This window comes from Chenopodium album, chromosome 16 (assembly GCF_948465745.1).
Source record: "Chenopodium album chromosome 16, dcCheAlbu1.1, whole genome shotgun sequence".
Classification (NCBI taxonomy): domain Eukaryota; kingdom Viridiplantae; phylum Streptophyta; class Magnoliopsida; order Caryophyllales; family Amaranthaceae; genus Chenopodium; species Chenopodium album.
In genome coordinates this window covers 30,487,050-30,631,228 of record NC_137849.1, presented here as the reverse complement: position 1 = coordinate 30,631,228, position 144,179 = coordinate 30,487,050, and the positions used below count along the sequence as shown (strand labels likewise).

At 36.7% G+C, this 144,179-nt stretch overlaps 5 protein-coding genes across 8 annotated transcripts in view; 2 read left to right on the top strand and 3 right to left on the bottom strand.

Moving 5' to 3' along the window:
- The window catches only part of LOC145586359 (regulator of nonsense transcripts UPF3-like), a 13,049-nt gene extending 5,153 nt beyond the window's left edge, over nt 1–7,896 (bottom strand). For 2 of the 3 annotated variants that reach the window (XM_081643170.1, XM_081643171.1), the window contains exons 1-8: nt 7,384–7,895; nt 6,733–6,839; nt 6,546–6,641; nt 6,282–6,380; nt 6,119–6,195; nt 5,490–5,567; nt 2,842–2,965; nt 2,408–2,478 (exon numbers count right to left, since the gene is read on the bottom strand). In XM_081643170.1, coding sequence (XP_081499296.1) covers nt 2,408–2,478; nt 2,842–2,965; nt 5,490–5,567; nt 6,119–6,195; nt 6,282–6,380; nt 6,546–6,641; nt 6,733–6,839; nt 7,384–7,523 — 792 coding nt within the window. In that variant the 5' untranslated portion in view covers nt 7,524–7,895. Of the gene's footprint in view, nt 1–2,407; nt 2,479–2,841; nt 2,966–5,489; nt 5,568–6,118; nt 6,196–6,281; nt 6,381–6,545; nt 6,642–6,732; nt 6,840–7,383 lie in introns of all 3 variants that reach the window. The other variant, XM_081643172.1, reaches the window with a different exon arrangement.
- Nucleotides 7,897–63,846: 55,950 nt separating this feature from the next.
- LOC145586358 (immune-associated nucleotide-binding protein 9-like) lies at nt 63,847–69,189 on the top strand. 2 transcript variants are annotated; one of them, XM_081643169.1, is made up of 6 exons: nt 63,847–63,985; nt 64,873–65,121; nt 65,571–65,848; nt 67,181–67,345; nt 67,429–67,563; nt 68,814–69,189. In XM_081643169.1, the coding sequence occupies exons 2-6, from the start codon at nt 64,890–64,892 to the stop codon at nt 69,024–69,026; spliced, it is 1,023 nt and encodes a 340-aa protein (XP_081499295.1). In that variant the 5' UTR covers nt 63,847–63,985; nt 64,873–64,889; the 3' UTR covers nt 69,027–69,189. The 2 variants fall into 2 exon arrangements, with proteins under 2 accessions (XP_081499295.1, XP_081499294.1); XM_081643168.1 differs by lacking the exon at nt 63,847–63,985 and adding an exon at nt 64,128–64,147.
- A 5,918-nt stretch (nt 69,190–75,107) lies between these two features.
- LOC145584062 (agamous-like MADS-box protein AGL11) lies at nt 75,108–82,967 on the top strand. The gene is made up of 8 exons (XM_081640999.1): nt 75,108–75,300; nt 78,956–79,031; nt 81,173–81,234; nt 81,903–82,002; nt 82,102–82,143; nt 82,247–82,288; nt 82,489–82,649; nt 82,895–82,967. Exons 1-8 carry the CDS (start codon nt 75,119–75,121, stop codon nt 82,965–82,967), a joined length of 738 nt encoding a protein of 245 aa, XP_081497125.1. The 5' UTR covers nt 75,108–75,118.
- A 365-nt stretch (nt 82,968–83,332) lies between these two features.
- Nucleotides 83,333–86,836, bottom strand: LOC145585101 (elongation factor 1-gamma 1-like). Its single transcript, XM_081641840.1, has 7 exons — nt 86,778–86,836; nt 85,634–85,783; nt 85,487–85,547; nt 85,351–85,403; nt 85,139–85,240; nt 84,547–85,042; nt 83,333–83,924 (listed from the first exon to the last, which is right to left on the bottom strand). Exons 1-7 carry the CDS (start codon nt 86,784–86,786, stop codon nt 83,545–83,547), a joined length of 1,251 nt encoding a protein of 416 aa, XP_081497966.1. The 5' UTR covers nt 86,787–86,836; the 3' UTR covers nt 83,333–83,544.
- A 7,573-nt stretch (nt 86,837–94,409) lies between these two features.
- LOC145586357 (elongation factor 1-gamma 2-like) lies at nt 94,410–97,931 on the bottom strand. The gene is made up of 8 exons (XM_081643167.1): nt 97,824–97,931; nt 97,690–97,739; nt 96,827–96,976; nt 96,680–96,740; nt 96,544–96,596; nt 96,320–96,421; nt 95,737–96,232; nt 94,410–95,163 (listed from the first exon to the last, which is right to left on the bottom strand). The coding sequence occupies exons 2-8, from the start codon at nt 97,696–97,698 to the stop codon at nt 94,784–94,786; spliced, it is 1,251 nt and encodes a 416-aa protein (XP_081499293.1). The 5' UTR covers nt 97,699–97,739; nt 97,824–97,931; the 3' UTR covers nt 94,410–94,783.
- Between the last annotated feature and the right edge of the window lie 46,248 nt (nt 97,932–144,179).

The following is a 144,179-nucleotide window of genomic DNA, read 5'->3' as shown; positions in this document are numbered from 1 at the left end:
TCCTACAATTCATGGAATAAAGAACCCATGCTTTTCAAAAACAATTTATGAACCCTATTTTCTTAACATCATACTCCATACCCCAAAAAACCTCTGATTTCCTTGCAACACATAGCTTTAGCTGAATTACTGGTAGTGGGGCTTTGTTGAGTATAGATGTATAAAAAATAAAAATGGATTGAAATGCATTGAAAAGAGAAGAAAATAATAGGAAGAAAACAGAAGGAAAAGAAAAATTATTACATTTATTGGACCCAACCAAAAGGAGATATGTGAAGTAATTTGGGACAGCTAAAAGGTAGAAATGGAAATTTTATTAAGTGGAATAAATTAAGAAAGGATCGGCAGCAGTGGGTTTTGAGGTGGATGATGAGCGGTGGTTTAAGGAAACTGGTGTATGATGGTGCTGGTGGGCAGTGGGCAGTGGGCAGTGGCAGCGTGCTGATGGTTGGTGAGGTGGGGTCAGGCAGTGGTGAGATGTGATAGGTGATCAACGTTAGTCAAATGTGGTTGGGTGTAGAGGACTTTGGGAGTAAGCATGATTTCTTAAGAGGGGTAGGATACATGGCAGAAGGAAGTGGGGGGAGACAAAGGGGTAAAGGGAATGATTAAGAGGGCTAAACAAACAAAATACAAGGGAATCAAGGAGGTTGTTTCCCTTATCCTTTCCAGAAGACCTTAAACCAAACACCCACTTAATGTTGATAAATAGATTTACAAGGGGAATGATCCACATGTTGTATGACTTCAAGCAAAGCATAAGTTTAGATTGATCAACTTGGTTCTTAATGATATTTTGTTGGAAATGCAAATCAAACAAGTGCAATAACCATCAAGCATTAAGAGAATACGCGAAAACCTTCTAATCAGGATTTACAAGAGCCATTGGAAACTATCATCCACACCAATGGCATCAAATGAAAAATTTCAGCACGATGGTGGTAGTATTGTACAGCAAAAGTGGATGCAAACACAAACTTGAAAGAAAATAAGGATAGGGAAAAAATCTCCCTAAATCATAAATGACAAAATAGAGTTAAAGTTTCAGGCCTCCAATAGTACTTGATTTAAATAAGACAGGACATCATGTAAGCAGTGAACAAGTGTCTAGATACACAAGTGAGCCCAGAAATCCACTTTGAAATAAAATGGAAGATCTGAGTCAAGAGAATAAAGGGCTACAACAATCTTTTTGAGACAATATATCAATTTGTCAACTTCATCCTTCACAGAAAAAACAATCCCCAGATGAAAGATATCACTAAATGGCATCATTTCTTCCATAGACAGGGTTAATAGAGCCAGCAGTATGCTTACTAAAGCTATCAGAACAGGTAAGATTCATAGTCAAAACATCTCTGGAATAATCAAGCTTGACACATGAATATGTTGCTGGGCAGATCACTGAAAAACAAGTTAAGCGTTATAAAAATGCAGAGCACCAGCACTACAAAATCCCAAAGATCATTTCTACTATTTTTTTTCTGGTCAACCCTCTTCAACAACCACAAACCTGCATAATCCTCCGCTAAAATCAAAAGTCAATAAAATTAACTCGTCTTCTTGAGGTGAGTCATAATCATGTTATTCCAGTTTTCTATCTTATTTTATGACTTTGTATCAGGCTTTTTCTCATAGTCCAATTATCAAGTCTTTTAATATATCTTCACACACATAACATGACATAAGATCTCCATTCAAGAAAATCACACACACACACACACACACACACACACAAACACGTTAAAAAACAACAATACAGAGAGAACTGGACGCTCTATAACAAAAACTACTTAAGAAAAACAACATGCAAATACCAAAATGCATCCATCAACAAAAAAATGAGAAATTCCCACAAAAAATATCTGCCCTGCGCTAGAAAACCAGCCTAATCTAAAAGCTAAACATAATAGTGGCCTTTCAAAATTATACTGTTCCTCTCAAGCCACAACATGAACAGCCACCAGCCAGTGTGTTTTTATTCTAAAACCTCAGTCCTTACACAACCTAGTTTGTCTTAAAAAGCATGGTGGACAAAATAAATTCAATTTAGCCCTATAAGAAACAGGAACTACTGAGCAACCAAAGATTAAAGCAATGGGTGCTTTTTATTAAAAAAAAATTTAAAAAAAAATAAAAAACTTTTCTCTGCAACCACCTGCAATTTAGATACAAAAATTCCCCTAGCACCTATGACAATAGAAGAAAGGGCAAGCACAGACAACTGAGGAGAGCCAAAAAAAATAAAACATAAAGATCCAGAAGAGAATAGAAATGAAATTCAACCCAAAAACACACAGTTAAACAGGGAAAGAGGTGAGTAGATGTCATGTTTTACACAGTGCATCAAAAGAGGAACAAATAAGTGTTAGTAAAAAAGAAAGACAAAATCAAAATGATTACTTGCCTGATGAATCTCTTGCTCTTTCCCTTTCAAAAGCAGAATCCTTTTCTTTGTAGTCTCATGAGAACCACTTCCTATCAATTTATATCAAAACTGATTAAAACCACAAAAAAAGTGTGACATGCTTGATTAATTAATATCAACACTATATATTCTTCTAACAAGCTTCATTAACGGATCATTATTTCTCATTACTGATAGGATCAATGCAACAAATCACCAACAACCTAGAGCATCTAAAATAAATTGTAAATCAACATGCAATCTAAATTAATTGTAAATCAGTATGCAATACAAGTGCATCAACTTCCACTGAATTAACTCAGCAATATTCCAAGGGACTCCATCCATAGAGTCCATATACTTTATCTTACTTCCTCTAAAATGGAGACAATTAAAGAGAAAATAGACCATATTAAAACTATAATTAAACATACCTGTTTCATTCTCTGCTACTCCTTTTTTGCTGGAAGCATCCACTTCGTTATTTCTCTGAGACACAAGAACACATGCTGATTTGTCTTTTCCGTTTGTTCTCTTCCCATTATTTTTTAGGACATACTACAATTTACAAAAATAAGATATAAAATCATTTTAGCCACCAATACTTACATTTCATAAAGTGTTAAAATTAAGACGTAGTTGATATGTAGCTTCTTTAGATCATTCTAATAGTGTCACGGTCAAGGGAAAAAAAAAAAAAAAAAGAAAAAGACAAGACAAACAACAGCAAAAATCACATAAACTGTTGCTCCAGCAAGCAATGTTTTCCCAGATCATCCAAGGAGATGAATTTTGGTATAAAATAGAATGTAGCTAGACATGCTGATGATACAGAATATAAGTAGGTTCATGAAACCATTGAGAGTATAGATGACAGCATTCTACTTTAGCAAGTGAACTAACCAAGTTTAAAATGGTTGAAACTTGGGCAATATGTTCTGCCAAGAAACAAACATTTATAAATTCATATCTCAAGATGAGTATTAGACCCAGTTATCCGGAAAAATGAGACCCCACATGGAGAACCTTTTTCTAAGTCCAAGAGGTAGGGAGAAACTGAGAAAAAATGCATCTGAGACAGATAAAAAGAATCAGCAATTAGAGTAGACTAAAAAAACCTCCCATTGCAATTTTTAGGAGCCTTTTTCCTAATGATGATTAAGGACAGATGAAATGAACGTAAAGGATGCTGTAGCAAACAATATATAACCGATGAGAATCAAATACTAAACAACTGAAGCAGGCACCAATAGGCCCTCAACACCCGAGAGCAAGGAAAGAGTAGACAATGGAATTTTCTAAGCAGAAAACAAAGAAGAGGCAGAAGATAACTTGTGAAGAAATCTGAGAATCCGCAAGACAGTTTCAGTCTTTAAAAGGTGTACCATACCTTAAGTTTGTAAATGGCACCCTCCCTTTGACATGCCTTAGATTCTATACTTCCATTATACTGAAGGAAGCTTACAATAACCCAATACAGACCTCTACCACATAAAAACTTTTCTAGAATTGGATCTAGAACATCCAATTCTATATAGGACAAGGGTGGAACATATAAAAAGAAATTTCTAGAATTATAAAACTCAAACAGCTGATTCATTCATGAAACTCATGGAGGACACAAAACATACCAAAAGAAGCTCATATTGCTAATGGGGGTGCAAGAGGATGAGCTTCCTAGATCTTCAAGTTCAAGACTTAAACCAAATTACTGCATCAAGATGCAATAACCTAGTGAATCTTCCCGACCAACCTGCTCTTGTATAGAAAATTTCCCAGTAATTTCATTGTGCAATAGGCTTTCTCAAACCATGCTCTTTACTACAGACCTAGAACCTCTATTTACAGCCTCATGCTACCTAAACCTTAATTCAACCTCAGACTTAGCCAACTGCAACCTGATACCTTTGAAAAAAGACTAGTGATTGAAATTAAATGGGGTGTCCTCTAAAGCACAAACCTTTGAGACTATGAATCACCTTAACATCTTATGTCCCTGCTTCCCTGGTTAAACAAAGCTAAGCTACCTTGCCTACCAAATTCAACTAAAAGAATGAAATACAAAAACAGAGAAAGCTAGACATGCAACAGGGTCTAAGGAAGCAATCAAGAGTTGTTAGGCAGGGATTTCATTCATTACAGTTTGCTCCCACAACTTGTTACCTTTGGCTAGAGATCAATGAAAATCTATCACAAAGTGCAGCAATGAGGGATATTCTGCACATAGTTCATAAATTAAGGGTCTCAGTTCCTAGTAATTTTACTTAACTGGTATGCTGCAAATGATTTTCTTTTTTCTCGGTAGCAACAATTGCATTGGTAGTCACAACTACAGGCAAATTTTTAAGAGTTTTGGTTTCATATGGCATTTATAGAGCATAATAAATACTCCCTCTGTTATTATTAGATGCATCACTTGGGTTTGCACATTTACCAAAACACAACTATGACCATTAATATCTTCAATTAGAAATTAGTATAAAATTAAATAAAAAAATAAGTTATAAAATGAGCTTTTGTAACTAGTCTAACAACATATTACATGATATCAATTGATTATTATCTATTAATAAATAAAAAATAAAAAAGTCAAAGGTAATATACAAATAGTGCAAAATCCCAAGTGATACATTTAAAAAAAAACGGAGTAATAAAAAACAAAGGTGGAGTGTATTCCATATATTTATGTTTACAATCAAATTTATTGGTTACTACATATTCCGAAGGAAAAAGACAATGAGGGATAGCTCAGTTAGTTAGAGCTTTCCTCCTGGTTCCACGGGATCCTGTGATCGATTCTCATCACCTGCCAAATGGCTCTCTAAACAACAACAAAAAAAATCCGAAGCAACCGGCCCACCACCAAAAAAAAGGTCACAGAAAGGTCAAAATATTTACAAATCAACATACGTAGCCAAACCCAAGTCTTGTTACAACAAACAAGCTGGCATATAAGTAGCACATGCAACGTCTGAACAGATTTAGCCACAAGTCTAAATAGTTACAAAGACCAGAGCTTCATGGAATTATGCTGCTGACAGAGCCAAAAATAAATTAAAACCAAAAAACTAAAGATGCTAACCGAGTTTTGCTTGCTGGATCGAGACTTCCCAGAAGCCAACGCAGACCGTCCACGACTCTTGCCATCTGACCCTAGACGCTGTCACCAGTAATGCCAATACATCAGATGGGAATAAGCTTAGGCAAGTAAAATTCTATCAACAAAGGAAAGACCAAGCATGGCCGAGGAGTAGCACCATCAAGACAAAATGGAAAACTAAGCTATAGTATAGAGTAAAAAACAAATTAAATGGAATGCTAGTCTTTTTTTTTCAATGCGTTTTCCTCATCACTTTTTGACATTGACACGATATGAAATTTCACATGCCACTGAAAACATAAGATCTCACACATAAATAAGACTGGAATTGTACACTACAAGTAACTCTGCATAACTTCCAGATCAGACTTCATCAAACTATTGCAACACCCAAAAACCGCACGTATAGTGGTACTAGAGTGGCGCTACCTAGGGGAGCTAAGTTTGGAAACCAGCAAACCCAGTTCAAAATGCACTAACCAGCTGTTTGAAAACAATGTTAACCAAAGAAAATAACATTCATTTGCTGACACCACAATCAAGAACTTGAGCATGTCCTTCCAAAAAAGATAGGTGAGCAAATTTGAAGTATTCTAGAAAATGGAAAGAACCTGATTGCCACTCTTCACAGCTCTCCTTTTTCGCACATATTCCATCAGCGGTGTGACGATAGGTGCTTCTTGTACACCTAAAAGAAAGTCCAACAGTCACTAATGAATACTAGGCCACACTTCCAAACTTTCACAGGAAAGCAGAGATGAAAGCAGCTTTTACCAGCTCGTTCAGCTTCTCTTCTTTCCAGCTGTATATCAGCACTAGGAAGATTCTCAACAGGTTTTGAAATCTGCTCAAGGAACTCCACATACTCTGGATCTAATTTCATCAAAAGAACATAAGAGATAGATAGATTAATTTGCTTGCTCAAGTACATAAAATGATAAAATAAAAAATTAAAGTACTTGCATTGATTGCCAAACAAAATACTTTTAGAAATGCAATAAATAATTAATCAATAGGCCATTGTCTATAGTTTTACACCTTTGTAAATTGTCCCTTCCCGGCCATCTTTCTTGGCATTAGGCTTTGCAACACGTTGAGAAGGAGCATATTCCACTATAGCTTTATATTGAGTTCCTGATTAACATAGAGCAGCGATATAGATTAACAGTCTCAACAGAGAAACAAAAAATCAGCTCGTTAAGCTTTCATAGAGGATTAAAATTACCCTTTTCATTGACAAAAACATGGCCATTAAAGAACTCAGCAAACTCACAAACATCATCATGACTGTTGAAATTCAGATACGCCCGAGCATACCTCTGATTCTTGTGACTGCAAAATTTAATTCCCATACTTTAAAGCATAACAACACATATATATTCAACCAAAATGTAAGACAGAATGTTAAAACAAAATCAAAAGAATTATACCAAACCCTGAAGTCACAAATACCCAAGAAAAACACAATGCCTCCAACAACATGATCATCGTACCGATACAGATACTAATTGACATAAACCGAGACCACAAAGTACACAACAACGAAAACCAACACCACAAAGAACACAACCAACGAAAACCGAAAACCGAAAGTAAACCCTCCCCAAACCCCAAAATCACAAAGCATACAATTAACAAAACCAAAACCACAAACTATACAATCAACGAAACCGAAACCACAAAGTATACAACCAACATGGTCATCAAACCCAGAAATGAAGCATATGAAACGCCAAATTAAACCCTCCCAACACCCAAAATTGAAAATTTTTAAACAATAATGCCCCAACAACAAAATTAGGATCCAAAAAAAATAAAAATAAAAAAACAAAATTACAGAAAAATGGAAAGTGGAGGAGAGAGAAAGAGGACGAACCTAGACTTTCCAGGGCAAAAAGAGGACCAATTGTAACGAGAAGAGAAACGGCCATCGATTTGCTCGAAAAAGGACGACTGTGAAAGAGAAGGGGGCAAGTGCCTTACCACAACTTTGGTTCGATTCAATGGCTCCTTCATCTGAATTCAAAAACCCCAATCAAATTCCTAATTTTAACAAAAAAAAAAAAACCCTATTTTTTGAATTTTTATCTATACGATCGAAGACGATTGAAATTCTGCAAGTTTCAGAGGAATGCGTCGACGATTAATTGATGGAAAAATCGATAGGTTTTTCATTCGTTGGGGTTTTTTGTGCCCTAATTTGGGGAAAATTGGGGGAGAAGTAACTGGTGTATGAACGAATAACGATCCTTTTGATTTTCTTCTCTCTCTCTTAATTTTCTGCCTGTGTTTATGTGTTAATGTCGGAAAAGGGGAAAATAGAGGAGAGAGAGACTTGCAATTTTCATCATCGTCGTCGTACAATATTGTTACGGGGGCACCACGGGTAACTTACGGATTACGAACAAGGCCAACGGATAAAGATGGTTGTGTTTTTGGTGCCGAACCTTATGTTGGGTTGGGCAAGGTCCAATCAAATATCTAAACCTAGTCACTACGTGTCGTGTGAAGTCGCGTTTGAATTTTCAACAGAATAGTGTGTTAAATGTTGTTGTTTCCGGATGTCTTGGCACAACAAGCCTCATATGAGGCAACTACACTATGCATGTGTGGCTGTGTGTCTAAAACTAATGCAAGTGGTGTGTTGTGGTGCGGGTTAATGTCATCACGTGTTATTTCTTCTATTGTAGTTGTGTTATAATGCTTGTTGCATGTATGGGGTAGGCTGACTTAAGAGTTTGTTTTGTTCACCTTATTTTTACTTATTTCAAGTGTAACAAAAATTCTAATAAGTTTAATCAAGTTGAGATAAGTTCAAATAGCTAAATAAGTTCAGTTCAGAAAAAATAAGTTTAGACAAATTCCGTTTAGGAAAAATAAGTTCTGATAATGGTTACCCAAGTTCAAATTGCAACTAAAATAAGTTTTAATAAGTTCAAATAAGTCCAACTAAATTAAGAGAAATCCAATTAATTTCAGATAAGTGAAATCAGGTGAATATAACTCACCTTAAATCAAACATCAACGATTAGGTGTTTGCACACTCGATCTCCGCTTGTCCGGTGACAAGCAACTCGAATACAATTCAATATTATGTGCCATCGTACCGTGTCATGCATCGTTGTACCATATCCATGCTTGCATGTCTGAGGTAACTTAGGGTGTGTTATTTTCACCTTTAGGGTGTGTTATTAGGGTGTGTTATTTTCAACATAATTTAGGGTGTGTTATTTTCACCTTATTTAACCTAAATTTATCTGAACTGAACTTATCTAAACTTATTGAAATTAATCTGACCTTATTAAACCTTATTGAAACTTATTAGACCTGATTGAACTTATTGGAAAGTATTAGACCTTATTAACTTTTTATAATTTATTGTAACTTATTACACCTGGTTGAAACTTACTATTAGTATTGGGAAAAATTGGTTTTATTAATCCAAACTTTGGGTCATTTACTATTAATGATCCCAACTTTCGATTATATAATCAATATATCATATAACTAATATATAAAGCTAAACTTTTAACCAGTTCACGTGACAACGACACTTGGCGTTCCAACTTTTCACCAAGTGTCGCGCCATGTTGGATATTTTTATATAAACTTCGTGGATAGAAGAGTTAGTTTAGAATTTTATTTTCAAAACAAATTTGGATAGAATTTTAGGATAAAATTGTTAGTTTAGTATTTTATTTTCATAAAATACGAATATTTCATAAATACAAATTGAATTATAATTTTATTCAAAAAAATTTTAGATAATAACTTTAAATAATTACATTTAAATTTATTTTTATATCATAATATTTTTCTGGAGCGAAGCAAGTAGTTCAAAATGTACAACATCCATTTATAATCTATTCTAAGCGATTAAATAAAATACTTCACAATCTAATATAATTTTAATATTGTATGTAGACATGTCAATCGAGTCAGGTCATGTGTCATTTTAGATAGATTCATTTTGGATAGAGTCATTTCAGGTTGCGGGTCAAGAAATGTTCAACCTTAGCCCAAGGTTGTGGGTTCGGGTCAGCCTTACAAGCTTTAAATTTTTTTTTATTTAATTTATTTATTTATTTAATTTTTTTTTTTTTTTTTTTTGCTAATTTTTAGAAATTTCTAGCATTTCATGCTTAATTACTTTGCCATTTTTAAAAATGTATTTAATTGAACATTTTAGCCAATATTTTTATTATTCATTACATGCTAACTTCATAGTTTAAATTGTCACAAAAGAACATCAATTCCTAACTGATTTTGTATTAATAATTAATGACATTTACATTAAAATTTATCTTAAAATTCAATAAACAACCCGGGCATCGCACGGGGTACAAAACTAGTATTTATTAAAAGGAAAAGTTGCCCGCAATAATCCCACCTATGGGCCGTCCCCTGAAATAATCCCACCTTTGGATTATTTTTAAATAATCCCACCTTTATACCCACTCCACTATAAATGGTCCCATTTTACTTGGAACCAGTTGAGCAGGTAATTTTTTTTTTTTAAAGTAGAATTTACACGTGTCGATCCTTGATTAGTAAAAAAAAAATAAAAATAAAAAAGTAGTAAAAAAACCACCACCACCACCACCTAAGCCACACCACAGCCACCACCATCCCCACCACCACCCTAACCCAGACCCTAGAACTACCACCCCACCCAAACTGGAAACCACCTCTCCACCCAGACCCGTATCCACCGCCGCCTAGAAACCGACTGATATCCCAACCCAACCCCAAAACCCTTTCGAAAATCGAAACCCACCACGCTGGAAACGGTGGACGGGGGAGATCGATGCGACTAGAATCTGGGGATGGGGGAGGTCGGCGCGCCGGAGCTGGGTTTAAGGGAGTTGGTGGGTTTTCGCGGACAAAGCCTGGGTTTATGGGTTGGGTTTTCGCGGACGTAGCATGGGTTTATGGGTTGGGTTTTCGCGGGGGAAGGAGTGAGGGAGAAGGTTGGTGGTTCAGGGGAGGGGAGGGTAAGCCGGAGCTGGGTTTAAGGGTTGGCTCTCCGGAGCCGCGTGAATGGGATTGGCCGGTTGGGGGTTGGCTTGGTTTCGTGAGGGTTCAAGGGTGGTTCATGTGAAGGTTTGTGAGGGAGGGAGGGGTTCGAGGGTGGTTCAGGGGAAGGGGTTCGACTGTGGTTCAGGGGAGGGGTGGCAAGGGAGGCCGGCGCACCGGGATTGGTGGCAGGGGAGGTGGTTTGGCTGGTGGGTGGTTTCTAAATTAATTAATTGTTTTTTTAATTTTTTTTTAAATTTTATTTTTTGGACTAATTAGGTGTCGACACGTGGCAAATAACTTGCTATAACAAGTTAACTAACCGATTGGGACCATTAAAGATTGGGGGGTAAAGGTGGGATTATTTAAAAATAATCCAAAGGTGGGATTATTCCGGGCAATTTTTCCTTATTAAAATCAATCAATCTATATATATATATATATATATATATATATATATATATATATATATATATATATATACATATGTATTAAAACTCAATGGCAAGGATTTTAATCTTCTCACGTGTCGCCAATCTCGCCACGTGTTGCCATGTCACCTACTATTACTAATCATACATCAATGTTTTCTTATAAAAATTTATAATTTATTTATTAGCATTAATATTTGAACCCATAACCTCATATTTATTAAAATTAAAATTTAACTAACCACCACTCCTATGGCATCTTATAATGATAAAATTGTATTAAAAAGAGTTATTCATGTTCATAAATTCTAAAATTTTAATTAAGAATTTATTTGTGTATATTTTAACAATAATATGATTGCAAAATTAATTTCATTTACTCAATTCAACTATAATTCATATATGTAGTAGGTTATAGTTAATTAAAATATATAGCGCCTAGAAATGCAAAACAATTTTAAAAGTTTATTTCTTTTTAACCATGTAGACACCTACTTTTGGCCTCCTGTCCCGACAGGAAGTGCGATGATGTTACAAAAACCCGTTCTTCATGCTAGATCAAAGGTGAAGTGTTTATGGACTATGAAATGCATTATTAAGCAAGTTAAAACCCACATTTGAGACCAAGTTACCTTAGAGCCTTATCCAATTACTAATTAGGCCTAAAACGTGCTCATACATGTTAAACTTGATTAATAACGGACCCAAATGTGTCAAATGCAATGATTAGATCCAATGGATCTTACATTGTTAAAAACCGAGCCAATCAGATAAACCAACCATCACATTTCCATACAAGGCCTAGGGGTGTCCATAATTCGGATAAAAACCGAAATCCAATCCAATCCAAACCAAATTATCAATTCGGATCGGATCCAAACTTTGAATCGGATCGGATCGGATCGAGATTTTTTGAAAATTCGGATTTTCGGATCGGATCGGATTGACCCTAATCGGATCCAATTAAAACCGAAAATCGAAATTTAGATATCAACATGTATAATATGGACTGTTATTTGGATTGTTTGTTGCTGCTGCTTTCTTCTTAGGTTGCTGCTGCATACTTTCTTTATAAGTTGATGATGCCTAACATTTTAAGTTGATGCCTCCTAGGCTCCTACTGCCTTCAGTTAGAATTAGTTGCTGAAATCTTAAACAGGAAATTGTTGCTACTTGTTTTGAACAAAAATGCTGTAATGAACTCTTAGTGTTGCCTTTTAATTGTACTACTTATTTTGAACAATTTAATTTGACTTGTTATTAAACAATTTATGTTAATCATGACTACCGTTTTATATTATCGTACTAATTTATTAGACGTTATAAATCAACTTATTTTAATTCGGATTTTCGGATCGGATCCAAAATAACCGAATTTAATACGGATTGGATCGGATTGGATTGGAAGAGTAATTCGGATCGGATCGGATTGAAAAATGAAAACCGAATTATATTTCGGATCGGATTGTATTTGGCCTAAATCCAAACCGAAAACCGAATGGACACCCCTAACAAGGCCTATACATATGGATAGCCCTTTCAAAGAGATTTCCAACGGTATAGTATAAGCCCAATTCCGAGCTAAAACGAAGAACTTATGATCAAAATACTAAACCGGGCCCAAAAACCGACACCCTTACACTCCAACGGTCATATCTTTTGATCCATAACAGATTTTAACCAAATTCTAACGCCATTGGAAATTATACATTCAGAGCTTTCCAATGATTAATCCGACTTTGCAATCAAAAGTTACGGAAGTTTTAAAAACGCGTTTCGTATAAGGTAAACCGCACCAAGCGCAACTCAGTGAGTTGCAAGCACCTGGCGCGCGCAAGTCATTGAGATACGCGCGACACCCAGCGCGACTCCTAGAGTTACGCTCGCCACCTGACACCGCAGCTCTAAAACCCTAAACCTAGATACCTACGCCTATAAATAGAGGTCTTCATTCAACCCTAAAGAGGACAAAAAAAATCAGAATTCTAAACCCTAGCATTCTTGAATCCCTAATCTCTCAATTTCTCTTACTATCATACTACTTTTCTCCTTTCTTCCTAAATAATTTCCAACCCTAATACATTCCATTGAAGTCCTTGGAGGTACGAAGAAGAAAGAAAGTCCATAAAAATATTAAATAGGAGATTTAGCACAAAAGAAGAACGGTTAGTTTCCTGAACACTTAGATAAATCACTTTTCTTTTATTGTTTAAATAACTTTAATTGAATAAATAGTGTTGTTTGATCACTTTAAACAAACTTTTAATTAATTTAATTCACATAGTGTTTAGGGTAAAAATACCCTTAATACGTGGCCCAATCAAAGAGGGACACGTGTCAAGCCTGTGCAGGTCCAACATGGGCCATTCACCAGCTGACATGTGTTAGCCTCAGATATCAGCTAGAATTGCGTCCTTCAAGGCCCAATTCCCGAGAAAGCCACAAAACGGCGTAGCCCATTAGGTCAGAATGACCTAATGAGCACGTATTCCCATGACCCTATAAATAGGGAGATTTCCCCATTTTGGGGCACGTTCATTTATTACACTACCCTACATTCTCTCTCATTAGGAAAAACTCCTGATCTCGGAATCCGAGAAGATCTCACTTTACTTTTCCGCACTCTTTACATTCTCCTACACATTCTAACTTGATCGTCGAAGGCGGAGCTCCTACCAACCGGAGTCTCCGTGTTTTCCAGGTATAGACCGTGCCGAACCAGTCTTCGAGCTGTAACTCTCCCGAGGGACAAAAACACCCAAAATAATTGGCGGCGTCTGTGGGGAAAGTACCTCAAAGATGGTTCAAGAGTCTGTACCACCGCCAGACCCTAATCGTTCTACGGTTGATGGGGAGGTCTTTACAGACCATGAAGATGACCATGATGTTGACGTCGAGACATACGTGGTCGCTGACGAGTCACTCATTTCTAAACACATCTATTCCAAGGACAAGCTGGAACAAGTTAACAATGAACCTGGTACCAGTAAGGCTGCTGGACCACCGCCTGGTAACACCAAGGCGGCCGGGGGTCAAGCTCCAGTAACCCGGGATCAACTCATGAAATTCATGACAAGTTTCAAGGGTGAAATCAAGGACCTGATCAACAAGAAGACGGCTGAATCTAACAAGGGTCGGTCGCCTAAGAAGACTCCTGAAGCTGAGAGGAGGAAGTCAGTCAGAGACAGACAACCTACTCCACATCCAAAGGAGAAGACTACGTCTGCCATTGACTAGACTAAGATCTTCTGCCCCAGACGGACAAAAGGAAGGTCATCCGAGCTGTTAAGCCAGATGGTAGCAAGAAAACCTTCTCCGATACTCGACACATCATCGAGCACAACCGGAGCCAGCAGCTGTCCGAGTCAGCCTCTACATCGAGCTTTCTAGATATCTTCAAAAATACATCCACAAGGAATTCTCAGTCCTTGCATGAGAGCCATACAGGCGGCAAGTCCGTCCATATTGGCCCTCAGATGATTGGGTCAGCCCCGTATGTGCCTCAGAGGCCATACGGGCATTATACCCCTTATTTCATGCAGCCAGCCCTCTTTGGGGGACAGGCATCATATAATGTCCAACCCTTGGACTGGCAGCTCCGTCTGCTTAAACTTAGTGAACAAACTTCTGCGTTTGCCAAGGAGATAACCGAGGCGGCACAGCCGGCAAAGGTTAAGAATGTGTTGGTTGGTGCCTATGATGGTACCACCAACCCTGAGGACCACCTCATGGCCTACACCAACCTAATGCACATACAGGGGTTGGAGGATGCCATGTGGTGTCGATGCTTCCCGGCTACATTGAAGGGCATAGCCTAACAGTGGTTTAGCAACTTGCCAGCCGGATGCATTGATAGCTTCAGGAGGCTTACCTTCCTGATTGCCTCCAACTTCTCGATGAACATCCCTGCCAAGAAAACAAGTCTCGACTGGAGCACCATGCGGCAAGGAAATAAGGAAGGACTTCGCTCCCATGTCAGACGGTTCAATCTGGTGAGAATCCAGATTCAAGGGTTGTCTAACAAGGTAGCTTGTACATACTTCTTCAAGGGTCTGAAGGATGGGTCAACCTTTAAGTTTGACCTCGTCCGAAAGAGGGTCTTCACCCTCCAAGAGGCGTTGATAGAGGCGGAGAGCTTTATCCAAGCCACCGACCTTTGCTCGTCCAGATATCAGTCAGACTCCAAGAAGTCTGACAAACAAAAAGAGAGTCGGTCTGCTAAGCCGGCTTATAAAGCTGAAGATAGCAAAAAGAGAAAAGAAGTCTGAGCGGTTGATGATCCTGATAAGCCGTCCAAAAAGAAAAAGAAAGAATTCAAACCGTACGTTCCGGGTATGCGTTTACTAAAGACTGCTACTCCATCCTCATGGAAATAAAAGATCGGTTGACCATTGAGAAGCCGAATCCGATGAAGAGTTCCATCTAGTCACGGAACAAAAATAAATACTGTCACTTCCATGAGGAAGTCGGCCATGACACCAACGACTGCTATAGTCTCAAGCGGACGTTGGACCGTCTGACTGACAAGGGGGTTCTGAAATCCTATGTCTTGAAATCCAAAGCGACTGTCAAGACGAATCCGGGACAGTCGTCCAAGACTGTCCAACCTGCTAGTAGTTCGGACACCGTCAAGGACCCGGTCTACACCATAGCAGGTGGATTCGCCAGTGGTGGCCCGACCATTCGGGGCACCAAGGATCATCTGAAGAAGATGATCCACTCTGTTGATGATGGGCAGGCATCTGCCAGTGGTACTTTCTTAGACGTCCTCATCACTAAGAAGGATAGGGGCAAAGTCCGCCGATCGCATGACAACCCGATCGTCATTGAATGTAAGTTCGTTAACCAATTGGTTGGTCGGATCCTTATTGACACTGGTAGTTCCTCTGACCTCATCAGCTACAAGTGTTTGTCCAAGCTGAACTACAAGTTGGACAATCTGCGCGATGTCTCCCATCCCCTTTTTGGCTTTGAGGGAGGGGTCGTGCACCCATTCGGAAAAATTGACTTACCCATCCGGGTGGGGCAGAAGGGAAAAAGGGCGACATATGATCGTCTGATTTTTGGTGGTTGAAGAGCTGACCCCCTATAACATTATCCTGGGCCGACCCACTCTGAACGAGTGCAAGGCCGTCATCATCCCAGTTCTCATGTTGTTGAAATATGAAAAGGATGATGGCTCTTTTGGCTCCCTAAATGGGGATCAGAAGACGACAAGGGAGTGTTACCTCTTAGACGTTAAACCAATGACTGCTACAGCTGGCCCTGTGAAGGAGCCAATAGACCTTGACGATGTTAAGGACTCTAACCCAGCCCCACCAGCAGCCGGAAAGAAAAGAAAAGCTGATCAGCTGGTGAAGGTAAAGAAAGAGAAGAAATAGCAATCACTGACCGGGGAACGGTCAGATGAACTCCAACCCCAGCCGGCTGATGATCATATTAATATTCCACTGGACGACAGCCGTCAAGAGAAAACTGTTAAGGTGGGGACAGCTGCCTTTGAAAGGTTGGGGGCAGACTTGCACCTTTTGCTGAAATAATTCAAAGACATTTTTGCCTTTGAAGTGGAAGAGATTCCAGGCATCAACCCAGATCTCGCTGTCCACAAACTCGTCGTGGATCCCAAAAAGAAGCCCATCCGGCAAAAGAAAAGAAATCATGGCGAGGAGAGAAGTCTGGTGGCAGCTGCCGAGGTTAAAAAGCTGTTAGACGCTGGGTTCATTCGGCCAAGTAACTTCCCTGATTGGGTTGCGAATGTGGTGCTTGTAAAGAAGTCAAATGGTACCTGACGCATGTGTGTAGATTACACTGACTTGAACAAGGCATGTCCAAAGGACAATTACCCGCATTCAAAGATCGACAACCTAGTCGACTCCACAGCCGGGCATGCCTTGATAAGTTTTATGGATGCCTACTCAGGTTTCCACCAGATACCCCTGTGGAAAAAAGATCAAGAGAAGACGGCCTTCGTCACTGATTAGGGTTATTCTGTTATACGGTGATGCCGTTTAGCTTGAAGAATGCGCCGGCTACTTTCCAACGGATGATTAATACTGTCTTTATTAATCAGATTGGAAGGAATGTAGAGGCATACATTGATGACATGATAGTCAAATCCAAGCTACAGACAGATCACCTTGCTGATCTCCGAGAAACCTTCACCACACTCAGGCGACATAAGATCATGTTAAATCCCAAAAAATGTGTTTTTGGAGTTGAGTCTGGGAAGTTTCTCGGATTCCTGATTGATCAAAGGGGAATAGAGGCTAACCCTGAAAAGATACAGGCGGTGATTGACATGAAGTCACCCCGCACTATCAAGGAAGTTCATAAGCTCACCGGTTGCCTGGCGGCGTTGAGGAGATTCCTCAGCCGGTCAGGTGACAAATGCCTTTACTTCTTTCAGGCAATCAGGAATAAGACTAGATTTAAATGGGGAGATGATGTTGAGGCGGCCTTTCAAAAATTAAAAGAACACTTACACTCTTTACCAAGGCTTGTTAGCCCTCTGCCCAAGGAGACGCTTTACATGTACTTAGCCGTCTCAGATCATTCCCTCAGTGCCGTTCTCCTTATTGAGAGAGACGGTATTCAGCTCCTGGTCTACTTCATTAGCCATGTGCTCAGAAATGCTGAACTACGGTACCCCATGGTTGAAAATTTTGGCCTCGCCCTTTACATGGCTGTTAAGAAGTTGAAACCTTACTTCTTAGCGCATCCGGCTGTGGTCTACACAGACCAACCTCTCAAGCGGCCAATGATAACCTTGGAGTCATCCGGTAGAATGCTCAAGTGAGCTATTGAAATGCAAAGTCTTGAAATCACTTACGTACCAAGAAAGGCAGTGAAGGGTCAGGCGTTTATCGACTTCATTGTCGAAATGACAAGGCCGGTTGCTCCGGACAATCCTAATCAGGTTTGGAAAGTGTATGTAGACGGGAGCTCTACTATGAACGGTTGTGGTGCAAGCATAATCTGTCAGTCTCTTGAAGGGGACAAATATGAGTATGCACTACATTTCAAGTTCCAAGCCTCAAACAATGAGGCAAAATATGAAGCCCTGCTAGCCGGCATCCGCATGTGCAAGGCGGTAGGGGTAACAAAAATTGACACCTGCTCTGACTCTCAGTTGGTCGTTAGCCAATACCATGGTGACTATGAAGCCACTCATCCGGCAATGATCAAATACCTTCAGGCGGTCAAAGCTGAAGCTGGGACACTTGAAGAGTTCAATCTAAGTCAAGCACCCAGATCTGGAAACAATCAGGCGGATGCACTGTCAAAATTGGCATCCTCCGCCTCCTGTGATACGCCTCGATCAGTCTTCTGGGAAGTTATGGAAAAATGAAGTATTATTGAAGAAGATCCCATTGGAGTACTTGACCGAAGCTCTACCTAGATGGATGGTATCCGGGCATATCTTCAGGACGACACGCTGCCTGACTCACCACAGGAAGCAATTGTCCTGAAAAAGTGAGCAGCAAGCTTCGAGATGAGAAACGGAGAACTCTTCAAGGCGGGTTTCCTAAAACCTCTGTTGAAGTGTGTTACCCCGGAAAAGGGGAAGGAAGTTCTCGAAGAGCTGCATGCGAGATACTGCGCCTATCACATGGGCGGCAGGTCTCTGGCTGTCAGGACCAAGCGGCAAGGTTACTTTTGGCCCACTCTTGAGTCAGACGCCATGGAGATGGTAAAAAAATGTGACAAGTTCCAAAGATTTGGCAAGCTCATCCATCAGCCGACAACTGACCTGACAGCAATCCACTTCCCAGTTCTGTTTTCTTAATGGGGCATGGACATTCCAGGACTTTACACGCTTACACCAAGCGGAAAGAGTTATATTCTAGTGGCTTTGGATTACTTCACCAAGTGGGTGGAGGCAGAGGCGGTAAAGAGCATCAAGACAAAGGATGTCATCTCTTTCATTTGGAAGAATATCATCACCCGGTTTGAGGTACCTATGTCTATGGTGTTTGATAATGGCCCTCAGTTTGAAACGCCTCAGCTCAAGACTTGGTTGGGAGATCAAGGGATCTCACATTGTTTTGCATCAGTCGGCCGACCCCAAGTAAACGACCAAGTTGAAGCCTTCAACAAACTCCTCTTAGATGGCATCAAAAAGAAAATAGAAAGAGTCGGTGGTTTGTGGGCTGAAGAATTAATTCATGTCCTATAGGCCATCCAGACAACTGAAAAATGGGCAACTAGCAAAACTCCATTTCTCATGGTTTACAGTGCTGAAGCCGTCTTGCCCATCGAACATTACGAGCCGATTCTACGAGTCATGCTATACGATGAAGAGGCAAACTAGGAGGCCATGCGGCTAGCATTGGACTCGCTCCCGGAACGCAAGGGCAATGCCGCCTTGCGTCACGAGATTTACTGTTTGAGAATGACCCGTGCCTACAGCAAACGAGTACGCAAACGGCCCTTGAAAGTTGGGGACTTTGTGTTACGGAAAATGGAGGCAACCGGTAGGGCCAATGAGCATGGAAAGCTAACTCCTAATTGGGAAGGCCCCTACCGTATCTATGAAGAAGTAAGAGACGACACTTGCCGCCTGGAAACTCCAGACGGCAAGCGGCTGCCTAGAACTTGGAATGTAGACAACTTGAAAAAGTACTATTTCTGAGACTTATAAATTTTTGTAAATGAAAAGCCTATCAATGAAAAAGTTGCTTTTTGTTTTCAATTCTGTGATTGAATTTTTATATACATACACAGTGTTTAAAGTACCGCCTGTGCAATGCACAGACGGTCGATTGTCACAATGCTAAAATTAAACTAGGTTAAAAACTTAGTGGCTAAATTAATGTTCAAAAACATGAGGCTAATGGCCGGATGATACTTATTTTATAAATTCGTCTGCTCCAACATGAGTATGGCGTCCGGTGACACCCATCCGAGTGGAATCGTCGCAGAGAGTATCTCCCATCCGGGTGACAAAGTGCTCTACCAACTCATATAGACGGCAAAGATTGAACGACCTAATTGGTCAACTCATAGCCGTCTGACCAGAATAATATAATGAACGACCAAGTCTCCCAAAACTGGATGTCTAAGGACATTAGCCGGTTACCAGCCGAAGTTTTAACTTAGATTATTTTTTGAAATTATGCGAGTCCTCCCAATGGGGCAAAAGGAAATTAAGTGTAATTGGATTGCAGATACCCCAGGCGGAGGAGAAAAAGTGTAGTACAACTACCTCACCGCCTGGGCCGACGGCTACTCGCTGAATGCTTGGAGGTTTGGGGCAATCACTACTGTGATTGATTGACTTAGGAACATCTCATACTCTTTAAAGTATCAAAAGTTCCCAAGCTAATCAATCAGCAAAGTACTGAAACCAACCACACAGCCACTTAGAGGCAAGTACAATCGGTTTGTCAAATGCCGCATGCTATTAAATAGTTAGGCAAAAATGCAAAAATTCAAGTATGAAAAAATTGAAATAAATTGAACAAAATCGACTTAGTCGGCATACTTCATTAATTCAAAACCGACCAAAAGGTCGGGTGATATTGCTAACCGGATAGGCATCCGGAGAAAAAGCAAAAAAATTGTTGAGTTACCCGACTCCTCAGTCGGTAAAATACAAACATACACGGCTCACAGGCCAGAGAAAATAAGTTTGGCATACTGCCGCAGAAAAACCCAAGGTTGGCTGAACTAAGGTTGCTAGCATTACATTTTCAAGGTGAGTAAACTCTTTACTGATTACAACTCTTTATAACTCTTGGTTGAATAATTAACCATCACATGTTTAATTATTACACTTAGCTTCAAGGTTCTAAACGCTTTAAGTAACCTTGTTGAGTATAACCAATTAAATGTGTAGAAAGTGATCTACCCCAAATTACCTACGATAACAAGTGACACTCTACTGAGGCCGACCCATCACTCATGATCTAAGGATTGTTGGGTATTCAATTGGAAAAGCAACCTCAATATTACTGGGACCTAGATTCAATTATGTTGTGATTATTTAGTGAGCTCTAACGCATCATCAATCAACATAAAATAAATCTAACATGCATAATCTACCAATGCATAAATAAAACATGACATAGTATGGCCCCTTAATCCTAAGAAAATTAATAAAGCAGAAAAATGCTCCCACTTGAATCTTCATGGATCTCATCCATCTTATTCCTTTGGGCCTCCACTCCATTGGCTTCTTGGATCAACTGCAACCTGTAATATTATTCTATTCTATCTACTACTTAAATAAAATAAAATAAAATTACAAAAAATACTTAACAGTACGCAGACCGTATTTAGATTACAAAAATACGAAACGATGCGCAGATCGTATTTAGAATCTATGGGCCATACTAGTCTATATATAGCAATAAATAATATCATATAATATAAAGTGCCACATAATAAATCACTCAGCATGCTTTCCTAAACTACAACATCGAATGATCATAATTAAGGAAACATGGCACAAAATATCTCATATTTTTAATTAATTAATTACTGCAATTAGATAATATCATATATTATTTCTAACCAATCATAAAATATCATATATTTTATTTAAGGTAAGAGATAGAATCAAATCATATTTTAATTATGGAAGATAAATCATATTTATTTTCCATGATTATCCTAACTAATTTAGGAGATTATATCCTAATTGCCTAGCCAATCACATATTTTAAATCAATTATATCCAAAAATAATTATGGGATAATCACATTATTTAAATCAATTATTATCCTTTTGGAATATGCTCAGAATATCCTAACAAATCTTATCTAAAATTAACCACTTTAATTATGGATAATTATCAAAATTAATACTTTAAATATGGATAATATCAAACTTAACAACTTTTGAAAGATTTGATTCTATCCATAATGAACAATATTTATCCAAAATAAAACTGATTTTATCCCAAAATAATTTTGTAATTATCTTGAAATATATTCAAAAACTGATTTTTTTTTTTGAAAAAAAACGTGCGCCAGCCACCGTGGTGTGGCCAGCCGAAGCCAGCCACGGTGGCCGTACACCTTGCGGTGTACGCTGCACAACAGTGACGCAGAGCAGCAGTAGTAGTGCTGCACAACTGTTGCACGGTGCTACTGTTGTTGCACCCCTGACCCGAGCTGCCGCCCTGCCCCGCCCCTCCATCCGGACCACCTGTAGCGGCAGCCGCCGTGGCTACACCACCCAGCCGCGGTTGCTGCTGCTAAAACCACCCTTTTTTATTGATATTAATTAAAACAAAACATTTTTGTTAAAATTAAATTAACTTAATATGGTCCTTTTAATTTCAAAATTAAATCATATTCAATTTCAAAATTAGGGTTCTTCATGAATTTTAATCCCCAATTCAATTTAACTCTTAAATTAAATAATTTGATTATGAAAAATTCATAATTTATCATAAAATCAAATAGATTAAAATCATTAATTACATAGTAAACGAACTAAATCAAAACCAAAACACAAAATTCATAATTTAGGGTTAGGGTTTTGAAATTTTCGAAATTAGGGTTTGGGGGGGTCGAAATTTTCGAGTAATCTAGGGCAAAATTCGGATCTCTTCATGGCTATTTTGAGCATTATTAAATCACATTTAATCAATTCCAAGAGTTAAATCACATTTAATATAATAATTGACCCATAATTAAATTATTCTCCCTCCTAATTGAATTAAAATTGCGGACTATCAAAGCATTAAAATTCAATATGCGTACATGCATAGGCTAACTGATACCACTGTAGGAGTTTATAGGTACGATTGCGGAAAACATGAATTATATTCATGAAGCACCTAATCCCAAGATCTAATGCATAACTCATAAAGAACATATAATTGTACCTTTAAAGCGTGATTCCACGAGCGATCGAGCAAGAACAATGGGAGATAAAGAACCCCAAGCGTGATTCCTCTACTTGGTCCACGGGCACAAATTAAACCTCCACTAATGCTAGTTAGTTGTGATTGAACCCTTCAATCAACCTTCAACGGAGAAGAGAGATACAAACTAACCACAAACCACCACGAACAAGCACCACACGCGCCACCAAGGTGGCCGGCCGTACAGATGTGAAGGGGGGGAGAGAGAGCCGTGTATCTGAGGAGAGAGAGATGGATTAGGGTTTGGAATACTGGTTGCCTTGTTTCACAATTGACTGACTGTTAATTGTGTCTTATGTCAACCCTAGGAATGGATCTTATTTATAGATCATATCTCTAAATAAGAGCCAATGTCAAGCCCAAACTCCTAAGCCTAGTCAAAAACCTCTATCCCAACACTCCATGTGGTATGTCATAATCTCATGAGGCCCATTAATAGGCCTCTTACTTGTTTAACCCAATACCCTTGTTGTGTGACCTTATAGGATGCATTCTATTGGGCTTTGGACTATTTGACTAGCCCAAAGATCATTGATCATAGTCTTGCAATAGATAATGATGACCCAAAAGAACGAACTTATTATATCCATAATTGTGATCCTTGATATATCTAGTAATTGCACTTATCGAAGACATAATTCTTTCAGGAAGCTACCTTCCAAAGTAACAATATCCTTAGGGGACATGTCCGTCTCTGTAAGGTTTGACATGGAAGGCCCCTTGGCCGGCTGTTGATAGTCAGCCGCAACATCTTCATGGTCAATGCTAGAAGCCTCTGATCTAGATCTTTCGGCGGCCTCTTCGCCGCCTGACTCCTCCTTTGAATCATTAACATAGGCGGATTCCTCGCCGCCTGACTCTCTTAAAATTCCATCACTGGGGGTGGATGGGGTGCCACCCGGAGAGGATCCTTCTTGCTCATCTGAACCCTCATGCTCCCCAATCGGGGTAACTTTATCGGCGGGCACTTCTAGAGTGCGCCATCTCCTTGGGTTGGTAGCCGTTTGTTTTACTTTGGCCATCGTGTCCTGCATAGACACAGAGACGGATGGATTCGGGGATGAGCAAGACAGGTCCAAATGTCCAGAAAAGGCACCCTCGGCTCTAGACTCAATCGTACCAGGAGACCGGCTGAATGACTAAGGCAGTGCCGTGTGTCTCAATGGAGAGTCCATTTTATTTGAAAACGAATGAATACAAGCAGAAAAAATAAAAAATCTAGAAGAGAGGGGAGGCAGTTACCTTTTTGTGTAACTCTAAAACTCTAAAAGCAGCCTCAGACGGTGACCGGTTGAGTGTGCTGGAAAAGCAGGCGGACACTTGAGAAATCACTACAGGCGGTATCAGAGTCTCTCTCTCTCTAGAAATGTTCTCTCTTTCTCTCTCTAGACTTGAAAAAGGGTCAAAGATGGGGAGAGAAGGGGGAAGGTAAAACCTATTTATAGAGAGGTAAAATGGGGGCATCCCCATCATACCTCAGAAGGTGAACAGTTTTTTACTGTTCACCATTCATAGGGTGACGCGTGTCACAGGCGCAACGTGGCCTGCCACGTCACCCCTGTGAGGGGCAAATGTTTAGGGTAAAAATACCCTAGATACGTGGCCCAATCAGAGAGGGGCACATGTCAAGCCTGACAGGTCTAACATGGGCCATTCACCAGCTGACATGTGTCAGCCTTAGATATCAACTAGAATTGCGGCCTTCAAGGCCCAATTCCTGAGAAAGCCGCAAAACGGTGCACCCTATTAGGTCAGAATGACCTAATGAGCACGTATTCTCATGACCCTATAAATAGGGAGATTTTCCCATTTTGGGGGCATGTTCATTTATTACACTACCCTACATTCTCTCTCATCAGGAAAAACTCCTGATCTCGAAATCCGAGAAGATCTCACTTTACTTTTCCGCACTCTTTACATTCTAACTTGATCGTCGGAGGCGGAGCTCCTACCAACTGGAGTCTCCGTGTTTTCCAGGTACAGACCGCGCCGGACCAATCTTCGAGCTGTAACTCTCCCGAGGGACAAAAACACCCAAAACACATAGCATTCTTGTGTTAATCAAGACTAGAATTTGAATAATTAATTACTAGTTTTATCACCTAAGTCAAGGCGAACATTGTTTATTTCTTATTCTTTTCATGAATTTGAATAACAAAAGAATAACGAATGTAATTCCTACGTGATTAATGCTTTTAAATAAAATCAACTAACTTAGGAATCGTTTGGCATTGCTGTGGTTTTCTATTTTTTAGTTTTTCGGTTTTCAAACTCATATGATATAAGTCATATAATTAAAAAAAAATTAGTCAATCTTATTAAAATCATGACAATTTTGAAAACCGACAACAGAAAAATGGAAACACCTTTTTCTTGTTTCCTGTTTTTGGTTTTTTGTTTTAAAAAAAAAGAAAACTGAAAACAGAAAACGATGCCAAACAAGACCTTAGTTTTTAGGAGTCGCGTTGCATATATTGTTTGGTGATGAAATTGTGAAAAAGGAAGAGCTAGTAGAGGCCGCACTAGGCCAGGGCTAGAATAGCGATTCCTCCCTAAAAGGAACGTTATTTTTAGTACCCTCACTCCCGAACTCATTTCTGATATAAGTAGACTAATTTGGGCATGAGGTAAACTTATGATTCATGCTAAATATCCCTTGAACCCTACTTGGGAGAAAGGCATGAACGAGGTTTATGAGTTGGCGACTCCTTATTCTTACAAAAAAGCATAATGATAGGATCAACTCTAATTCAAAGGTCTCCCAAACAGTCGGTAATTCAAATCCTAAAACACCCTAAAAGGTGTAAAGTCCTAGGCTTTTAAAGGGTCATGGGCATAAAAGAGAAGGATCCCCTACGACGGGCACACCCTCTTTACAAACCACAAAATATGTTTAATAGAAGGAATTTATTAGGATATCTGAATAATAAAAATATCCCTAATACAGTACAATATAACATTTAGGTTGATGCATAATAAATAATGAATTTTGATGTTCAATTATATTTAAAATATTTAATAAATGATATTATTTTTATAAAACTACCAATACGTTTCATTTTATTTTGTTATAATTTTTTATGTACAAACAATGACCCAGGGCATCGCTCGGGCCAAAAAAAACTAGTTATATTTTAATAATCTCAACTTTGGAGGGCATTTTCTTTTAATATGTCAAATGATCGATAACCTGATTAAAAGTTACTTATTTTTTATTATTTTTTTTTAAAATGACACGTGTCTTGGTTTAATAATTAGTCAAAAACATTTTTAGAAAAAAAACTAAAACCATTACTAGCCCTCCATCCTCCCCTTTCCCCCACCGATAATGTAACACCCCCAAATCTCCCTCTACGGTATTACTAGAAAAATACGTATAATTATACCGTAGAGATAGATTTAGGCGTATTACCACCGCGTGATTACGCAAGGCTACCAAACTTACTAAATAAACCATACTTTGCTGCGGAAACTTCAATACTCTTTTATTAATTAAACCATAATAATAACCATTGTCATGAGTACTCAAAATAAACCATACAGACCAGCATTCCTAATCTAGGTGAAACCATTCCCGGGACTCCACATGCTCAATCGTCGACTCCACCTGCAATTAGTCAACACTGCTTACCATTAAGGAAAATAGGGCGAACCAAAACAAATAGGAAATACGAATTAGCAAAATATGCTAAGTACGATAAGTGCAAGATAATTAAATTCAATTTATTAGCAAACATGCTTTTAAAAACAATTCCAGTAATTAACCAATAATTCCAATTTATGAGTCAAAACAAATTTCCAATATTTCAACCATTCCAATAATTCAATAATAATAAAACTAATTCCTTTAAATCCAATTTCATTAAATATCCAAATTCCTCACCCAAGTGTGCACACCCCCCAAGCTAGTTTCCTTATATTACAAGGCTATTCTTGAGGAAAGACTCGGCATACAAAGTCCAAGGCCTTATCAAACCAAATCCGCATAGTGGGATTACTAACATGCTTATAAACCTTTAATTCAATAATAATTCCTCCGTAAATAAAATAAACCTTTATAATAGGTTAAATCAAAACTCCTTTTTATCCAATTAAATCATGCTCTCAAAATCAACCTTTTAATAAATACTTGAGAATAAAATATCATATTAATAACTTTTCAAAATTAATAACACTTCCTTTGAAAACCTTTATATTTAATCCAACAAACTTTTCAAATCAATTCCTTTATTTAAACATGATAAGTAATTCAAACTATTCAAAACACGATTAAAAACTTAATCATTCAAAATACTTTTATCAAAATAAATATTAAAACCAATACCTCCAAACATAATTTATTTCATAAATTATAACTCAAATCAATTTAATTCAATCATCATAAAATCATTCAAAACATGTTATTCAAATCAATCACTTTCAAAGGTATCTAGCCACCTAAACGTATCTTGATTCTGAATATCAATCAACACTTCGCACTTTCAAAGTTTAATTACGAATACACCTTGCAAATAACATAACCATAAGGTTATCACAATATAAACTCAAATCTAATGTGCATAGACTATAAAACTCTTTTAAAATAATACTTTAATATAAAATTATAGCTTTGAAATAGGTATTTGTATTTTAGAAAACTAACCATGAAGAAGATAAAAGAATAGGATTAAAGAGAATTGAATTTTCGTTGGAAAGAATAGGCAGAACTTGTAGAGGTCATAACTCCTTCAATATAACTCCGAATAGGATTTTTCGAGAGGAACAATCTTCTGTGAAATGTCAATACCCCAAAAACTGACCAGAAGTGCCCGAAAATTGGCTTCAAAGATAAACGGGATGATTTGTGTAAAATGAGGAGAAGAAAGTATAAAAAGTTTTAGGGAAAAGAAGAAGAAGAGAGAAGAAGAGAATTGGGTTTTTGGTGTGAAGAATATGAGAGGCATGAAGGGGTATTTATATGCTCATGAATGCGGGAATTATGGTAGGAGAATGTAGGAAGAATTATGGTAAAAATAATTAAGGAATTACTTGGAGAAGTGAATAAAGAAATATGGAAACTTTTGATATTAAGGTGATTAATAATAATACAATTTAGGAAAGTGTGTTTGTCATGAAAATAATATGGAAAAAGAGATTACTTGGGGAATAATCAAAGATGAAATAAGGTAGGAAATTAACATGATCAAATCTTTATGAGATGGAAAAATAAAATTAAGGAAAATAAGAGATTTTGAGGAGATAATTGAAAATACAATTTACCTAAATAAATCACCCAAAATCCATCATGGTGGCCGGAAATTTGATCTTTCCTAAGCTCATAGTTTATTATTTAGGAAATTCGGACCTCCTAATTAAATAATTAAAATATAATTTTGATTAGTTAAAATATTCGAAATATATATAAATAATCCGGTTTTTAAAATAAAATAAATGGATAATAAATCTTATCAAAATCCAAAAATAATAATTGAGTTTTTAAAATACTTTTGGCGCCAAAAATACAAATATCATTTTGGCTCTAAAATTCAAATAGTAAAATAAATTACTAAAATACCCTTTTTAAGAGAATACTAATTAATTAAATAATTAGAAATACGTTTCAAAAATACGGGGTATTACAGATAAACACCCCTACCGACCCCTACCCCTTTCCCCCTCCGAAAAAAACCCTACCCCTTCTTGCCCTTCCCCCGCCTCAAAAAGCTTAACTAGTGGTGGTTGACGCACTAGGACGTGGACCTGATGGTAGTGGTTGGGGTTCATGGTCGTAGGTTTTTGAGGCCAGGTCATGGTAGTGTTGGTTGTGGTGTGAACACTTATAGAAAAAGAATATAGAAAACTCAAACCACCACTAGTGTTTCGGGGTCTTTTATGTCCCTCGGGAGAGTTACAGTTCTAGATTAGATTCCGCAAGGACACCTGTACCTGCAAAGCAAACGGAGCACCGAATGGTCGGTGGTCCTCCTCCAAAGATTAAGTTAGTACGGTATTCGGAGTAAAACGTGCTGAAATTAAGTTATCTGCTCGGATTCCAAGCTCAGGTGCTGTCTGTTTCTTGAAAACGACAGCTTTGTAATTAATGCCAATGTAACCTCCCGTCATAAATGAGGGAAGTGTCCCTATTTATAGGGTCGTTGGGAAGTGTGCCCTCCCTAAAATTTGATGACCTAGGGATTTGGGCACACCGTTTTGCGGCGCCTCAAAGTTTGGGCCTTGAAGGCCGTCTTTTCAGAAGGGATATCTGAGTGACACGTGTCACGCATCTGGAGAGGCCATTTGGGCGCCTCCTAGGGAGACACGTGTCGCTCTCTCATTGGTCCACTTGGATTATTAAATACCCCAAATCAGGAGCTATATCCGCCTGACACGTGTCACCATCTGGAAGGTCCAAGCTGGCGCCCCTTCCAGTGACACATGTCAGACTCTGGTTGGGCCACTTGGCAGGGTATAAAATACCCAAAACATTTTCCCCTCACAGGGGTCATGTGCTTGGCACATGACGCCTGTGACAGGTGTCAGGCTATGAATGGCCAAAAATTTACTTTTACTGTTCACTTAGTTCTAGGGTTTTACCTTGGAACATTTTACCCCCTCTATAAATAGAGGGGTTGACGTCCCTTGGATTCACATTTGCGTGAATCTTTGGGAGAATCTTTGAATTTTGACTTGCAAATACTTTTGACTTCTTCAGCATTCGACACTCGGCCAGCATAGTTCGCCTACTCAAACAGACGCCTTAGACCGACGCCTCTTGTTACCTTCTTCTAAGGTAACCGCCTGATCCTTTCTTTACTTATTTCTTTGCATTTTTTCTTTTATCAAAAATGGTTTCCCAAACGCACCCGGCACGGCCTAGATTAGCGATCAGCCGATCACCGGGGACGGCTGAATCTAGAACTAGAAGTGCCGAATGCTCGTTCGAGAACTTTCCTTTGAGTACATCTCCAAATCCGACAGTGTCTGTGCCCCTGCAGGACACGATGGCTAGAACAAAGCAGATGACGAGTAGGACGGATGGTTCTTGGTACCATTCGGAAAGTGAGACTGTTTTTTCAGACAGTTCCATTAGGGCGCCTGTCTCCGAAATTAGTAAGGAACCTCCTAGCAACGTCAGCACTCCCAGCGACTCATTTTTGGAGGAGTGTGATGAAGAATATGAGAACCCCAGGTCGAGTGGATTGGTGCCAGATGTTGAGTTCTACTGGCACCAGCCGGTAGGCCCCCATCTTTAAAGAGAACTCTGATGATGACTCTGCGTCATCATCCTCCAACTGCGTCTCCGTTGACTCGGAGGAGGCGCAGTCAAATCTTAAGTCTGCCCGGGAGTCCTTCTTCGTTGAAAAAGGAGAGGGCTGGGAGGAGCCATCTGCTTCCAGGCAGCATGAGCGTGCTCCTTATTATCTGCACGTTGCTGAAGGCATGCGGAAGATCATGAAAGATGATCTTGGAAAGTTTCTTTCTACCCATGTTATGGGACATGGGTTCATTTTGTCCGTGCCGGATGCTATAGACACGGTCACCTGGCTTGAGATGGCCTGCTATGGTGACCAGTGCTTCGGCTGCTACGAGGCGGCCATCCAGGCAGGACTACGCTTCCCTCTCCATCCGGCTGTGGAGAGGATCTTGGACGGATACCAGCTGGGTATCTGGCAACTAGCCCCTAATTCTTGGGTCAACATTTTGGGCTACGTTGCCGCCTGTGAGATGCTGGAGGTGGAGCCCAGCTTTGAGGCGTTTGCTCACATGCACTATTTAAGCAGAACTCTAAATTCAAGCGGGATAGGCTGGTTTACTCTGACCAGCCATACCCGTTATATGATGACCCTGGGGAAGGAGAACAAATGGAAGGATTGGAGAACAAAGTTTTACATAGTCTCTTCCCCAGATTTCCAAAAGAACAAGCAGTACAACCGCTGGACTTAGTATCCGCCCCTCCTGGCTGGGAAAAAAGCCGTTTCACCTGTTCCCAGGCGGGCCAATTTTGATCGGGGCCTTTTTACTGTGGCCGTCCGAATGAATAATGAGACGGGGGTCAAGGAAGTTACCTCCCAAAGTTACATTCCCCGATTCGAGTGGCTCTCGGACGAGACGTACTTGGCAGCCTGTGGCCTTAGTACAGAGAAGCCGAGAGGTAGATGGCCGCTTGAATTTATCAGCTTTGTTACTCGCATTGTTTTTTATTCATTTCATTGCTAACTCTTTTTATCGTTTGTTGCAGACATAACAATGGCCAAGCTTCCCTCTTATAAAAAGCCGGCTGCCTCTGCAGCCTACTACCGCTCGAACCTCAAACGAGCGAATGAGCAGCCGCCAAGCGGAACTCCTCAGGTAACAAGCTACTAAACCTTGAGATTTCTTTAATGTTACTTGGTGTAATTTTTCTCAGTCTCACATTAGAGTTCTTTGCAGGGTGGCTCATTAAAGCCTACCCCCTCTTCTTAGCCGGATCCCAAACTGCGCAAGCAGTCGGCTGGTGACATTTCCCAGAGTCGCAGGAAACACATTGCCTCCAAGCCAAAGAAGGGAACGGGCGCCTTCTCCCCCACTCACACTCCCACAAAGCTGGATGCTCAGCATCGAGCGTCGAAGAGTGGCAAGCAGCCACTCACCACTGCTGGCGGCACAGCAGGCGGAAGGGAAGCCGTAGGGGGAGAAGGAGGTAAGCAATCCGACCATCCGACCACACATTTCAAAAAATGCAACTGTCTTAAAAAATCTCAACTTATTATATTTGTATTGACAGATGCTCCAGTGAGGCCAACTGTTCTTCAGATGGCCAGGCGGATGCTAGGACGCTTGATCTTGAGGATAAAGCTACCGTCAAAGGAGTCGGCACCCTTGACCTTGACGCTATACTGGCGCTTCTTTGCGAGGTAAGACTTTATCTTATGACTTGGTTGATATTTTTTGCCGAATGGTTTCTGATGAATTCTCTTGCTTTGGACGACTGCAGGCTATGCTGCGAGTGAGTGGTTTTAAAGGGCCACTCAATGAAAAGACCAAGGAGGTAAAGGCAGCGACTGCTCGAGCCGCCTCTACCCTGGACAATGCTCAGTTTGAGATTGCCCAAAATGAGATTCTTACACTTGATATGTTGTATTCCCAGGCATCAGCAAATCTGCAAGTCCAGCAGAACTTAGATGCGGCTAAGCAGCGGGTGCTGGAGCTCCAAGGCAAGGTCAAGGGCCTTAAGGAGAAGCTGGAGACCCTCAAGGAGGCGGAAACCAAGGCGACTAACCTTGGGGAGACGGTCAAGAGACTCCGAGGGCGGCTGCAAAACCAGGAGAACCAACTCCGGACCAAGTATAGGTCCTTGATGGAGGAGGAAAAACAGGCCCTGGTCAAACAAATGATGGACAACAACGAGGCCATCATGCGTGCGGCCTGGGCAGCCGTGCAGCCGTCAGCCGATTATCAGACTTGGAAGGTCCAGTTTGATAAGGCAAATGACGAGTTCAATGACCGACTCCTTAGGGAAGCTCAAGAGGTGGCCGAGAAAGAGGTGTCTGCCAAGGATGCCCCCGAGGAGTCCAGCTCGTCAGGCGACTCGTCTTCTGGGGACGAGGAGGATGATCAGGAGGAGAATGAGGAGTCCAAGGAGCATGCGCCAGAGAACAGGCGGGATGTTGATGCTAAGAAGCTCCCTTGATCTTTAAGCTTTAAGTTTTCTCTTTCTGCGGCCGAATGGCCAATTATTCTGCTTTTCCGGCCTGCGTGCCAAGTAATCATGTATTTTACCGACCAAGGGGTCGGGTAATTCAACAATCTTCTGGCAATGCCGGCTAACTCTAGCAGTCGCCCGTTTTAGGCGACCGCCTTTTATTGAAGCATCCGGTTTATTTAACCGGTTTTATTCAGTTTGATGTTTATACTTGAAATTTCAAAGCTTTTAATTTTTATGCATACAATTTTGGCCAAGTATTTTAACCTGTATAATATGCGAATGCTCTTGCCCCTGGCCGGATGTCGTTTGGTTTCAGTTGCATGGATTGATTGACTTAGAAATTTTTATACTTTAAAGAGTATGAATGGTTTTGAGTCAATCAATCACTATGATGATTGCCCCAAACCAAGCGACAAACGGCCACAAAGAGCAGATAGTTTCTTAAATGCATCCGGCCAAAGGCCTCGAGTAGTATAAGAAAATTGCTAAGTCTTTTATCTTAACATATTGATTGAAAACGAATTGGTCCGGCTGCCTTGCCCCATAACAAGGACAAGCGGAAAAGTAGCCTCTAATCCTGAAACAGTAACCATCATCCGTCTATACTAGAACAGCCGGAAAAATTAGTGCTTTTTAGATTTCAAGTTAGATTAAATCAAACGATTGCGAGCGCTGCCTTAACGCAATCGGTAGGGCCGCTTGTTATATTCGTAGAGCAATGTGCCACCCAAATGGGAGATGCTTCTCCTCGACGAATTAGCCCGAATGGACGTCGCCGGTTGTCTGACTCATGTTGGAGCAGACAGTCATACTCATGTTGGAGCAGACGATAGTTTAAATAATGTTCATCCGGCCATTGGCCTCACTTAACGAATAAATAGCCACTAAGTCATTGACTTAGCTTTAAATAAAGAATAATTAGCTGCTAAGTTATTAACTTGGCTTAAGGATAGGTTTTAGGACGATTGTTTTGGTGCAGTCGGGTCCTTTCTTGGGCGTCTGCTGTTGGGGTAGACGGTCCCTAGATTATATTAAGTTTAAGAGTGTGCTTAGCTGTCTACATATTGTGCAAGCGGTAGCTCGTAAAATCTCGACGTTGGCCGTCTGCACATTGTGCAGGCGATACTCCAACGTTGTCATTAGTAAAAAATTTAGTCCGCCTGCACGTTGTACAGGCGGTACCATAGATACTCCAACGTCGTCATTAGTAGGATCTGCCAGCACATAGTGCAAGCAGCATCCTTCATTGCTATGAGCATGGTCCTTCTACACTTCGTGCAGTCGGTGCTCAAAATAAAGATAAGTAGGAAATGAAGACAAAATTTCATTAACAAGTCAAAAAACTTTACAAAATTTCAAAAGTAATACTTCTTCAGGTTATCTACATTCCAAGTTCTGGGTAGCCTCCTGTCGTCTGGTGTTTCCAGGTTGTAGGTGCCGCCTCTTACTTCTTCATAGATTCGGTAGGGGCCTTCCCAATTTGGGGTTAACTTCCCTTGCTCATTCGCCCTACCGACTGCCTCCATTTTCCGTAACACAAAGTCCCCAACTTTTAAAGGGCGCTTGTGTACTCTTTTTTTGTAAGCTCGAGTCATTCTTAGGCGGTAGATCTCATGGCGCAAGGCAGCATTGCCCCTGCGCTCTGGGAGTGAGTCCAATGCCAGGCGCATGGCCTCCTAGTTTGCATCTTCATCATATAGCATAATCCGAAGAGTCGGCTCATAGAGTTCAATGGGCAAGACAGCTTCTGCCCCATACACCATGAGGAATGGGGTTTCTCCAGTTGCCCCTTTTGCTGTTGTTCTGATGGCCCATAGGACGTGTGGTAATTCATCTGCCCATAGACCGCCAGCTCCCTCAATTTTCTTTTTTATGCCGTCTGAGATTAACTTGTTGAAGGCTTTAACTTGGTCGTTTGCTTGGGGTCGGCCGACTGATGCGAAGTAATTGGAGATCCCTTGATCTTCCAACCAAGTCTTCAGGTGAGGGGTCTAAAACCAAGGACCATTGTCAAAAACCATAGACATAGGCACCCCCAAGCGGGTGATGATATTCTTCCAGATGAAGGAGGTGACGTCCTTTGTCTTGATGTTTTTGACCGCCTCCGCCTCTACCCATTTGGTAAATTAATCCACAGCCACTAAAATGTAGCGCCTGCCGCCTGGATCAGTCGTATATGGGCCCAAAATGTCCATGCCCCATTTAGCAAATGGCATAGGACTATGGATGGCCACCAGGTCAGTGGCCGGACGATGGATTAGCTTGCCAAATTTTTGACACTTGTCACATTTTTTAACCATCTCCATAGCATCCGAGTCCAGGGTAGGCCAAAAGTAATGTCGCCTGGCCCTGACAGCTAAGGATCTGCTGCCTACATGAGAGGCACAGTATCCGGAATGCAATTCTTCAAGGATTTCTTGCCCCTTTTCTAGGGTCACACACTTCAAAAGAGGCTTCAAAAAACCTGCTTTGAAGAGCTCTCCTTGCCTTATCTCAAAGCTTGCAGCCCGTTTCTTCAGCACGGTCGCCTCTTGAGGTGAATCTGGGAGGATGCCGTCTATTAGGTATGCCCGGATGCCGTCCATCCAGGTAGAGCTTCGATCAAGTATTCCAATGGGGTCTTCTTCAGATATACTTCTTTTTTCCATGACTTCCCAGAAGATTGACCGAGGCGTTTCACAAGAGGCGGATGAGGCCAGTTTGGACAGAGCATCCGCCTGATTGTTTGCTGATCTGGGCACTTAGCTTAAATTAAAGTCTTCAAGTGTCCCAGCTTCAGCTTTGACCGCCTGCAAGTATTTGATCATAACCGGATGGGTGGCTTCATAGACACCATTGTACTGGCTTACGACCAATTGTTAGTCAGAGCAGGCGTCAATTCTCGTTGCCCCTGCCGCCTTGCACATCCGGATGCCGGCTAGCAGGGCTTCATACTCGGCCTCATTGTTTGAGGACTGGAACTTGAACCATAGTGCATATTCAAATTTGTCCCCCTCAGGAGACTGACAAATTACGCTTGCACCACAGCCGTTCATCGTGGAACTTCCGTCCACATACACTTTCCAAACCTGATTGATATAGTTTGGCTCAGCCGGCCTTGTCATTTCAACAATAAAGTCAGTGAATGCTTGCCCCTTTATTGCCTTCCTCGGTTCGAAAGTGATTTCCAATCCCTACAACTCAATAGCCCATTTGAGCATTCGACCAGAAGACTCCAGGGTTGTCATTGGCCGCTTGATCGGCTGGTCAGTGTAGACCGTGACCGGATGTGCCAAGAAGTAAGGTTTCAACCTCTTGACAGCCATGTAAAGGGCGAGACCAAAATTTTCAACCATGGGGTACCAAAGCTCTGCAATTCTAAGAACGTGGCTAATGAAGTAAACCAGGAGCTGGATGTCGTCTCTTTCAGCCAATAGGACAGTACTGAGGGCATGATCTGAAACGGCGAGATACATATAGAGCACCTCTTTGGGCAAGGGACTGACCAACCTTGGCAACGAGTGCAGATGCGTTTTCAGCTTTTGGAAGGCGGCCTCAACATCATCCCCCATTCGAATCTAGTCTTCTTCCAGATCTCCTGGAAGAAGCAGAGGCACTTGTCGCCTGACCGACTGAGAAATCTTCCTAGAGCTGCCAAACAACCAGTTAATTTTTGGACTTCCTTCATAGTACGGGGCGACTGCATGTCGATTACCGCCTGTATTTTTTCAGGATTGGCCTCTATCCCCCTTTGGTCGATCAAGAATCCGAGAAACTTCCTAGACTCAACACCAAAGACACACTTTTTTGGATTAAGCATGACCTTGTGCCGCCTAAGTGTGGCGAATGTTTCTCGGAGATCAGCAAGGTGATCCGCCTGTTGTTTGGATTTGACTATCATATCGTCAATGTACGCCTCTACATTCCTCCCAATTTGATTAATGAAGATTGTATTAATCATGCGTTGGAAAGTAGCAGGCGCATTCTTCAACCAAACGGCATCACATTATAATAGAATAACCCCTGATCAGTGACGAATGTCGTCTTCTCTTGATCTTTTTTCCACAGGGGAATCTGATGAAAGCCTGAATAGGCGTCCATAAAGCTCATCAGGGCACGTCCGGCTGTTGAGTCGACCAGGCTGTCGATCTTTGGAAGTGGATAACTATCCTTCGGACATGCTCTGTTTAAGTTAATGTAATCTACACACATCCGCCAGGTACCATTCGGCTTCTTTACAAGTACAACATTTGCAACCCATTCAGGGAAGTTACATGGCCGAATGAACCCAACGTCTAACAGCTTTTTAACTTCGGCGGCTGCCGCTTGACTTCTTTCCTCGCCATGGTTTCTTTTCTTTTGCCGAATGGGCTTCTTTTTAGGATCCATGGCGAGTTTGTGGACAGCATGATCTGGGCTGATGCCTGGCATCTCTTCCACTTCAAAGGCAAAAATGTCTTTGAATTCTTTCAGTAGTTGGTGCAAGCTTGCGCCCAACTTAGCAAAAGCAGGCGTCCTCACCTTAACAGTTCGCTCTGGGCGACTATCGTCCAGAGGAATATCAATGTGCTCACCAGCCGGCTGGGGACGGAGGTCGTCTGACCGCTCTCCGGTCAGTGATTGCTATTGCTTTTCTTTTTTGACCACCACCAGCGGATTAGACTTTCTTTTCTTAACGACTGGTGGGGTCGGATGGTTATCCTTGATTTCATCAAGGTCTATTGGCTCTTTACCCTGATCGGTTGTAGCAGCATTCTCGAGCCGTCTTCTGATCCCCGTTCAGGGAGCTAACTGTTCCATCATCCTTCTCATACTTGACAAGCATAAAAGTTGGAATGATGACTGCCTTGCACTCGTTAAGAGTGGGTCGGCCAAGGATGAGATTGTAGGCGGTCAACTCCTCGACGACCAGGAATCGAATGGTCATGTGCCGACTGCTACCTTTTTCTCCCAATCGAATGGGCAAATCAATGCGTCCGACTAGATGCACAACTCCTCCCCCAAAACCCACAAGGGGGTGGGAGACATCTATCATACTATCCGGCCTGTATTTGAGGTTGGATAGACATTTGTAGCTAATGATGTCTGAGGAGCTTCCTATGTCAATTAAGATGCGACCAACCAATTGGTTGGCCACTTTGCATTCTATGACCACAGGGTCATCATGTGGCTGACGGACTTTGCCTCTGTTCTTTTCGGTGATGATGACTTCAGGGAAGGCAGATGTGCTGGCCGCCTGTCCCTCATCAACAGAATGGACCATCTTTCTCATATGATCCTTGTTGCCCCGAATGGTTGGACCACCACCGGCGAATCCGCCTGCTATCGTATAAACCGGTTCCTCATCCGTTTCAGAGCTGATAGCAGGCTGGGGAGTCTTTTTGCTTGACTTCCCAGGATTCGATTTTGAAGCCACTTTGGACTTCACATAGGATTTCGGCGCTCCTTTGTCGGCCAGACGGTCAAGCGCCCGCTTGAGGCCTAAGCAGTCGTTTGTGTCATGGCCGACATCCTCATGGTAGTGATAGTGCTTATTTTTGTTCCGATTTTCAGCGGAACCTTTCACAGGAGTCGGCTTCTCAAGAGTCAGCCGATCCTTAATCTCCATGAGGATGGAGTAGCTGTCCTTGTGAAACTCGTACCTTGGAACGTACGGCTTCCACTCTTTCTTTTTCTTCTAGGCCGGCTGATCGGAGTTATCAACCGCCTAGATCTGTTTTTTCTTTTTGCTCTCTTCTGGTTTTAGAGACGGCTGAGCAGGCCGACTCTCCTTCTGTCGATCAGACTTCTTAGAGTCCGACTGCTTATTAGAGGAGCAGAGCTCGGTCGCCTGTATATAAGCGTTCGCCTCCATTAAGGCTCCTTGGAGGGTGAAGATTTTCTTGCGGACGAGTTCAAACTTGAAAGTCGACCCGTCCTTCAGACCTTTGAAAAAGTCTGTAAAAGCCACTTCGTCAGACAGTCCTTGGATCTGGATTCTCACCAGATTGAACCGCTTGACGTATGATCGCAGCCCTTCTCTATCTCCCTGCTGCACATGGCCTAGATGAAGGCTCATTTTCTTTGCAGGGATGTTAATAGAGAAGTTAGAAGCAAACAAGAACGCAAGCGTCTTGAAGCTGTTTATGAAACTAGCCGGCAGATTGCCGAACCACTGCTGGGCTATGCTCTTTGGGGTGGCTGGGAAGCAACGACACCAGGCGGCATCATCCAACCCCTGTAAGTACATGAGGTGGGTGTATGCCAAGAGGTGGTCTTCAGGGTTGGAGGTACCATCATAAGTTCCAACCATGACATTTTTTACCTTGGCCGGCTGTTCGGCCTCGGCTATTTCCCTGGAGAAGGTAGAGGGTTGCTCCCCAAGGTTTTGTAGCCGAAGCTGCCAGTCCAAAGGCTGATAGTTATATGCCGCCTGCCCTCCGAAGAAGGCGGGCTGGATGTAAGGCAAAGCAGGCGGTCTGTATAGTGGTTGTGCCGTATACTGCGCCGAATTGATCACATGAGGCCCCGACTGTATGAGAGGGCCGCTTGCGAGAGTCCCCGGTACTGACGGAGAATTCCTCACCGAGGTATTCTGAAAGCTGTCGTGATAAGTCGACGTAGAAGCCGACTCCGACAACTGCTGATTCCTTAGCTGGTCGATGTACTGACGAGCATCAGGAACTGATTTTTTGCTACCATCCGGCTGTACATGCCGGATGGCCTTCCTTGTCACCGTTTATGGGAGACGGATTCTTGACAGATCAAACTGAGGCCGAGCCTTCTCCTATGAAGCAGGGTGAGGAGTCGGTTGTCGGTCCCGGACTGACTTCTGCTGTCCAGATTTGGCAAGCCTTGTGGCTGACTGCTCCCTTCCAGGGGCAGTCGTCCGCTTGTTGATTAGTCCCTTAATTTCACCCTTGAGGCTACTCGTGAACTTCATGAGCTCGTCACGGGTGACCGGGGCTGATCTGGCCGCCTAGGAGGCATCAGTCGACTGCCTTGTGGGCTTACTTGAGGGTCCAGGGGGCCTACTAGTACCCACCTGGTTAGCATTGCGCTCCCGCCTGTCTTTCTGACGTAGGCGCTTAGAGATGAGTGACCCGTTTGGGGCCACATAGGTTTCGACATATGAGTCGTCACTTGAGTCATGGTCCGTCTGGACCTCTATTTCTCCAGAGGTCGATTGGTCTCTGAAGGCGGCACAGGTTGTTCTTGGGAAGCCATCTTCGAGGTACTCTCCCCACAGACGGCGCCAAATGTTTCGGGGTTTTTTATGTCCCACCGGAGAGTTACAGCTCTAGACTGGATTCCGCAAGGACGCCTGTACCTGCAAAGCAAACGGAGCACCGAATGGTCGGTGGTCCACCTCCGAAGATTAAGTTAGTACGGTGTTCGGAGTAAAACGTGCGAAAATTAAGTTATCTGCTCGGATTCCAAGCTCAGGTGTTGTCTGTTTCTTAAAAACGACAGCTTTGTAATTAATGCCAATGTAACCTCCCGTCATAAATGAGGGAAGTGTCCCTATTTATTGGGTCGTTGGGAAGTGTGCCCTCCCTAGGATTTGATGACCTAGGGATTAGGGCACGCCGTTTTGCGGTGCCTCAAAGTTTGGGCCTTAAAGGCTGTCTTTTCAGAAGGGATATCTGAGTGACACGTGTCACGCATCTGGAGAGGCCATTTGGGCGCCTCCCAGGGAGACACATGTCGCTCTCTCATTGGTCCACTTGGATTATTAAATACCCCAAATCAGGAGCTATATCCGCCTGACACGTGTCACCATCTGGAAGGTCCAAGCTGGCGCCCTTTCCAGTGACACATGTTAGACTCTGGTTGGGCCACTTGGCAGGGTATAAAATACCTAAAACAACTAGCCCTCCACCCCTCCCCTTCCCCCCACCTGTAAACACCCCCACCCCCCTAAGGAAAACACCCTACGCCTTCTTGCCCTTCCCCCGCCTCAGAAGCTTAACTAGTGGTGGTTGGCGCCCTAGGACGTGGACTTGATGGCGGTGGTTGGGGTTCATGGTTGTAGGTTTTTGAGGCATGGTCATGGTGGTGATGGTTGTGGTGTGGACGCTTGTAGAAAAAGAATATAAAAAATTAAAATTTAAAAAAAAAAAAAGCTTAGGGGGGTGGGGAGTTAGGGTAGAGGACTTAGGGAGTATGTGAAAGGTAAATGGGAATGATTGAATTGTGATAATAAACAAGAATTAAAAGAACTAGCCATCTTGATTCCCTTATCCTTTTCCTAAAGACCCTAAACCAAACACCCCCTTATTATTTTAGTGGTAATTTTAATTTTGACAACCCTTTTAGAATATTTTTTTTCTTTTTTGTTTAACTTGTCAAATCAAACTTGATTGCACTTATCTAAGCTTGTTAGGCCTAAAATAAGTGAAATAAAGTGAACAAAATTAAACATGTGTTGAACAATTTTTCGGGGCATCACCCATGCCAGGCCAATGAGTTAGAATCTAATCTCCTTACTATGTATTAGATGCCTGGTATGAATGTCGCGTGTCTACCAAAAATAAACCTAACTAAAACCTCCTAAAATGTAGTAGGGTAAGCTAGGGTCGATCCCACGGTGAATTGGATTATCAAGTTATTACTTATGTAAGTTAGAAACCCCTGTTTTGATGATAAATTTAAGAGAAATATACTAGGTACTAAACAAAATAATAAATAGTAAAACTAAGAGATTAACAAATCAAATATAATGAAATAGGGATCAGAAGATATATTCAATTGGAGTATCAATTATTGCTCATCGAATTATACGAATTACATTTATATCTTAATGTTAACCAATGAACACAAACAAGCATTCGAAACTTCCCTTAATTGCAAATACACCAAACAAGCTCTCGGAATATTTTCTAACTAACAAATAATCTAGAACAAGCTCTCTAGACTCGATTAATTAGTCGCATTAATAACAAGGAAGTAGTTAACTTAAGCCACAAATCTCACAAGCTCGGACTTGTGCAACTCAAAGGGTTGATAATCTTAGGTATTACGACAAGTTTTAGTCACCAATTAAACACCTAATCACTACTAATGGTATTAACTAGGACAATTACGGATCACAAGTTAATACTCTAGCAATTAAACTAGCAAATTACACTAAAGATGGCCGGTCTAAAATATAATCCTACTAGTTCATAATAATCAAACTGATTATGAAACCAATTACGAAATAAACATAATACCCACGACTTATAACATATCTAATAATCCAATGCATCATATATCTCCCTACCCACTAATAATCTAGCCTGACATATCAAGAATGAGAATCATAACAACGACAATTATATAACTCATTTGACTAAAAAGAAAGAAAAATAAAAATTTGAGATAGAACAACTTCGTAAATCATCCAAAAATAATCAAATTGCAATTATTATAAACCGCCTAATCTAACAAAGAATTGAAACAATAAAAACAAAAGTAACTTAGCAAATTCTACTACTTTGTCAAACGAAATCATTAACTGAAGTTATACATGCAAAGCTATAAGCTACTAATTAAATTAAGAGTACCAATTTTTAGAGTTGAACTTTGGGGAATCAATTATGAACAATAAGCAGATTCATCAATTCCTTCTTCCCTCCTTCCTCTGCTAGCTTCAGTTTTCCCTCGGTACAGCTCTACCTGAATTCAGATAATCTTCTAATTTATAGTCAACCTAGCCTCAAAATCATCCCCAAATTAAACCCCCAAAAAATACAAACTGAATTCCCCAAAGAGCTCCCCTAACAGAAAGATAAGAGGCCTTTGACTCATCTTCTGCTCCGAGTATTTCGCACCAATAATTATCCGATCTCATCTTTTTTCTTCTCTTGCTTGATAATTTGGTACCCGCGAAAATCGGTGGAGGTTTTACTTTGTGGCTTCCCGCAAGAAAGAGAGATGTTCATGAGCTACCCTTCCTCTTTTGTTTTAGCTAGTAAGCAGCTGAATTACTCCAAGGCCCACTTGGCTATTTGCAATCTAACATTATTGGGTTAACACACATGTGAGTTGATCGGGCTTGTGACCTTTGCTTCGTTTAATCCGAGCAGCAATAAAATATCACTTTGATACCGTAATCTTCCTTCCTACAAACAAATAAATCAAATAGTAGTAACTCGTGTCTCGGGAAGAAAAATTGCTTAATAAACATTTAAATCATTAATAGTCAATATAAAAACAAGAGTCTAATAAATAAAATAATGTATTTTTATGACCCTATCAATGCCTTTTCATAGCTTTCCTAGAGTTTACTTTAATCTTTCTAGGTCTTAGATCCCATTATTGTGTTACTGACAAATTATGACGAAGAGAATAGAATAGCTTAGCTTCTCATTAATCGTAGCCCCAAATATATAAGCATTGCAATCTTCCTTAACCTAGATTCAAAAGATATCCTAGAATATTATGAAGTTAACTAGAATACAAAGATAATATTAGGAGATCAATATCTTTCCTAAATATATTATATGGTATCTCCCAATACCCCCCCTCAAGTTGGAGCATGCGGATCCGAAATGCCCAACTTGGAAAGAAGATGGTCAAACTGTGATTTACCGAGAGCTTTGGTAAACATATCAGCTAGTTGTTCCTTAGTTGAAACATGAGAAGGAGAAATCAAGCCATCATTAATTGCATCCCGAACGAAGTGACAATCAACCTCAATGTGCTACGTTCGTTCGTGGAAAACTGGGTTCTTTGCGATGTGTAAGGCTGAATCACTATCACAAAACAATTTGATTGCCTTTGGATGTTGAACACCCAAGCTCAATAACAAAGCCTTTAGTTGCAACACCCTAGAAATTCCTTTCCTTTAAAATACCTATTTTACCCTTTTTAAAACACGAGATAGGAAATTATAAGGCATTACCGCCACTGTGATAACGACTAAGACATTTTTATGAAAGACACACAGCGGAAGACTATTTAAAACCATTCAAAACAAGTCAACTTAAGAAGTCAACCAACCAAAGGTAAAGTCAAACCAAAGTCAAATGAAGTCAACCTACAACTTGGAACCATTGTAGGCCCTTATTAAAACCGAACATTACTTAAAAACCTTTGCGTTAGTCTCACAAGCATAATGTAATATAATAACTAAAGCAATAAACCACATCATAATCTTATGGAAACTAAGCATGATTCGTTCTTCATTCATGCCCATCATGAATATGCTTCATCACCTGAAAAGCTCCTCTCTACTTGTCCCTACTACTCGCCATTAGAAATGGGTCGTCATAGGGCCAAGATAAAGACAAGGCCAACAAAACACACAACCAGCAATGCTAATGTTGATTACATAAGCGTAAACAAAACACATTAACATGCTTTCACCCTATCATCACACAACTTACCTTGTTGCACCTGTTTACAAACATATAACATACTCAATGACCAACTAATACATAACTAATTTATTTATTTAGCTTGATTACGCATCGAACGGGTTTCCCCCTAACCTGCCCCAATAAAGGGGTACTAACACAGGAACTAACCGTGCCTGTATAAAAGAACCACTCGCAAGTGGCGGAATTCCTGCGCATAAATAAAAGGAATATATAGCGTCCTGTACTCCCAGTAGAAGTTAAGGTCAAATATAAAGTCGCATAACTCCCCCCATATGTTCATACTCAAAGTATATACGTTCCAAGAATTTCGGTGCGTAATCTCTTTCACTTTAAGTTATTCACATATTGTTAAACTTGATGATGACTCTCAAACCATAACACAATTCAGTCATCATAATTATTCGAACATTTCATCATGCCAATTTAATTCTTGAATAACTAGTGACCACATAACATTTAATGTTGAACCCTTTTTAATCTACCACGGTGTCAAAAACACCTTAAACGCATAATGCGCCAAAATTCCTATCCCTCGGTGTTAGAAACACCTTAAGTGCACTAAGGTACCAATATATAATTTATTCCTCGTGTTCATAGACACTTAAATAGCTCTTTCCTCATGCTTATAACATCAATAAAAATTATATGAATCATAATAAATTCCTTTTCAATATTCCAAACCAAATTAAACATTTAGTTTAATTAAACATGCTCACTATCATGCCAATAATAAAAGTGTGGTTCATATACAACATGTCAAATTTATTGTTTTCATTTACTAATCCATCACAAATAATCCATGCTTCATAATTCAATCACCAACATCAACCAAATAAAAAATTCCAATCAAAGTCTATCATGATACTATTTGGAATTAATTATTCAAAGCCTAGCATGTTTTTACATCATCAAATAAATACTAAGTTTGCGAACGTATCTCAAATAAGCTCTTAAAATAGCCGAGTACACTACAATAATTACCGAACCAAGTCTCCTACATAAAGGGACAATGATACTATATTAATTACCCTTGTATACACAATTTCAAGCAACTTAAACTCACTTTAAACAACTTATAATAATTTGAAAATCATAGTAAAACCCTTAATTAATCTCTCCTTTAATGGGTAATTAAACCCTTTTCATAAAACCATCAAAAGTAGTACTTTGGGCAAAATTCCAGCAATAATACTTTGTTAAAAAGTCCCTAAAAACTCATCAAAATCATATCTTTATACTTGGTTAATAATCAAAATCAACGGGTATTCAAAACCCTCAAATTAATTTATACAAGAACCTTAAAAATCACATCTTTATTAAATTGAAACCCTAACTTATAGAATTATAAAATCTGAAAATTAAATCCAAACTAAATAATATGACATTATACTTTTTAATCATTAAAACAAGATTTTGATACTAATTAATCATTTTTTCAAATAATTTAAAATCAAAACCTACAATATAATTATAACCAATCAATTAAAATAAAAGGGGAAAAGATGAGAGGACCTTCGATGGGGGCACCGATCGGAGGCTAGCGGCGGCGCCGGTGACCGGAGGTGAGCAGGTCTACGGCGGAAGGGGGATGGCTACACTTGTGTCTCACGTGGCTCCCACAAGGATGCAAATAGGAGTAGTACTCCTTACGTGAAAGCCAAAGAAAAGAAAGGAGGAAGAGAATAAGAAAAAGAAAAGAAAAAGAAAGAAAAGGAAAAATAAGAAAAAAACTAACCTCTTGACTTGTTGACTTTGTGTGGGAAATTTTTAGGGATAAATGGAGTATTTATAGTGTAGAGTAGGTTAGGATAGGTTTGGGCTTCATAAAAAATTATGGTCTTGGATGATAAATTAGTTGGCCCAAATGTAAAAATAGGATAGTTGGTTATGGGTTATATTTGGATAGAATACTTATTGACCCAAAAATTAAAACATGTTTTATTCAAAATCCAATAATTTAAAATAGGTTGAGCCAAAACATATTTTATAAATAAAAAAATAATTTATAAAATATATTAAAAATACGGGGTATTACATTAGCCACTTGAGCTCGCAAGTAACGCCCGACATGGATCTATATTCGGCCTCAGAGGAGGATAGAGAAACTCTTGGTCGTTTCTTTGTTTTCCAAGAAATTGGAGATTTTTCGAGAAACACAAGCCAACCAGATAATGAACATCGAGTGAGAGGACAAGCTGCCCAATTAGAGTCACACCATCCCTGTAGATTCAAATCACAATCAGAACTAAAGAGTATACCTTGACCCGGAGTTCCTTTTAAATATCGTACTACCCTCAAAGCAGCATCCCAATGCTCACTTCGAGGTTCCTGCATGAACTGAGGCAATATGTGAACCGAATAAGCTAAATTAGGACGAGTGACCGCAAGATAAATTAAACGCCCAACTAGCCTGCGATATGACTCAAGATTTGAAAGAAGTGTGCCATTAGCCGCACCGAGTTTGTGGTTTTGCTCCATTGGAAAACCACTAGGCTTTGCACCTAATAATCCGGCCTCAGAAATGATATCCAACGTATATTTACGTTGACATAGAAACAAGCCTGCGGAGCTACGAGCCACTTCAATGCCCAAAAAGTATTTCAAAGGACATAGGTCCTTCATCTTGAAACAATTACTGAGATAAGCTTTAAAAAAGTAAGAGCAGCGAATCATTCCCAGTAATAATGAGATCATCAAAATACACTAAGACGTTTATTTGAACTCTAGCCTTAGTATATGTAAATAATGAATAATTTGAATAAGATTATAGAAAACCATACTGTTTTAAAGCCTTTTACTAGTGGAAAAATTGCCATTAGTAGCACCCTATTAGCAACTGACGTTAAATACGTAAGTTACTAAAAGACTAATTGCAACTGGCGAAAATATAGTCAGTTACAAATACTATGTCATTAGCAACTGACATAGATATGAACGTTGCTAATTATTGGTGTGTAAAAGTTAAAATTTATATTAGCAACTGGCCTAAAAAATGTCAAAGTATTTGCAATTGACAATTAAATGAAAGCTGCTGATAATAATTAATTCAAAAATATAATATTTTTTCGCAGCTGGCTTATTAAATGCCCGCTACAAATATTAATTCAACTAAAAAATTGACTAATTTAATTGTAGCTAACGTTGGAATGCCATCTGCTAAAATAAGGTATTCCAATTCTTATAACCCGCCTTCTCTGTCAGAAAAATTTTCAATAACCCGCCTTCTCTCTCATAAAAAATTCAAAACCGCACTTCTCCATTTTCGCTGCTTCTCCATTTTCGCTAACTCTCCTCCATTGGTTCTAACGCTCTTCTAGCTCTCTCCTTCGTTGCTGCATACTCTCCTCCAACACTCTTCTCCATATGAAACCCTAATATCGTAGGATGAAACCCTAAACAAAGTCTTATTCTGAATCCTCATTAAAGTGTCTTCTACACACCATTGATGCATGCAAATGGCGTCGTCTCTTTCCCCTTTTCCCTCCATTGAAGTCTTATTCTGAATCCTCAATTGAATTAAAGTGTGTCTTGTCCTTTATGAATTCATCGAGTATCAATTTCACAATCTAGGTAAATACTTTTTTTTTAAATCATCGAGTATCAATGTGGGTTATTAATCATCGACTGTCAATTTCACAATTGTCGGGTTGAAAAACGAGTTATTGAAGCCAAAAAAAACTAGTCATTGAAGCAAAAAAAAGTCTCATTTTTGGGTTAATTTTTCGCGAATTGGTTGTTCTTGATTTTAATTTTTATCAATTTGCTGCTTCTAGGTTCGGATTTTTCGTGAATTTGCTCATTGTAGCTTGTTCTAGGTTTTAAATTTTATTAATTTACTAAAGGATACTTTGTAGAATGGCCTAAAGATTTGGTGGTCTTTGAAGATAAGGTAAAACTTCCACACCAAAAACTACTGTAAATAAAGTATCTTTTTGGTAAATATTTATAACACTTTGCTTATTATTTTGAAGGACATGTCTCCACCAAGAAAGAAGGCCAAATCCGTACCAAACCACGAGAAATCTAATAGTTGTGACCCTAAATCGAGGGAGTAAAAAACTGTAAGAAAAGGCATCGAATCAGTTCCCGAAAAGGTCATTGGTAGCCTAAGTGAACATTGTAGTCTGTTGCACTACTTCTTGAGCTCAAGTGATGAGGAGTGTGAAAGTACAACAATATAATACCCCGTATTTTTATATGAATTTTATTTTAAATAAGTATTTTGTGAGGTATTTAAATAATTTGAAATGAATTATTTATGGCATTTTAATTATTTATTTTAAATAAGTTTAGTAATATTTTATAAAAGGAAAGTTTTATTTAATTAATTATTTTATTACGTTGGGATTTATTTTAGTTTAGTTTTATTAGGAAATGGATTAGTAAAGATTAAAAAGGAAATTTTAGGTAAGAAGGGTTTCTAGAGAAAGGGGTATAAATATTCAACACTTGGGCAAATTAAACTTTGCCTAGAGTGGAGAATACCTAAGGTAAACTTTCTCTTCCTTCTCCTTTATTTCTTTTTTTTTTCTTTCTTTTCCCCTTCCCTTTGCACGTACCACCGTCGGCCACCACCACACCACCGGTGGGTCGCCGACCACCAGCAGCAGCAGCCGGTAGCAGCGGCGGCGCCACCAGCAGCACGACAGCAGTCGGCTGTGGTGCCGTGGCTGCTGTCCAGCCACCCTTTCGAAGAAAAAAATTATTCTTTTTTATTTTTCTTTTGTTTAATCCTAGATCTAATTATAAATTATGAGTTTTGTGATGGTTTTATGATGATTAATTTTAAGTATGATGCAAATTAATTTTTAGATTTTAATTTTAATTAAAAAGCCTCAAATTTGAAACCCTAGATTTGTAAATAATTGATTATTGAAGGAATATGATTTAGGGTGGTTTAAACCTTTAATTTGAGGGTTTAAAGTACAATTACAGCAAGTTTTCATGAATTAATATTGCTGGAAATTTTGTTAGTAAGCTAAAAATTAAGTTTCTTGACCCATTAGTGGATTAAATTAAGAGGTTTTAAATTAATTTTCAGCTTGTTTTAATTAAATTATGAGTGGTTTAATAAGAGTATATATTGCTGGAAATTTGTGTGGAGTAGATCTTAATGCCATATTATGATTTTGGATGTAGGAGACTTCCAAGTGAGTGATTTCTATTAGTCGTGGCGATTTTAAGATCGTATTCAAGGTACGTTCGCGTACTTGGTATTTCTTTAGTGATATAGGAACATGCTAGACTTTGAATAATTGATTCCAACTAGTATCATGATAGGATGTGATTGGAATTTATTATTTGGTTGATGTTCGTGATTGAATTATGAAACATGGAGTATTAGTGATGGATTGTTGAATGGAAAAAATTATTTTGGCATATTATGTATGAACCACACTTTTATTATTGGCATGATAGAGAGCATGTTTAATTAAACTAAATGTTTAATTTGGTTAATATTAAAGAGGAATTTTATTATGGTTCATATAATTTTTATCGATGCTATAAGCATGAGAAAAGAGCTATTTAAGTGTCTATGTACATGAGGAACAAATTATATTTTGGTGCCTTAGTGCACTTAAGGTGTTTCTAACACCAAGGGATAAGAATTGTGGCGCATTACGCGTTTAAGGTGTCTTTGACACCGAGGTAAATTTAAAAAGGGTTCAACATTAAATACTATGTGGTCACTAATTATTTAAGAATTAAATTGGAATGTTTAATTGTTTGGATAATTATAATGTTTGATTTTTTTATGGTTTGAGAGTCATCACCAAGTTTAATAATATGTAAATAACGTAAAGTGAAAGAGATTACGCACCAAAACTATTAGAACGTATATATCTTGAGTATGAACATATGGGGGGAGTTATGGGGTTTTATATTTAACCATAACTTCTACTGGGAGTACAGGACGTTGTATTTTCCTTTTATTATTATGCACAAGAATTCCACCACTTACGAGTGGTTCTTTTATACTGGCACGGTTAGCTCCCGTGTTAGTACCCCTTTATTGGGGCAGGTTAGGGGAGAAACCCGTTTGATGCGTAATCAATGCTAAATGAATCATTTAGTTACTTAATTGAGAAATCATGTTATATGTTGTGTGCTTGTAAACAGGTGCAACGAGGTAAGTTGTGTGTTGATAGGTGAAAGCATGTAGTGTGTTTAATTATGCTTATGTACTCAGCTTTGCTAATTGTGTGTTTGTGTGTTTCTTGGCCTTGTCTTTACCTTGGTCCTATGATGACCCATTTTTAATGGAGAGTAGTGGAAACAAGTAGAGAGTAGCTTTTCAGGTGATGAAGCACATTCATGATGGGCATGAGTGAAGAACGAATCATGCTAGTTTCCATAAGTTTACGATATGTTTATTGCTTTAATTATTTCATTATATTATGTTTGTGAGACTAACGCAAAGGTTTTGGATTGGTTTGGTTTTGTTAAGGGCCTACAATGGTTCCAAGTTGTAGGTTGACTTTGTTTTACTTGGTTTGACTTTACTTTCGTTGGTTGACTTTTTAAGTTGAGTCGTTTTGAATGTTTTTAAAGATAGTCTCCCGCTGTGTGTCATTGATAGTTGCCTTAGCCGTTTTCAAGGTGGCGGTAATGTCTTAGATTTTCCTATTTTGAGTTTTAAAAAGAGCAAAACAGGTATTTTAAAAGAAAGGAATTTCTAGGGTGTTACAAACAATTTCATTAAAGGCCCCATTGTTCTATGAAGACGTGGGCAAAGAAATTTGGGTAACTGTTAGTGACGTCTGTGATTTTCTGACGGGATCTTTGGCAAATGTGTCACTGCTTTAAGTCTACGTAGCGTAACCACCTATACTCATTTTACTTTACTTTTAATCAAGACTAATTTATCTTTAAAAAAATGTGCTAACTTAATTCATTACTACATTTTTTTTTATCTATTGCAACCCCTAAATCCGTTGCATTAAGCGTCAAATTCCGTTGCAATAGGCCTAATTCCACGGCTATGTACCGTGGCATCTGCTGGCGTTGCAATAGGTCTAATGCAACGACATATGAAACCTAATGCCACGACATCAATGATCCGTTGCATTAGATCAATACTTGATGCAACGACAATATTATTGCCGTGGCATTAGCTATAATACTTAATGCCACGGTTTCCTATACCTAATGCTGCGGTGCATATACCCTAATTCTAAGAATAATAATAATAATAATAATTAGGGAAATTCTCACCAGTAATCACAAACTTTTATTTTTTCTCAGTGGTAAAGTCTGAAAATTTTAATTATCAATGGTAATCACTAATTAATAAGATTAAACAAATGGTAACCTTAATGATATTAAAACATCATTTAATGTTTAACCAGAGTTAATTCTTGGTTAAGTAACAATGAATTTACATTAATACCCTTAAAATTTCTTTAAAAAAAAATCCAACCCCTCACATGCCACCAGTCAATCGCCAGCCCCCCTCCCCTACCACCAGTCTCAATCCATCCTTTCCCCCCGCCGGAGACCCCACCACCAACATCCCAATCCCAAAATAAACACCCCCCCGGTTCCCGATCCACCCTCTCTCCTTTCATCACCACTAAAACCACTTCTCGAGGATGCCGGAATCAGTCCCCAGCTTGCCCGATTCCCTCTTATCTCCTCCCCGATTCCCTCTCCTTCAATTCCCCGATTCCATCTCCTTCCTCGATTTCCTCTCCTTCCCCGATTTTTTGGTTGAAATAGGTTTTGAGGGCGAAATTATCAGTTATTTCCAATCATTATTTGCCCAATTCAGGTATTATAGGAGGTTTTGGGTCAATTTTTGCTCGAAAAATAGGGGTTTTGGTTCGAATTTGCTCGAATATGATGGGGTTTTGGCTTAGATTTGCTGGGGCTTTCGGTTGGTGGTCGAATTATGTTGATTTGGGGTCGACTTGTTCGTTTGGGTTGAATTGGTCAGGGCTTCAATGTTGAATTAGCTGGGGTACGGTTTTACTGGGTTGGTCGTCTGAAGGTGCGGGAGGCTGAACGCCGACAAGGGGAGGAGGTGGCTGGTGGTTTGGATAGGTAGGGGAGGAGGTTTGTTGGGACGGGGGATCCTGTGGCTGGTGGCTGGAAGTGCAGCGGGAAGGAGGAAAGAGAAAGGAAGAAGAAAGAATGGAGGGGAAAGAGAAAGGAAGAAGAAAGAATTGGTAGGGGGTAATTGTGTCTTTTTGCAGTTCAATAGCTAAACCATGGTTAAGGAATTAACAAATTGTTTAACTTAAGTAACTATTGGCTTAGTTATGTTAATTTGTGATTACCATTGATAATAAAAAAATTTAGACTTTACCATTGAGAAAAAATAGAAGTTTGTGATTACCAGTGAGAATTTCCCTTATTATTATTATTATTATTAATATTATTATTATTTTTTTTTGAAGAAATTATTATTATTATTATTATTATTATTATTATTATTATTATTATTATTATTATTATTATTACTACTACTACTACTACTACTACTTCTACTACTACTACTACTACTACTACTACTACACATATGAAGCTATATATATGTATCAAAATAAAGAAAATTTTCATTGAAACTTAAAAATCAAGAGTACATGTATACAATTTCGCACCTCGAAAAATTAAGTTACAAATTCAAATCTCACTTAAACTACATGTTTCTTCGTCAAAACATAATTTTGACATTGTTTACAAAAAGTAAATTACAAGTTCAAATATCTCCAACTAAGCACAAAATTCTCCAAGCTGGCTCTCCACCAATGTTTACATCAGAGAAGACTTTAGCTAGCACTTTTGCCTGCATGTCTAACAAGATCTAACAACTGGATCAGCATGAAGGTAATATTCAGGCCTACTATAGCAAATGGGTATTTGCTAATAGCCCCATCTGCTATTTAATATAAGAAGATAGTGCATGTCAGTATATCACATACCTATTTAATACAGCAAAAAGCAGATAGGGAAGTGGGTTTGAGCAGTGAGATAGATTACTAAAACAGCCTAGAAGATAAAGATGAGGTCCTAGATCCAAATAATCTTCTTGCGGTTTTTTGTGACTTAATTGAAGCTCATAACACAATAATACATATATAGCAGAAAATCAACCTTGATTTCAACCTCTATATAACAAAAATGAAAATCTTAAATATAAAAAACTCCATCCTCTTTACAAATTAATTCCAACTACAGAAAGAGAAAAAAAGGCAATAAAAGACTTACATCATAAGCCTCAGAAAGCAACTTGAATTTAGTCTCAGTTTCCTTGTGGCGTTTCTCACTCTGATTTCCTTCCTCTAAGGGAGATAATAGATGACCTTGGGCCCCGAGTGAACCCAATCTTTGACTTGTGATTTGGGGTTGTTAGCTTCCTCCTTCAAGCGTTTCATCACCCGAATAATTTTGTAGTATCCTCCAAGCTGCTAAACTGCTTCTTATTATCATATAACTATTAAGCATATCATTTTTATAAACAATCAACTCAAACATAATCTCATAAAATAATAACAATATATACACAAAGAAAGCAAGGAAAAACCCTATTCTTGATCTTCTATTGGGTTGGGTAATGCCGCTCATATATTTCAACTGTAAGAGTTCATTGACCTATATATTACCAGCAAGTTGTAGAAACAAAAACCCAAATTAATCAAATAGAATATAATTCTTTGTAGAACACAAATAGGATGAACTTCAGCAAAGAGAAGGTATATAAAGATCAATATTACACACAAAGAGATTGAAAAGACATTAAAGGCACATACACCTAATAAATTACTATAAAGAACAAGCTTTCTAGTGTACTGTTGTCATCCTTTTGGAGATGCAACATCACTTGTTTACCATTTAAATTATCTGAAATGGCTAAATATGTCTTTTTCAAAACAATTTGAACTTTGGAAAAAAGGCTTTGATAGGAACCTCTTAAAATTTAGGAAAAGTAGATAAAAAGAACCTTGCTTTGAGGATCTTTGAGGATCTTAGCATGTCAAATAAACTGATTCTCTAGTTCAATTAAAATTAGTTGGATATGTCATCACAAGCTAAAATACAAGCTGCATGCTTTCATTGGTCTTTGTCTTATTATAGATCTACACATAAAAAGGCTATTACATGACATTAGTCTTCAGCTCCTATATGACATGCTCAAAGAGAATATTTATAATTAATTTCCTAAAAGCAGGATGAGATTTTCTTAAGCATCGATCACTTAAAACATGATAATCCAAGTTTTAATTTTGATAACATCCTCAAATCCTCAAGCAATTTAATTGCATAAATTCATACCATTAGTTGATACTGTACATTGTAAATGAATGTAAAAATTTACCAAAGAAATGAAGATAAAAAAGAAGGAAAAACTAGGATTAAAAACATATAAATTTTTTGGGCTTAAATTCTGACCAAGTGACCAGGTTTCTCCAACAAATCAATGAAGTGACAAATCTAAATGATAGATTTGGGGTTCCTAAGAAACTCAATTGAATGAAATTGTTGATTGGCTTCAATACATGGCAATTTGAATTCAAACATGGTCGAAAATTTGATAACTTTACCCTAAATATCATACTTCATATTTTGTAGTCCTTACTAGAGTAACAAAATTCAAAACAAAACTACATAAAACATGAAAACAATTCACAAAATATGAAAGAAAACCGCAATAGAAGGAGAAAAGGAGACAATCTCAGCTTACCCATGAAAATCTTCACAATTTCGTTGGAGTAGGTAAAACCCCTAATTCCAATTGAAAGACGCCAATGAAACCTAAATTTGGAATCACAAAATAAGTACGGAGTACCAAAGAAAGAAGGAAGAAGGGAAATAACTCAAATAAGGTAGATAGTAAAGTATAAGTATGGAAGGGAAAAGAAATGGAGGAAGAGGAAGGATTTTGAGCAGTTAAACTAGAGAACTGAATTTTGGGGAAATAATGAAGATGATAGAGTATTAGAGTATATATCGCAAGGGAGAATGGCGGAGTATATTTTTTAATTTTGAAAATAAAAAAACAAAGAACCGTGGTATTAGCCCACTTGATGAAACGACATTTTATACCGTTGCGTTAGCCCGTTTAATTTGGCAATATAGAAAAGGTCATTGCATTAGACCCACCCTATCCCAACGAATCTTAATGTACCGTTACATTAGCCTATTTTATGCCGTTGCATTTGATAAAAAATGTAGTAGTGATTAATTTTTCTGTTTCATATGTAGGTATCTATTTGACGAGCATATCTCATTATTCCAGCTATCTAATATCACCTTTCTATGCCCTGGAAAAATTTCTGTTGCTGAAATCAAAAAGGATTTTCATGAAGTTCAAGAGTACTTGAAGAATGCTTTCATGACCGAAATGAAAAAGGCAGACAAGCAATGCAAATTTATTTTGGCCCCGTATCTTGAAGGGTACGTCCTAGCTTTGTGATTATTACCGTATTTATTAATTTCATAAAGAAATTTATGATAACAAGATTATATACTTAATTGTAGGGACCACTGGGTTCTATATGCGATTTATCTACGTATGAGACTTGTGTATGAGTTTGACCCTGCCATTCAACCAGAGAAGAAACCTCGAAATTCAGAATTGTCCAAAATAATGAGCTTGCTAGTTGGAAAATTATAGAATGATTTGTTTTAACAACATCAATTAAGTACTTTATTATTCTCATTTGGTTTTAATATTTTTTTGTAGGCCGTACAATATATATAGTTCACATCTTAAAGGCATTGCATTTAAAAAGAGTAAACCAGAATTGTTGCACTTAAGAATGGAGGTACATATGTGTTTGCCCATTTCCTAGCAATTTTTCATATAATTATTAAATATATTAATGTATATGTATCTAATGTGATATTTCCATGTATAAGTACGCACAACAACCAAGAGATACAGATTCCGGATACTATGTGATGAGATACATGTATGAAATCATTTCTACATACCGTGAATGCAAGGGAAATTTGAAAGAGGTCAGTTAATTTACCCCTTTTAATGAATATATCTTGCCGGTATGGTGCAAACAATCTCATATGTTTTTGTCTCTGTTGTGCTGTTATCTTTCTCGATTGTTACTTTCTTCACTCTGTTGATTGTCTTGCATCTTAGTGGAATATGGTTGTTGCTTGAAGTGCTTTACTTTGTTGATTGTCTTGCTTCCTCCCTTTCCCCTCAACTGTTCTATGTCTCAAAGTGAGTTTTACTAAGTGTGGTTGTCTCTCCAATTTCTCTAGCTTTCCCTCATCATTCTCGTGACTGACAACTACCCATTCGGGGGATTATGCATTGCTGTAATTGTCATAACAGACTGCTACTAGCAATCTGAACCCAAACTCGACCAAGATTAGTTATACCATTGTTAGTTAAAAGATTGATACTGTGATTATGCATTGTTGTAATTGTCACTTAATTGTTTCTGAGTGCATTAAGGACTCGTTTGATGCTCAAATAGAAGCTCTGAATGCGACTAAGCCCCTGCTTAGTTCCTAAAGTTGTGCTAGTTCTGCCCATCTTTTGTCTTCCACACTATTTGAATATGTTGTAATTTATTAAGTATTTTTGGTTGTTGTTTTAGGTATGACTGCACTAGCTAGGTAATATGTTGGCCACTACAGGTTACTTTGTTGAGCTTGCTTGCTCGGATCTAACATAATATAGTCCTTTTGATGGGTTTTTTCAAATAATAATAATAAAAAAACCTGACCATAAACTATGTGACTGAGGCATACATACATAACTTAAAATAGTTTTTCTGGTTAACATTGATTTATACAGATTAGAACTAAACTTTAAAAATAGCTTGAAAGTTTATACATAAACAACTAATACAAAGGAAGAATGATGAGCTTCATGCAACGGACGTGGTTGTTCAAATAGAAAATAATTGGTCGGAAGGTTAATTTTGATTGAAAAACATAAAGCTTGCGTACATAACAATGGCTTTAGGCCATGACTCTCCAAAGTTTCTCAATACAAATTTTAGAATGCCTCCCTCTAACTTAGGCTATACTATTTATACTACTTGATTGCTACAAGCTTTGGCCTACTACCTTGATTGTCAAGCATTTACTACTATTTGTCATCTAGCTAGATTACCACAGTAAAAAGATAAAAGCCTGCAATTTTTAGAAATCGTTGTTGCTCATGGTAGTGGGTGTGTGTTGCTTGTTGTTTCTGTCTTCTTCTTCTTCTGTTGTAGGTCATAATGTTGTTATGAACTCAGTTAATCTAAGTTGCAAAAAAGAAGAAAATAAGAATTGAAGGCAAAGTTGAATGCTTGTATTGGCTGTTAATGGCTTAAGGGGATAATAAAATAGCTTTAGGCTATCAATCTCTCTACTGACTTGAGGTCACCAATCTAACAATAATTCACTCAATTCCTGGATGCCTCCTTCTTACTACTACGTCATACTTTATACTAGAGATTGTTAATGGTCGAAGATGACCTTAAGGCTAATACATGTGACACTTAGCTAAAATAGAAAGACAATAAAAGACATAATAGAAACTTGGTTACTTTCTTTCCATCTCCTCTTCTTAATGGATTTTGTCTTCTTGCATAGTAATGCTTGTGCTTGTTGCTGCCTCTAGTTGTTGTGCTTGCTTGTTTCCCTTTTTGCGCCTGGTGTACACCACCCATGGTGGCTGACTTTGTCCTTTGACCCCATTGACTTGATCCATAACAAATGTGTGGAGGTGGTGGTGGGTGTTTGCACTTCAATTATATTTTATTTAAAATAAAAAGTATAATAAATCAAATAAATATTACTCAGTTACAATGAGCCATATTACTTTCTAACTAATCCAAAAGAAGAGAACAGGGGGTAGATCATATGACTGTTGTCCTGTTACTTGTGCTGCTCCACCACCCTTGCCCTTCAAGGCTCCCTTTGCTCGTCTGGTATATGTGATTAGCCCACGTGATGGCTGATCATTGGTTGAGCTATGTGGCTGCCCTTGCATATGATGATGCGTTGTTGTTGCGTGATCCCAATGTGTGTTACAAAGTATTAATCAAATTTAAATTTCTAAAAAGTTCATGACAATTATGTATTTTATATATTTACATTGCCTAACATTTAGCCTAATTTCTAATTTGTTTAAGGTGTATTTGGGAAGAGATGCATCATACAATGATGGTGAACTCAATGAAATTCAGGAGCAATGGTCCAGATTCTTTAGAACTAAATATTTATTGAAAGATTAATCTTAGTTTAATTTAGATTTTTTAGATGGACGGAAATGTGTACTCAACTCTTATTATTTGAGGATTTTTTTTGGGGGGATTGTGAATATATATATATATATATATATATATATATATATATATATATATATATATATATATATATATATATATTTGCAACTGGCCTAGTTTAATGCCAGCTGCAAATAAGCATTATTAGCAACGGGCTTTAAACTAGGCCAATTGCGAATAACATGTTAATAAATTAAAAAAAAAAAATTATTCGCAACTGGCTTAGTTGCCAATTGCAAATAATAATTATTCGCAATGGACAAAGAACTAGGCTAGTTGCGAATAATTTTTTTTTTACATTTAAAAAAACAGTATTCGCAATGGGCCTAGTTAAGTGCCAGTTGCAAATACTAATTATTAGCAACGGGCTTAAATACAGCCAGCTGCGAATAATTCGTTTTTACAACTAAAATAAGGAGTATTTGCAACAGGCTGTTAAATACGCCAGTTGCGAATAAGGACTATTAGCAACGAACAAGCGCCAGTTGTAAGTAATATTCTCATTAGTAGCCCTCGCGCTAGTTGCTAAAAGGCACTTTTCGCCATTTGCTAATAGCGTTTTTTCCACTAGTTTTTGTGAGCTTTGCAAACCAATATCTAGGGGCTTGTTTCAAGCCGTACAACGACTTGCGCAATCTGCAAACCAAATTAGGATCTGAACTTTCAAACCTAGGGGGGGGGGGGAGCTTCATGTAAACCTCCTCACCTAGATCACCATGTAAGAATGCGTTATGAACATCCATCTGATATAGCTCCCAATTTTTTGAAACTGCAATAGCAAGAACTGTACGAACGGTTGTCAATTTCTCCACCGGAGCAAATGTCTCATCATAGTCAATGCCTGGTTTTTTCTGGTTGCCAAACACAACTAAGTGAGATTTGAGGCGTTCCACCTCCCCATTCGACAAAAATTTGGTCTTGTAGACCCATTGACTGCCTAGAGCTCTCTTGTCGGGAGGAAGAGGCTCTAAGGTCCATGTCCCATTATCTTCTAGAGCTCGGATTTCTTCTTCCATAGACTTGCGCCACCCATCATACTTCATAGCTTCTTTGAAAGATTTAGGATCCTTGCTTTGAACCAAAACTGCAATAAATTTTTGATAATTCACAAAAAAAGTGTTACAATTTATATAATGTGCTAGGGGATACGGGGTACCTGGAGACTGATTGGAAGACCAAGATGGACTCTTAGCAACAACCGTGTGTGTAACAAAATCTCGAAGCAGAACCGAGGGGTATTTTTCTCTAAAACCTCTGCCCAAGTCACTTTGTACTTGTTGTCTCGTGGCTCTGATACCATGACAAATTATGAAGAAGAGAATAGAATAGCTTAGCTTCTCATTAATCTTAGCCCCAAATATATAAGCATTACTATCTTCCTTAACCTAGAATCAAAAGATATCCTAGATTATTAGGAAGTTAACTAGAATACAAAGATAATATTAGGAGATCAATATTTTCCTAAATATATTATATGATATCTCTCAATAGTTAGTGTCAGTGCAATGTTCAATAGGGATTCTCCTTGTAATCGAATTAAAGCTCTTTATAGGGCGAATGATTAATGAAATCAAGAAGCCTTCTACCAAGTGTTGCCTTGCTTTTATGCTTGTTTGTTGTTATACTTTTATAGATATTGTGTCTTACTTTCATAATAGCTCCCCTGCATACCAACTTGATGCACAAAGCACTCGTGGTTTGGACCTGCCTTGAAATATCGGCCGTCGTCACAAGCCCCGACCACCTGCACTCCATCGCCCAAATAGACGTGAGTGCTTTTGAGATTTAATTGCCCGGTTGTGTTGTTTTGTGCTCATAAGTCCCACTTCCATACAAGGCTAGCGTTCTTGCCGCTAAAAGGCTAGAGCGCGCCGCACGTTTTGAGACCCAAAATCTCGGACCGTGACACAATGACTATATGTTGATATGTGCTTACAATCTTCACTTTATTAGTATATTTACTTTTGTTAACATTGATCATCACATGGTACATACGTAGCTTAGCGATTACAATTCTAATAGTTAAAATGACAAATCTAAATGGATTAATTAAGGTAACCTCGAGTCACACTAATTTACAATTACAAGTTCTATCCAGCCAAATCAATATAGGTCAGTTAATAACATGTTAGAATTTGATTCAATTATTTAATAACGGGTTCGAAAGAAATTGGTTCAAGTTTTTCCATTTGATCGATCGAGTCCTAATCTTTCTCCATTAGGATATGAGATGTGGGTTCAATTTAAGTTCCTATTTAACAAGTCATGTTTAGGTTGTGTTGTGTACAATACGTGCGATTCATATGCAAAAGTTTGGAATCAAAGCTGGTGTTAGATTAACTTCTAATCATCATTTACACATGTTAATTTAGGTCAAACCATAATTAAAAAAGTCAGAATAGTTAGAGTCGATCTGTTTGGTTCACCTTATTTTTGCTTATTTATTGATTTGGTATGAACTTTTTTTTAGGAAATTATTCTATGTAACTTTGTGTTTTGTAACCCTATCTTTTACCCTACTTCCTAAGGTAGGTAACCCTAAACTTATAAAACAATTGGATGGATAAGGTAACTCCGTTAACATCTTTCATTTTTTTCTATTCAATCTCACTAGCTGAACACATTCTCTAGCTTTCTCTCCATTAAAGGAGGATCCAAGGAACATACTCATCCCTTGCCACCTCCTTCTTTTTTACACTTAAAAAACCCAACTCTAAACCTAACATTAAGTGTTTTTTCTTCTTTTGTTTTCATTTTAACCATTTTAATTTGATAATTATTCACGATGTTATCTTTTCCATCCAATTTAATGAGTTTTTGCAAGTTTAGGATTAGCTCAGGCAATAATGTAAAAGTTAGAGTTACATAAGAAAAACACGTAAAACATAAAGGTAGGTTACATGGTATTGTATCCCTTTTTTTTTTTTTTTTTTTTTTTTTTTTTTTTTTTTTACTCTGAACTTATTATTCTAATTTGAGTTGAATGTCTTATTTCACTCAACTTTGATCTTATATGTACGTAAATATGTAATGAGAAAAAAAATATATTAAGTGAGGTCTTGTTAAATTCATAATACTGTGTATTTTATTATTATGTAATTTTTATTAATTTTGTATTACCAAATTAAATAGAATAGCAACAAAAAACGTACACTAAATAATAAAGTATGTCAGAACTTTTAATTTATTTTTAATCTCTAAAATAAGTAAAAATAAGATGAACTAACATAACCTGCCTTTTTCTTTTCTTTTATTTTATTTTTTTTACACTACGGGTTAACATAACCTTACTTATTACTTCCTCCATTTTTTAATAGTTGCAAGTCTTGCAACACACACTTTTCACGCTATTTAAGAAAAGTGGGGTTCACATGATGTAATATACTTTAAAATGGGTTGAGAGGTTTTTTGGAGTATAATTTAGACCCTATTCTTTTGAGCTTCTGGGCAGAGCAGAGCCGAGCCGAGCCGAAGAGCAGAGTAGATTTCATTATTATTATTATTATTATTATTATTATCATTATTATCATTATTATTATTATTATTATTATTATTATTATTATTAAGACGACGACGACGACTACTACTACTACTATAATAATAATAATAATAATAATACTAATAATTATTATTATTATTATTAATATTATTATAATTATTATTATTAGTATTATTATAAATTATAATAATTATTATAAATTATTATTATTATTATTATTATTATTATTATTTTATTATTATTATTATTATTATTATTATTAACTGATAGAGTCATACAACCTATAAAAAGTTAATGGGTAGCTGAGAAACAATCTGGGCCCCCACTCCTTTAGCTATGGCAAAACCAATCTAACAAAGATATGCACTGCTGTATGAGCTCCAATATCCTGAGCTTGAGATTATTATTATTATTATTATTATTATTATTATTATTATTATTATTATTACTACTACTACTACTACTACTAATACTACTACTACTACTATTATTAATATTATTGTATTATTATTATAATCATTAAATATTTATTATCAAATACTAATTTTTATAATAATAATAATAATTATTATTAAATATTATATAATTATTATTTATTATTATTATTATTAAAATTAATAATTATTATTTTTATTACTATTACTAAAAATTCAAATTTAGTATTATCTTTAAATATTAGTTATTATCTTTAAATATTAATTTTTATTATAAAAATCAATTATTATTATTATCATTATTAATAATAAGTATTGTTATTACTATTATTATCATTATCAAAATAAAAATAATAGCAAAAAAAAATATTAATTATTATTATTATAATTCAATAGTAATTATTATTACTATAATTCAATATTAATTATTATTATTATAATTCAATATTAATTATTATTATTATAATTCAATATTCATTATTTTTATAATTATTCAATATTAATTATTATTATTATTTAATATTAATTTTTAATAATATTATTATTAAATATTAATTACTTATTATTATTAATATTAATTATATATTATTATTATTATTAAATATTAAATTTTAATATTATAATTATTGTTAAATATTAATTATTTATTATTATTATTAAATATTAATTATTATTATAATAATTCAATATTAATTATTATTATTATAAATATATTTATTTATTATTATTATTATTAAATATTAATTATTATTATTAAATATTAATTACTTATTATTATTATTATTAAATATTAATTATTTATTATGATTATTAAATATTAATTATTATTATAATAATTTAATATTAAGTATTATTTTTAAGCAGCGCAGAGCAGAGCAGCTCTAAAGAACGGGGCCTTAGTGGGCCATGCGATTTAAATAAGAGATACATTCAACATATATTTGTTTTTAAAATATATTTAGTTTAATATATATTGGGTAATCGACTAACCGGGTATCCAACCGGTTCCGGGTCCAAATAATTGAGAATTGGAATTAGAATTGGAACCGATTGCAACCGGTTTCTTAATTTATTACCCGGAATTGGAACCACCGGGTCCAATTTCGGTTATGACAATTATGGTTCTGAACCCGTCGGTTCCTAACCAGTTCCGGTTTCAATTTCGAGTACCTGGAATTTTTGCTCACCTCTAAGGGTGTGTTCTATTTACCTGAATTTCATTGATATGAACTTATTGGAATTTTTGCTCACCTTTAAGGGTGTGTTATATTTACCTGATTTTCACTGATATGAACTTATTTTAACTTATTAATCCTTATTAAAACTTATTTTAGGGCCTATTCTGATTTACTGAGCAAATTTGAGCTGAGCTGAACTGAACAAAACTAAACTGAATTGGTTGGGTTAAGCTAAGCTGAATATTTTATGAGAGAAGGAAATTAAAAAATGAACTGAACTGAATTGAACTGAACTACACTGAACTGAACTGAAAATAAGCTGAAGAGAACAGACCCTTAATTGTAATTTGTACTTGGATAACCCTTATCAGAACTTATTAAAACTGAACTGAACTGAACTTATTACACATGAAATAAGTGAAAATAAGTTAAACAAAACGGACCCTAAATACACCTATATTATACTCGGATATATTTAACACCTTTGCAAAAAATCTATATATATATATATATATATATATATATATATATATATATATATATATATATATATATATATATATTTTTTTTTTACAACGATTTTGGGAAAATATACGACATCATAATTCCGCAAAATTCTAAAACAATCTTAGCAGTTGCGATAAAATTTGGTGTGATAAACTTTTTACCCACTCCATGTCAAGCTAATCCTAGTAAAACAAAATTTATCCAATTCTTCTTCTTCAAATTTGATAAATATACCAAGACGCATTCATAATTGTCGTTTTACATTCCTTCACATTCAAGGGTTTTTCCTAATTCTTCTCTGGTGAGTTTTACCCTTTCTTCTTCATCAATCTTCCCCAATTCCTCTCTCTTTAATTTTCCTGATCATTCCAATCTTCTCTTATCTAAATTGCATCAAAATTGCTGTTATTTATAGGGTTTTTATTTATTTATTTTTAATTTTGCTTCTGAATTTTTTTTATGGGTATGTAATTATATTGATTAGTTTTTATATACAAATTATGTACTTTGATTGTTTTTTTTTTCTTTTTCTTTTGTGAATTTAGATGCTTCCATTGATTAGAAATCTGAGTTGAATTGGGGTTTTTGATCGTTTTGTGATCATAGTGAATTAGGGTTTTTCGTTTGATTGTGTAATTTTGTAGGTTTTGGTTGCGTTTGGTTTAGTTAATTGAATTTAATTTGTGCACAAGTATTTAGTAATTAGTGATGATCTATGAGATTTTTATTTTCTCTTTGATGTTTTCTTCCAAACCAAACACTTCCGTGTGGGAGAACTATATAGCCTTTTAGATGATGGCAATGGAATTAACTTGTTGAAAATTATGATTCAGCTTGTAATCAAGCTTAAAAATTTGATTTGTTGATTGTAAGATTTTCAATTTTTTTTTGAAGGGTTTTAACCAATGTCGGGTTTTTAATTGTTTTTTTGTTAGATTATTTTCTCTCCTTTTCCACAAAATTCTACCTACTTTGCTTATCTAGTCGTTTGATTAAGTATTTATGTTAAAGGAACGGCGGGAATTGTATAAATTCTTACTTTCGATGATAATGGATGAATAATTTACATGGGTTTAGTTATGATGAGTTTGATTGACTAATTATAGAATGTGATATGTTTTTATTTTGCATTGATTGATATTTTAAATTAGGCTCTTGTATTTAAGGTCAGATTATACCATTTTGCAGATATACCAATTGATAGAATGGGTGGAAGTTCAATTGAGGATGATTGGGACTTTCCTTCCCTATCGAATGGGGCTCGAACTATTGTTTTGGTTGGACGTACCGGTAATGGAAAGAGTGCGACTGGAAATAGCATCCTTGGAAGAAGGGCATATAAATCTAGAGCCAGCTCATCTGGTGTTACAAGCACCTCTGAACTCCAATCTACCATGCTTAAAGATGGACAAGTTATCAATGTAATTGACACACCTGGTATGTGATGTCAAATATGTGTGTTTGTGTTTTTTTTTTTAAAAAAATATATTATTTTATTGATAATTTTTACTTGTTGGTTGTCAAGAGGTTTTATATATCCAATTTTGTCAATTGAGCAGAGAATATATAAAGCTTGTGCATCTGAAATTCAAAAATACTTGTATAATTCATGCATAGGTACCAATGAGTGTCAATATATTAAATTCAAGATGCCATTTGTTTGTTTGTTTTAGCATTGATTATTTAGACTGGAACACATATTTTTTCTCTATAAAAATGCATAAGCTCCTTTCTTTTTCTTTAGTGAAGAGTGAAATATTTAGTATATTGAATCACTTATGTTCCTTGGAGCTTTTGTTGATTATATTTTATTTACTTTATACTTATATTTTAAAACAAGTTGTCTATGCACTTGTTCTAAATATGATGCTCGTATGGAACTGTAGGGCTCTTTGACTTTTCTGTTGGACCTGAATTTATCGGCAAAGAGATCGTTAAATGTATTGAGTTGGCTAAGGATGGTATACATGCTATACTTGTCGTGTTCTCTGTGAGAACACGTTTCTCTAGAGAAGAGGAAGCGGCGTTGCAAAGCTTGCAAACATTCTTTGGCCCCAAAATTACTGACTACATGATAGTAGTGTTTACGGGAGGTGATGAGCTTGAAGATGATGATGAAACTCTGGAGCAATATTTGGGTCGTGAGTGTCCAGAGCCTTTGAAGGTAATTTGGCATATGTGCTTTTGCTTGATGTAATAATTATCTTTGTCCAGTTCTTCAGACGTGTCACATTGCTAGTTCCAATTAGGGAGTATAATTACAGATGTTTACCTAAATTTATTAGATTTTATACGGAAATTATTCCTATAATTTTGTATTCGACTCATACCACTATACCAGTGAAGAAGGTGAACTTAAATAGAAGCTAGAGCCCTAGAAATAAACTTTGCACTCTTTAGAACTTGCACTGTTTTATCGGTTGATTTATTACATGTATAAAGTCTGTAAACATGCACTATTTTACTTGCTCCTTGGATGCATAAATTTTGTAAATGTGAATGTTAGATGATTGAATGTGAAATTCCTCTGCATTTTACATGATGTCATGCATGTGTAAAGTTAACGACTTCTTTAGATATTGGATTGTATGGATTTCACAAAAAAAAAAAAAAAAAAAAAAAAGCTTATCAATCAAACCTATTATTGGTCTAAGGGCATTTTTCTAAGTAATCTGATTCAAGGTTGGTATAACTTACTTTGTAGTAGCTGTCACATGCCTACATTTATAGAAGAGCTTGGGGATTATGCAGTAACTTTAATCCTTTTTTTTGTTTTTCTCTATGATAGAGGTACTGAGGTAGTCACTCGTTTAAACTCACAATTCACAACACTCCTTTTTTGTCATCTTTTTGTTCCAACTAGGAACAGGGTTAACTAGATTACTTGGTTTAGGGTTTACAGCTTGTCAGAAATGGCTTTCCTTCTAGCTAGCTGGATAGTGTATGGGACTGGTACAATAGATACTGTTTTGGAAAATCTACAAGTGTTCTTTATATTTTTGGTCACTTTGTTTTGCTTCATAATGAGCTATGTCCACATTATTAATCTTTGAATCTTCAAAGTTCCAATTGATCTTAGAATCACTGCAGTGATCAGGTCAGCTAGGTGGTTCGGGTGAGAAGGTGAATTTAGATTAGTTACCTTTATCTTGTAGTTTTTGTGTTACTGCTGTCATGATCAGGTTGGCTAGGTGGCTCTTTAGAGTCTGAATTAGATTCGCTAATTTATCTTCCAAATACTTTTTTATTAAAGAAATTAAGCTATATGTTTAATAGATCTGCACTTTTAAGTCATCCTTGAGGCAGTCTAGTATCAACAAATGTTTGTGGGTAGTATTCTGAAATTATATTTTTACCTTTTTTTTTAGCCACAAATGGCTCTTATTCTCTCAAGTGGTCATGGTGCTAGGTGAATTTTTCCTGGTGTTACATAATAAAGTCTGCTTGATTTACAGAATGTTCACGTTGATTCTAATACTTTATTTTATATTTGCAGAAAATTCTTGATGTTTCTAAGAATCGCTGTGTTCTTTTTGATAACAAAACGAAAGATATTGCGAAGAAGGAGCAACAAGTGCAGAGGCTTCTTCAACTAGTTGACAAGGTCTCAGAAGCGAATGGAGGGAGACCTTACACAGATGAGTTGTTTAAGGAACTGAAGGTGAGGATTTTTTATGCTAATTATGTTATCTCTTTTCTGTTGTAGTCATGATAGCCTTTTAACTGTTGCACCTCATTGTACAGGAAGGAGCAATGAAACTCCGTCGCCAAGAAAAAGATGTTGACTCTTTACAAGGTTATGATAAAGTAGAGATATCTGCATTGAAGGAGCAGATGCATAAAACATATGAGGAACAACTCAAGCGGATAACTGAAATGGTTTGGTCTTCTTTCCTGTTTGGCATTTGAGTTGACAATTATTTTTTGATAGTTAGTTGATGACCGAGATCAGTTGGTTTTATGGGTTGCTTATGTTTTGAATTCCAGTTTTTAGTAATATATATATATATATATATATATATATATATATATATATATATATATATATATATGTGACCAAAGTTTATTTAGTAGAAAATGTCCTATAATAGGATTAGGTATGATTTTTGAATTGGACATAATTGACTTTATCTAATACGTAGTACAATCTTGATGTAAAGATACATGAATTTTTTTTTTTCTTTAAACCTGCCACATGTCCCTTGTCACAGTTTTAAGGAATGGAATAGAGAAGGTAAACAGACAAATAACTTAAAATTACTCGATACTGATAAAAGAGAAGAATTGGATTATTAAGGTTGTTTTCAATATGTGTGCTGACTGAAGAGGGTATGTTGCAAGTCTAAAAAAAAGATCAAGAAATATGAAGTATCTAATGGTGTTGAAAACTTTCCTGCTGTCCTGTATATGCACCCTACCTCTGTAAGCTATGAGTATGTACAGACGTACAGTAAATATAGATTATCTCAGCCTTCTACGAGAATTGTTGCTCTGTGACTTTATCTGAAAGCTGTGACTACCTTGGCATCAAGTGTGCCAATTTTTAGAAAAGAGGGGGGGGGGGGGGGGGGGTGTCGAAGACGTGTTTCTAAGCTTTAATTTGACTATCTCATAGGAATATTGTTATTACCTTGATGGAAGCTTCAAGGTATTTGTGATTTCAGTATCTTATCTGCGCTTGAAGCTTCAATTATCCTAGCATCTTATCTGGGCCAGCCGATTAGATGATGAGTTTTCTGGCAGGTTGAGACTTGAGACGTAACAGTGCTGGCTGGAGTGTTTGATTATTGTGAATTTCAGTTCCATTGAGTAACATCTTTTCGTATCAAGTTTATACCTGATAAGTTTATTTATTTGGAGTTGGAGACTCACTCTTTCCTCTTTGATTATATTTATTATATGAAGTATTATTTATTTTAATTTATAAAGAAAACAGGTTGATTGGACGCATGACAGTTGTAGGCTTGTAGCAATTGATTGATGGTTGATTGAATTTAGAATAATATTAACCAGGGTCATTGATTTTGAAGATGAATCTCTTGAAGTCTCTTTTGCTCAAATTCGCACCCATATCCTTGTTTCTACACGAGATAACTATAAATTTTTTTTTTTTTTTTTTTTTTTTGTAGGTTGAAATGAAGCTGAAAGAGACTACTCAAAGACTAGAACAACAGTTGGCCCAGGAGCATGCTGCAAGGGTGCAGGCTGAAAAGTCGGCCCTTGCTGCGCAGGCAAAATCAAATGATGAGATTCGAAAGCTTCGGGAAAACTTAGAGAGGGCAAAGCAGGAAACTGAGGAGCTCAGGAAGCAGGCTGCTAGTGGCAAGTGTGCCATTCTTTGATATGGCTTCTGACCATAGTACCATACGTTATTAATCTATTTTGAGGCAGATAAAACTCCATTTTAAATATTTTATAACTATGGATTGTGGCGCATGTATATATATATTTTCTTGTCACGGTTGATGGATTAAGTATTGCAAATATTTTTTTTTCCCCCTTTAATGTGCTGTTTTATTTTCTGCACATCATCTTTTATATATTGAAGTAATGCTTTCTTACATCAAACTCTGAAGCTAATTCATATGAAGCTCTCAAAATCAACAGAACGATTTTGAGGTGACATTGGCAGAACAATAGACAGTCGTCGTCAAATTATGCATCATCGCCAACAATATGCCAAGAGTATATGCTTTTATCAACTGTTGAAATTCTACTCTTGTTTCTTCTCATCCGAGGCATGAGAAGTTTGGAGGTGGTTTCTGTTATTTATGAACTTCATACCCAAGAAGTTTTCTTTTTTTTTTTTTGGACATATGCTTAGACTAAAGTGATTAGAGGAGTCTTAGCTCTTAAGGTGAAATAAGTGAACAGATACCACATGGTATGAATGTTGCCTAAAATACAAACGACGTGCTTATGATCTGTTTAATAAGTGATGATAAATTAAGTATATTTTCAACGACATAATTAAAATGTATCTTCATATAAGTGTATTAAATTGTCTATTTGTTATCACTACTCAATGCCAGCTTTAGTTGTGGTAAAAGATGGTAATGAAAATTTATATAAAAAATAAAGTATTTAGGAATAGATTTGCAATTTTGCATCACCACTATAAGAATTTCACCGTTACTACCATTTATGGACACCTACCAAACATGCATAATATTCGAGTTTCAACATAGATGTCTATTTCTCAAGTCCTTTTTTTTTGTTTTTTGTTTTTTGTTTTTTTTTTTTTTGACATAATTTCAACATGGATGTCAATTTCTCAAGTCCCCTTCCGATACATAAACCTACACCAAATTATTTATTGAAATACTAAGGCCTTGTTTGGTTTACCTTATTTGTGCTGATCTGATCTGATCTGCTCTGGTCTGATCTGATCTGTCTGGTCTGATTTGATCTGATCTGGTGAGATCTGATCTGATCTGAATGTCAAATTTGACCAAACTTTGACCTTAAATATATGATAATCTATACGGAAAAAATATATCAAGTGAGGTTTTGTTAGATTCGTAATAATATGTATTTTATTAATACGTAATTTGCATAATTTTTTTCATCACGAAATTAAATATATTTAGCGATATAAAATTGCACATAAAACGATAATTTGATATGAACTTATTTTTTCTGATCTAATGTGAGCTTATTTTTTCTAATCTAAACTTATTTTTTCTGAAATAAGTAAAAATAATGTGAACTAAACAAGGTCTAAGGCGTGAGAAAGATAATTGACATGCCAACAGTTTTCTTTTTCTACATAAACAAATTAGCCATGGGGTCCACATGCTTTATTAATTAAGGCAATGATATTACACGAGATAGTGACGCAATATGTCTAATGATAGAAAGCATCTTCAATTACTTAAAGCTTTACATCAAAAGCAAGTTGTTTAGTAATTGCTCAAGTTTTTACAAAAGTAACTCTTCAAGGCTGTATTGATTGGGTAACAACTAACAACTCACTAACAAAGTACGGAGTAACAAGTGCTTATTTCAGCTGTGAAGGGAGTTGTTCACAACTTGTTCTAAACTAAATCAAAGTCTTGGATTCTAGACGAGAGAACACATTTGCGCTTGTTGAAAGAGCTTTTCTTCTAATTGAAGTCTTATTCGGCTAGAATTCGCACTTTAAAGTCTAGTGCCTCTAAATTATCGGGTATGCTTGAATAAAAATATGGGTGATATTACAACTTGACATGACTAAATATTGAGAAAACATCTTTTAAGTTTTAACATTGTATTGTTTGCATAAATAAAAAATAAAGTATTTATAGTTATAACCACAAACTAAAGGAAAATTACTAGGGCCATGAATGACCCTTATATAACTACAAGGTTAAATATTTAACTTAATCAACTTAAATGTAGATAAATAAAAGTTCTAAAGGTAGTAGGCTCTTTTCCTATTGGCTTTTATTGTTGATTTGACCTTCTTATCTACACAAAAAGGTGTTACCGTGACAAAAACATTATTTATTACTACCTCCCTAACATATATATTAGTTGCAACTTTATTTGGAATATTTTATATCGTCTCACAAATAATACCTCAAAGTTACAACTAATATATAACGGAGGTAGTATGACTTTTCTTTTTTTGATAAAAGATTAAGTCAAAATTGGGATGGAAAACATGAAGAGCGAGGCTCAGGTCTCCTGAAAGTCCATGAAACTTGGTAGAAGAAGAACGATCAATAGTAAAGTCACGAAGTAGGTTGTAAAGACCTTGTGATAAGTAATCACAAGTAACATGAGTCATTGAACGATAAACATACTATAAACCCTAGAAATTGAAGAGCAAACGTTCTGATAATAGAAATGAAAAGCGTTAAGACAAATATCAACACACACTAACCTAAATTGAACGATAAATATGCCATGATTGAACACCAAATCTTCTTTCCACACATTCCTCGTTACATCAACATACTACTACCTCCATAATATGAAAGGGAATACTAACATCGAAACTATAAGGCCACTTAAAAACGACACACTAGACCATACCTCCTCCAAAGTCAAGGAGAAAATAAAACCAATATGTACTTCCTTATTCAATCAACATGTAAGAGCATTTTCTTTATATATATATATATATATATATAAATTTATATATAAATTATAAATTTCTCATATTGTAATTATATTGTGTGGTGATTAAATCTACAAAAAATTGTTCTGTTTGATAAAAGATTGTTAATTTTTAATTTTTTTAAATGAGTTCCAATATTTTCGTAGAATCTTTTATATACACTCAGGGGTACATAGAGATAAGTGCACTTAAAGGGTTTTTTTGCTCATTTTTATTTTTTGAATGAGCTAAAAAATATTAAATCAGTGAAATTGCCATTGGGTGCACCTTACACACCCAGGTGTGTATAAAATTTTCAGGTATGTTGTTGTTCTTGATTTATTCGATTTTGGGACATTTCAAGGGAGTCTAACATTATAGGTATATTCATCTCATGGGTTCATATCTTTTAAGTTGTAGTATTTTTATGAAAATTTTACAGTAGCCTTTGAGAAGTGACTATCACAAGCCTTATTATGGGCGTGTTCGGCAAAATATAGTTGTGAAGATAGCTATTAGCCGTGAAGATAGCTGTTAACTGTGTAGGTAGCTTTTAGCTGTTAGGTTTGAAGACAAATAATTTAGGTATGAGTGTTCGGTAAACTAGCGATTGACTAGCTGTTACATATAAAAATCAATTTTTATTTTTAAAACTATAGATTACATTTCAACAACGACCACTAACTTCAAAAGCTAATATTTTTAACTTGTCATAAAAGCGACCTCCACCACTAAGGGCATGTTCTCTTCAGCTTATTTTCAGTTCAGTTCTTAATTTCCTTCTCTCATAAAATATTCAGTTGAGTTCAGTTCAGTTCAGTTCTTAATTTCCTTCTCTCATAAAATATTCAGTTGAGTTGAGTTCAGTTCAGTTCAGTTCATCTCCAATAAGTTCAGTTCAGTTCAGTCAATCAGAACAGGCCCTAAAAGCTACCTAACCACTACTTTGCCAAACACTCACACTTTTTGTTAAGCAAATCAAATCACTAAAAGCTACCTAAAATCTACTCAAACGCTAGCTCTGAACATGCCCTATGTGGCATGATTTGATTGGATATACTTTTCCATGTAATCTTTGACTTTTCAAAACAAATTAAATTTTAATTAAAATTCATTTTTATAATTTCTGAAATTCTTTTTTATTTTCGAAAGTTATATTTTATAATTTCTGAAATTCATTTTCTAATTTCTTAATTAATTTCAAAAAATCAAAAATTAAAAAATTAAAATCAAAAAAATTGTTTTTTTTTTTGAAAGAAAAAAAAAAATGTTTTTCATTGTTCTTCATCCAAAATAAAAACTTTTCGAAAATTTGACACTTTTATTCATCAATTTGTTCAAGGTTTTAATGTTAGGTTCGATCTATTCATGTTGTACATTTTTTTTTTTTTTTCAGTTTTTGAATTTTAGGTTTTTGTTCCTAATATAAAAAATCTCAACAACAATTGCATTTTTAAGTATTTGTTAAAGAAGAATTACTCGCAAGAGTACGTGTTTGCAAATATCGCAGTGGCCAGTAGCACAATGATTTAGGCTGAATGATTGGTGTTCTTCCGACTGTCTAATCAGAGAAGACATTAGTTAATTTTTTCTTTTCGAGTCCCAATTTGATCTGTAAACATGTAATTAGCTTTTTGCAAACTTGTTTGTGTCTTAGGTAATGGCCTAATTTAATAAGACATTTTAGGTCATTACCTTAGTCAGTTTAGGTCATTACCTTTTTTTTTTTTTTTTTTGAAACCGTTTAGGTCATTACCTTAGGCACAAACAAAGTTCGCAAAAAGTTAATTATATGTTTATAGGTCGAATTAGGATGAAAAGAAAAAAACACTAACGAACGTCTTCTTCGATTACATAGTCGGAACTCAAAAAAACACCAAACATACATAATCACTTCACCTTTCTTTTTAAAAAAATTAAAAAAAGTTTAATTTATATATACAATTTTGGTCAGCAAATGAATGAATTGTAATTATAATCAATTATTGCTCCACAATTACAATTTCTGTTTTATCTCCATATACCATTAAATTCAAAGGGTCCATGAAAAGGGTAAAATAGTAATCTCATTTAAAAAAAAAAAGCAAAAACTGCTAAAAATAGTTAGAATTCCACCTGCAAAGCACTCTACCTCCGGTCCTTAACCTGTACGCCACCTTGCATGCATTTAGGAAAAAGAATCCCATTCCCCCATCCCTATTTTCCTTCATTCAACGACGTCGTTTTCTTTTAGGGTTGAACATTTTTATACTACCTTCTCTTTCACTTCATTCATCTCCTTGAAATTTGAGCTCTTTTTTTTCTTCTAAACTCTCACTTCTTCTACAATAATCAGTCTTTTTATTTTCATTTCCCAAGGTTTGTTTTTAATTTTTAAATTTTTTTATAAAATTATTAAAATAAAAGGTGATTTTTCTAGTTTTGCAGATTTGTTTAGAAATTGTGTATGTAAATAAAATATATAAAAATATCCATTTTCTTGATAATTTCAATTTTGATTACTTCTTCTAAAAATAGTAGCTAAAATGTCTATTATTAGATCTACTCTTATTGTGTATATTTGTGTTATGTCAGTATTTTATAGTCATGTGTAAGTGTAAGTGTGTAACTACTATTAATATATGCATGATGAGATTGATCTTATTTATCAGGTTACATATATCATATATACTCATGAGCTCATTTATACACAAATTATTTATTTTAATTTTTTTGAGGGGGCTTAAATATTATCAATTATGAAATAGATCTAGTGGTTTTTAATCTAACCTGTAGAATTTGAGAAAATTCATGTTATAATTTCGTTGATTCGGATTGCTTTTGTATGAGAAAAAAAATGAGTTTGTACATTATTTTTTAATTAAATTGAGCTATTTTTATAATTAAGTAATAAGAATGCGTGTTTTTACTATTAACATATTATTTTTATTTTTTTTTGAGAAAAAAAACATATGAAGATCTAAACTGTATCTTAAGAGTTTGTTTTTAGTTTTTGTATTATAATTTTATTTTTATTTTTTTTGGAAAAAATTTAAATTTTAAAGGGTGATAAATTTTATTAACTCTAAGAAAAGAGTTTCTACTACCCTTAATTATGCTGAAAATATATTTATTTATTTATTTATTTGAAAATTTATTTATTTATTTATTTATTGAAAATATATTTATTTGAACAACTTTACTACTGTGAAGAAATTAGTATAATCATGAATTTCCGCTAAGATTTGGACTCCATCAACTCAAATTAAGATTGTTTGTTTGTGAATAATGTTACAAAATTTCTATAATTATTGAAAATACCATGTTGAATTACTACTATTTTAAGTGCAGGAGAAAGAAGAAAAATCAGAAATGGGGAGAGGGAAGATAGAGATAAAGAGGATAGAGAACACGACAAATCGACAGGTGACATTTTGCAAGAGAAGGAATGGATTGTTGAAGAAAGCTTATGAGTTATCTGTTCTCTGTGATGCTGAAATTGCCCTCATCGTCTTCTCTAGCCGCGGCCGAGTTTACGAGTTCTCTAACAACAAGTACACACATACAATCACTCATTTTCTTGCCCTTTTTACTTTGTTTTACAGCTTCTGTTTTGTTGTGTTTGAGAATTGTTACAAAAGATGGGATTATTGGGTTAATTTTAAGTCTTTGGTAATTAGGGTTTAACATGAATTTGATTATTGATAAAGTTCGTAGATATTAATAAAATTTTCTTCCTTTAAATTAGATGAATTTAATAAAGTCAAATAGTCAATATATGGTTTTAATTCTGTTTTTAGTTGGCATTTTTTTTTAATTACGAAAGTTGGTAATTTGAAATTTAAAATGGATATTTATTTATATTTATTTTTTGGGAGAGGAGACAATAATTTGCTCATATTAATCTCTGAAGCTAACAAGGATATGTCTTCATAACTAACAAACTAATTATTTCTTATATTGTCATTCATTTCAAAACTTGTTTAAGCTTTTTAATTGTACAAAAAATAATCATTGTTTTTTTTTTTTTTTTTTTGAGGGGGGAAAATTAATCATTGTTAGTGTTGGATTTGTTAGTTAACGATTAATCGATTAAGGATCTTAATACATATGAATAGCCTACAACAATGTTAAACAACTTAAAAAATACCCTTCAATTTTTTAAGTATTACAATTTGGCTTTTTTCATTATTTATATAATCACTTTACCTAGGTTTGTGTTGATATATCAATCTATTTAGTAAGCTGTTAGCTTAATTTTTTTTTTTTTCTTTTTTTGACAATAGCAATAAGTAAGCTTAAAATAAAGGTTTGATATATTTCACAAAAAAAAAAAAAAAAAAGAGGTTTGATATTCGAATCTATTTCTATCCTATGCTTTAACTCATCCACTTCGCATGGATCGATCAGTTAGTCAATTGGCTAATTAATTAATTGGTTTCTACTTTTACAAGTCATTCTATTTCATGATTTAAATGCTTTGTTTAGTGGAAAATGTTTGTAAAAGATCTAAGCTTCATAAATTAGAAGTAATGAAGAATTGTTTGTAAACATACGTGGAAATATTTAGTAAGGTTGTCCGTCCACTAATTCATAGGTCGGAATTCTAGGACCAAGCTTGACCTTTACTGAGAGTCCGAGACATTATATTTTTTTGGTGTTTAGTGACCCATAAGGGAAGATGATGAGAATCGATATCAAGATCTCATGAAATCAGAAAAGAAGCTCTAACCACTTGTGCTTTTTCTCACTCTCTAACTGGGACATTAGATATGTTTACTTAAGCTTTAGGACAATTAATTAATGATGTTCATAGCTTCAAATTTGAAATGATTTTATATTGATAAAATTGTTTATAGCCTAATCTGTTTAATAATCCGATCCATGTAAATATATCAAGAAATTTTTAGGACTTACTCTTTAGCTTGTGTATTAGAATAATCACGATAATTGTTTGGGCACATAATTTCAAAAGGCATAGGGTAATGTAAAAGTTAATATAGTATTAGATTTTATTATATACTCGTAAAGTTGATCTAATTTAGGAGGTGGGTGGGGGTTGGCATCATAGCACAAAAGATACTAATTGTTAAAGCTGTAATTTTGTTTTGACGGTTAAATTCATTAAAGTCGGCCGGACGCCAGTGTATGAGGTATAACTGCAAGTGTAATGCCAATAACTATAATCAAAAGTTAGAAAGTTTGAACAAATTCATATTGTACGTAATAAACAAAACTATAGAGCCATATAACATGACAATTCAAGTAAAAAGAAATGAACAAAAGTGACAATGCCTAAGTGAAGTGAAGTGAAGTGACAACCAAATTTCACCAAAACAGAATTAACCATATAATATATATTCTTCGTACCAAGTGTTTATTTGATGCAATGATTTTGGGTTTAATCTTTACCTTCTATTTATGTGCTAAGTAGAACTAGCTTGGCTAATTATTCTTCCTGTTCTTTGGGTTTGGTAGACATGCATGCCATATACTTTGCTTCTTTCAGTGAAGCTACAATATTTATTTATTTATTTTTTGACGAAAAAAGCTACAATATTATTACTTCTTTGTTGCTTTGTTTTAAGGTTTTTTCCTTGGATATTTTTCTTTCTTCTTTTAGCTTAACAAATCATAATAATTATTATCACTGTTGCTCCTCACTCTTTGCTTGTTCCCCCCCTCCCCCCCCCCCCCCCCCACCCCCCACTAACTACTCCTTGTCTTTATTGAGGTGATAAACAAATAAATATTACAAAATACCCTTAACCAAAATAATCTTTATTTTGAAATTAACCATTTCCTATATTCCATTTTTTTCATTAAAGATTACCTATCTACCTTATAGGGGTTATAATTTGATTAAGAACCTAATTAACTAAGGAGACACTACTTTTTCTTTAAAACATCTAGAAAAATATATCCTCCAGATTGAAATAAGTATAAAATTAAATAAAGTTGAATAGTTGTTAGTTTAGAGTTTTATCTATTTATTTATTTATTTTTACAAATGAGAAATTCCTTCTTGATTGTAAAATTTCTTTTCAAAGAGTATGGCAGAAAAGTTCCATGAAGCACTTTGTTATCCTATATTCCTAAGGAAAATTTGTCAAAAATAAGCAAACTTTTGCTCGGTCTTTCCAAAATAAGCAAACTTTTTGATTAACCCAGAGTAAGTTGGCCTTTATTGGGTATTTTCTTTAAATAAGTCAGATGACCTACAACCTACCAAATAGGTCACTTTTTTCCTAATTCTAATTAATTTTTTTTCTTATTTTATATTTTGATGATTAATTAAATTGTAATTAAAAAAAAAAAAAAAAAAAAAACCCATCACATACCAGCGCTCCACCCCCATCCCCGTCAGCCACTGCACAAACCACATCCCCCGGAGGTATATAAAAAATTAAGGTTTTTTTGTTTTTTTTTTTTAAATCTTGAAAAAGTGTTTTTTTTTAAAAAAAAAAATTTTACGAAATTTTAAAAATTAATTAAAATAATACATTTTAATTAATTTTTAAAAATTGGCCAACCACACAATGACATGTGGCATAAGCAACCCAAACAACCGGTTACACTTAAAAGAAACCGGTCGTGACTTATTTTGAGAAAATACCCCATAAAGGTCAACTTACTCTGAATTAATCAAAAGGTTTGCTTATTTTGGAAGATCGATCAAAGATTTACTTATTTTTGACAAAATTTCTATTCCTAAAAGACCTTGGGCTTATTTTTAGTTCAATTCAGCTCAACTTAGTTTATTTTTCTACTTTAATTCAGTTTAGCTCAAAAAACAAGGCCTAGTTAAGTTTTATCTGGCCTCTCTCCAATGTACAACCTAGATCTAACAAAACTCTATATCACTATCACATAATATAACTATCATAGTTTAAAGATAAAAAATTGATATTTTAAAAATACGGAGTACATATTAACCTCAATCTAACAAGACTCTACATCGCTATATACATTTGATATCTAAGCAATTAAATGTCGTCGAATTCTACCTACATTGGCTTGTTAATAGTGAGTGAGTAGAAAAATAAATGCATGAGTATGACTAACTTTGGTACATATATATAAATGTGTATGTTTTGATGGCAATTTGTGAGAAATGTAGTTGAGACTTGAGATGTATATATAAAATTTGAACCCTTCATCTAATTTCTTTCCTCTAATTGTTTCATGTCATTCTGAAATCGCGATTAGCATAAGGTCGACAATAGAGAAATACAAGAAGGCAAATTCAGATGGTACAAACACTGTTACAGAGATTAATGCTCAAGTAAGCTTAGTTACCTTAGTTTTTCAGATTTTTTTTTTTTTTTCTACCTGTTTTGAATCATATTTTAGTTTTTGTACGTTTTCGCGATACATGCTTGTTGAGTTTGGACTAATACACAAGAATGTGATAAAATTGAACAACTTTCTTAGATGTCTTGCAAAAATTTATTGTATATGCAAAATAAAAATGAACTAGGTCATGTTCTTAGAAAATAAAAATTAAAAAAAAAAAAATATTACATTTTGTTACTGAAATTGCAAATTTTATGTACTTTGTATTACTGTACAATATTATTATGATCACATAATTGGTATACTTGAGGCTGCAAGATACAATGCAAGCAAGCTAAGTAATCTAAGAAGAAAAAAGAAAAAAAAAAGTCAGGGTGCATTCCTTTTATGTATCGAACTTATTAAACCCGATTAGTCATGATTTGTTTTCACCTTATGTTTACATTTGATTGGACATGTTTAGTCCTAATTAAATTTAATTAGCCTTGAAATTTTTTTTTATAGGTGAACATAATGCACCCTTAGTGTAATCTAATACTAGCTTACGAATTCAAAAACAATTGTTTGTGATGGTTAGGATTCACCTATTAATTAAGACAATTAAAGAGGTGTAATAGGAACAATGGCTCCTCTTATATATTCTTAAACTATTTTTTTAAGGAAAATTTGAAAAATACCACCATCTAAAGTACCAATTTTTACATTACCACCTCAATTTTTTTATTTTATTTTATTTTATTTATTTATTTATTTTTTTTTTTTATATTATACCACCTAGTTTTTTCCAAAACGCTAAAAACTACCACCACGTTTCTGAGTGACGTCATCATGGATCCCACAAACGGCCTTCCTTTCATTTTCGCCCTCTCTCTTCTCTCGATTTCCCTTGTTCTTCCCTCTTTCTATCTCTTCATCTTGCAAAAGATTTCATTTATCTTTTTTTCGCAAATTAGGGTATTTAAATTATGCAATTAAACCTTCAACGAATTGAAATTTCAAAATCAAGGGGTTGAATAAGTGTAATTAGGGTTAGTGAAATCAATTTGGAGGTTTCTCAATTCGGAAAATTAGGGTTAGTGAAATCAATTTGGGGGTTTTCTCAATTCAAAGACAACAACAAATAACTCTAATTTTCCAAATTGAGAAAACCCCCAAATTGAAATCAAATTTGCAAGATTTCGCCCAATTACATGTTATAATTGTCTAGAAATTCATTCAATTAATCATTTCATAAACCCTAATTTTTTGATTTTTGCAAAACCCCCAAATTGATTGCCCAAACCATAATTACACTACTCAATTAAATTTGATGAAGGTTTAATCGTGGAAATTAATACTCTAATTTGCGAAAATGAGATAATTGAAACCAAATTTTCAAGATGAATAGGTAGAAAGAGGGGAGAAGGCAGGAAAATCGACGAGAAAGAGAGGGAAAATGAACACGTGGGCCCCATGATGACATCACCCTAAAAAGTGATAGTACTTTTTAACATTTTGGAAAAAACTAGGTGTTACGATATAATAAAAAAAAAAAAAAAAACCTTAAGGTGGTAATGTAAAAATTGGCTACTTTACATTGTGGTATTTTTCAAAATTTCCTTTTTTAATGAAGAAACAATACATAGGAAATTAGGAAAATAGCCAAGGTTTTTAAAGCTAAGGATTCCGATATTCTACGCTATCTCATAGTTTGTCTTACTTATACTACTTTGAGACACTACTCTTGCCTGATTTTGATTAGTAGTTGGATAATAATCAATTACATGTTTTTTTTGGATAGAATCTCAGTTGAGCTTGTATTTAGTTAGATTTTTTTTAGGTATGGCAAATCCACGAGTATGCATTATTTTGAAGATTTAATATATGTACCATAGATATTAAACACGTTTATAAAGAAACTTGAGATATTTATTGATTTATATAATCCCTCCGTGCCATAATACTTAATCGTTACACTCACCTTTGTACATAATTCGGGTGATAAGCGCTCATAATTAAGGGTGTATGTACTACTCAAAACAATCTATAATTTGTGCATTTAAATTTTCATGATTAATTATAGTAATTGAGAATGTTGGAAAAAACAATTCAAACTATTGAAATGTGTTAATTCTTTTTTGTTGTATGAAGTATTACCAACACGAATCCGCTAAGTTGAGGAACCAAATACAGATGATGCAAAACTCTAACAGGTAATAGGGTTTTAGTTTGTGTGTTGTATTTAGTAATATTTTAGTTTCTTTCTTTTAGGTTGTAGTTTGCTCTTTATCTATGAAATTCTCTTTGTCAAAAAAAAAAAAAAAAAAAAAAACAGATGATGCAAAACTCTAAAAGGTATGATACATCATTTTATTTGCCTATGGTTTGTTGGTATATCAGTCTTTTCTTAGGTAATTTATGTCTTAAGCTGGTGTAGCATGATCGATATGATTATAATTAGTTTACGGAATGATCAGAAACCCGTTGATGACAAACAAGAACAAAAAAATGTGTAACAAACTTTAAAGTTGGAAGAGTTTTGACATGAACAAAGAATTGAAAGAGTTTCAATGCCACAAAATCAGAGCAAATTTGTACTGAACTTTTTTGTAAATAAATGTTTAGTCTCGTTAAAAAACTTATATAATAAAACATGATCTCTATCCAGAATTAATAATCAAGAATCACAACGCGATAGTGAATTTATACCATGCTTCTAATTAATAAATGTTTAGTCTCGTTAAAAAACTTATATAATAAAACATGATCTCTATCCAGAATTAATAATCAAGAATCACAACGCGATAGTGAATTTATACCATGCTTCTAATTATGTTCTGCATTATATGGTTGATTCACTAAAAATATCACTGTTAAACAGAAATCTGATGGGTGAATGCTTGAGTTCCTTGACTGTAAAGGAGTTGAAGCAAGTTGAGAATCGACTTGAAAGAGGCATCTCAAGAATTAGATCAAAAAAGGTGAAACATTTATGCATGATCATGAATTGGATTGAACATTGCATTTATTATTCAGTGTCAAGTTTTGTTAACATTGTTTGCATTACTTTTCTAATACAGCATGAGGCGCTACTTGCTGAAATCGAATTCCGTCAGAAAAGGGTAATGCAGGAGATTACATTACAAGCTATACCATTCAATATGTGCTTAGTAATACATATTTTCCCTACTTATAAACACCTGATTTAATCATATAATCTTGTAGGAGGCAGAGCTTGAGAATGAAAACTCGATTCTACGAGCTAAGGTATGTATGTAATATGGCATGAGACTAATTCTATAATTTCTTTTTCATTTGTATATTAATACGAGTACTAATACTAAGATGTAACATACATGATGGATAAGATGATACTGTCATAGCAGGGTACAATTCAGAATATGATTTTATGTGTATAATCATAATCCGATTATTACATTTACTACGTATATACGTTTGAATTTCAGATAGCTGAAGTTGAGAGGCTCCAACAGCTAAACATGATAGCAAGTGAGACTTTGGATTTTGTTAATCCTTTCGTGCCACGGGATCACTTACTTGCAGAAAACATGCTACAGAATTGTTCTGAATTTGCTAATAATTCTGAGAAGAAGCTGTTTCACCTAAGGTACATATCTTCTCATAAGTAGCTTATTAGAGTTGTGTTGTAATTATATACGCTAATGGTAAGTTTAAAATGTCAATAATACTTAAAGTCTGAAACGTTATTAAAAAGTGTGTATCTAGTTGTAGTACCTCATACGAGTTAGAACTCATAACTTGATACATTAAATTGCTTACCATGTCAAAATAACGCAAAATTTCAGATTTGACAGTAGTAATTTCTGATGCAGGTGAATCAAAAAAATGCAGGCAGCTCAGAACTAGTTCAGACAAAAAATGGAACTTGAAGCTTCTGGCTAGACGTTCAAGGTGTTTGTTGTAGAAACAAGGATTGCTCTATCTTTAATTTCTTACTTATAGGTCCTAAAATAAGAGTTAAGATATAACTTTCTCGTTTAAATTAGCAAACACGATTGATAATTACTGTACCTGTTTATTTAAAGGTCCTGACAATTGTTACCTCTTGTTTTCTAGAATAATAGCCAGGTTATATGTACAATGATCAGCCACCAACATAAAGCTGATATTACAATCTTTACAGAGAATACAGACTCAATTAAGCTGTTCATTACTTTCGGCACTCCTCGGTGCCGTAAATCTGGCTCACATTGTACTAATACATAACATTAACAACAAAACCACAGATATGTAATAAATTAGTCATTTCCAGATGTATTTGTGGTAAGGTATTTGAACTCACTATATTCTTGTCATTAGATCACAAGATTCTGCAAAATCATTTAAAAGCAGAAATCCAAACAGAAAATTTAAAATAAAGAGTCAAGAAAAAAGATTTCTAAAACAAAATCCTATGCGGAATGTAGCAGCAACTATGGAGCGAGTATGAACCAGTAGACCAACAAACTACACGACTACCTAGGATTAAGCACACCATTGAATCACTTAAAGCATTTGGCGTCAAGAAGAGCTTCTCCCTCAAAAGGCTCACAATCTTCAATCATTTGACTAACACGTTCCTTCTGAGCCTCATCACTGATGTCAACCTTTGTCCACTCGTAGAGTTCCATGTCGTAGCACTCATCAAGCACAAATTTAGGTATCTCTGGTCCACGGAAGAGCCACAAACCCTTGATCTTGTATGGGGGCTCTGATCCAATCAGCAGCATCTTTCCAAATGCATACTTGCGAGCAAGATCCATTCTTTGCAAGAACCCACTAACCTTGTTCATGGTTACAAAAGAGACAGTGTTCTCATCATTGTACTTGTAGTCACAGAACCACAGAGAGTAGCCCTCTGTATCATACATATCCCAAAATCCTGCAAAAACACAGAGATAAGTATGAGAAAGTTATCGTGCATGACAGCATTACACACTAACAGAAGTAATTGATGAAACATGCGTTCAGCAGTGTTCCAAAATACAGTACACATTAATCCACATAACAAATTTCAAAGGATAATCCATATACAATTGCCAGTGTATAATCCAAAAAAAAAAAAAACGAACAACCCAAGACAATCAACTACAGTAAAACTCCCAACATTGGTTTAAAGTCAACAAACAAGGCCAGCTATTCAGACTTCAATTACAATTTTCAAGAAATCCGTCCTTGACCCAGGAAACAAGAATAAGAGAGAAGGAGGCAAAACAGCAAATTAAGGCTCGAATCAGTTTATGATGATAACTAAGGCAGCCATTCAGGGGGTGAAGGCAAAGGCAAGTTCATAACAATAGACGAGAATGCTTAAATAAATTGACAGCTTAAAACGAGAAACTGTGAAGCAGGAACAAGGTATAGATTCTATAGAATGAATGACAGAATAAAGCAAAGGGAAATAGGGATCATCTGACACAAGTCCTTTAGTATTATGGCTACCACCTAGGGCACCTAGTCCATTCAAAGCTAAGATACGGAGGTAATCAACACAAAAACGATACCTTTAATTGCAACTTCACGGAAATTGGATTTGGTGTTGGAGTAGAGCCTCTTCCACTCATCCAGTACCATCTTACTAGGAGGCAGAAGATCAAGTGGATTCTTTGCCTTTGGCTTGGGTGCCTCTTCCTCTTCCGCTGCAGGTGCCTCAACCTTCTTGGGTGCCTCTTTCTTTTGCTCCTCCTTGGCCTTGGGCTTAGCAGGCTGTGCTTGAGCTGGCTTCTTTGCTACGGCTGGAACAGAATCTGTTTGTTTTATATCACCCAACACCTTCTTAAAGTTTGGCTGATTAACCATAGTCCAGACATATCTTTCGACATGAGGGAATTCTGAAGTAAAGCTCTTGGTCATGATTAGCTGGAATCCATAAATCAAATTACAGGTCATGACAATATCAGCCAGGGTAACACTGTCTCCAACAAGAAAAGTGTTGGAAGCAAGATGTTTGCTCAACGCTTCAAGGGACCTCTTCAATGCAGCAATAGTAGCTTCCTCAACCTTCAAAATAACAGAAGAGCTGCATTCACTAATGCGTCTATAAATATATCTATTTATCTAGACCTCATTTAAAAAAATACAATTATGTCAACGAACCGGAGGAAGATGTACACCGAAACCAAGTCTAGGATACAACCAGCGAGCAATGTTTGCATCAATCTCAGTGGATGAAAAGTCAATCCACTGCTCAATGTGGGCCTAACAAACAAAATATATACATAATCAAATGACCATATAATATCCATGCTAAGTAGCACCACAATTGCATTTGGAAAATAAATAAACCAAATTGTAAAGTTCAATCTTACATATTCAATTAGCGAAGAGCCAAAGAGAGGATTATCAGCCTTCAGCTTTGTCACTGCAAAACACGACTTTAATTAATAAAAAAGTACAGCTAGATGAGATAAAGATCATATCAAGAGAGAGCTAGTACAAACTCACCGTATCTAGCTATGGCATTACTCTCAAATACGGGACCCTCGGGAGTTTCCAGAACTGGAACCTGAAAACAGGCAATTCTTACTTCAAAACTTATACGAAACATTTCAAAGAAAAGAAAAATAATACCCTTTAAGATTGATAGGCTACCTTGCCGATGGGGTTCATTTTAAGAAACTCAGGCGATTTGTTGGTAACACCCATCTGAAAATCTTTGTCCACATTGACTTCCACACCACTGTATTCTGCAGCAATAAGAGCCTTGTAGGCATTCTTATTAGGAAGGAATGTATGCAAGACCTGAAAATAAGTAGAAAAAGCTTCAATGTCTAAAAAGTAAAAACAATCTAACATGTACAACCAAATGCCAATGCATTGGTGGTATAAATCATACGCGATAAATGGAAAATGTGAAATCGCCGATATTAATGATTAGGAACACAAATATTGACAAACTTATTACTAGTATCACCTACATAGACAAAAATTGCACATCAAGTGGGTCAACAAATATATACCCTCTTAGCATGGCATTATCGTACTAAAATCAACTATTGTCAGTATCGAATTTAATGAAAACTTGTTGATTTTATTACGAAAAATTATGTTATGCTATGGGCATGATTTTTAACTTATTTACATAATTTTTACTAGATTTGCAATCCAAGTTTATCACGGCGATACACTTGAATTTCCTCACTTATCAGTGCATAGTAGAGATCAGCATTTAAGCAACTGAACAAAAACAACACCCCATGAAAAGTTGCAAATGATAATACAGAAATCTCAATGAAAAATTTAATAAATTGATAGAAAAATGCAATGCAATAACAAGCAAATTTAGAGGTTAATCTCCTTAAATTAGGTGCAATCAACAAAATCAAGCAATGCCAAGTTCGAAAAGGTCAGGAAAATCACAAAAAAATAAAATAAAATAAAATAAAAGAACCCTCAAATCATTCAAATGTAAACCTGAAACATCGTTTTCATCGCATATTTAAATACATTGAAATCAATAAATCATCAACATCACTATTAGTATATAATCAGTAACATCAAACCAACACTTCAAAACAAAATCCACAGAAAATCAGACAAAATTCAAGATGATTTGTAACTGAACTCATAAAAACTCAACATTTGCAGATCCAAAATCAAATCGAAAAGCAGCCAATAAATAATACTAAAAAGATCATGATGAAGCGAAATTAATTATTTTCGGCGATTAAATTCATTATTTTGGACAATCAAAAGCGGAATTTTTTTTTTTTTTGTATAAAAAAAAAAATCTTACCAGAGCCATGATGTTAGACTGAATTGAAACGAAGTTCTAAATCAAAGAGAAAACAGAGTGACTGTAAAAACTTCTTTTTGTGTTATATAGAAGGTAATTCTCCCTCCGTTTTAAATAATTGCTCTATTTCTTCACGCGCGAAGTTTTAGGAGAAAGTAATAAAAAAAAATAGAGGTAGTGGGCCAGTGGGGTAGGTGGAAGAATAAAAAATTATAAAAAAAAAAAAAAAAAAAAAAAGTAGTGGAGAGAATTGGTACAGAGAGAATATGAAATTAATAAAATATGATCATGGTGGGTCCACTAAGTCAGAGAAATTAATTTAATATTGTAAAAGCTTTCTAAGTAAGAAAATAGAGCAAGTTCTTAAAAACGGATGGAGTAGTATTTTTGTGTTCCACTAAAAGTACCTGATCCTAAACAAATTTTTATACTTCCTCTGTTTTTTTTATACTTGCAACACACCTTTTATCACGTTTTTCGATGAAGTGATTAAACTAGGTAAACGAATGAATTAAGCTATGAAATTTAAACCGTAACAACTTATCCCTTTCTTCTTATAGGTGGTAAAATTTTGTAAATTAATTTATCCATTTACTTAGTCTAATATCTTCCTTAAAATGCGTGCCGAATGGGTGTGTTGCAACTAAATAAAAACGGATGAAGTATATGGCTAGTCACATCGTGTGGCCCGGGTTACTTGGGTTATTCGGTTAGGGGTTACTCGAGGGGTTTGGTTAGGGGTTATTCGATCAGGAATAACTTAATCAGGGGTTATTCGAGGGGTTAATCAGTTAGGACTTAAAGTTACTTGAGGGGTTACCCAGTCGGTCAGGAGTAACTCGAATAACTCCGGCCACACAACGGAAAAATCCCCCATCAACCATCGCATTTTAAAATTCCCATGGTTAAGCTAAATAAATAAGTAATTTAACCGTCTCCCCTTCTTCAAATAGGTGGGTTATATAGGCAATTTACTTAAATTCATCGGTTTTTTCACCATCTACCCCTGAGTTTTTTGTTTATTCACCATATACCCATAAAGTTTTTCAAATTCACCGTATTCCCTTGAATTGTTACAAATATTCACTATATACCCCGATTGAAAACAAGATGAGTGGAATTTGATTAATTATACATCGAAACCACCTTAAATCTCTCATTCCATCCCTGAAACCACTCCTCTCCTTTGTCCAATTCCTGAAACCACTCTAAATCTCCGTAACCATATCTGTATGATTGATTTTGAGGATAAGAAAAGAAAATTTGGGGTAGTTTTGGGGATGGAAAAAAGAAATGTGGGTGATTTCGAAGGTAATGGAATGTATTTAGGGTGGTTTCAGGTCATAATTAACTTAATGATTGATAAAGTTAACAATCAATAGTCATCAAGGGTATATGGTACATTTTTGTAAAAACTCGGGGGTATATGATGAATTTTAAAAAGTTCACGGGTATATGATGAATAAACAAAATACTCATGGGTATATGGTGAAAAATCCAATAACGCCCTGTTCATTTAAACTAATGTTTCGATTTGCGTGTCGAAATAAAGCTAAACTTTTAGCCAGGTCACGAGGCAGCGACACTTGATGTTCTAACTTTTCGCCAAGTGTCGCGACAAGTTGGATATGTTTAAATAGGCTTCATAAGATAAAAAAGTTAATTTAGAATTCTATTATATTTGGATAGAATTTTAGTATAAAATTGTTAGTTGAGAGTTTTATTTTCGATAAAATACTAATATTTCAGATGTACAAATTGAATTATAATTTTATTCAAAAAAATTATTAGATTATAATTCTCAAAAATTATCATCAAAATTTATTTTTTATATCATAATATTTTTGAGCGAAAGAAGTAGTTTAAAGCGTAAAACATCCATTAATAATATATACTAATCAATTAAAATAATATACTTCACAATCTAATAGAATTTTATTAATATGTACACCTGCCAATTGGGGTCGGGTCATGAGTCATCTCGGATTAGATCACTTCAAGTTACGAGTGAAGAAATGTTCAACCCTTGCCCAAAGTTTTGGGTTCGGGTCAACCCAACAGGCTTTGAACACTTATTTAATTTAATTTATTTTTTGTTAATTTTTTATTTTTGAAATGTATTTAATCGAACATTTCCAACAACATTATTAGTAGTATTAATCATTACATGTCTACTAGATAGCAAATCGTCACAAAAGCACATCAATTCCTAACTAATTTTGTATCAATGATATATTTTAAAATTTGACATATAGATTAAAAATTTATCTTAAAATTTAATAAATAACACTTGGCGTTCCAACTTTTCGCCAAGTGTCGCGCCACGTTGGATAGATTTAGATAGAGTCATAGGATTAAAAATAAAATAAAAAAAGGTTTAGAAATCTATTTTCAATCAAATTTAGATAGACTTTTAGGATAAAATATTTAGTTTAGAGTTTTATTTTCAATAAGATACCAATATTTTAGATGTCACGAGACAGTGACACTTGGCATTCCAACTTTTTCCCAAATATCGTGTCACGTTGGATATATTTAGATAGACTTCATAGGATTAAAAAAAAGTTAGTCTAGAAATCTCTTTTCAATCAAATATGGATATAATTTTAGGATAAAATTGTTTGTTTAGAGTTTTATTTTCAATAAAATACCAATATTTTGGATGTATATATTGAATTATAATTATATTAAAAAAAATTAGATTATAATTCTAAAAAATTATCATATAAATTTATTTTTTATATCATACTTCGTAATATTTTTTGGAGTGAAAGAAATAGTTCAAAACGTATAACATCCATTTATATATATATATACACACACACACACACACTAATCGGTTAAAATAATATACTTTACAATCTTATATAATTTTATTACTATGTAGACCTATCAATCAGGGTCGGGTCATGAGTCATCTCGGATCGGGTCACTTCAGGTTACAGGCCAAGAATTGTTCAACTCTTGCCCAAAGTTTTGGGTTCGGGTAAACCCAACGAGTTTTGAATATTTTTTTTTATTTAATTTAATTTTTGCTAATTTTTTAATTTATTTTTTTTATGTATTTAATCAAACATTTTTGTTTTTCACCAATATTATTATTAGTCATTACATGCCTACTAGATAACAAATTGTCGCAAAAGCACATCAATTGTATCAATGATATATTTTAAAATTTGACATATATATATTAAAAATTTATTTTAAAATTTAATAAACAATACGGGCATCGCATGGGTACTAAACTAGTGTATATATAACGAGGAGTTTTTCCCAATAGTGAGCCAATAGGGATTTTGATTTTTTAAAAAAATATTAGATTGCCATGTAGGATTAGTATGTTATAGAGTTACGTACAGGATTATGCTATGAAAGATTGTTATTTTAAAGCACCCCATAAGATTAAAATTTTAAATTTTTTAAAAATAAAATACTATTTTTAAATTAAAATTTTAACCTAAATTTATTTTATTGCATATATATATAAAAAAATACTATTAAACTTTATATAAAAAAAAATTCACGTTCAATTGATATTTAAAAAAAATTGGATTAGATAAAAAAAAATAATGAAAATATGACAAGTGATTATAATAAAATATTTAATTGATTTCATCTCATGATTTTTAAATATATAACGAATGAAAGAAAATTCACAATTTATTTTAAAATAAATAAAATAGAAATATTAAATGATAATACAATATACTACGTACAACGAATAAATAGAGTAATATTCCTCGCCTCGCTAAAAACACGTCCCGACTCTCTCCTCTCTCCAAAACCCTAGCCTCCATTGTTGAATTTTGAAGGGACTTTCATCGGTTTTAACTGGTGGAAAGCCCTAATTTTTGTTTTTTTTTAAGTTTTTTTAGGTTTATAATAATGCTTCCTCCTTTTATGAGGAACTTTTCTCCCTCTGAAGAAAGGGAGACTGATTTCCTTCGAAAGACAAGGGTTATTCCACCTCCTTCGAAAGACAAGGTTTATCTCCTCTTTTCGGGGGAGGAATTTCTTAGTTTTGAATCCATGATATTAGATTTAATGAATTGTCGTGAAATTATTTTGTTGGTGAAAAAGTTATCAAGTTTTCGAATACAGATAGATGAATCAGAAGGAAAACATCCTAATGACTACAAAGGATCTTTAGATTGTCTCTCCAACAAGGCTATATTTTCCAGCGATATAAGCGGGAGATGCTCTACAGTACAAGATCTATTCGACGATTGTAGTTTTTATGAAGGAAAATTTTATTTGATTCAATATCTTATGTATTTGTTAACGTCGAATCTCTATTTTAGATGTCGTATGACTTTTAATTAATGAAATATTTTTGTTAAAAAAAATGTAATATTCCTCAAAAAAAAAAATAATAAAAAAAGTAACAAATTTTATCTCAAACATATGAAAAAAATATAAGTTGTAATAAAAATACAAACAAATCGTGTATCGCATGGGATTCATCTAGTTATTTTTGAAAAGTTAAAACCTGATTCTAACATTTTTATGTTGATGGAGGAAATTCTTGTTCATCAGACTGATTTGCGAAATCAGTTAATCAGGGGGCAAAAATGTCTTTTTCCTGGTAAAGTTGGGGGCAATATGGTCGCATCGATTGTTAGAGGGGAAAACGGATGAATGACATGGCAGACGCTTCCAGTTGACATGGAAGACGTTAACTGTATGTGAAATGCACACCACTTTATCAAATTATAGCAATTGCAGATCCCATTAGCACGGTTACAAACCGGGTACAGCTAATATTAATAAAGTTCACACAGCTCTAAAATTTATCACAAAAAAGTACAATTAAAGGAGAAGAGCAAGAAATTAACTTACAGAGATGGGCAATGGAATGTCGATAGATTTTGAGCTAACTGAGCGATCTACCACATCTACTCTAGATTTTAAGGTCAATCGTTGTTAGCATGTTCCATGTCAGCAGCGGTACAAATCAATAAAAATATGCTGACTTTTGCTCAAGAGGGCCCACAGAAGCAGCTGATTAACATCAATTGGTTAATCAGGCTGATCAACCGGGTCGGCCTCTATGTTGATGACAACCAACCTTAACTTTCCAACGTAGATTGGGTTGTTCCGAAGTTGACTCACCATTCGCAGATCACGTCCAAATTTTTTTTTTATTCCTAATTCCCATCCCGTTTCTTCTATTTTCCCCCTTTCCCTATTACATAGTACATAGTATGACTCCTCTCATCTTCAATCTTCTCTACCATGGCACCACGGCCCATGAAGTCTTCTATTGCAACAGGATGGTGAGTCACACCCTCATTATCTCAAATCCTTGAATGGAACCATGATTACTACATAATTTAATTCACCAAATCAACTCATTATCACAATTTAAAAAAAGGGGGGGACCCTAATCTTTTGAAAACCTACAATTTAATAAAGTATGCACAAATTCCACAAGAATTTATAAAAAGGGGTGTGTTTTATTGACCTGATTTTCACTTATTTGAAATAGTCTGAATTAACTTAACTTTAAAAAAAAAATAATAAAAAAAAAAAAACCTCCTTAACTTATCTGAACTTATCTAAACATATTAAAATTTATTTTAGTTGTAATTTGAACTCGGACAACCCTTATCATCTGAACTTATTTTTCCTCAACGAAACTTATTTTTCCTCAAATAAGTGAAAATAAGGTGAACAAATTGAAATTTGGTTGGGAAAGAGTTCTATTGAAAAAAAAAAAAAAAAAAAAATTATTTTTTTTTAACAGTGAGAACTATATAAATAAAGAGAAAATTACATCCTAAGAGATCTAAAACGAGTAACTAAAAACAACCACACAAAAGTAGCTAAACACACAAACACCAAACGAAAACCCATGTGTAGTGCTGCAAAGCTCACACACCGAAACAACCCCTTACTAGTGGAGGGAAACCGAAGTGAATGATTAAACCAAAAACGACATAAATCATACCCATAACCATGGAGCCTGAATAACCAAAAGATCTTACCAAACCCTTTTCTTGGACCAAAAGTTGCCAAACAAACCAAAACCCTTGAGATGGACAGAGAGAGCAAGCTGATACCGAAGAAGGGAACCGAAACTCGCAATGTCACCTGAGCAAGTTTGTGATGGAAGTTGTGTAGAGACGAAACACCCAAAAGTCGAAAGCACCCTCTTGCTGGAAGAAACATGTGACACGACTCCACTCTTAGGGATCTGAAATCATAGCTACATTCTAAGAGTGCGGGAGCCAAACCAAAGAGTCGTATTTTTTATCGACTCTTCCATGAGAAACCTTACATCTTAATGCAGGTTCCTCTCCTGCAACTCTACCCGAAGAGAATGCAAGAAAATGGAGGACTTTACTTACCCCAAACATTAAAGATGGGGAGCCTCCTTCAAGGTTGTAATTTTTAATGATGATAGACTTTGTCATCACCAATACCAACAATGGGATGATGGTAACTGAATGAACACCCAAATCATCCCACACCCAAAAAGCAACAGGCAAAGCAAACAAACCTTTCCCCTCAAAGTTATCGTTACCCTGCATACACCAAACGCAGGGAAAACCTTCTGCTTGCACTAAAAACTCCACCCTTTGGAAAACGCATAGGAAATCGCCCAAACCAATGAGGAGAGCCACATATTCATTGTGACAACTCCCCATAACATAGTCCCACCCTGACAAGGCAACTAGAAGGACCATCAAGCCAACAACCCAGGTGTTGTTGGACTTTACTACCCCTAAAACCAGGGACAATCCCGACCAACTAGACTCCAAATACAACAACACTTCAAAAACCCCCAACCTTAGAACTACCCTAAAAAACTCCAACTCAAATTCAGACAGAGCAAGAGTATTATTGAAAACTAAAAGCCCAAACAACAACACACGCAAAAAGTGCAATAAAAACATGCTTAACTCAGGACAAAACAAGAACTACAAATTAAACATAAAACCATAGAAAGAAAAACTAGCAAACATCACATAAAAGCTCGTGAGTCTAGTAGAAGCAAAGAGTACTCATAACTACCTCACCGACAGAAACGAACACCACCAAAAGTCGTCAAGGCCACCGTAAGAAGCCCGCCGCACCTTGATCGACCCTTAGATTAAGGGGGGAAACCCTAGTCCTAACTTCACCTTTACCGTCGAGATTACAATTAACGAAATTTCTTTACCGTCGAGATTACAATTAACGAAATTTCTTTTGACGGTGGCGTTAAGAATAGCCGTAGCTCCTTAATTCGATGGGTAATTGATTCTGAAACCCTTAACGATATACCAACTTGAGAACCACCGATTGAGTTGAAGGCAACAAAACCCCTCTTAGCTTTGGTCGAATTAAATGACCATCAATGATTTAACGCCCCGGACATTACCCAATCAACGTCCGAAAGTTTGAGTTGGTTATCTTCAACTAGTTGAAATTTCTGACAAAATTTCAACTAATTACACTTTTACTAGTTCCATCTTCCATGCAAGTGAATCAAAGGCATACAACAAGAAGTATGCAACTTGGAACCAGTTCACCCGGAAATTGTTATTCAAAGCTTATGGGAAGAAATTTAACACTTGTTTTTCAGAATAATAGTCGGTCAACATAAAACAATGGGTCAGCAAACGAAAACATACACAAATGACCAACTAAGAAAACATAAACGCTGGTATTACATAATAATCAATCAGGATCACCTATTTACCAAACCAAACATTCTCATGCAATTTGTTCAAAATGTTACGTTCAACACATGACATTTACTATAAAAGAACACGAATAGGTTATAAACAGTCATTTCAAGACGTATTCATGGTAAGCTCGTAATGACCCACTATATTGCTGTCATTAGATAACATTTCCGCAAAATCGTCTAAAAAGACGAAACCAAAATATTAATAATAAAAAGTCAATAAAAACACTTCTAGGCAAAATTAAATGGGGACGGTAGCATAATCTATGGAACGAGTATGAACCAATAGACCAACAAACTACATATCCTAAGCATTAAGGACGCGACTGAATCACTTGAAGCATTTGGCATCAAGAAGAGCTTCTCCCTCAAAAGGCTCGTAATCTTCAATCATTTGACTAACACGTTCCTTCTGAGCCTCATCACTGATGTCAACCTTTGTCCACTCGTAGAGCTCCATGTCGTAGCACTCATCAAGCACAAATTGAGGGATCTCTGGTCCACGGAAGAGCCACAAACCCTTGATCTTGTATGGGGGCTCTGATCCAATCAGCAGCATCTTTCCAAATGCATACTTGCGAGCAAGATCCATTCTTTGCAAGAACCCACTAACCTTGTTCATGGTCACAAAAGAGACAGTGTTCTCATCATTATACTTGTAGTCACAAAACCACAGAGAGTAGCCCTCTGGGTCATACATATCCCAGAATCCTGCAAAAACATGGAGATAAGTATGAGAAAGTTATTGTGCATAACAGCATTGAATACTAACAAAAGTGATTGATGCAAAACATGTTCAACAATGTTTCTAAAATAAAGTACACAATAATCCACATTACAAATTTCAAGGGTATTCTGAATACAATTGTTAGTGTATCACAAAAAACAAATACAAGCCAAAACAACCATCTACCGTAAAACTCCCAACATTGGCTACATGTCAACAAAAAAACTTCTATAATTTTCAAGAAATCCGTCCTTAACCCAAAAAACAAAAATAAGAGGGAAGGATGCAAAACAGAAAACTAAGGTTCAAATCAGATTCTCAAGACTTAGGAAGCCATTCAGAGGGTGAAGGCAGAGGCAAGTTCATAACAATAGACGAGAATGCCTAAATAAACTGTCAGCTAAAAAAAACGAAACTGTTAAGCAGGAATAAGGTATATAGATTCTATAGAATGACAAAAAATAAAGCAAAGGTAAAAAGGATCTTCATTAGTATGATGGCAACCACCTTATTGATTCAAAGCCAAGATAAGGAGGTAATTAACACAAAAACAATACCTTTAATTGCAACTTCACGGAAATTGGATTTCGTGTTGGAGTAGAGCCTCTTCCACTCATCCAGTACCATCTTACTAGGGGGTAGAAGATCAAGTGGATTCTTTGCCTTTGGTTTGGGTGCCTCTTCCTCTTCTGCTGCAGGTGCCTCTACCTTCTTGGGTGCCTCTTTTTTTGGCTCCTCCTTGGCCTTGGGCTTAGCAGGCTGTGCTTGAGCTGGCTTCTTTGCTACAGCTGGAACAGAATCTGTTTGCTTTACATCACCCAACACCTTCTTGAAGTTTGGCTGATTAACCATAGTCCAGACATATCTTTCAACATGAGGGAATTCAGAAGTAAAGCTCTTGGTCATGATTCGCTGGAATCCGTAAAACAAGTTACAGGTCATGACAATGTCAGCCAGTGTAACACTGTCTCCGACCAGAAAAGTGTTGGAAGCAAGATGTTTGCTCAATGCTTCAAGGGACCTCTTCAATGCAGCGATAGCAGCTTCCTCAGCCTTCGAAACAACAGAAGAGTTGCATTAATTAATGCGTCTATAAAAATATCTAGATCTCATTCTAAAAATACAATTATGTAAACTAACCGGAGGAAGATGTACACCGTAACCAAGTCTAGGATACAACCAACGACCAATGTTTGCATCAATCTCAGTGGCTGAAAAGTCAATCCACTGCTCAATGTGGGCCTATCAAAAAGAAATATATACATCATCAAAAGACCATATAATGATTTTAGTCATCCATGCAAAGTAGCATTACAACTGCATTTGGAAAAATAAATAAACCAAATGCTTAAGTTCAATCTTACATATTCAATTAGCGAAGAGCCAAAGAGAGGATTATCAGCCTTCAGCTTTGTCACTGCAAAACACGACTTTAATTAATAAAAAAGTACAGCTAGATGAGATAAAGATCATATCAAGAGAGAGGCAGTACAAACTCACCGTATCTAGCTATGGCATTACTCTCAAATACAGGACCCTCAGGAGTTTCCAGAACTGGAACCTGAAAAAACAGGCAATTCTTATATCAAAAATTACACAACATTTCATAGCAAAGAAAAATAATGCCCTTTAAGATTGATAGGCTACCTTGCCGATGGGGTTCATTTTAAGAAACTCAGGCGATTTGTTAGTAACACCCATCTGAAAATCCTTGACCACATCGACTTTCACGCCACTGTATTCAGCAGCAATAAGAGCCTTGTAGGCATTCTTATTTGGGAGTCCGGTATGCAAGACCTGAGGAGAAGAAAAAACTCGGATTTAAAATAAATAATCTAACATATACAGCGAATTGCAAATGAACTGAACCGATTTGGCGGTAAAATTCGTATAATTCAATTCACATATTTATAGAAAAAGAATGCAACTTTTGACAAACGGAGAGTGCGAAATAGCTTATATAAAAAATGGGAACACAAATACAGCTAGCTAATCATATCAGTGATCAGTATTGATCAACATCTTAGAAAAAGAATCAAAAATAACATAGAAATCTCAATGAAACTCATTGCAAATCGATCCAAAAATTAGCTATACTAAAGTTTAATGTAATAAAATTCTTATACGAAATTACATAAATAAAAAACATGCAATCGATAATCGCACTACTCCTAAAAAATGTACAATCAACAGGAAATAATCGAAAAAGGTGAGGGAAAATCTCAAATAATTCAAATGAAAACACCCTTATAAAGGGTAACATCGAATTACCGATAAATTCAAATCATCAATATTTTATCATTAGTAATATCAAATCGATAATTCAAACAAAACTCAGCAAATAACAAACAAAATTCAAGCTAAATTGTAAATCAGCTACAAAAATCAAAATTAACAGATCCAAAATGAAACCAAAAGCAGCAAATTAACAACAGTAACAAAATCATAATCAAGCAAAATTAATTGTATTCAGCGATGATGTAAAACAATCAAACATGGAAAAAACTAACCAGAGCCATGATGTTGGACTGAGACTGCGACACCAATAGAGAAGAAAGATCTGAATCAAAGGGGAAAAAAAGAAATTCAGTGATTAAATTGAGAAAAAATTTAGGGTTTTGAAAATGGAAGAGAGAGAAAATACCTAAGGGGGTTGCGCAGGCACAGCTTCTGGAGTTGCGAAGAGAGAGAGAGAATGAGAATAAGGAGGCTGCGAGAGGTTTTAGGCTTTTGCAATCGGTAGTTTTTAGGGTTTCTACTTTAAACCGTATATTCTTTATTCCTTTTTTTTTTTTTTTTTTTTTAGGTAAGAAGAAAGACCTTATTAAGGTCTTAATAGTCTGTTATGTTCTGTTCAACTTAATTTCAGTTCAATTCAACTCTAATCAGTTTAGTTCATTTCAATTCAGCTCCTAATTTTCTTTTCTCATAAACAATTTATTTTACCTCTATTCAGTTCAGTTCCAATTAGTTCAGTTCAGTCCAATCCAGTTAAGTTCAGCTTATTTCAATAAATTAGAACAGGCCTTAAGTCAGTACCTCGTAAAGTTTAAGTCATCTTCGCAAGTCAAAAGCTTGAGAGTAGTCAACTGTTAAGTTTCGGATACCTAATCCGATCAAACTTAAAAATCCGTATGTCTGAAAATTTTGGATCGGAGAAAATGCGATCCGAATTGAATTTGAAATTTTCGAATAATCAGGTTTCTGAATTAGATCACAAGGTTTTCAAATTGGGTTTTTAAAATTTTCGGAAAAAAAAATTATAATCTTTGTCCAATTTGAAAATCCCGATCTGAAAAATAAAAAATTTATAAGAAAAATTGGTAAAAATAATCTCAACTTTCGCCCATTTGCTTTAAATAATCCCAACTTTGGATTAATTTTTAATAATCCCAACTTTGGATTATATTTTAATAATCCCGAGTTTGGCAAGTTGGGGAATGGGGGTTTCGAGTTTGGGGGATGTGGGTATCGGAAGAGGTGGTTTCGGGGAGGTGGTTTGAGGAGCAAGGTGGTTGGGTGTAGCAAAAAGGTGGAAAAGGAGGGGTGCAGGGCGGCTGGGGAGGGGCGACAACCGGCAAGGTGGCTGTAGAAGGGCGGCCTCCGGCAGGGTGGCTGGGGAGGGGTAATCGTGGGTTAGGATGTTTTTTTTTTTAATTATTTTTTTAGCTTTTCTTTTGATTTTATTTTTGTTTTTTTTTTTTAAAAAAATTTGACTAATCACGTGGTGACACGTGTCCCTAAACAAAAATAAATTACCTCTTTAACAGGTTATCGGTTAATTGGGACCAAAAAAAGCGAATGACCCTTAAAGTTGATGGGATTATCTTAAAATAATCGAAAGTTGAGATTATTTAAAGCGAATGAGCGAAAGTTGGGATTATTTTTACCAACTTTTCCAAATTTATATTGGATATATGATCCGAAACAGAAATCCTAAAACCAAATCCGATACTTGAAACTTTAGGTTAAATCATCGATTTTTTGAATATCTGATAAAACGAATCGAATATTTATTTAACACCACTTAAGAGTAAGGGAAAAAAGTTAATAGAAACCCTTTAATTTCACAACTCAAGTGCTCTTTTCCAATGCCAAATGATTGGTATTATAGGCAAAGGAGCCCTTGAAGTTCCATCTCCTATCAATGTGGAGAGTTGGTAAAAAGGCAAAATACAATTTAATTTAATTCAAAAATCAAATTAAAAGCCAAATGAATCAACAAACAACAATTGGCAAGAGGACCACAAGGGGGGACCACCCACCCCTTGCTCCCCAAGCAACCCTCACAAATCGGGCTCCCACAAGCGGTCAATACGCGCGCACCAGCTGGCGCCCAGCCTTGGGCACCAAGGCGTGCCTCGCTGGCAACCTGGTGCTCGGTTGGGCTTGCCAGCCAGCCAGCATGCACCACGCACAGCCAGCAGGCCTCGCACGCAATGCGGGTTGTTGCTGCTGCGTTGCTTGCGCTAGCTGAGCCCAATTAGCTGTAATGACCATGCGCGAGACCCAGCGAGCAATTACTTGCTGTTAGCCTTGCGATGGTGTGGCTGGGGTTGCTGGCTCGCCTAGCATGCGCGGCCAACCATGCTGGCCTTTCGATGCACACAAGGCATGCTCGGCCATGCTAGGCATGTTGAGCTTGTGGCCGAGTCTTACCTTGCGGCAATGGCCTTGGCTAGCTATATATTGCCCTAGCCCTCAGATGGCTCAGGCATTCCGAGGCTAGGGCTATACTTGTTGTTTGCTTGAGTTCTCGTCTAGTCGATTCCTAAATTCGACTCAACTTACGACGCTCGGTTTCGACGCTCTAAGCTCGGTATCCGCGACGTGTTTATTCGTAACACTCTAATGACTCATTTAATCCTTTAATTAATTCGTCGTTTCGGTTCGGTTACACAATTGGGCGTGCCCCGAAGGGTTCAACCAAGATTAAGTTGTAATATTAACTATGCATTAATATTATTGATCGGAAACGGCCTCCAGCTAGGCATTTCTGATCACTTGACCTCATTGAATAATTAGCTTAGCTTTCTAATAATTTCAAACCCTCTATCAGAATAATAAACTTGTTTGAAGGATACCATTCCTTTCAATTATGCCCCTTAAAATGTTTATTTACATATATTTACCCTTAATAAATTATATTTGTTCTTTTGTTTTACAAGTATATCACTACGTACCTTTTTAAACGTGTGACTAACTCTTATGAATAGTGTTGAGACAATTATACCTCTTGTTTAGGCTATCAATACCATAGATATGTGGACCAACTAGATTGTGACACTTGTCACTCTAGGAGGAGCTCAAAAAGAGCCAACCAGGATATATAAGACACGTGTCACGCCAATCATAAGAGAAATGTTGGCCTTCATGGGCTCAAAATGCAATACGCCATAAAAATGGCGCAGCCTAATTACTTAGGTTAAATGACCTAAGAAAGGGCATGCACTCCTATGTCCTTCCTATAAATAAGGACATTTATTACCTTGGAAAAGGCAGTTGATCATACACATCATTTTCAGACACTATTCATCTGTTATTACAATAAACTTACCTAAATCTCAGGATTCTAGAAGAGTAACTTTTACTTTCCACATTATTTAATCTACTTCGTTCGTTACTAACTTGATCTTCAGAGGTGGAACTTCGAACAACTAGAGCTTCTGTTTATTAAATTCAGGTACAGGCGCACGTTGATCCAGTTTTGGAGCTATAACTCTCCCGAAGGACATATTAAAAAACCCTAAAACACCCCTTAAAATGTTTATTTACATATTTACCCTTAATAGGTTAAATTTGTTCTTTTTCTTACTAGTATATTTATTCTAAGCTATTTATATGGATATTGTTGAAATAATAATGCCCCTTATGAATATTGTTAAGACGATTATGTCCCTTAAAATGTTTATTTACATATTTACCTCTAATAAATTATATTTGTTATGTTTGTATGAATAATGTTGAAACAATAACGCCCCTTAAAATTTTATATATTTATTTGCCTTCATTAATGTTAATTGTCTTTTTTTTTAAACTCTTAAAAGTAGTGTACAAACAGTTATACCTTAAAAATATTTGTTTACGTGTTTTTCCCTCATAAATGATGCTTAATAAAGTTATGACGTAAGACCAAACCAAAAGTGCTTCCGGATATGGCTAGTTATGGCGCTCGCATCCTGCGCTTTTGCTGCCCCAAAAATATTAACTGTATGGATCAGATGATATCTTTTAGTGTCTAAGCTTGATGATATAATTAATTGATGGGTTAGATATCATTCATTGTTTGGATGATATGATTAATTATTTGGATGCATGATGTCTTTTAGTGTCTAGATAATATGAACAATTTGTTAGATGATATCATTCATTGTTTGGATGATGTGATTTATTGTTAGGATGCTATCTTTTAGTATCTGGATGATATGATTAATTAGTTAGATGATATCATTTATTCTTTAGATGGATGTGATTAGTTGTTTGAATAATATCTTTAAGTGTCTAGGCTGGATGGTATGATTAATTGGTTAGATGACATGGTTAATTGTCTTAATGATATCAATATTTACTCAAATGATATATCTTTAATTTTCTAAGCGGTATGAAATGATTAATTGGTTGGATGACATGGTTAATTATTATATGAATGATATCAATAACTACTTTGATGATATCATAATAATTGATTTAACATTCTTAAAGGTTGGATTTTCCTTATTTTGTGCTTATCTTATGAAGCTTTTGGTGAGGCAAGCCTCAGCTCACCAAATATCTTCTCTTTTGTAATTGCCTTTAATATCCTATGCCATTTTTGAATAATAGGACATAGTGGAGAGAGTCGATTTGGCTAAAGTGATCCTTCCTGCTTATGAAAGATACTTAGATTTCCACCCCTTCAATCTACAATCATTGAAAGAATATGGATACAAAAGGTGGGATTATATGTTGAGATCATTGAAAGATGGATAATTTATGTCAATATTTTATTTATATATTTTTTCCTATGTCACATGTGTCCTTGGATTAATCTTTTGACTTACCATAATGAAAACTTTTTTAACATAAAGGTAAAGAAAAGTCAATCAGAATGCTTATTAATTGCCATAATGAAAAAATAAACTTCAGTGATTTTTTATCACCATATTCCATAGATTTTCTACACGAAATAACATTAGGAAACTCTTAAGTTGCCACTATTGTTTGATCATTGCTGTTTGATTGATTTTCCCTGATAGGAATGAGGTGAGATTGTGCTAAATTGAATGAACACACAAATGCTTAGTTCTCATTGATGGCCACCATGGCCAATATATAATACAATTTTAACCTAAGATAGAATTAGGAAGCTAACAAAAAGATAACCAAAAGATATTCTAGCCATAAAATATGGTCACAAAATATGTAATATTATTTCCCAAAATATATCCTCAATACCTCCGCCCCTCAAGTTGGAGCATGGGGATAAAAAAGCCCAACTTGGAAAGAAGGTTATCAAACCGAGTCTTCCCAAGTGCCTTAGTAAAAACATCCGTCAATTGTGCCTTAGTGGAAACATAGGATGGAGCTATTAAGCCCTCTATAATAGCATCACGAATAATATGACAATCAATCTCAATGTGTTTCGTTTGTTCATGAAAAACTGGATTTCTGGCTATATGTAGGGCCGATTGACTATCACAAAACAACTTGATCGTTTTAGGGTGTTGAACCCCCAAACTCAAAAGTAAGGCTTTTAATCATTTCAACTCATTTGTGATCGATGACATGGGTCGATACTCGGCCTCAGCAGAAGATGTAGAAACTATAGGTTGTTTCTTGGTTTTCCAAGAAATAGGAGAATGACCTGGAAACACTAGTCAACCTGTCAATGAATGACGAGTAAGAGGACGTGTCGCCCAATCTGAATCACACCAACCCTGCAAAGTCAGGTCACTATCTACATTAAACAAAAAATCTTGTCCCGAGGTGCCCTTCAAATAATGAACTACTCTCAGAGCTGCCTCTCAGTGCTCACTGCGAGGCTCTTGCATATACTGTGAGAGAATATGAACAGAATACGCCAAATCCGGTCTAGTAACCGAGAGATAAACTAACCGCCCTACCAGTCTGCGATAAGACTCGGGATTCGCAAGTAACTCACCACTAGCAAGGCTAAGTTTGTGGTTTTGCTCAATCGGGAAACCACTTGGCTTCGCCCTTAATAACCCTGCTTCTGAAATAATATCCAAGATGTATTTTCGTTGACACAAAAACAAACCAGATTTACTACGAGCAACTTTGATGCCCAAAAAATACTTCAAAGGACCAAGATCCTTCATCTTGAAACAATCACAAAGAAAAGCCTTGAACACAGTCATTGCAGCGGAATCATTCCTAGAAATAATAAGATCATCAACATAAACTAAGACATTAGCTGGACATTGCCATTAGTGTATGTGAAAAGAGAATAATCAGAGTAAGACTGAAGACAACCGTACTCTTTCAGAGCCGTAGTCAATTTTGCAAACCAACACCTCGGAGCTTGTTTCAACCCATACAAAGACTTTCTCAAACGACACACAAAACTCGAATCCAAGCCCTCAAAACCGGGAGGTAATTTCATGTATACCTCCTCATCTAGATCACAATGTAAAAAGGAATTATGAACATCCATCTGATGAAGCTCCCAATTTTTCGAAGAGGCTATAGCAAGAAAAGCCCGAACTGTAGTCATCTTCGCAACCGAAGAGAAAGTCTCACCATAATTTATACCTTCTTGCTGATGATTACCAAAGACAACCAAGCAAGACTTGAGACGTTCAACATCACCATTGGACAAATTTTTTTTCTTGTACACCCATTGACTGCCTAGAGCCTTCTTACAGGGAGGAAGATGCTCTAAGGTCCAAGTCCCATTGTCTTCTAATGCCCTTATTTCTTCTTTCATAGAACGTGGCCAACCTTCAGATTTCATGGCTTCTTTGAAGGATTTTAGATCCTTTCCCAGAACAACGGTTGCAAGAAATTTGCGATAATTCACAGAAAACATGTCACAATTTATATAGTGTGCCAAAGGATATGGAGTACCTGAAGGAGTGTTGGAGAACGGAGACGGACTATTAGCAAAAACGAAATGAGTTACATAATCTCGAAGCTTAACCGAAGGAATTTTCTCACGGAGATCCCTTCCTAAGGCAAGGCCTCATGTTGTTGTTCACCATGGACACGAGGGGCCACGGCCTGCTCATGGCTGGACTGACTTGGCCGTGGCCTGCCCGTGGCCTCAGGATGCTGCTGCTCACTTTGGACAGAAGGGGCCACAACCTGCTCGTGGCTGAATTCATTTGGCCACGAGCAGCCCGTGGCCTCTACTGTTTCGTCAATAAGAGTAGCTTGTTCTTCTCGTACATACCTCGTATACTCTGTGAGTAGGGCAACTTGCACTCCTTCGAGGGAGCCACCATTACCAACCCTAACATTCTCGTCATCAACCCCAACCAAATCATACTCCAAAAAATCTTCATGCATTTCATCATTTGTGTCACCATGTGGCACTATATTCACCTCCTCTGGACTATCATAAGGAAATACACCCTTAATAAACTTTATATCGCGAGACACAAAAGAAAAAAAACTATTGACTCAAGATCATACAATCTCCATCCCTTCTTCCCAAAGGGATAACCCATAAAACACATTTTCTAGTCCGACTAGCAAACTTGTCTCCATTCGTTTTCTGGTTATGAGCAAAACATAAACATTCGAAAGTGCAAATGGCATCAAACAAAGGAGGTTTATTGAAAAGAATTTCGAAGGGAGTTTTATTTCGTAGCAAGGGTGTGGGTGTACGATTAATGAGGTGAGCTGCGGCAAGAACACTGTATCCCCAAAAATATATAGGCAATTTTGCTTGAAATCTCAACGCTCTTCCAACCTCTAGGATGTGTTTGTGTTTTCTCTCCACTCTCCCATTTTATTGCGGAGTTCCTATACAAGATGTTTGAAAAATAATGCCAGTGGCAATAAAATAATCATGCAAACAATTAAACTCAGTACCATTATCACTTTGCACAATCTTAATGGTTTGAGAAAATTGTCAATCAACCATAGCAACAAATAATAGAAAACCTCAGTTTTATCAATCAACAAATAAATCCAAACGGCACGGGAATAATCATCAACAATGGTAAAAAAATAACGAGCTCCACACGACAAGACATGTCAATATGGACCCCACAAATCACAATGTATCTTCTCAAAAATCCTAGGTGCTCTACCATTACTCATCAAGGGAAATTTATCTCTAGGATTTTTAGCACGTATACATACTTCACACTCTTTATATAGACTATCTTTATTGCCACTAATACGAGGAAGTAGCTTAACTACTTTCTCGAAGGGATGACCCATTCGACGATGCCATAATTCCAAGTTTGAAGTCGCTTCACCAACACCAACATGATACATCGATTCTAAATTGCTAAAATAGTCAAGTCCGTCTCTCCTAGCTCCCGTTCCAATTAGCTCTTTTGTTGAATCTGTATAGCACACATATAAGGGTTAAATTGGACAATACAATTTGGTTCATCGGTAAGTTGTGTCATAGAAAGAAAATTACAACTCAAGTGAGGAACATAAAGAACCCTGATTAAAGTAATCTTGTCCGACAAACGGGCGGAAGCAATTAAAGAAGCTACCACTGCATCGCCGTTGGGAAGACCAACCGGACATTCAAAACTTTGTATATCAAACAACCAAGATTTATATCCGGTTACATGATGAGTTACTCCTGTGTCAATAATCCAAGAGGTAACATGAAACTTACTATTCAAGCTATTCGAACCCAAAACAACATTGGCACACACCATGTCTTTACCACAGCCAACATAATGCTTCCCCCCATGCTGCCATGATTTGAAAGGGGTGGTTCATGAAGATCACACATCTTGGAAAGTTGATCAGACTGATCAACATAATTGTTAGATTTGAGATGAATATGAGAATAAAAATCCTTAGGACGAACTTGTAACCCAAGGTAAGATGGAGAAATTGGTTCGATTTCGAGAAGAGAAAGTGGCGATAGAGGTGAGTCGTCTCCAACCATTGTTATTTGTAAAAATAAAAATTAACCTGCTCTTGATACCATGCTAAATTGAATGAACACACCAATGCTTAGTTCTCATTGATGACCACCATGGCCAATATATAATACACGTTTAACCTAAGATAGAATTAGGAAACTAACCAAAAGATATTCTAGCCATAAGATATGGTCACAAAATATATCATATTATTTCCTAAAATATATCCTCAATAGATTGAAAAATATATAAACTGTAATTAAACATTTAAAATGGTTTTTACATAATTTGATAAATTTCATTTATAACATAAATACAAACCTGAAGATTTTAATCATCCTCATTATTCAAGATTTGATTGATAAACTTTTTGATGTAGAGAACCAACTCAGATTGTAACCTGTACTTCTCTTTAAGACAATCAAAATGTGTGCGACTTTTAAATTTGACATTATGTCTGAAATTAATCGCAATCTTGAAGTTATCTTTAGATGTCACTGCCACCCAATTATTAATTGGTGTGAACTTATCTTCATTACCTGCAAGATGAAATGTAAATATGTAATAGAAAATTGTAAGCTTACTAATTGAAATTGAATACAATGAAAAAGAAAAAATAAAAATAAATTAAATAAATTGCAAACTAATCAAGAACTTACACTTCAATTTTTTCTTTTAGAATTTTGATATTTTCCCCGTCCAAAAAATTAACATCAAGCTCTATATAGTCGTTCCAATCAAAGTCAGACTTGTGGTTGATGATGTTTATCTTGCATAGCTCTGAGTTCGGATATATTATTTTCTCTTGCGTACCAATTTTGAGAAAGTTGTTTTCTAAATTTTAATTGTTTTGACCTCCATCTGCATTTGAAATAAAAGGAAAAAAGGTTATTCCATCTTACACTCTTTATGTAACACACCATTATCCACTGTACACATTTCCATGATCTAATTTACAAAAATATGTAGATGAAAGACCAACCATTATCTCATTAATGATACACAAGTCGCCGACATCAAAAGGGTGCACAACATATATGAATATAATGCCTTGAAACAGGGTCTTACAAGTATCTCCAAATATAAAAGTCGCAGCGAGCAATGGTGAAGCAATAATCACAAATACTTTGATGGATGCTAATTTTGTGATCAGCAGCCACAATATGAAAGTTACTACGACTAGGAGGACACTAATTATCGTGTTTAGACAACTTCCAACTTCCTTGGCACTGCTTAAAGTATTTGCAAGTAACTAACAATTGTCTTGTGTCCATTCATGAAATGGCATACAATCAATGATGTTAACCGTATAGTGACAAATTTTACGTGGTTACAACATGTACCTTCTCTATACACTAAAATTAGTTTCCACTTTAAAAAGGCATAAAAAAGATTTTTTTTTTTTGAAGAAAAGGGTAAATTAGATTTTGAACCTGTGACAAATTTTAGTTAAAAAAAAAAACAATATCATTGGAGTACCAATATTTTTTTTGACACAAGTAGAGGACGAATTTAACTAAAATCTTACACAAATGATTGAGACACGAATAAAATTATATTTTTGACAAATTTGAAGAAATAAATGCTCAAGTTTGTACCATCCATGCTCCTAGTACTTCAAGAGATATTTCTTTCGAGGAATCCATGAACTCAAGTAAATGAGCTTCAAAATCATCCAAACTATGATTGATGCTTCCTGTTTCACGTTCAATTTTCTTCAAATTTCCATGACCGTCCTATCAATGAGTTTCAAGATTATAAATGAGTGACATAAACAAAAAAATTTGAAAATAGGACCAACAAATGTTAGAATATAGAAGAATAATTTCAGTTCAATAAATATGAATGTAGACACCTGATTGTGTCTCCCAAAAAACCAAACCTAGTGATGAATATCTTTCACGTCATTGATATCGAGCAAGGTGAAATGTGAAAAGTCTTGTGGTGAGGTCGTTTTAATAAAAATATTTCTTTCTGTTTTCAGAAATATTTCTTTTCATACTCTATTTATAGAAAATGTCCAATCCAATTTAGTTTGGTCCATGATAAGGGTCCAATAATAGTGTAGTTGGATTGGGCTCGAAAAGAGCTTTCCAACGATATATTATAAGCCAATTTCGATGAATAATGAGGAAGTTATGGCCAAGATACTAAATTGGGCCTGAAATGAGTTTTATATGCGGCCAATGATCAAGTGGAGGGCCCATTAATTATCATTCCTAAACTCATTAGGATTGACTTTAATCTTCTAGGATAATCTAGAAGGTTATTTTAAGTTCTAATGGAATTAGGATTAATAATTACATCTTTTAGAAAATAAAGAATTTTATTTGGAAGAAAATAAGTGTTTTAAAAGATTAAATCTGATTTTAAAAGATAAATACGGACGTTAGTTAGTCTAATTTAATTTATATGCGGCGCGATGGAGCTGTCGCGACTCGATGGAAGCAGTTTTACTCCGAATCGAATTCGATCTTTTTTCTGATCGTTTCGGGACTTTTTCCTTATAAATAGGGGCCTTATTTCCCGTTTTACAATCATCAACAATCATCTAATTCTAATTCTCCTCTCTCTTAAGCTAATAGCTTGTTCTTTCTCCCTCTTTCTAAGCCTAGCCTTTTTAAAACACAATACCGCATTCACGAGTTCTAGACACACCTAGCCAAGCTCGAAGTTGCCTTCACCCTAGACGTGAAAGGTTGATAATTTCTGAGGGTTTGGTCCCAAATCCCTAATTTAATTATTTAAATTAATTGTTTGATTTAGTATTTTCCTTGAAGTTACTAATGTGTGTATTGTTTTTATAGAAAGAGATACGAGGCAACAAAGTAAGTTTGTTTTATTGCTCTATTTCTTTAGAAAGCATGCTAATATTATTTTAATTCCTAGTGTTATGTTAGGATGCTTTTATTGCTTTCTAGTATCATGCTTAGGTGGCTTCCTATTTCTTCTATCATGTTAATATCATGTTAGGGCTAAAGCTTTGATCTTTATTGTTTAGTGACATGCTAGGATTTGTTATTAATCATGTTAGTATCATGCCTAGGATCTTGCTAATATTATTATTATGCTTTGATGAGATTGAGATGATGATAATGATTGTTGTGTCAATATTCATATGTTGCTTGTTATTATTGTTATTGCATTGCTTGATCACGCTCTCTCTTGCAGGATTAAAGGGAATTTGTATTTGTAATCACTCTTAATAAGATAATTAATAATTTTATTTAGGCTAATATGATTTTAATTCAAGTGATCGCCAATAATAGATTTGTTTGTGCATTAATATTCAACCAACATAGATTAAACAGGTTTAGGATTAATATGTTGGTTGTATGTTAGTCAGAAAGCGCACATGAATATGAGAAGAATAAAGTAGAGGCCTATTTTTGGGCAGGTTCAATCTCTTTTAGGTTGGATTTGTACCTTCATCCCCGAATATCCAGTCATGGTTCCAGATCACTATAGAGTTAGCGATCTCATGGATCGTGAAGGGGTGTAATCTTCACCTTGTGAACGGTTTACAAGTTCTTAAAACTTGTTTGCGACTCTTTTGCTCTAGCTTCCTTCCCTTTGGACGCCACCATACTTTAGTGTATGATCACAGTGGGGCTCAAGTGTGGGATGCTTGAAATATTCCCTACAATTTTTTGGCGACTCCATTGGGGAGGATTTCTATTTTAATTCCTAAAAATTTATTTTGGCAATATTTAGAATGAGTGGATGAGACTCGAAATGTTCTAAGTATTCATGTGCATAATTTTGATTGACATTATTGGTATAAGCATAAAAAAGGTCCGCATTGGATAGACCATCTGTAATGCGTCAAAAACATAGGATTTTTACACGTAGGAAATTTGGGAATTATCTTTCACAACTAGAATCGAAAAAATGCTGCGAAAAATTGGAAAATTCTAAGAACAAAGAGAGCTGCTAAGGCATGTAGGAACTAGCGCTGAGAAAACAGTGCCCATCGCGGTGCAATGGCTCTGTCGCGACGCGATAGCAATATCGCGGTGCGACAGGGCTATCGCCTCGCGATGGTCCCTGTTGTCTCGCGCCAAGTTCTTCCAATACCGAGCCAGAAATCTGCGTTCTTGCTTTGACTGGTTCTAGTACTGTTTGCTCGGTTTTACTTCCTGATTGAGTTTTCCTCACTTTTCGAAACCCATATGTGTTCTACATATGGCCATAAACCTTTGGGGATTCACGCTCCATCTACCCAATCGAACGCTCATTGCAACAAAGGGTACATCCGAGTTTGTGACCAAACCATGGAAGCAAGTTTAACTTGCGGGGTCCCATCCATGCGCGCCAACCCTTCCAAAGGTAAGGCTTCCACGCGATGCATCCGGACTCATAACCATTGACCCTCTTTGACTAACCCTTTATTCTTAAACTTTAGAGAACTAGAGCCATGGTTAGGTTGTAAACTCATTGCATCATATTGTGCTTACATGACTACTTGTGCATCTTTGCTTGTGCATATTTACACTAACCGTTTGTTTAACTTGTTTAAGAGTTTAAATAAACTAATTAATGACTATATAGGACTTTGCTTAATTAACTAATTAAATAATTAATATGAATAATTAAAGTCTAATAAATTGACTAAACTGACTTAGTACGACTTTAGGCTTGTCCCTTTAAAGTAGAACACTGGAAACAGGCCCAGACCGACGTTTCAGTAATGACGCGAAGGTTTGACCTGTGGCGTGACGCGAAAGTGTCTATCGCGACGCGATAACCTTATCACGCCGCGATGGCCCCTAGCGTTTCGCGACAGTTCCTTTGCTTCGGCGATGGTCCAGTTTTCTGCTTTAGTCTTCACGCTGAGTCGAATTAACCAATTTGTTAACAGAAGAAGCTGTATTTAGTCCTTGTTTGAGTCTAAGCACATAGTCCCATGGTCTTACACAAGTGTCAAAGCATGTCACTTTCACTCACTTTCTTAAGCACACACTGTACACCATGTCCATGTCTAGAGAGTCTTGTGTGTGTGTTTTTTCCGTCATTTTTTAGGGGGGTAAGTCGGATATTAATCCTCTAAACATAACCATGTTTAACCATGTTGTTTGAACCCCATATACTTGATTCCCAAAAATATATGGGGTTTGAGTCATTTTCTTAAGCTTTTTTTGCCTTTAAAACCAATAAAGTCAAAGTCAATTTGAGTCAAGTCATTAAGTCAAATAAGGTTTAATTTACAGCTCTTGGGCAAGAAAGGAAGCGCGACTAATCAAGGACAACGTTTTCTTTCAAGTCTTACTCTTTGATAAACCGATTCGACAAAAGAGAAAAGCAAAGAAGAAAATGGCAACTCAGGAAGAAGTCAATGAACTTAGGCAAAACCTCGCTAGTTTAACTGAGATGATGAAGACTATTGCTCTTCAAGTCAATGACCCTGCAAAACAACAACAGATGGAGCGAATGGAAGAAAGCTTAAGCAAGCTCTCCAATGACTATAAGTTCCAAGGGATTAGCTCAGAAGGGGTCTCGGTGGACAAGGAATTTCTTCCACAGAAATTCAATGCCAATGACATCCCAAGATTAAAGCCAACTGACAATCCATATTTCCACTTAAGAGCTTTTGAAACGATAATGAACATTAAGGGGATTGATAGGAAGGCTTTCCATTCATTGTTTTCACTATCTTTAGAAACTGTTTGTCAACACTTATTCCTTTCCCTTGATAAAGAGAAGATCTCCTCTTGGGATTCAATAACAAACGCTTTCATAGATAGATACAAATGCAACATTCAAGTTGAGACTGACCATAGAGAACTTGAGATGTTGAAGCAAAAGGAGAATGAAGGATTCACTTCCTTCTTTAACAAGTGGAAGGAAACTTCTGCCAAAATGGTTGAGGTTCCTATTGAAAAAGAATCTGTAAGGATGTTCATCAGGAACCTCCAAGAAAAGTACTCTAAGAATCTCAAATACCAAAGTAATTTGAGTATTTTCAAGGCCATCTATGACATAGGAATCAACATTGAAGACGACCTTGCAAAACAAAAAGCTGCTAACACTTCCAACAGTGGCTGGAAAGGAAAGAAGAACGACAGTCCTTCTTCTTCCAAAACTACCCACTCAAATAATGTTAGCACCTTTAATCTGAATGAGGTTCTAACTATGAATAATCAAGGACAAAAGAAACCATTTAGGAAAAATTTCACACCTATTGGCATGAGTTATGACACAGCATTTGATCGTCTTCATGCAAAAGGTCTCATAACTCCTATTGGACCGTTCGGAGATCCACAGTCGAAAGGAGGATGGCTAATTTGAATCCAATTGCACATTGAAAATACCATCAAGGTAGGGGTCACCCTACTGAAAACTGCTGGAAGTTAAAGGAAGCAATTCAAGATCTAATTGATAGTGTAGACACCTAAAAATGTCTCCCCAAAACCAAACCCGATGATGAACAACCTTTCACCGCCATTATTGTTTGGGTTGAGTATTTAACCTTTGGAGTGCTTAATCCATATTTCCATTCAATACATTTCATAAACTAATCCAATTCCTAGCTCATTTCCTTAAACCTTAACTTACTTTCCACTTTTCGTGTCCACATCACAAAACCGAGATAAACTAATTTTGTGTCCCTATAAATTTGATACAATTATTATATTTTTGGATAGTTCTTTAAATAAGCTTTCCAATGATATATCATAAGTCCAATTCTGATTTAAAACGAAGAAGATATGAGCAAAATACTAAACTCGGCCCAAAACCGACACCCTTTCACTAAAACGGCTACATATTAAAATATACAAATGATTTTGACCTGATTCTAATTGGGTTGGAAATTAGACTTGATGAGATTTCCAATGATATATTATATGCCTTATTCCGAGTTACGGATCAAAAGTTATCGTAGTTTTAAAAATGCGTAAAAAACTGAAATTACCGCGCAACAGCTAAAATGTCGCGTCACGGCAAAAGTTGACGTGGAACGGTGCATATTGCCGTGAAATGATTCTACACCGTTTCATGGTGCTTTTTTTGTGTGTATTTTCCATGTTTTTCTCACACGTTTCTGAATTTGGACGCATTTCGGGAAAAGTAGTGCATCGTGACACGGCACCACGTGCCGCGCCACGGTGGAAGTTGCTGCGCCACGGCAGCTTCTGTCGTGTCATGGTACCCATGCCGCATCACGGGAATTTTCTGTGTTTTATCCGCGTAAAACCTGTATGTATTTTATCATTTTAAGGCAGCTATTGCACCGCGACGCGGTAATCTATACCGTGTCACGACACTTTTTGCCGTGTCGCGGCAGACACATGCCGTGTCACGGTGCCCCAAATTAGGGTTTTATCTTTTTAGGGTTCCGTGTGTTCCCTTTGCTCATTTCCTCTATAAATATAGACCTGATTTCTGCAGTTTCGGGGACCAAATCATTCTCTCTTCCTTTCTTCTACACCAAAAATCATTCTCTTCTCTCTCTCATATTCTAAACCTTAAACTTGTATTCCTAATTACATTATTCCTTCCCTAAGCACTCCAAGGAGTTCATACTTAACCCGAGGTTCCGTCCTTAAACCAAGGCGTGAAAGGTATAATTAACTGAGGGTTTGGATCAAATCAACTCTACTTTTAATTTAATTTAATTTCAATTTGATTTATATTTTTATTGAAGTTACTAACAATTTATTCATGATGTAGCAATTTTAAGGAACGCGCGTAATGTGAGTAATTAATTATTTTAATTACTTATTTTATTTTTCTATTGCTAGTATCATGATTAGGTTAATTTATATTTGATTTGACTAACAATTTATTGTTAAATTGTTTCCAATACTAATTTTAATTCTATTATGTAATTATTGATCACCATATTGCATGTTTAAAGGGAATATGTAATTGAAAATCACGCCTAATAAGATAATTTGGACAAACCGATTTAGGTTCCTTTTTAATCTTGTTATTAATTAAAGTGATCAATAATATTTTAGAATTATGAGTTGCATTAATATTCAACCAATTTAGCTTAATAATAGTTTGGAGTGAATTGAATCTTTGTTTGCATGCCTTTGAGATCGCAGGAATCACTTTTTGCTATAAGCATCGAGTAGAGGCCAATACGGGCGAATGTGACTCCATGACTCACTTCGTACCATCATCCCCGATCCTCCTTTCGTGGTTCCGAACCATATGGAGTTAGTAATCTCATGGATTATGAATGGGGTGTAACCTTCACGGGTAAATCGTTGTTGCCTATCGTTGTCCCTTTCTCGTGGTTGCCTTTTATGATCCTTGAACGGTTTACAAGTTCCTTAAAAACTTGTTGGTGGCTCCCTACTTTATTTGTCCCTAATCGTATATGTAACACCCTAGAAATTCCTTTCTTTTTAAAATACCTGTTTTGCCCTGTTTAAAACTTTAAATAGGAAAATCTAAGATATTACCGCCACCGTGAAAACGGCTAAGGCAACTATCAAAGACACACAGCGGAAGACTCTCCTTTAAATTATTTTAAAATGACTCAACTTAAAAAGTCAACTCACGAAAGTAAAGTCAAATCAAAGTAAAACAAAGTTAAACCTACAACTTGGAACCATTGTAGGCCCGTAACAAACCAATCAAATTTAAATCTTCATGTTAGTCTCGCAATAGAAATATCATAATATAAATAAAGCAATAACACATCATAAACTTATGGAAACTAGCATGATTCGCTCTTCACTCATGCCCATCATGAATATGCTTCTGATGAGTGCCATTTATGGCACTCATTTGATGAGCATTTAGGTGGTTTTTACCTTCTTTTTATAGATTTCTTTCTTAATAAATGCTTAGTTTTATGCGTTTTCCCTTTATTTCCCTTTTCTTTCTTGTTTTGTGTTTTTATGGTTTCTCTTGTGTTTTCTCCTTTATTTCTCTTCTTTTCATGGTTGAAGGTATTGTACAAGGTTCGGGTCTCGATATTGATGATTTTCTAAGTTGGAAGATGCTTGTGGAGTAGGCTCATAGCATTGAGAAAGATCAAGATGCAAGGAAGTGGATGCTCCAAGCTCTAGCTTTTGCGCTCATGAGCCGTGCTCCCATGAAGAAGTGGTGTCGAACCCACCAAAAGTGCTCAAAATTACTGCATATACCATCATGCATCATCCGGAGCTCGCGGGGTCATTATCGAGCGCATGAGCGGCAAAGAAAGTTGGAAGAAACCCAGATCGGAGCAGGCGCGCTGCCCAGCCGCGCGGGCGCGCCACCCAGCAGCGCGGGCGCCCGTAGCTCGGTCGCGGGCGCGCGCCTCTACCCGCGCGGGCGCTACTCCCCTGCTTTTCGGCTTCGCTCTATCTCTTTTCCGTGCCTCTATGAATACCTTTCTTAACCGATTTTTGTAGGAAGTTTTTTTGAGACATAATTTTGATCATAATTTTAGCTTAGTTGAGAGCTTCTCTCTCTAGTTTTAGGGTTAGTTTTAGGAGTAGATTTTAGAGAGAGAAAGTGAGGAATTTCAATGGTGATTTGAGAGATTGATGATACAAGGGTGATAATTGTGTTGAAGATCTTCTCTATTATCAATGAGCATTTCTAACTCTATTTCATTTTATTGTTTGGTTTAATTTCATGTTTGTTTGGCTTGATTTTGATGTTTGATTCTTGATTAGTGTAATGCTAGAGTAGTTGTTTGGTTAGGAATTGGGTGAAACTTGTATGATTGATTGATTGTGATTAATTTGGGAATTGTGTTGATTGATTGTTGAGATTAAAGTGATTAATGGAAGTTTGCATGTGTGTAATTCGATTAGGCCTTGAGAATTATGCTAGATTGCATTGTAATTGCTAATGACACGAACAATTGATTTAGCAATTGCAATTATCGATTTGTTTGGATTGTGATTCTCTTAGTTTATTATTCGTAGAGACATCTAGTCTAACGATTAGGAGATAGCTCTTTGTTTCCAATTGATTGCTCTTATCGTTAGTCCTCGCAACCATTGATTGGCATGCTTTTCCCAAATTGTTACAATTGTCATGCTTACTTGTTGATCCCCATTCCTAGTGTTTATTTTATTTGGTTCTTTGCTTTAGTAGTTGCTAGTGTTACCTTCTTTACTCTTGACTTCGACTTAGCTTAAGCGCACATTGAAAGCACTTGAACATAACCCTTCCTAGTGGTTCGACCCTTGACTTACCTCTATACTTGTATTTAGGTTTGTTAAGTGATTATAAATTTTTTTTGGCTTAGGGAGGATTAGTCAACGACCTATTCTTCACCCCTCATCAGCTTCATCACCTGAAAAGCTTCTCTTTACTTGTTTCCACTACTCTCCATTAAAAATGGGTCATTATAGGGCCAAGGTAAAGACAAGGCTAACAAACACACAATCAGCAAAGTTGAGTACATAAGCGTAATTAAACACACTAACATGCATTGACCTATCAACACACAACTTACCTTGTTGCACCTGTTTATCAAGCACACAACATTCAACAAAACTTCTCAACTAAGTAACTAATTAATTTATTTAGTTTTGATTAACGCATCGAACGGGTTTCCCCCCTAACCTGCCCCAATAAAGGGGTATTAACACGGGAACTAACCATGCTAGTATAAAAGAACCACTCGTAAGTGGCGGAATTCCTGCACATAACAATAAAAGGAATGTACAGCGTCCTGTACTCCAGTAGAAGTTATGGTTAAATATAAAACCCCATAACTCCCCCCATATGTTCATACTCAAGGTATATACGTTCCAAGAGTTTTGGTGCGTAATCTCTTTCACTTCACGTTATTTACATACTATTAAACTTGGTGATGACTCCCAAATCATAACAACATCAAACATCATGATTATTCAAACAATTAAACACTTTAATTTAACTCTTGAATAATTAGCGACCACATAATATTTAATGTTGAACCCTTTTTAAATCTACCTCGGTGTCAAAGACACCTTAGACGCTTAAGGCGCCAAAAATCCTATCCCTCGGTGTTAAAAACACCTTAAGTGCACTAAGGCACCAACATACAATTTATTCCTCGTGTACATAGACACTTACATAGCTCCTTTCTCATGCTTATAGTATCAATAAAAATTATATGAACCTTAATAAAATTCTCTTTATATATTCCAATCCAAATTAAACATTCAGTTTAATTAAACATGCTTTCTATCATGGCATAAATAAAAGTGTGGTGCATATTCAACATTCCAAACTATTATTTTTCAACCATTAATCCATCGCAAATAAATCATGCTTCATAATTCAATCACCAATAACAATCAAATCACAATTTCCATTCCAAATCTAGCATGATACTACTTGTATTCAATTTATCACATCTAGCATGCTACAACATCATCAACAATATGCCAAGTACGCAAACGTACCTTGAATACGATCTTAATATCACCACAACTAATAGAAATCACTCACTTCAAAGTCTCCTACAATTTAAAATAATAAAAGAGTATTAAAATCCTCTCTACACAAATTTCCAGCAATATATACTATTATTAAACCCCTCATAATTTAATTAAAATAAGCTGAAATTATATTTAAAACATCATACTTTAATCCCGATTAATGGGTAATTAAAATTCCTTAAAGAAACTTGATTTTTAATGTACTACCAAAAATTCCAGCATTATATATTAATGAAAACTTGCTGTAATTAGGCTTTAAAACACTTAAATCAAAGGTTTAAACCACCATAAATCATAATCCTTCAATAATTAATAATTTAATCTAGGGTTTCAAAATTGGGGCTTTTTAATTAGAATTAAAATATGAAAATCAAATTACATACTACTTATAATCAAACATCATAATATCAATCACAAAACCCATATTTAATAATTAGATCTAAGGTTTAACAAAAATTAAAACAAAGATTAATTTTTTTTTTCGAAATTTGGGCAGCAGCCATGGCACCACAGCCGGTTGCTGCCGTGCTGCTGGTGGCGCCGCTGCTGCTGCAGGCGATGCTGGCGGTGGCCGGCGGCCCACCGGTGGTGTGATGGTGGCCGGCGTGGTGAAGGCCGAAAAGGGGAAGGGGAAAGAGAAAGAAAAAGAAAAGAAAAATAAAGGAGGAGAGAGAGAAAGTTTACCTTGGGTTTTCTCCACTCTAGGCAAAGTTTAATTTGCCCAAGTGTTGAATATTTATACCCTTTCTCTAGAAACCCTTCTTCCTAAACTTTCCCTTTTTAATCTTTCCTAATCCCTTTCCTAATAAAACTTTACTAAAATAAACCTTTCCTAAATTAAACCCCAACTTTAATAAAATAATTAATTAAATAAACTTTCCTTTTATAAAATATTTCCAAACTTATTTAAAAAAAAGTAATTAAAATATCGTAAATAAAACATTTTGAATTATTTAAATACTTCACAAAATACTTATTTTAAATAAAATACGTATAAAAATACAGGCTATTACAGTATACGTCAATTCCCACTTTCTATGAGTGCCAAGCATATTCACACATGCTTAACGTAGGCGCACTTCGAACGACGCCTATAATTTGGCGACTCCACTGGGGAGGATTCTTGGTTATTTATCGATTTGAGTGATCGGTATTAAATTAAGATTAGTGGATGAGACTTGAAAGATTCTTGAACCGTATTCCTGTGATTAAATTTGCATTTTTGCATTTACATAGACGTTTTAACGTCGTTTTTAGGTTTGCCCGTAAGAAAAATTGAATAACCTGATTGGGAACGAAGAAACACAGAGGCACCAGTCAGATTTCCTGACTGCCGCGTCACGGTGCAGAATGCCACCGTGACACGGTGCTTCCTGCCGTGTCGCGGCAGTCCTGAAATCTTTCCAGTGGCTTTATTTTTTTTATCACAGTCAACTTCCTTCGTTTTTTCTGAAAAAACGTGTGTGTTCTACATACTTCTTAGCCCCAGGGAATTTAAGCTCTATCGACCCAAAAACGCTCATGGCAATAAGGGTTCATCCGAGTTATTAAATTCACCCAAACCATGGAGTCGAGTTTGATTTAATCACGAACTTGTGGAGCCGCCCGTTGACATACACCAAGGGAGGCTGCCTTGCTAACGCGTCCAAACTCTTAACCATGGTACCCTTTTGACACCAAATAAACTTGACCATAGTGTAACATAGAACTTGACCTTAGGTTGCGAACTCTTCTTTGCATCATTGTGCCTACGTGCCCTATGTGTGATCGTTTTGATCTTAACCTTGACAATTTTTCTTTATCTATGGTGGTTTATTTTATGACTAACTAATGCCAATGGGCCGTAGTCACTTAGTAATTAGCCCAAACACTAAAATAACACAAAAAAAAAACTGGAAAAAAACACAAAAACACAAAAACACCTAGAACTGATCACCGCGCCACGGCAGAAATGCTGCGTCACGGCAGAAATGCCGCATCACCGCAATCAGTGCCGCGCCACGACAATTAGTGTCGTGTCACGGCAGGTTTTACCGTGACACGGTATAGTTCCCCGTGTCACGGTGCCCAGGGAACACGTCTAGTTAGCTTTTTTTTAGTCTTATGTGCTAATTTGGTCCTTGTGTCAGTCATTTTGGTTACTGTTCACATGTCTAGCCATACGATCATACCACGAGTCTTATAACATCACTTAATCACTCACGAGTCATGTATAATCGACACACTTTCTTTATTTTTTGACTCGAGTCGTGCACCATGTCGTTTATGATCGTATACTAGGTTCATGCACCCCTTTTTTCGTCATAATAAAAAAACGAGTGGAGTTTTTTTTCTCAAATGTTTTCAAATGTCTATTTTTTCCCCTTCCTTTCCTATCTTGAGCAATGAGTCAAATAATTAAGTGAATTGTTTTATTTTAGTATTTGGTCAAGGAGCAAGGGTAGATTAATACGGTTCGAGTCATCACTGCAACAATCTCTTAGATCTAAGAGGCGTTCACCTTCAAACTACTTTCAGTTCGTTCCAATGGCCACTAAGGAAGATATTGAGAACATCAACAAATCCATCGAGGCACTATCTGCCATGATGAAAACCCTTGCCACTAGGTTCACTACCATGGAACAAAACAAGGTCACTGTTTCTACCCTTGACAAATTGAAGGAACAGATGAGTAAGATTTCTGAGGATTTCACTTATGTGGAACAGCCTCCCACTCCTTTAGATATGAAAGACAGGCTCCCTGAAAAGTTCTCCATTGCTTATATTCCAAATTTCAAGCCTACTGACAATCCAATATTCCATTTGAAGGCGTTCTTTGCAAACATGGCTCTCAAGGTATTGGACGTAACACTCTTCCCTACGGTTTTCCCTCTCTCCTTAGAGCATGCTTGCCAACAATGGTTTTATTCCCTAGATGCCAAGCATACTGCGACTTGGCAAGATGTCATTGACAGTTTCATGAATCGTTACAAGTGTAACATTCAAACCAAAACTTCTGAACGTGAACTCTCCATTCTCAAATAGAAAGAGAATGAAGGCTTCACCGCTTATCTGAACAGGTGGAGGGAAACGACTTCACTTTTGGTAGATCCTCCCAAAGAAAGAGAGATGGTTCGCCTCTTAATCCAAAATCTGACTCACAAGTATAGGGAATATCTCAAATTTCTTCCACTGAACACTTTCACAGCTGTATGCGACATTAGCATCAATATCGAGGACGAGCTAATAAAGACTACTGGTAGTAACAATAATAACACTTGGAAAAACAAGAAGAACGACCTTCCTTCTTATTCGTTTTCTAAGCACGAAAATACTACCAACAATATAAGCCAAGTCGATCTCAATGAAGTGTTAGCTCTTGATGCTCCATTGCCCAAGAAAAGGAGAACTTACACTCCTTTAGGAATGACTTATGATGCGACCTTTGATCACCTCTACGGTCAAGGCTTGATCACACCTATTGGGCCATTTCCAGAGCCAAAACCTGAAGAAAGGAGCGCCAAATGGAATCCCAATGCCCATTGCAAGTACCATCATGGAAGGGGTCACTCTACCGAACAATGCTGGAATTTGAAGGACGCCATTCAAGACTTATTAGATGCCAGCAAACTTCCCGTCCCTCCAGGTGGTAAGAAGTGACAAGCAGCAATGAAGACAAGGCGCATGGTGAGCCCTTCGCACGAGATTTCATGATTTCTTCTTTTTATCAGTTTCCCTTTCCCTAATTTAAGTCTAGCATAGATTTCCCTTTCTGTAGTTTGATAATTTTGTTAGCTTATTCACCATTTTCATCAATAAATTGAGTATTCTTTACATCTCGATCATTTTCACAAAAAAAAAAAAAACAAAAAAAAATCAATTTCCGAACCAAACACAAGGTACACCAATGATTTGAGGCACCTTTGCAACCCATTTTTTCCACTAACCATTCAAATATACACTCCATTTCTTAACATAAACCATTTTGAGCCTCGTCTAACATTTGGCCTTCATTTCTTCAACCCACATTCACCTAACCCTGGGATAGGAAAGTGTGCAATTTGTGTTTCAGAAAGCAAGTTCAAATGAAAAGAAATAGAACAAGTAAATAAAAAACAATGTCTAAAGGTAAGTGTTCAATGTCTTGGATACAAACACGTCTCAAATTGCGTCTCTCATCGAGTGCTTGGTACCGTGCCTGAGAAACATGAATGCTAAGAGAGTGATGGACCGCATGATCTAAGATTGCCTATAAAGATTCAAAAGAATGGAAAAAAAAATTCAAAGAAAAAAAAAATGAAAAATAAAACTTGCAAAATTTAAAATTTTCAAATTCACAATTACACATCTTTGGGATTCTCTCGGGTCTTGAGCCTTTTACCCTTTTCTTCTTTAAACCATCAAGTTAACCATATTACAACCCCTGAAAGATCTCTTTGAAGTGTACATACACTTGTGCAAAGTTCGGTTAGAGCTACGTTCGGCCTGATTCTTAACGAATACGTAGGTAATCTCACATCGAGGTGCGGCCACATCCATGCATGATCAAGTCAAAGAATATCCAATGCTTATCCCTACCCATTTAGAGCTAGAATTGGGGGCTTGAACCACACCATCTAGCCTACCTAGCCTAAAGAGTCACCATCTCGACTCTTCTTACATCTATTTCCCTCACCATAGCCTTTGCAGCCTCACCTTAGTATCACTTTCACACACTTCTTTCGCACATACATAGTCATATCCTTTCCCTTAGGAACCCTTTATCATGAAATCTTGTTTCCCTACCGCGCATGCTTCATCATTTCAAGACAATATTCATTAGAAGAAACATTGTATACTTGCTTAGCTTCTTGACCTGAGCAATGTTCATTGTTTCACGCATCGCATAATGTGCTTTGTACCAATTATATATCAATGATTTGTAATCATACAAAGCATAGCGTGCTTAGCTCCTTGACCTAAGCAACGTTCATTATGCAATAATCACTTCATCTATATACGTGCTTAGCTTCCAGACCTAAGTGACGTTCAAGATCGTTTCTTTACACCACATATGATGCTTAGCTCCATGACCTAAGTTCATTCATTTCTCGTGTCACATGATGTAATTGTCCTTAGCCTCCTAGCCTAAGAACATGCATCATGCATACATTATTTTTAAGACAAGCAATTCAATCCATACGATTCATTTCCTCTTGCTCAACAAGTTCAAAACGTCTTCCCTTTTTCATGTCTTTTCTTTTGAGGAAGTTCAAAAACTTTTTCAAAATTTTTTCATCGAGGGAAAGTCAAAAACAAAACTTTTTTTCACGTCTTTCTTTTTTGGGAGAAAGCCGGTACCCTCCACTCATGACAAAAATGACGGAAAATTTTTGCTTTTGCATCTTCGTTTGCTTGTGTCTGCACACACACTCAAATCATACACATACACACACAATCATAAGTCATACACATGTCATGTCGTGTCAAGTCAAGCTTGGTCAAGTCAGTTAGTCAAGTCAATCACAATATATGCGAGTCCCTTGGCAAATTTCATTTTGCAGGTCTCATTTACAACCCATGTTCGGGGACAAGCGAACCATCTACAACCCACGTTCGGGGACAAGCGAACCATCTACAACCCACGTTTGGGGACAAGCGAACCATCTACAGCCCACGTTTGGGGACAATCGAACGATCTACAGCCCACGTTCAGGGTTAATCGAACCATCTACAGCTCACGTTCGGGGACAATCGAACCATCATAATTTTTAGTGATCATCTCCCAAGCGAAGATGATTCACGGCGTAAGGTTCTCGATACACAGAGACTTGTAATCTCATCATCAGACAAGTTTTTCCTCAAGCATGGAAAATTGTCGATCGTTGCCACCTCTCAAGGAGAAGAAGTCAGCAATTATATCATCTGTCGACTTTCCTCAAGCATGGAAAGTATCTCAACAAACATCATCCGGCGGATTTCTTCAAGCATAGAAAACTACCAAATTTATTTTCCACTGATACACTAGTGTCAGATACCATCGAACATATTTGCCACCGATACACTGGTGTTAGATAAGCATTCTATATTCTTGACACTTTTATCTATGGAACTAACGCTTTTCTGCAGGTATCGGTGTGTACAGAGTGATTTAGTATCGCATCTTAAATCATTCTCCGTCTCTATCGACTACTTTGACTATCATTTTCAAAACTGACATTTCTACAAACTCAGTCAAAGTGGGGGCTTCTGTAGACACCTAAAAATGTCTCCCCAAAACCAAACACGATGATGAACAACCTTTCACCGCCATTATTTTTTGGGTTGAGTATTTAAACTTCGGAGTGCTTAATCCATATTTCCATTCAATACATTTCATAAACTAATCCAATTCCTAGCTCATTTCCCTAAACCATAACTTACTTTCCACTTTTCATGTCCACATCACAAAACCGAGAGAAATTGATTTTGTGGCCCTATAACTTTGATCCAATTATTATTGTTTTGGATAGGTCTTGAAATAAGCTTTCCAACGATATATCATAAGTTCAATTCCGATTTAAAATGATGAAGATATGAACAAAATACTAAACTCGGCCCAAAACCGACACCCTTTCACTAAAACTACCATATCTTAAAATCTACAAATGATTTTGACCTGATTTTAATTGGTTGGAAATTAGACTTGATAAGTTTTCTAATGATATATTATATGCCTTATTCCGAGTTACGGATCAAAAGTTATTGTAGTTTTAAAAACGCATAAAAAACTTAAATTATCGCGCAGCAGCTAAAATGCCGCGTCACGGCTAAAGATGATGTGGCACGGTGCATATGAGTACCGTGTCACGGTGTTTTTTTGTGTATTTTTCGTGTTTTTCTCACACGTTTTTGAATTTGGACGGATTTCGGGAAAAGCAGTGCACCGTGACACGGCGACACGTGCCGCGCCACGGTGGAAGTTGCCGTGCCACGGCAGCTTCTGCCGTGTCACAGTACCCATGCAGCGTCACGGGAATTTTCTGTGTTTTATCTGTGTAAAACCTGCACTCGTTTTATCATTTAGGGCAACTATTGCACTGTGACGCGGTAATCTATACCGTGTCACGACACTTTTTGCCGTGTCGCGGCAGACACATGCCGTGTCACGGTGCCCCAAATTAGGGTTCCGTGTATTCCCTCTGCTCATTTCCTCTATAAATATGGACCTGATTTCTGTAGTTTCGAGGACCAAATCATTCTCTCGTCCTTTCTTTAACACCAAAAATCATTCTCTTCTCTCTTTCATATTCTAAACCTTAAACCTGTATTCCTAATTACATTATTCCTTCCCTAAGCACTCCAAGGAGTCCATACTTAACCCGAGGTTCCGTCCTTAAACCAAGGCGTGAAAGGTATAATTAACTGAGGGTTTGGATCAAATCAACTCTACTTTTAATTTAATTTAATTTCAATTTGATTTTATATTTTTATTGAAGTTACTAACAATTTATTCATGATGTAGCAATTTTAAGGAACGCGCGTAATGTGAGTAATTAATTATTTTAATTACTTATTTTATTTTTCTATTGCTAGTATCATGATTAGGTTAATTTATATTTGATTTGACTAACAATTTATTGTTAAATTGCTTCCAATATTAATGTTAATTCTATTATATATTTATTGATCACCATATTGCATGTTTAAAGGGAATATGTAATTGAAAATCACGCCTAATAAGATAATTTGGACAAACCGGTTTAGGTTCCTTTTTAATCTTATTATTAATTAAAGTGATAACTAATATTTTAGAATTATGTGCTGCATTAATATTCAACTAATTTAGCTTAATAATAGTTTAGAGCGAATTGAATCTTTGTTTGCATGCCTTTGAGATCGCAGGAATCACTTTTTGCTATAAGAATCGAGTAGAGGCCAATACGGGCAAATGTGACTCCATGACTCACTTCGTACCATCATCCCCGATCGTTCTTTCGTGGTTTCGAACCATATTGAGTTAGTAATCTCATGGATTATGAATGGGGTGTAACCTTCATGGGTCAATCGTTGTCCCTTTATCGTGGTTGTCTTTTATGATTCGTGAACGGTTTACAAGTTCCTTAAAAACTTGTTGGCGGCTCCCTACTTTATTTGTCCCTAATCGTATACATCAATTCCCACTTCATATGAGTGCCAAGCATATTCACACATGCTTAACGTAGGCGCACTTCGAACGACGCCTACTGATAGCAATAAACTTCCATTGCCTCCTGCAAGCAAGAAGCCAAGTATCAATAATGCTCCACTTTCGAATTCCTTGGCCATTTCTGATGAGGAAGGTCACGCTGACCCATCACTCCTATCAAACCAATTAAAGAAACTCATGCCAGTGAAGAAGAAGAGGGCAGCGATGACCCAACTGATATGGATGGTAATAATGAATTCTCAAATATGACAAATCTGGACCAACTTAAGAAATTCTACCCATGATGACTTGAGTAACATACTCAAGAGATCTACGTTTTGCCTGATTCTTAAGGAAAGGATACATAGGCAACCCTTTACAGGGTGAGGTCACTTTCAATTTTACAAATCTCGCGCCTCTACATCAGCACGCCAAAACAGAGCAAACGACGCATAGAATTCAAGTCCATCCCGCCGCGACAAGATCTGTCGCGCAGCGACAAAGACATCGCGCCGCGATGAATTCAATTTCCGGCGTCAGTTCGTTTTCGTCAATCTGGGAAAATTTCGGTGTATTTCGGGAAATTTTCGACTTCCGTACTCGAACAATTTTCGAAATTAATTCAAGTCGTTTTCATTGCTTTAATAAATAATTCAAGGTAAAAAATCAATTTAATTTAAAAAAGCTGAAAATTGCATTAATAAAAGTAAAATTACATTATTGATGGAATTAAAATAAAGGCTTAAAAATAAAATTGACTTGAAAATAAAAATCGACTAATAAATTGAAAGTAAAAGCAATGCTCTAATCTGTTTTCTCTTTTCTAGCCCTTTTCCAATTCTTGTCCGCCTCTACTTCATCATCCATCTCTTTCACCAATAGGGATCCCTTAGAAGATCTACACACAATCTTAATATCAATAGTTTCTCCTATAGCCATCACACCATGTTTCTTTTCAACCCATACTTTCTTTTCTGTGGAGTCAGCTTTTCTTTTTTCCTTGCCCTTAGTAGTACTTTTGTTCTTAGGCATAGTAGGAGTCTTGAATTCAACTCTTGCACCAAGACGATCTTTAGGAGGAATTTTTCTTATCTCCTAGGCGATCTCTAACACTAGTCCTGTACATGTTTCGGACTTTGTTCTTGTCCTTTTGAGATTTATCAAGTAACCACTGCTTCACATCTCTAGACAAAGGAGGAACTTTTTGGGTAAAAACTTCCCACAAAGGTCTAGCACACCAACAGTCATCAAAGCTTTCTACATCTTGTGAAACGGGAAATTCATAAGGGCAACGAAGATCCCCGGAAGGAACGGTTTAAGCAAGGACATATTGTCTTTTTACTCTAGGAGGGTAGTAAAAGGTTAACTTGGACAAACTTGGAAGACGGCAAAAAGGTTGTTTATTGACACCAACCATCTTCTCAATCTTCCACCACGGAACAACCCATTTAATGGCAAAGTCACAAGTTTCAAAGATTCTAATCCACTCCCGACAACCCATCTTTATGGAGAAACGTTTCTTCCTCCGCACAAGGCAATTTGGTGTATACTTCTAAATATTGTCAGGAGGGTTAATTAATTCAAGCCTTTCCATTAGCCAAATCTGTAAAAAATTCAATGCAAAAAATTAGTATTACTATACAAAATTAAATATTTTTTATTTCTGTAATTAAAAGTATTAATTTTCTACCTGTAATAAAATTGGAGAACCTCTAAGAGGTGCTTTCGTATCTCTTTTTAGTTCATCTAAACTAAGCATAGTTTCTCCAAGAATTAATGGCATTGGATTTCTCATTGATTCAATTTGCTCCATGACAAATGCTAAAATTGCTTGACCCTCATGGATATTTCCACTAGTAAGAAGATATTGGCTAAACATGCAAAAGAGCAAAGCCCTCCTCCTATAAATGTGAAAAGACTTAGAGCGTGGTCTATCAAAATAAAAACGTGCAAATTCTCTCAAATTTACTACATTCCCATGCACTATGTCTTTTAAGTCCCTATCCCTAAGGTTAAGGAAACACTCAAAATCCTTATAATAATATTCTCTCACCTTAGGAATTACCGTAAGATCTAAAGAGGGGAAGCCAAGAATGGCATCAAATTCTTCCGGTAAAGGGCACATTTCAAGATCTAAAGCAATGGGTATTTGAATCCCAATATTCTAAGGTGGTATGAATAAAATCTATGTCAAGATCTACCCCCTTAATACCATATAAACCCCCAAGTGGAAAAACTCAAGCTATTTCCTCTCTTTGGCAGTCAAAGACCGACACCACTCACGAGTAAAATCACTAAAAGTCTTAGACATGGCTATTTGAGTGAAAATTAATAAGCCAAATATTTTTAATCTGCTCGAATTATGTTGTGATCGACGGATTTGAGGGCTTTTTTATAAACAGAACCTGACGCAAACCGAATCCCAAAAGAATTCGGAGAAATAAGACCATCGCGCCGCGATGGCTTGTTTTTACCGCGTCAGAATAACTTGCTAAGCTGACCGTGTTTATCCAACTTTGACTCGGATTTGTACTTTGACTTTATGGTTTTGATTCTTTTCAAAGCCTTATCCAACCTTATTTTTGGCAATTTTCCTTCAAACACGTATCCCCTATTGATTATTTTAAGTTTAATTAATTTTAAGCTTATTTTTAGTCAACTACAATTTTATTTTTCATTTTTTCTTTTTGGGGGAGAAAGTCGGATAGCCTCCATTTAGTAATAAAAATGACGGAATTTTTTGCGCAAAAATTAATCACAATTTTGCATACACTTACATGCACATCATAAAATGAAAAATAAAAATGTAAAAAGATAAATAACATAGTAATCATAGGATGTATGTACAACATATCTAACATAAGTGTCATATAATATAAAGCAAAGTCCTACAAAGTCAAATATAAAGCACAAGTACAACTATGGCACTGGAGGACGCAAATGCGGAGGAACTCTGAATGTATCAAAGAATTGCACAGTCCACGGAGTTAATCCCTCACCAGCCTTAGGATCGCTAGTAGTCGGAAGCGAAAGAGTAGGGCCAGCCCATCCTGGCTCACCCTGCTGAGGTCCCGGCTGCTGGGGCTGCAGAGGCTGCTGCGACGACGAGCCAACCTCGTACGTCCCACCACCCACAAAAGGAGCCGATGTCACGCCTCCTTGGCCAATTGGCCTCTTCGATGCACCCTCGGAAGAAGAGTCGGAACCCTCTACCACCACAGTATGGTCCGACTCCGCTCGACCACCCTGGTTCCCGGCCGAAGTGCGACGACGCCTCGAGCCAGACCCGGATCTCTCTCTCCTATCCTCGGATCTCGTACGAGTATGTGGCAGAGGAACATGCTGAAATAGAAAAAAAAAACCAAGTCAAATACAAGAAAAATAAGTGAAGCAAAAATAAAGAAAAAGTCGAAGAGAAATACCTCCATGTCATCACTCGCACGACGACTAGTAGCTTGGTGAGTCAACCTCACGAGCTGATAACGAAAGGCGTCCATGCCTCTCGCCATCCTCGTCATCACGTCGCGGGAAAACCGTCAAATAATAAAGTCGGGAATAGTCAAAGAACATGCCTACAAACAAAATAATGATAGATGACTCACCCAAGTCTGGTGGCGAGGTATCGACCTCTCCACAAATCGCCACTCCTCAGGGGCCAGAGGATTCATCTCCTCAATTGGGCCAAAATACCCCTGATAAGTAATGGACACTGGTGGAGGTGCAAACTCCACAGCCGTCGCCGCAGCCTGTAAGAATAAAATCTAAGTGGTTAGAATTTCCTGGGGGCTACTAAAGGAACAAATCAAAAGATGCGAAACATACCTCCGCCTCCTTTGATGGGGAAGGTGGTAGAGCTAGCCGTGGTAAGAGTCTCTCGCCATAACTCCGGTTTGGATGGCTATGACACTGCCACTCCGTACTAGTTGGCGACCTACCTATGTAAACTCTCAGGTCCGCCTGGTCCATCATATGACGTGGAAGACGGGTAGGGACCACAAAAGACTCTAAGAGTGCTGAATCGCAACTCTCTTGCCCAAATATACCACAGCATCATATGTCCCCTGGAAGTAGAGCCGCTGAGCTGTGTACTAGATAGCCCGTGCGGGAACGTCAAAATCAGCCCATGGACGGAAGTGGACTCCGGTCCCTTCAAAAGGAACATTCATGAGTGGGAATCTCTATTAAGAAGAATTAATAAAAAATGACGAGCAATGCATACCAAGAGAAGCAGCTCTCGAATATGGGCAGTAGCGGTCTGATCAGTATAACAACCACCCCAACTAACGGCAACAGGGAGTCCCCGAGGCGAAGGCCTGGTTGGCGCCAAGGATGGCATATACTAGTAGAACCACACCTGTAACAACGCGGAAACATCAGCAAAATTGAACAACAAAAATAAACCTTTTGTCAAGAGGAATAGAGTACACCTCTACGATCCTCCAAAAGCTCGAAAGTGTGACCTCCTCGTCAAAGGTATGATGACGATAGGTGAGTCGCAGTCCCAACAGGAAGTCAGCATAGGCCAAGCTGGCCCAGTCAAAAGTCCTGACCGCTCGAAGGTCGCGAAGAACAGGCAAGTAGTAGAGCAGCACTCGGCTACCCTTGTCAGGAGAGAAGGACCCTGACAGAAGAATCAAAACGAAGATGCGCACCCGCTACTCTGAGGTGGTCGCATCATCTCGAAAAGCCTCCACTAGCAAAGTCCGACGAATAGAACGGCTGCTCATCTATAGTGGCCGAGACTAGCCGTAGGCCAGAATAACGATAGGACCTAGTAGCTCCTCTACCTCAGCAGAGAAAAGGGTAATATCGCTACCAAAAAAAACTGCAGCTGACCGGAACTCCAATCCGGTGATGATGGAAATGTCGAGGGGAGTGACAGTCATCTCACCCCAGGGAAAATGGAACGTGTTGGTGGTGTCCCAAAAGAACTCCACCAAAGCACGAACCAAGAAACGACTCGACTTCATAGAATAGAGAGCTTGAGTAGTCTGCAACAATGGAGTCAGACCACAAGACTCACCCCTCGTTGTTACGAAAAAAAGAATCGTATAGTTGCCCAATAGTGTCGTTGCCCGAACCGTGGCAACGAACCCGCTCGTCAGTCATTCTGAGTTGAACGCGCTCTGAAATATGAAACCGGGGCGCAAAGTACAAGGTACACCCATCCCACTTAGGGAACTCCCCAAGGCTAGTGGAAGTCCCCTCGCCGGCATCGATGGGCTCGTCCTCTCGGTGAGCCCCATGAAAGCGTGAGCCAGAACCATGTCGTCGAGACATGCTAATTATGTAAGCAAATAGTAAATAAAAGGTTCTATAGTATCTAAGGTTCGCCTAGCCGCATGATAATATGTTTGTTAAAAACAGAGTACATAGTACTAAAACAGAGCATGTTTTTTATTCAAGCAAAAATAGCATTCTCAAGCAATTAAACAATTTCTTGAAATACTATGACAAATATTATGACAAATTAAACATGAATAGCTAGCAAAAATATGAAGAACAAGCCGCATTATTCTCACGAACTCAAGGTGCCCAACAATGGCAAATCGTTCGTTTCTTCACCGAATTAAGTCAAACAAGTCTCAAAACACTGCTAAGGTGATAAACAAGGATAAACAAGCAATTTCATGGCAAGAAATTTGATAAACAAAGCAAAATAAGCAAGATAAGTTTCGATTGTTTTAAAAATCCGCAAACAAACACATACAAAATTCTTTTAAATTAAGAGGAGTTGGAGCAAAACTTACATAGATCGGCAAAACTTACATAGATGAAAGGTGTCGATTTGCAAGAAATTGGAGCAAATTTTGTTGAGAAATGAGCAAGAACGAGCGATTTGAGGTTTGAGTGAAAACCGAGCAAAAGAACAGCAGCGATGAAATGAGGAAGAAAGGGGTTTTATTCTGAAACCCCGATTCCATCGCACCGTGATGAAACCATCGCGCCGCGACAGAGCTAGCGCGCCGCGACAAAGCTTGGCGCAACGCGATGACACGTGGAAGCGTGCGCTGGCTCTCCTTTCTTCAACGATGCAATTCCTAGGCCCCATAATTGGTTATGTGGACCTTATTCAACAAATTTGGTTCCTTGGTACGCCAGTTAGCCCCTATAAGCAAATTGACATGATTAATAGTCGGCTCGATTTACAATCGCAATAAGTGATCAGCCTAACGACGATCATCTCACTTAGCTTAAGCGCCTACATATTGGCTCATCACAAGCACCGAGGTATTGGTTCACAAGCAAGCACAAACGCCAAAGTACCGGCTCATTACAAAATGCGCCGAGGTACTGACACAGCAAGCAATCACAGCAAAATATATCAGCAAAGCACTAGCTGAAAGGAATGGTGTCCTTCGAACAAGTGTATTATTTCGATAGAGGGTTCGGAATTATTAGTAAGCTAATTATTCAGTGAGGTCAAGTGATCGGAATGCCTGGGTGGAGGCCGCTTCCGATCAGTAATATTAATGTATAATTAATATTACAGCTTAATCTTGACTGAACCCTTCGGGTCACATCCAACCAACTAACGAACCAAAGCGACAAATTAATTCGGAAGGAATTAATGAGTCGACCGAGTAATTAATATTTAGATGTTGGAAATTCGAGCTTAGAGCGTCGAAATCGAGCATCGGAAGTCGAGTCAAAAATAATAAAAGACGAGACGAGAAAATTACTAATAAATCAACAAAATTACTAAAATACCCCTAGCATCGGAATGCCAGAGTGCTAGGGGCATATGGCCTAGCAAGGTGGCTAGCAATGCGTGCTAGCGCACCTTGGCTGGCATGGGCAACTAGCGGCCCACACCATGTGCGTGGCATGCTAGCAGCTGGCCGAGGCTGGCAGCCCACACAAGGTGTGTGGCATGCCAGCAAGCCAAAGCTAACAGCCCACACCATGTGCGAGGCTTGCTAGCAAGCCGCGGCTAGCATCCCGCCCCTAGTGCATGGCGTGCTAGCATGCTACAGCTAGCAGCCCGCACAAGGTGCGTGGCTTGCTAGCAGCAGGCCTCGGCCATAGCAGCCCGCAAAATTGGTGCGTGGCCTACTGGGCCGAAGGTAAAGCAGTGGCTGGCAGCCCACCTTGGGTTCCTTGGTGCCCAAGAGGTACGGTACCACATGGCGCAAAGTAATTGGGTTGAGGGTGGTGTGTTGGCCGGCTATGGGAGAAGAGTAGGGAGCAAGTTTGGTCCCCCCTTCTCCAAATGGTCCTCACCTAACCTCTCTTGTGAGCATGCCACTTGTTGATTTATTAGTAGCTTGATCATTAATTTTATTTTTGATTTAAAGTAAAATGGAAAAATCAAATCTCCCACTTTAATGGGTGAGCTTTTTTCACTCTTGCATTTCCCTATAAATACCCAAGTTGGGGTATTGGGAAAGTTGCTTGAGTAAGTGTTGATAAAGGCATCACCATTGTGAAAACCTTTGAACACAATTAATTACTCGGGTTTTAAGGACGGGTTTAGCTAACTCCTAAGCAATAGACCATTTTCGGTGCTCGGGTTGCCGGTGGACTTCGTTGGAGGTCCTCGTGTGAGCAGGGCTAAGAGCTTTCGAAGTAAGAGCTCAATTAGTGAGCGTAGCACGCGCCAAAGGTATTAATCTCTTTCTTAATCTTGTTGTTTAAGTTAATTATGCTTTATGGTCATAATTATTGTGAGTGTGATCTTGGCTCAGGTTTCCTTCTGCGGTGGGTCGGACTCACCGAAACCCAACAGCGGTATCGGAGCCTTGTTCTTTTATTTTTATAATCATATTTTTCAAGGTGTTTTTATGGCCCTGGCTTTAAGTTGCTAATTAGATTAGTAGCTCGGTTTTATTATCTTTAAGCCCGTATTATAGCTGAATTCAGCCCCGAACCCAGATTTTCGCCTAAAAATAGTGAATTTTGGGTGGAAAAGGCGTTCTGGAAATAGTTTTTCCTTTTAGATCTGTGTTTTTAGCCAAAAAACAACCAGAAATGCCTTTTTCGAGGGATTTTTCATTTTGACGAAAAATTTTAAGTCTTTCTAACTTTGAATCTTTATGGCATATTTATGGTGGTTATGTATTTGGTTCTTTCCTTAATTTATATGCAATGTTAAACCTCTTTAAGCATGGTTACTTGGTAGTAATTGGTGCTTGAAAGTTTGGTTTTTATTTTCACATAATTGCAAATCCATTGCATTAAAGTGTGAAAAATTTGTTCTTTGTTGCTTCCAAGTACTAAAGATTCAATCTTTAATTGTTTTAAGTGATTGAAACTTTGAGTTACTAAATTCCATGAATTTTTGGTTGAACTTTTGATTTAATCATGTAGTAAGTTGATTGGAATCATAAAGTTTGAATCTTGTGATAGAAATTTCATTTATCTTCATATTGGAAGATATAATTTTTCAAGGATTCACAAGTGTTAAAGTTGGAATCTTTAAATTTAACTTTGTGTTCATATTTCCAACTCCCTTTTATTTTGTCAAAATCTCATGATTAATTTAAATTAATTAAATTAATAGTGAGTGATTGCCCTTTATTTATTTTTTATTACACCAAGTTAAACAAATTTTATTAAAGAATGGTTCTTGGAAATAATTTTGGTTAAGTGCACCATAATGAATTTTAATTTAAGTTGGACTTGTATTAATTTTTCATTTTTTGCTCATTAAGTTAGTTTTAAAATTAATTACTTGTCACGCAAAAAATCGAGTTGGAAACTCGAGGGCCATGGCACGCAAGCCGGGTTGCATAGCAGCCCATATGTGGCTGCCAAGTGGGCTGCCCAAGCTTGGTGCGGCTGATCTGCGTGGCTGCTGCTTGTGCCGGCACCATGGCGCACCATGGCTGTCAAGGCAGCAGCAGCTTGGTGTTGTGCGCGCACACCATGCGTGCAGCCATGTGGCTGGCCATGGTTAGCCGTGGTCGGTGCATGCATTGAGCTAGGTGTGTGTGTGCGTTGCTTGGTGCTTGGTGCGAAGGGGCAAGCAACCTTAGTGCATGTGCCTGGCATCAGGTAACCCGTAGCAAACACTACTTGGCTCGGCCTAGCTAGTGCTACGTGGGGGTGGTGGAGGCATATGCACCAAGCCGTATAGTCTAGGGTTGCTAGACGACCTTAACTTACGTGGATTATTTTAATAAATGTTGGAGGCTAGGCCTCGGTTTTTGAGCGGCATTTGCAAAATTTAATTTTGGCAAATATTTAGGTTTATTGACTTAATTAATTGGATTAATTAAGATGGATGCGGAATTTAGTGGGAGCTTCAATTATTAATTGCACTAAATTACATAATCTATTAAACAACTTTGACTAGTTTTAATTAGGTATGTTAATTGGATTAACGACCTAAATTAGTTACTAGTTTGCACGTGTTTTATGCATTGTTACTTGTTTTATCGTTGTAAAATGCATGGGCCATTCACAAATAGTGAATGGATGAATGGAATGTATATTCTCTCACATGTTTTGTAAAATGGCAGCTAGTGGGGCCCGATTAGGATAGAAAATACGGACTACGATCCGTGATGTATTTTTGTAAATCTAAATACGGTCTGCGAATCGTTGAGCATTTTTGTACCTTGATATTTAGATTAGTCCTAATCGTAGATACTAGTATTTGCATAATTATGGTCATGTCTTGAAGACTGAGGTTCTTGGAAGACGTAGCCATGAAGTTGCAAAAGCCGTCCCTTGAAGACTTGAAGACTTGAAGACTCAAGGGGTCATGCTAGTTGCCAAATGCATCTTTATTTATGTTTTCGATATATATCTATTTATGAATATTTATATATGAATTATATGTTAGATGCATGTTTAGGATTTCGAATGTTGTGATGATAAATTAAGTTCACTTAAATCAACCAACATAGAAACCCTAGGTCCCTAAAATATTGAGTGAAATTGCCATTCTAAAACAACACTTATTGACCTATTGAGAGTAGTGATGGGCTACGCTAAAGAGAAGCTTCACTATTACTTCTTAGGATACGTAAGGCATACCGGGTATGCAAGTTGGTTTTGGTTATACTCAACGATATGAGTGATGGAGTCCTAACATGTCGTGGCAAAGTGGATAAGTTGTTGAGAGAGCATTAGATGCGACGATTTATCCAACCAAGAGTGGCTTGGAGCCATTAGCAAAGCATTGCTTACCTTAGGAGATTGAGTGTTAAGACAAGCCAAAGCATGCTTGACTACTCTTTGTTTCTTTGGATCTTGGAATTAACTTATTCTCACCAAAACGGGGACAATTTTAATGTGTGAATAAGACGTTTAAATAAGTTTGATTAAAATGCATGATTTCAATATTATTTAAGTATTATGAATGGTTTTTCATTTCAAATTCTTTCAATTGTAGAATCATGTCTTCAAATAACTCAAACAACCAATTCTCGTTGCGCTCAATTCTCGACAAAGAGAAGTTGAGTGGGCCAAACTTTCTTGATTGGAAAAGGAACTTGCGTATAGTTCTCATGCAAGAACAAAAGGAATATGTCCTTGATGAGGAAATTCCCGAGACTCCCAATGAGGAGGTGACTCAAGCTTCCCTAAACCGATGCAAAGTGCCAATCGGGATGTCAAATGCATCATGTTTGCCACAATGTCTCTCGAGCTTCAAAAAACTTTCTTTGAAAAGGAGACAGCTTTTGAGATCATTTTTGAGCTGCAGAACATGTTCCAAGAGCAGGCCCGAACTAAAAGGTTTGAAACCCACGGGCACATCCTTGAGAGCAACCTTAAGAAAGGACAGCCAGTCAACCCACATGTACTCAAAATGATTGGATTGTTTGAGAACATGGAAGGCTTGATGCGGGGTATTCAACCGAGATGGCTATTGACATCATTCTCCACTTACTGCACAAAGGTTATGATCATTTCAAGATGAACTATAACATGCACAGCATGGAGAAAACCCTCACCGAGCTTCATGGTATGTTGAAACAAGCCGAGAAAACGCTCAAGGATGAGGGGAAGCATGACATGCCCATGATAAAAAAGGGCAAGCCATTCAAATTCTCAGGCAAGAAGAAGAAAGGCTTTAAGGGGAAGGGTAAGAAGAAGACCTTTCTGCCTAAGTCTAAAGCTACCAAGGATAACAAGGAGAAGAAGGTAGCATCTTCTAAATCTGATTCCGAATGCTTCTATTGTAAGAAGAAGGAACATTGGAAGAGAGATTGCCTGAAGTTCAAGGAAGATAAGAAGAACGGAACCGTTGCTTCTGGATCAGGTATATTCGTTATAGACTTAAACTTCACTAGCTCAACATCATGGGTATTAGATACCGGATGTGGCTCACACCTTTGTTCTAATTCTCAAGGACTAAGGAACATTAGGAAGCTAGCGAAGGGAGAGGTTGAACTCCGGGTCGGCAATGGAGCCAGAATTGCAACTGTATCTGTAGGAACTCTCAGTTTGTCTTTGCCCTCTGGGTTCTTTTATAACTTGAAAACTGTTTTTATGTTCCCAACATTACCAAAAACATTATTTCAATTTCGGCGTTGGACGCCAAGGGTTTTGAATTTCGAGTAAAGAACAATGAATGTTTGTTTTATCTCGATAATGTTGTATATGGTATCATTTTGAAAATGGTCTTTATGTGCTTTCTTTGGACAAACATGTTTATAATGTGAATAATACCGCCAAAAGGGCTAAGACCATGGAGTCGAATTAAACGTACTTGTGGCACTGTCGTCTTGGCCACATTAACATCAAACGCATTCTACAAGAAGGTGTTCTTGACTCTTTCGACTTGCAATCATTTGAGAATTGCGAAGGATGTTTATTAGGCAAGATGATTAAGCAGCCATTCTCCAAGCTGGGAGAAAGGGCAGGAGACTTATTAGGTCTAATACACACCGATGTATGTGAACCAATGAGCTTCGCCATAAGGAACAGACATCGATATTTTATCACCTTCACAGACGACTATAGTAGATTTGGTTATGTCTACCTCATGTCGCACAAATCTGAATCGTTTGAAAAGTTCAAAGAATTTCAGAGTGAAGTTGAAAATCAGCTTGGCAAGAAAATCAATGCCCTTCGATCGGATCGAGGTGGTGAATACTTGAGCCAAGAATTCGATGACCATCTGAAAGAAAAGGGTATACTTTCAAAATTGACACCTCCAGGAACTCCTCAATGGAACGGAGTATCCGAAAGGAGAAATCGAACCTTGTTAGACATGGTACGATCTACAATGGGTCTTACTGATCTTCCTGTCTCTTTTTGGGAACACACACTTCTTACCGCGGTACTAACACTGGACTGTGCTCCATCAAAAGCTTTAGAAAAGACTCCATACGAGCTATGGACGAAGAAACCTCCTAGGTTGTCTTTTCTAAAGATATGGGGATACGAAGCATATGTCAAGAAATTGATTTCTGACAAAATTCAACCCAAATCTGACAAGGTTTACTTTGTGGGCTACCTAAAAGAAACCAAAGGGTATTACTTCTACAATAAATCCGAGAACAAAGTGTTTGTTGCTTGCGATGGTGTCTTTTTGGAGAAGGAGCATATTTCCAAAATGACAAGTGGGAGGAAAATCGAACTCGATGAAGTTCGAGAGGATGAGCAACAAAATCAGATTGACAGTCAAAGCGCTCAAACAGCATTTGTTGACGCTGGTCAAAGGTCAAAATGTGCAAAGTCAAACCAACAATGCAAATGCTCAGTCCGTTACCCTACGTAGGTCTCAAAGGCCTAGATCTCAACCTGATAGATATCTTGGTATAGTATTAACCAAGAATTAGGACATCCTGATTATGGATGAAGATGAACCGGCAACCTACAAGCAAGCGATGGCAAGCACCGACTCTACTAAATGGCAAGAGGCCATGATATCTGAAATAGATTCCATGTTTGAAAATCAAGTCTGGGACTTGGTTGACTTACCCGAAGGTTACACACCTATCGGATGTAAGTGGATTTTCAAGTTAAAAAACTGACAAAGATGGAAATGTATTCATTTACAAAACTAGATTGGTAGCAAAAGGTTACAGGCAAGTTCATGGTATTGATTACGATGAAACCTTTTCTCCAGTCGCAATGCTTAAATCCGTTCGGATCCTCCTAGCGATTGCTGCATATTACAACTATGAAATATGGCAGATGGACGTCAAAACCGCCTTCCTCAATGGTATTCTGGAAGAAACTGTGTATATGACACAACCTGAAGGTTTTGTCGACCAAAATAATGCTGGGAAAGTTTGTAAGCTTAGAAAGTCCATTTATGGGCTAAAGCAAGCTAGTAGGAGTTGGAATCTACGATTCGATGAAGCCATCAGTAAGTTTGGTTTTATCAAGAATCTAGATGAATCTTGTGTTTACAAGAAGGTCAGTGGAAGTGACATCGCCTTCCTAGTCTTATATGTCGATGACATATTGCTCATTGGAAACAACATTCCGTTGTTAGAGTCTGTAAAGGCCTGGCTCGGAAAGTGTTTCTCAATGAAAGACTTGGGAGAGGCTTAGTACATACTAGGCATCAAGTCTATAGGGATAGATCAAAAAGGATGATTGGATTGAGCCAAAGTACTTATATTGATAAGGTACTGACTCAATTCGGCATAGAGGAGGCCAAGAGATATCACCTGCCCATGTCACATGGCATAACCCTAAGCAAGAAGTAGTGTCCACAAACACTTGATGAGCGAGAAAGGATGAATCAGATTCCATATGCTTCGCTTATTGGATCGATCATGTATGCCATGATATGTACTAGGCCAGATGTATCGTATACCTTGAGTGCTACGAGCCGTTACCAATCAGACCCAGGAGAGGCCCATTGGACTGCGGGCAAGAATATCCTAAAGTACCTGAAAAGGAATAAGGATAAATTCCTGGTGTATGGTGGTTTAGAGGAATTAGTTGTTGAAGGTTATACCGATGCGAGCTTCCAAACAGACAGAGACGATTTCAAATCGCAATCTGGATATGTGTTATGTCTAAATGGAGGAGCGTTTCGTTGGTGAACTTGATGTTGTACCCTCAATCAAGGGTCCAATAGCCCTCTATTGTGACAACAATGGAGCTATTGCGCAGGCTAGAGAGCCAAGGGAACATCAGAAGGTCAAACATATCAAGCGGCGGTTTCACATGATTCGAGAATGGAAATCAGAAGGTGAAATTAGAATTTGTAAAGTTGGAACAGATGACAATGTAGCCGATCCACTTACTAAACCTTTGCCTCAAGTGAAGCACAACAAGCACGTTGAGGCAATGGGAATCAAGAATGTTGGAGACTGGCTTTGATTTCCCTATTTAGTGTTTTAATTAAATTTGAACATTTTAATGTAAGACACTAAGAAAAACCATTCAAGTTTTGGAGTAATTTAAATTTCATGCAATATTTTATTACTCCATTTGCTATTTAATTGTGGTTTAGGATTAAATAATAAGTCCATTCGATTATGAGAATATTCAAAATAGGGTATCAAGACCAGTCTTGGTAAGGAAATACCTATTAATTGAACATTGAATATTATAATCGAGAATTATCCCTAATCAAGGTCATTTAAACAATGGACGGTATTGTGTAGTTTGATTTACAGCACTGTTTCTTGTGCTATAAGGACATGATTGTCATAAATCATTTGCACAGGTATTGGTTTAGAACTATACTGGATTGACCTATAAGAATACTTTAAGAGATTAAAAATCGTCATAAGTATACTTCTCATTATAGCTATCGGAACCTATTTCCTCGACCATGAGTACTGTGAGTTCTCTTGTTTGAGTACTAGTCCGCTTTGATGTTATCAAACGTCTGTCGTAAAAGGGGATTATAACGGAAACACTCGGGCGGCTAGGTCCTCTCAGTAAGAGAAGCTGCATTACAAGACTAGGAATGTCCTCCTACTAAAATAGGGAAGACGTCTTTGTTGTTTACAAGGCCTCTCGAAGAGCGAGACTGTAAAAATGCATGGCCATGCTAGGATGGATTTTAGAAATCATCTGTTTATTGACAGTCGGACTCGGGATCGAAAAACACTTTTGGACATAATAAGGATGACGAATAAATCTTACCTTGTAGTTCATGAAGAGACATTAAGTGACATAGGAAAAAGGCTATACACTAAAAGCGCACTTTTCCGGAAGGATAAGTGGGAGATTAAAAGGAATGGTGTCCTTCGAACAAGTGTATTATTCCGATAGAGGGTTCGAAATTATTAGAAAGCTAATTATTCAGTGAGGTCAAGTGATCGGAATGCCTGGGTGGAGGCCGCTTCCGATCAGTAATATTAATGTATAATTAATATTACAGCTTAATCTTGACTGAACCCTTCGGGTCACATCCAACCAACTAACGAACCAAAGAGACAAATTAATTCGGAAGGAATTAATGAGTCGACCGAGTAATTAATATTTAGATGTTGGAAATTCGAGCTTAGAGCGTCGAAATCGAGCATCGGAAGTCGAGTCAAAAATAATAAAAGACGAGACGAGAAAATTACTAATAAATCAACAAAATTACTAAAATACCCCTAGCATCGGAATGCCAGAGTGCTAGGGGCATATGGCCTAGCAAGGTGGCTAGCAATGCGTGCTAGCGCACCTTGGCTGGCATGGGCAGCTAGCAACCTTCACCATGTGCGTGGCATGCTAGCAGCTGGCAGTCCGCACAAGGTGCGTAGCATGCCAGCAAGCTGAAGCTAGCAGCCCACACCATGTGCGAGGCTTGCTAGCAAGCCGCGGCTAGTAGCCCGCACCTAGTGCGTGGCGTGCTAGCATGCTGCAGCTAGCAGCCCGCACAAGGTGCGTGGCTTGCTAGCAGCAGGCCTCAGCTATAACAGCCCGCACAATTGGTGCGTTTCCTTCTGGGCCAAAGGTAAAGCAACGGTTGGCAGCCCACCTTAGGTGCCTTGGTGCCTAAGAGGTGGGGTGCCACGTGGCGCCAAGTAATTGGGTTGAGGGTGGTGTGTTGGCTGGCTATGGGAGAGGAGTGGGGAGCAAGTTTGGTCCCCCCTTCTCCAAATGGTCCTCACCTAACCTCTCTTGTGAGCATGCCACATGTTGATTTATTAGTAGCTTGATTATTAATTTTATTTTTGATTTAAAATAAAATGGAAAAATCAAATCTCCCATATTGATGGGTGAGCTTTTCTCACTCTTGCATTTCCCTATAAATACCCAAGTTGGGGTATTGGGAAAATTGCTTGAGTAAGTGTTGAAAAAGGCATCACCATTGTGAAAACCTTTGAACACAATTAATTACTCGGGTTTTAAGGTCGGGCTTAGCTAACTCCTAAGCAATAGATCACTTTCGGTGCTCGGGTTGCCGGTGGACTTCGTTGGAGGTCCTCGTGTGAGCGGGGCTAAGAGCTTTCGAAGTAAGAGCTCAATTGATGAGCGAAGCACGCGCTAAAGGTATTAATCTCTTTTTTAATCTTGTTGTTTAAGTTAATTATGCTTTATGGTTATAATTATTATGAGTGTGATCTTGGCTCGATTTTCCTTCCGTGGTGGGTCGGACTCATCGAAACCTAACACTAGCAAATAGAGGATCAACAAGCGATGGTCTTCGATGATCTTCCCTAGGAAGATTTTCACAACAAAATTGAATATAGCTACAAGCAACGGTCTTCGACGATGTCCCGAAGTAAAGATGAAATTGTCTATAGCGGCGAAGTACTGCCGTGGCGAGGTACTGCCATAACATGGAGATGACGAGGTACAGTCACCTTCGACGATGTTCCCGAGGTATTGTGGAAGATTGTCACAAACAAATGAAGATAGAGATGTACTGTTACCTTCAGATGGCGTTCACGAGGCAATGTGGAGGTCGTCACAACAGGATGCAACAACAAAATTGGTTACTCCAGAGACATGTTCTCGACAATGCAAGATACACATTTCTAACTCTTTTATCTGTTTAACTAACGCCAGTTTGCAGGTATTGATGTTACAAGAATGATTTAGGATCGCAGAACGTTCTGAATCATTCTCCGTCCCTATCGCTACTTTGACTTTTGTTTTTGAAACTTATGTTTCTCTAAACTCAGTCAAAGTGGGGGCTTCTGTAGACACTTGATTGTGTCTCCCCAAAAATCAAACCCAGTGATGAATATCTTTCACGTCATTGATATCGAGCAAGGTAAAATGTGAAAAGTCTTGTGGTGCGGTCGTTTTAATAAAAATATTTCTTTTTGTTTTAAGAAATATTTCTTTTCATACTCTATTTATAGAAAATGTCTAGTCTATTTTAGTTTGGTCCATGATAAGGGTCCAATAATAGTGTATTAGATTGGGCTTGAAAAGAGCTTTCCAACGATATATTATAAGCCCAATGCCGATGAATAATGAGGAAGTTCTGACCAAAATACTAAATTGGGCCTAAATGAGTTTTATATACGACCCAATAATCAAGTGGAGAGCCCATTAATTATCATTCCTAGACTCATTAGGATTGACTTTAATCTTCTAGGATAATCTGGAAGATTATTTTAACTTCTAATGGAATTAGGATTAATAATTATATCTTTTAGAAAATAAAGAATTTTATTTGGAAGAAAACAGGTGTTTTAAAAGATTAAAATCTGATGTTAAAAGATAAGTACGGACGTTAGTTAGTCTAATTTAATTAGATTAAGGACTCCATACGATTTTAAGTTAACGCGTTCACCATCGCGAAACGACAGCTCCATCGCGCCGCGATGGACACTGTTGCACCGCGATGGAAGCAGTTTTAATCCGAATCGAATTCGATCTTTTTCTGATCGTTTTGGGACTTTTTCCTTATAAATAGGGGCCTTATTTCCCATTTTACAATCATCAACAATTATCTAATTCTAATTCTCTTCTCTCTCTTAAGCTAATAGCTTGTTCTTTCTCTCTCTTTCTCAGCCTAGCCTTTTTACAAACACAATACCGCATTCACGAGTTCTAGACACACCTAGCCAAGCTCGAAGTTGCCTTCGACCTAGACGTGAAAGGTTGATAATTTCTGAGAGTTTGGTCCCAAACCCCTAATTCAATTATTTAAATTAATTGTTTGATTTATTATTTTCCTTAAAGTTACTAACGTGTGTATTGTTTTGATAGAAAGAGATACGAGACAACAAAGTAAGTTTGTTTTATTGCTCTATTTCTTTAGAAAGCATGCTTATATTATTTTAATTCCTAGTGTCATGTTAGGATGCTTTTATTGCTTTCTAGTATCATGCTTAGGTGGCTTCCTATTTCTTCTATCATGTTAGTATCATGTTAGGGCTAAAGCTTTGATCTTTATTATTTAGTGACATGCTAGGATTGGTTATTAATCATGTTAGTATCATGCCTAGGATCTTGCTAATATTAGTATTATGCTTTGATGAGATTGAGATGATGATAATGATTGTTGTGTCAATATTCATATGTTGCTTGTTATTATTGTTATTGCATTGCTTGATCACGCCCTCTCTTGCAGGATTAAAGGGAATTTGTATTTGTAATCACGAATAAGATAA

Bases quoted from the DNA above. Each gene is read 5' to 3' on its own strand.
- LOC145586358 (XM_081643168.1), top strand. The intron at 67,346-67,428 runs GTGAGGATTTTT...CTCATTGTACAG, and splicing joins AGTTGTTTAAGGAACTGAAG to GAAGGAGCAATGAAACTCCG. The intron at 67,564-68,813 runs GTTTGGTCTTCT...TTTTTTTTGTAG, and splicing joins TCAAGCGGATAACTGAAATG to GTTGAAATGAAGCTGAAAGA.
- LOC145584062 (XM_081640999.1), top strand. From the start codon at position 75,119: ATGGGGAGAGGGAAGATAGAGATAAAGAGGATAGAGAACACGACAAAT. The intron at 75,301-78,955 runs GTACACACATAC...AATCGCGATTAG, and splicing joins TACGAGTTCTCTAACAACAA to CATAAGGTCGACAATAGAGA. The intron at 82,650-82,894 runs GTACATATCTTC...AAAAAAATGCAG, and splicing joins AAGAAGCTGTTTCACCTAAG to GCAGCTCAGAACTAGTTCAG.
- LOC145585101 (XM_081641840.1), bottom strand. The intron at 85,404-85,486 runs GTGAGTTTGTAC...CGTGTTTTGCAG, and splicing joins TAATGCCATAGCTAGATACG to TGACAAAGCTGAAGGCTGAT. The intron at 85,241-85,350 runs GTAAGATTGAAC...TTTGTTTGTTAG, and splicing joins GCTCTTCGCTAATTGAATAT to GCCCACATTGAGCAGTGGAT.
- LOC145586357 (XM_081643167.1), bottom strand. The intron at 96,422-96,543 runs GTAAGATTGAAC...TCTTTTTGATAG, and splicing joins GCTCTTCGCTAATTGAATAT to GCCCACATTGAGCAGTGGAT. The intron at 96,233-96,319 runs GTTAGTTTACAT...GTTGTTTCGAAG, and splicing joins ACGGTGTACATCTTCCTCCG to GCTGAGGAAGCTGCTATCGC.